Source organism: Crocodylus siamensis, chromosome 14 (genome assembly GCF_052110815.1).
Source record: "Crocodylus siamensis isolate JL-2025a chromosome 14, ASM5211081v1, whole genome shotgun sequence".
In the NCBI taxonomy this organism is placed as follows: domain Eukaryota; kingdom Metazoa; phylum Chordata; order Crocodylia; family Crocodylidae; genus Crocodylus; species Crocodylus siamensis.
In genome coordinates this window covers 1,891,737-2,012,910 of record NC_143408.1, presented here as the reverse complement: position 1 = coordinate 2,012,910, position 121,174 = coordinate 1,891,737, and the positions used below count along the sequence as shown (strand labels likewise).

The 121,174-nt window shown below is 54.3% G+C and overlaps 1 protein-coding gene across 4 annotated transcripts; it reads left to right on the top strand.

The window, feature by feature from the left end:
• Nucleotides 1-8,915: 8,915 nt before the first annotated feature.
• On the top strand, nt 8,916-110,155 carry GNG7 (G protein subunit gamma 7). Of its 4 annotated transcripts, none has more exons than XM_090027966.1 (5): nt 8,916-9,040; nt 27,755-27,826; nt 46,535-46,601; nt 101,535-101,653; nt 105,179-110,155. In XM_090027966.1, exons 4-5 carry the CDS (start codon nt 101,573-101,575, stop codon nt 105,302-105,304), a joined length of 207 nt encoding a protein of 68 aa, XP_089884092.1. In that variant the 5' UTR covers nt 8,916-9,040; nt 27,755-27,826; nt 46,535-46,601; nt 101,535-101,572; the 3' UTR covers nt 105,305-110,155. The 4 variants fall into 4 exon arrangements, with proteins under 4 accessions (XP_089884092.1, XP_089884089.1, XP_089884091.1 ...); XM_090027963.1 differs by lacking the exon at nt 46,535-46,601 and adding an exon at nt 74,659-74,684 and having other exon boundaries at nt 8,974-9,040; XM_090027964.1 differs by lacking the exon at nt 8,916-9,040 and adding an exon at nt 74,659-74,684.
• Nucleotides 110,156-121,174: the final 11,019 nt, after the last annotated feature.

Sequence of the window (121,174 nt, the reverse complement as noted above, 5' to 3'; positions counted from 1 at the left end):
CCTGCTTGGTTGCCTGGGGTTGGGGCATGGGACAGGGGTAGCACCCCCCAGCCCTGCTGCTGAAGCCCCGGAGGAGCTCAGAGCCGGGGGGTGATACAACGCCCTGAGCCCGGCGTGGGCTGGGACACGGGGGTCCGCTGAGGGCAGTGTCTGGGTGAGGGGCACAACCCTCGGGGCGAGCCCGGGGGGTACCGAGGCTGCCTGGATGCTGAGCAGGGGGGAGAGGGCGGCAAGAAGCAGAGGGCCCCAGTCCTGGGGGTGGGGGGAGAAGGTAGAGACCCTGGAGCTGGGGGGCAGAAAGGAGCTGACTGCTGGGATCCAGCTGCAGGGAGTGTGGGGGGGTCACAGCCAATTACTGTGATGAGGTTGATTGCTCATTAGCTACTCAGGGCGGCTGGCGCTAGGGCTGGGCCAGCTGGGGGGGTCCCTAGCAAGGGCTGGTTTGCTGCTGGCTGCCAGCCGCAACTCTCCCTCGGCTCCAGCAGCACCCCGGGCCTGCGCGAGGGCACCCCGGTCAGCCAGGGCTGGGGGGCCTGTGGCCTGTGCAGCACGGAGGACCAGCCCCTGGATCTCCAAAGGGAGGGGCCTGCACAGGGCCCCGATCCTGGCTGCCACAGGGCCCACGGGAGGGGTCTCCCCACTGCTCCCCGAGACCCAGTGATGTCCCTGGTGCAGTGAAGGGCTGCGGGGTTCATATTCGGGGGCGGGGGGCAGTGGAGGTGGTCTCCGTTAGCAAGGGACCAAGACACCCCTGGGGCCAGGAACGGGCAGCACTGCAGCCCCTGGGGTGCGGTGAAGGACACGGGGCCCCCGGAGCCTCTCCCCAGCTAATGGCCCTGTGCAGACAGGCCTGTCCCAGCCCTTCGTTGCACCGTGGCCGAGAGGGGAGATGCTGGGCGCCACGGCGCTCGAGCGCACGCGTGTGGGTGTGCCCGCACAGCCGTGCCCCTCACTGCCTGGCGGCGCCGTGTGCCCAGGTGCTGGGCAGGTGCCAGTCACCGCTGCCCTCCCCCTCTCCCGTCAGCCGCGGCAGGTTCCCCTTGGGGAGGGGGTTGGGAATACTGGAAATGCGTCATTCTGCCTGTTGCCGTGGAAACCATCTGCTCCCTGCGCGTTTGGGAGCTGGCAGCTCTGGGCACGTGGGAGATGGGGGGGCTGGGGCAGGAGGGGGAGCGTGAGCGGCAGGGGCTGGCATGCTCTGCACCAAGGACGCCTTGGGAAGGTCACCGGGTGCAGCGGCTACACGTGGGCTCCCAATCGGGGGCTGGGGGTGCTGGAAGGGCCCCATCTGCAACCAGCACCTGCTCCCCCAGCCCCAGCAACCCACCGCGGAGCCCCCGCCTGCCTGCACCAGGGGCCTGGACAAAGCTGGAGCCAGGGGGCTGGGGCAAAAAGGCCTAGGGCTTTGTGGGGCACCGAGTTGCCTCAGAGGTGCTGGGCAGCTTGCGGCGGTGCTCAGCGAGAACCCACGACCCGTTGTGGTCGAGCCACCCACCGGGTGCAAGGGAGGGTCGAGGGAGGGTGAATCCAGGCTATTCCCTGCAGACCAGACCTGGGGAAGGGCAATGACAGCCCTGTGCTGGGTGTATGAGAGGTGCCCAGCTCCCCGGTGCAGCATCCAGCTCTTCCCTTCCAGTGGGGAAGGCTTGGATTGTCCCCCTCTCATGCACACATGCAGAGACGTGCACATATCTGCACACGCATGTGCACACTTGGACCCTTGTGCTGCCAGGCCTCCTGGGCGGGGGCAGCACTGTCAGTCCAAGCCCGCCCCAGCCTCTGAAGCTGAAGCCCCTTTGCACTTTGCAAAGCCAGAGGGATGCGGTGTGCGGGGGGACACGTGTGTGTGTGGCATGGGCATGCAGCCGCATAGCCAGCAGGGGGCGTGAGTGCCCCAACCAGCCTGGCTGCTGCAGCCCAGCAAGGGTGGCAGGGGCAGGCGCCTGCACAACGGCTGCCACCCCCAGAGGCTGGGTGTGGGGCTGGAGCAGCTACACTGGAGCAGGGTCTCCTTACACACCCATGCACACAGGCTCATGGACCCACACCCCCTTCGCTCCCAGGTCTCTCCTGTCGCCTCCACTGGGCTTTTTGCACCCTGGGCTCAGCCCTGGAGGATCCAGCATCACCAGAAGCAAAGAAGGGCTTGAAGCATGGCTGGGAAAGGGCTTTTGGGCATGGCAGGGAACACCTGCCAGTGCACGAGGCAGTGGGGGGCAGGCCAGAGGCCCTCTCGGCATGTTGCCCCCTGGGTGATGCCGCCTAGTGCCCTCGGCCGGTCAGAGGCAGCACCCAGCAGGGCCAAGGGCATGTGCAGCAGGACGGGGCTGGGTTCCAGGTGTTGTCCACGGGGCTCCTGAAATCTCGGCGACCTCTGAGTTGGGCGTCCTGCGACATCCAGGCACACTCCTCGTTCACCTGCCAGCTGCATTTTTGGAGCCTGGCTTCAAGGTTGACAAGATGCCTCCTGGGGGACGGCTGAGCAGGGGGCATTTCGTGATCCCTGTCTGCTGCCCCGGGTATGACTGTCGCCTGGGCCTGGACGGGGAGGAGAGCAACTCTGGATCCCGGGGGGGGGTGTTATTAGCAGGAAAAAAGCAGCACAGCAGGTGGAGATGGGCACAACATGGTACAGTCACTAGGCTGGCCCCAGCCTCTTCAAACACTGCCCTGCTCCTGTGCTGCAGCTGTCTGCACAGGGCTTGGCTGGGCGAATTAGCACTGGCTGATTGACAGTGCCAATTAACTCCCCCCCACCAAACCAGTTCAGCCACAGGGACACAGCTAGCTCAGGCTGGGAGGGGGCTGCCGTGCAGCTGTAGCTGTTCCAGGTGTGACAAGCGACCTGTGGACACCCTGCCTCGGCCAAGCTGTGAGCCGGCAGTCGGGTGACGGAGGACACGGAGAGCCCGGCGGAGGAGGGGAAGAGGCCCCTTGTCAGGGGAGATGGGCTACCCCAGAGGCAACTCTAGGAAGGGAACCTGCTCTGTCCTTCCCAACTCCAGGGCACAGACAGCAGCAGGGAGGGCAAGAGCTGCAGCCAGTCTCTTAGACTGCTGTTGAGAAGTTATTTAGAGCAAAAGTATTGCTGAGAAAAACGTTGCTTTGATTGCAGGGCCTCAGGTCTCTGTGTAATCATCATCATCACCGTCCCCGCGGGCAAAGGGGAGAGCAGCCAGCTCTGAGCCTACGTGGGTGCTCCTCCACCAGAGCCAGGTGGTCCTGGGGTCTGCAACGAGGGGTCCTTCACACGCCAGAAAGGATCAGAGGTGCAGAGTGACCAGACTGCCCAGAGCCACAGGGGCTCAGCACCCGCGTGAGCCGGGCTGGGAGGGGGTCCCACTGGCTTGGCAGTGAAATGAGGCCTTTAGCAACACGGAGATGGACTGAGATGTCGCTGCGGGGTGGAAGCTTGGAGATAAAGCAGGATTTCTTGCTCTCATAGACAATGAGGGTTGAAGGGACCTCGGGAGGTTGCATCTAGCCCAAAGCAGGACCAGCCCTGACTACATCATCCCAGCCAAGGGTCTGAAAAACCTCCAAGGATGGAGAGTCCACCACCTCTCTGGGGAGCCTGTTCCAGTGCTTCACCACCCTCCTGGTGAGAAAATGATTTGCAGCAGCTTCTCCCAGCTGTTGAGCTGCACCCACACAATTATCTTTTCCCCCATTCAGCATAGGGGCCCTTACCTCTGCCCTTGCAGAATAGCAGGGGAGGAGAAAATAGAGAGAAGGCCAGAATAACATGTCCTTAAAAATGAGTTTAATCTTGCCTGGGCCCCAGGCACCCAAGCGCTTTGACTCTAATCAGACGGGAAATGCCTGAACTGTATTTTCACCCCTTAATATGCTTCTTTTCTTCCAGGTGTAACTTTAAGTCTGAATCCCCTGGGTTGATGCTGTTTGGCACTAGGATGATGACAGTCCCACCCCCCTCCGACACATCTGGATCCTTAAATTGCTGATTCTCTCAACCTTAACTGCACCGAATGCACAATCTTTTGTCCAGGGATTATTATTCATTTCCTTGGGGGTTTAATTCACGGGAAGTTTGGAGCTACAGAGTACCAAGCAGAGTGGTGGCTGGAAGGACCACATGTATTATGCAAAAGGCCTGATGCTTTCCTGGGCGGGGCGGAATTAATTTCTTAATTGGATAACGTCTATGAATAATGGAGAGGGATCAATCAGGGAGATAGTGGGGGAGGTGTTCCTCCCGGGGCCAGTGCTGCTGCACCTCGCCAGGCAGGTAGGTGGGGAAGTCAACCCCTGAGCTGATCCATCTTCCCCGTTCCCGCACAGAAACAAGGGTGGGATTTGCCCCAGAGCCTCGCTCTGAAATCACAGAGGCGCCTTTGCAGGTTGCACCAAGGACTCTGTTCAGCCGGGGTCTAGACCTAGAAACCCCCCCGCCTAGCACGGTCCTCGAGCCCTTGCTCTGCTCCAGGGACTGTCCTGGAGACCCTGATGTCCAGCACGTACCTTAGCTGGGCTGCAGCTTTCAGCCCTGCACGTCTGCAGGGTGCGTTCTCTTGAACGGGGCTTTTTGATTAAACCAGTTGTTGCCTGCCGCACGGAAAAATAAGTGGCAGGCAGGGGATATGCCCAGGGGGCGGGCACTGCCCAAATCTAGTAGCTGTTCAGGCCTGGGGGCTCCTGGGGGTGAAAAGCCCCCCTGGGCTGGTGGGTGGGAACCACTTTTCCTCCTAGCCAGGTGCGAGTCTGGTGTCTTATCCCCGCTCGGGCCAATCCTATTTCCCAGGCAGCTGGCTGGCGCTTAGAGACACGGCTGAAGCTGGGTTTCGACGCCGCAGCAGCCAAAGCTGATTAGAGCGCCATTTGGCCAGTGCAGATGGGGCCAAACTGGATTAAGAACAAATCTGCCTCCCAGCCTGGCTCTCTCTGCGTGGGCAGTGCCTTCCCCTCCGCCTGACACAGAGCCAGGACAGCGCGCCGTGGCTGGAGGCTCGGACGACGGTCCGGTGGGCTCCCGAGCGGGCGCACGCTGGTGCAGCCTTGCTGACGGCGCTGGGTCCAGGCTGGTTCCTACTGGCCTGTGGCCGTGTGCCCTCTCGGCAGGGCGGCCGCTGGTGCTGCGCTCCTGCCTGGAAGCAGAAGTTCGAGCTGGCACCAGGAAGAGGACGGTTGTGCCTGGCCCGCACCTCCCTGCTGGCAGTGCCTGTCGTGTCCCTTTGCTCCTTGCTGCCTGGGTAGCAGCTGCAGCCTGGAGAGTGGAAACAGCTGCTCTGTCCCCTGTTCACCTTCTCTTCCAGGAATAGGTGCAGTTCCTTCCCTTTCCTGCCCGCCTCGCTCTTGCCTCCCCTTCCCCTTCCCTGCTCCTGGCGCCCATCCTGGCATGGGATGAGCCTCCTCATGTGCCAGAGGGGCACTCTGCCTGCAGGCCCAGCTGCAGGCAAGCCCATGCCAGCTGCACCGCAGGGCACAGGGGTCTGCCTCGGGGTGCCAAGCAGGTGCCTGCCTTGCTCGTCATCAGGACTTTCATTAACTCATCCTTTCCCATTTGCTGTCACACTGGGGAATACAAGGACTCCGAAGGTCTATTTCCAGCGCAGGGAAGAGGTATTTGTAGGGCTGCGGGGAAGTCAGGCTGGAAGGGCCCTCCCAAGGTTGTCGAGTCTAGCTCCCTGCTCAAGCCAGGATCATCCCTCATTACACCAGCCCAGCCAAGCATCTGTCCAGCCGGCACTTGCACATTTCCAGGGCTGGAGTCTCCACCACCTCTCTAGGGAGCTGCTCCAACGCTTGACTCCCCTCATAGCACTATGGGGGAATAACTCTCTGGAGCTACCTGAAGCCTCTCTTGGCTTATTCCCGAGTAGCTGCATGTATGATGTGGATGGTGCAGCTATCTAGCTAGCTCTGGAGGGTTAACTCAGCTCTGTGTGACCTTGGGTCACCTCCAAATTAGATAACAGCCTTCAGCCAAAAATCCCCTGCTGTGGTTTCACTTCCCCAGAGCTGTTAATTAGCTGCCCAGTTCCACCCCAGAAGCGGCTGCATTTCAATGAGGGAGTGGGGAAGAGAAAGCCCCCTGTGTGTGTGCCATGGCAGGGGGGTGGAGTAGTCACTGGGGGCCTGTCTAGGAGCAGCCTGGGAGTCCTGCAGAGCCAGCCTGGGTTTGCGTGAGGAGCGTCTGGGTGTGGGGTTGGGCTCAGGGAGGCAGGTCCGCCCGGAGCAGGGGCTCAGCAGACCGTACGTGCCCGAGCTGCATCCTGCCACTTACCGTGATGTCACTTCAGAGCCCGGTGGCTGTTGCCATCGGGGAGCCGGGGATGTGCCAGATGCAATTAAAGACTCAATTTTCCAGTAGGTTTCCCAGCGACTGCACGGCACGGAGAGCTCCCTCCTGGGGGAACGGTGCAGATGGCAGAGCCGAGCGGCACGGGGAGGTAGATGCAGCGCGGCGGAGGGGAGGGGAGACGACGGTGCCCGTCTTGGAGCAGCTGACGGATAAGAGGGCTGAGGCAGGAAGGGTCCGTGAGCAGCTGGGGCCTGGCTCCACGTGAGCTGGAGCTGCTGGTGGCCAGATGCCGGAGCGGACCCAGACAATTAGCGAGTCCCGTCGGGCAGCCGGGGGCTCGCCCTGCACGCCACAGAGACAAGGCCTGTGCCAGGCTGCGCTCCCCTGTGCCTTGGGGGTGGGAGCGGGATGGAGTCTCCCCTATGCCAAGCTGGTCTGCACTGGGGATGGAGGCCTCCTCTCTCAGACAAGCTGGGAGGCACTGGTCTCCTGTGGGATCTTGACCCAGCCGCCAGGTCAAGGCCAGAGAAGTGTGGCATAGCCATGTCCCCTTGCACAGCTCCTGCAAACCCCCGTGCTAGGAGCCTGGGGCCAGAGATGCATCCCAGAGAGGGGCCTGGGGGCTTCCCATCACCTTCCTGCCCTCCATTCACCCCGCTGGTGTGCCTGCCCATCCCCGGGCTGCTCAAGACGCAGCTTAGGGCTGCTTTTCTAGCCCAACCCCAGCAAGGAAAACCTTCCACACGAGGAGCCCCAGTGTCTTTCTGCTCCCTGCCGTGAGGCAGTGCTGCTGCAGAGAAAGGGCCAGCCTGGGCCGGCCCAGCCCGGGGGCCATGTGTGCATCTCCTCCCTCCCCTGCGCAATCAGCCGGCGCTTTCTGTGTCAGGCACAGCTGGCTCAGGGCTGCAGTCATCTGCCCTTGGTTGATTAATGCTCCCTGTCTGGGATTTGCAGCTCGCTGAGCTCCAGAGACTCTGTGCCGGGCGGCTGGACAGCCTGTCCCAGGAGGCTTCTCTCACCCAGCCCCGGGGGATGCTGGTGATATGCCGGGAGCTCAAAGCACTGAAGGATGTGTTTTTTGGGGACCATCCCTACTCGCTCACAGGGTCAGCCTCACAAGTCACCGGGACTTCAGCTGGGAGGACACGGAGGCCTGCTCTGTCCCAGCGTGCAGGGCAGCGGACCTCGGGGAGGAAGGCCAGGAGGCAGCCGAGGGGGGACCCAGGAGTCCGGCTCCTCCTCCTCTTCCTCCCTCCCAAGCTGGGAGGAAAACCCAGGTGCCCTGTCCCAATTGCAGGGCATGGACCAGGCGTGGGTAGGGGGGCAGAGGGAGGACACGGCCAGGGTCTCAGTCCTGCCTGCCCCCTTCTGCTGCTGGAAGGGGCGGGGGTGGGGGGAATTGCTTCTCAAAGCCTTGATTCATCCGCATCGGGGAGCCGCGGGGCATGTGACTTCCTGCTGCAGCCCAGTGCTCGTCCCACGTCCTCCCCTCGCTCCCCCCTGCAAACCACTGGGGCCAGCGGGGAGACATGAGCCCCTGACCAGGCCTCGGTTCCTCCTGCTGCCCCAGCTGGGGCACGAACTGGAGGGGGGAGGCTGAAACCTTGTGACTCCTCATCTTCTTCTCTCCCTCCATTTCCAAATGGCAAGGACCGGTGCCTGCTTGGTGTCCACGCCCTTATACCTGCGCCCGCCTCTGCCCCTTCCTGCAAACTCCCTAACTGCTGTCCTGCCGACTGCCAGGGATGCTGGGACGGTGCCGAGCAAAACACAGGGGAGTCCATCTGGGCCCAAAACCTGCCTCATTTCCTTCAAAATGCCCAGAGGGATTTGCCCCGGGGCCAGTGGTTCCCAAGCTGCGGCCAGTGGACGGCTTGGGGCAAGCTGTGCAGGCATCAACTGTGGCAGGACGTGCGCCTGACTGGGGGGAGCACCGCATTGCAGTGCCCAGCTCTGGTACAGGCCTGCGGGGTGGGCACAGCCAAGATGCTTCATCCCCAGCTATCGAGACTGTCCAAGGTTGGGGTGCCCTGGGCCAGACCCCTGCGCCCTGCTGCCAGCACGGCAGCTGCAGCTCTCACCTGCTGCTGGGAACCCCAGCCCCACCCCTCGGCCTGCCCCTAACAACCTCAACGCCAGCCCTACACTACCCTACTCCAGCCATACCCCCATCCCAGCCTCACTCCAACTGTACCCCAATCCTAAGCCGTCAACTCCTACCCGAATCCCAACCCTACCCCTACCTCAACCCTGTCCCAATCCTAACTCCAACCCTACCCCTACCCCTAACTCAACCCCACCTGCACACCCCCAGGCCCTGTGCCACGTGCAGCAGCGCTGGGGCAGTGTTGCCTTCTGGTGATACCTGCTGGAGCCAATCAGCAGACGTGCCCCCGCCTCATTTGCATACAGGACCCTCCCCCTTTCAAGACCCCCCCCCCAACACTGCCAGGGTCACAGCTCCCCCATATGAATATTAATGACCTCAATTTAAATACCCCTAACGATCCTCGCTCTGATTGGCCCACTGCCTTGTCGCTCGCCCGCGCCCGCCCCTCCCCACTCCCTGCTAGCTAGAGGCCCAGCTCGGCCTGGTGCAACCAAACATGCTGGCTTCGCCGCGCCCGCCTCCCGCCGCGGTGCGGTGCGCGGATTGGCTGGCAGCAGCTGCCAGTCGCGCCGGAGGGGCTCCCCCTGTCCCCGGCTGGGGCTCGGCAGCACGTTGCGTTGCGGCCGCAAAGGCAGGGGGCTGAGGCGGCGGCTCGGCGCGGACCGGCGGTAAGAGCGGGGGGGCCGAGCCGGGCCGGGGGGGGGCAGATGCGGGGGTCCGTGTGGGGTGGGGGCCAGAGGCGAGGTGCGTGTGGGGGCGCTGGGGTGGGGCGTCTGGGCCGTGGGGCAGAAAGGGGGACCTGGCTGGAGACCGGGTAATTGACTAGGTAATTGATGAAGGAGGGTGGAGGGGCGGGGAGGAAAGGGGCATGGGGCGGGTGCAGAGGTTATAGGGGTATTTAGATCTAGGGGGGTGCAGGGGCATCTGGGGGGGCAAGGGGGAAAGGGGCATGGGGGGCAGGGGTTATAGGGGTATTTAGATCCAGGGGGGAATGGGGCATCGGGGGGTGCAGGTGGTATAGGGGTATCTAGATCCAGGGGAGTATAGGGGGATCTAGGGGGCTTGCAGGGGAGAAAGGGGCACGGGGGGTGCAGGGGTTATAGGGGTATTTAGATTCGGGGGGAATGGGGCATTGGGGGAGTGCAGGGGGTATAGGGGTATCTAGATCCAGGGGCATATAGGGGCATCTGGGGGGCTATAGGGAGATCTAGGGGGGTGCAGGGGGAAAAGGGGCACGGGGGGTGCAGGGGTTATAGGGGTATTTAGATTCAGGGGGGAATGGGGCATCGGGGAAGTGCAGGGGGTATAGGGGTATCTAGATCCAGGGGGGTATAGGAGGTATAAGGTCATCTAGATGGGGGGGGGATGCAGGGGGACATGGAGGCATCTAGATGGGGTGGGGATCCAGGGGGAGTATAAGGGCATCTAGATGGAGGTTGCAAGGGGGTATAGGGGCATCTGGGAGGGTGTAGGGGGATATAGGGGCACTTAGGTGGGGGGATGCAGCGGGTATCAGGGTATCTAGGTGGGTGGAGAGCAGCAGGGGTGTCTGGAGAATGGGGGCAGAGGAGGGCAGGCGGTGGTGCAGGGGGCAGAGGTGGGGGTATCTGGGGAGGGGCTGGGGCAGTAAGGGGGTGGGTATGGTGTGGGGGTGCGGGCAGCAGGAGCAAGCAGGGCCAGGAGCTGCCAAGGGGGGTGCGGGGGCGGGTGATGTATCGGGGCAATCTGGACTGGATGGGCGGCACAAGGGTTGGGGCAGAAAGAGGGTGCAGCTCTTCTGTGCGCGGGGCGCCGGAGCGGTGCCCGGGGCATGGGGCAGGACTGTGGATAAATGGATAAATGTCATTTAAAAAAAATATCTATATGGTTTTTTTCCTTGGTGGGGATTTTGCAGGCAGTGAGAGGGAAAACCTGGTTCCTTCATCCCCTTCTGGTTAAGTTTCAGGCTGTGGTGTAGAAATGGGAAACCAAACCCTCCCCAGAGGGGAGGGCACGAGAGGGAGGTGTGTGTGGCTCTGGGGGTGATGGTGGGTTTCCTCTTCAGTTTGCTGCCTCGGGCTGTGTCAGAGGATCGTTTGGGGAGGTGAGGAGTGTTAACCTTGGTGCTAGGCCCGTGCTGGTACTGGTGATCTCTGTTGAAAACAGGAGAGATGTGGAGTTATTCTAGCATTGGGTACATTTTTTTCCCTTTGTCCTGGCTGTGTTGGTGCTCCTTGTGAGTGATGAGAATTGTTCGTTTGATATAGCTTAAAAAAAATACAGGAGGGGACTTGCCCTGGGTCGATTGTTCGTGGTGAAACCTTTGGGATTTGCTTGTTGCTGGAGGTGTTTTGCAAAATTGAGGTGGGAAAACATAACCGGGGTGATTTTTACTAGTAGAAGAGCTGACCTGGGGAAGACAGTCAGGAACTTCATATGCCCTCAGTCCAGTTAAATATCAAGAAAGTTGAGGTCCTTCTATCAAGTCATCGCATGTGTTTATCACGTTGGTTTTTGAGTTGTTCTTGGTGTTGAAACAGTGGCAGTGAACGGGGCTGGGTCCCGCGGAGGCTCGCGTGTGTTTTTGACTCTGTGCTTTGGGAATTGTCCTCTCCTTTCCGAGCCAGCGGGAAAATATTTTTTTCAGGACTGGGGCTATAAATCGGCAGTAGAATCGCTGGAGCGAACAATCTGGTGCTATTTGACTCTCCAGTGTTAAATACAAGTATTCTGGGATGTCGGTCATGTGAAAACACCACACGTTGTAGCCGGTAAACGTATTTAAATATAATACTTTGTGTGTGGAGCCTTCTCGTGCCCCCTGCGTGGAAGTGGCTCAGTGTTGCTCCGTGTCTTGATGCACACGTGTGTGGCTTATGGTATGGAAGCAGTTCAAATGCACTGTGTCATCTTCCTTTTGTAAAGCTTCTTACTCCTTGATGGAGCAGCTATTGCTTGTCCATTTGTGTCATCGGATAACACGGGCTGCCCTGTCCTCCAGGAGCTAGTCCTCCTCTTCGGCTCGGGAGGCTGAGTACATGTGCCGATGGATCCCAGCCTAGGTCCAGCTGGAAGGATTGCACGGTGGCTTGTGATCCACCTTCTTCTGTGACTGCTCAGATCACTGGGTCTGTGCCTCAAGTCTTATTCCCTAGCTCTCCAGAGGTGCTGAATTACCCTCTTCCTGCTGGAGACCGCAGCCTTTTGCCCCTTAAAGTGCAAATCAGATCGCTGGATTTGTCACTTCAAGCCACACTGGGGAGTTGCAGGCAGAAGCCACCCCATTTGCACGGTGGTTAGTTATCCCATTGAGCCATGGTGCTGGCCAGTGTGCAGAGCTTAACTAGTTGTCATGAGAATAGTCTGCTTTGTGCAGGGCTTGAAATAGCCACTTGTCCACTCCCCAGGAGCGAGTGGGAAGCTTCCCGCGATGCGTTTGGAAGGAGTTGGGGGCAGCAAAGGCAGAATTTCAGCTCGTCATGTTTTTTCCCTCCTTGCTCTTTGGGTTGCGAAGATGCTGTCCAAAGTGGGGGCTGCATTGTGCCACCTCCGTGGGCATGCAGCGCACCCCCTGCCTCGGAGGGGAAGTCGCAGGAGTGCCTTGTCGCCGCTGCTCGCAACCCTGTGGGAAGCAGCAGTCGAGCTGCTGAGAAGCAGGATGATTTCACCATGTTGCTGTTTGGGAAAGAGGCAGGCTGTGGGGGCGGGTGACCCAAAAATGGTGGCCGCAAGAAGAGCAGAGGAAGAGTTTTCAGTGGTTGGGGCATCCTCAGGTGAGGGCAGCTGCGACGAGGAGCTCTCCTCCTCTTCTCCGGGCCAGAAGGGGATTCAGTTTGAACTGGATCCTTGCTACTGATGGGATACTCATGCATGTTGTAGAGTTTCAGTAGGGTGCTAGGAGCCTTTCCATGAAATGCGTGGCAGCAGATTAGCAGCAGTGGACACCCCTAAGCTGAACACTGAGGTTTGCACAAAGGCCACTACCTTGGTTTGCTCAGGTGGTTGAAACGCTTGGCTTACTCAAGGTTTCCTCACCTGGGCAGAGGGGTTGACACTCGACTAACTGGTGTTGGAACAAGCGCCTGGAAGTGGGAAGCACCGTTCAGCTGCTGAGTTACTATTTGACTCGTATAATTGCTGGCAAGAGCTCTTAATGTTTGGGTGGCACCAGATGTTTGGCAGAGTGTTTTGGACTTGAGACTTCCTGGTGCACGTTGTCCGTAATCTCTGTGCTTCTGATCCAGCGTTTGCCTCCCGGTAGTCTTCTGAGCTCATCGCTTCGGCAGCACAGGCTGTCGTCTTTCTTTGGATCTTCTCTGTGAAAGGAGAAAACCCTCCAAGAAATGAAAGCGGAGCAACATGTAGCTGGAAGTAATGGTCCTGGGCAGGGTGAATGGGGTAGCTGCCGCAGACACCGATTTGGGGTGGGGGCATGGAAAAAGTGGTGGCACCGTGATGGCAGGAGCAAACGGAAGTTGATGCTCTCTCTATGCCCGACTGCATCCCCGGGCTGCTATTCCTGGTCTGCCCTGGGTCACAAGCTAACTCGTTAGGGTTGAATGCGGCCCACTCTTTCTTCTGCATCCATCCTCCGCTTGGTAAACAGAGAGGGCCACATTTTGTCCTTGGCCACGTGTGTGGAAATCCAGTGGGAGGCAAGTGCGTGTGTAACGCACGTATACGCTGTTTTGAACTCCTGCCCGCCAGCCCCCAAGCTCATCGCCGTCCCATGAGCATTTCACCTTCCTGGCCCCTCCCTGCCACTTCCGGGTGGCACGAAGGGAGTAGACCATGCAGAACGGTCCACGTTTCTTTTCAAAGCTCTTTCTGAAAGCAGAAGTCACGTAGAAGAGTTGAGCTTGGAAATTTGCATGTCTTGGGAGGCCCAGCGAGCGTTGGGCATTACATCCTGCTCGCATTGCGCAGCTCTGCAGTGGTCGTCCCCCAAAGAAACTATGTGACTCTAGATAAGAGTCACGGTCTGGAAAAGGTGCCGAGTCAAATAGCAATGTTCGTTTTTCGTTAATATAAAGACGCTATAAATGCCTAGTGGTCTTGTTCCCTGCAGAGGCCTTGTCTGTGCACAGCAGGAGCAGGTTTTTAGCCCTGAGTGTGGCAAGTGCCTGGTGGGTTTTTTTTGAGGTGGAGTCCAAGCCAGATCTTCTTTATCTGGATCAGGCTCCGTGCATTCAGCTAATCTTAAATATGCTTGAGATTTGAAATGGCTCCAATAGCTTGCTGCTGTCTTTGGTCCAAGCTCGTTTGAATTCTTTGTAGGAAAAACCTTTACAAATTGCTGTTTGTATTTAAAAAAAGAAGAAGAAAAAAAAAGGGAAATTCAGGCCAACTGTTAAGTGTTGAGCCACAAACCAGGAAACTTAGTTAAGGAGACCGCTGCCTTGTACGCCCCTTCCAACAGAGACATGCTGGAGGCTGAACTCAAAAGAGCCTGGTTTGCAAAAACTGCAGCTTTTCCAGCCTTTGAAGACTTCCGGATGACTTGCGGGTGAAAACTGGAAAAGGCTGTGAAATGGGAGAGGTCTTGGGTTGTGCTTGAACCGCTTTATTTTCATGCCTCTTTAGGGGTGGGAAAAGTTAAGGATGGACTTTTCCAAAATCTCCATGCTGAAAGGGCTGGGTTGTGTCAGTCAGTGAATCAGGGGCCGGCCGGGTGCAGGCAGCACTTCCTCCAGCTTCTGTCCTGGAGCCGCAACTGCGAGTGCCCGGCGGGCTGCGTGCTGTCATTCGTCATACTTCAGTACCTTTTCCCGTCCTGGTCAGGTGGTTGCCAAGCCTCTTTTATAGCCCTCTCCTTTCCATTAGTCTAGAGGGAATAATCGGCGTGCAGAATTGACGTCCAGCTCATGTTCTTCAAAAGCTATTTTAACTTACCCCGTTCAGAGGGCTTAAAATCTATTTTTAAATATATAGACGAGTTGTTGGGAGGTTTATTTCAAATATAAAAAGCCCTGCAGGGCTTTTTGTCCATTCTGGCTTTTTGTCGATCTGCTCTCGGAGCTCGTCCTTGCCTGGTTTGAGTTGGTTGCTTCCCCCACCACCACCCCCCGTGCATTAATCCTTTCTCAACGTGTCCTTGTTATCCGGCGCTCTCCCTCTAAAACAAGGCAAATGCCCCTCGGCATGTGTCACTCAGCCATTGCAAGGGGGAGTTGCTCTGCCAGCTGGGGTGGCTGCCGGGTCGAATCCTGCAGCATGCTGGTTCTAGGGGAATTTGTCTTTCGGTGGCCGTGGAAGGGCGTTTTCACTTTGTGGGTTACCAAAGAGGAGAGAGGCTATCTCTGTGGCGGTACAACTCCTTGACCAAACACAAGTGTTAACTTGATGGTTACTATATCGCTCTCCGCATGACAAAGCTGTAGGAGTATAGGTTTTAGAATACCCCTTGGCACAGGTTAGCAAAGACAATAGCTTCACCACGAGTTGTAGCCTTGTGTTTATAAGGTGAATCTTAAATGTGGGACTTCTCCTCGCCTTTTGGTATCAGCCACTTGCTTTGCCGGGATGTTTTAAGGATGCGTCAATGGGGAAAGTCTGTCCCGGAGAAGCGGCTGACCAAGGGGAGGGAGGGTCATTTTGCAAGGGGGCTTGCGGCTCCTTTCCACCAGCTTTATCACGACAGTGCATCCAGAACAAAATGTTGGCAAACCATTTTTCCTGTAACCTATGAGTCTTCTGTGCCCCCGTGGTGGCATTCTGCAGAGCACTTTGTGTTCGGCTAATAGAATCAGACAGATTTAATTGTCAGCTAATCCAGATTAAACACTGTCGTCATTCCCATCATTGGATCGGATATGGAGTTCTGCCGGTAATCTTCACCCATAGGCTTCCTATTGTTTCCGCACTTGAAAGCCGGTGTCTTCTGATGAAAGGGGGCGTCTTTTCGACAGGTAAGGTTTAAAAACCAGCTAGACCTGTTAGGATCGCTAAATGAAACGGAGCAGCTCTTTTGGCAATAGCCGCGTTTTCTGCTTGTGGAGAGGTAAGGCCAGGTCGAGTGGAGGTGCCGAGACGAGGGTTCAACGTGTGCCGTTATCTTGGTGATATCCAGGTTGGAGCCATATTGGTCTAGAGGCAAAAGCAATCGGGACTCTTGGTAGAGGTGATATCTTTTCTCCTCTGCCTGAAGAAGGGTGTTTGTGCCCGAAAGCTTGCAATTAAAGATTTGTTTTGTTTTGGTTTGCAAAAATCCAGTTGGTCTAATAAAAGAGTTCCCCTCTACCGTGAGTCCTGGTTGGTTATCTTGGTGGGGGGTTTTGCAGTGGTAGAAGGCAGCGGGGGGACGGGGCAGGAGCAGATGCTGAAGCTAGGCAAGAACGGCGAGCTCTTTGGAAGGAGCTCCAGATTTGGAAGGAAGATAGCATCAGACTGGAAATGAAAGTGTGTTGCTAGATTAAACGCAGGTCTCACCCGTGTGGTCCAGGAGGTCCACGCAGTTTGGTTTTGGTTGCCGTAAATTGCTCCAAATTCCTGGTTATTTGGGATGACCCGAACTAGTGGGAATGGGGCTGAAAGGAGCAGGCGGTTTTGAAAACATGCAGCCTGGTCATCTGCCCTCCTGTTTTAATCAACGCGTCTTGTGTACCGTGAATGTGGGACCGGGAAGTGCAAAATCCTGCCGTTCCATCTTTGACCCGCGGCAGCCAGTCGGTGCCTGTGATATGGACCTGTAGTTTCGGGGTTTCAAATGTGTTTTTAATGCAGGATCACAAGGAGTTCAAAGCTCTTTTTCTGGAATGTGTGTATAATGACTTCAATTTAAATGTGTGTGTAGCAACTTAATTTGATTCCTCCCCTTCAGAGGTGTTTAAAAACTCGAGACTGTTTCTTTATTTGATGTTTTTTATACTGGAAAAGAGATGGGTGGTGCCTAGCTCTGAGCATGCTGTTTCCCCTTGGGGTCACCATCAAAACGCAGAGCGCAGCCTGGAAAGAAAGGGATGCATCCAATCACTTCTCCTTCTTTCCACATGCTTCCAGCTTGCCAGTCTGTTCTGTTGTTTAATATTTCACGAGCCGTTTCCACAGCTGTTCATTTTGCCAGGACAGGTGTCTCTCTGCATTGCTTTAACCTCCCAAACCTGTCGGTCTGGCAAAGTCACGATGCTCTCAGCAAAACAGGGCAGTATGAAAGGAGGTTGAGGTTGAATATTAGGAAAAACTTTCTTGCGAGGAGGGTGGTGAAGCACTGGGACGAGTTATCTAGAGAGGTGGTGGACTCTCCATCCTTGGAGGTGCCACCTTGACAGCCTTGGCTGGGATGATGTAGTTGGGGATGGTCAGATTGGACCAATTGTGACCTCCTTAGCTCCCTTCCAACCCTCACTTTCTATGAAACACTTTTATTTCTCCCCATTTATTTGCCCTTCCCCTTTGCTTTGGAGGGCAGCGCAGTTTCTGGTGCATCCCTACAAGCAGGCTTTGTTGCGCTCTTTGTCCGTAGGCAGTGGCACAAGTGGCAGGCTCGGAGAGCCCGCTTTGCAGCACTGGCTGTGCTCGGATCATGGCTCTGTATGAATATCCAAGGCACAACTGGTTTTGGAGCAGGGCTGTGCTTTACTCGTCCATAAGAGAACACGGATGCAGGATGCCGAAACTGCGGCATGCAGAGACAATTGTTTGCAGCAAGGACCCGGTATTTTAAACCCGCGCGCGCATGGCAGTGGTGCGCATCTAGCAAGAAAGAAGTTTCTGCAGGGCTCGTCGTTGCAAAGCTGGCAGGTTTTGCTGGCGGACGTGCTCGTTCCTTTGTAACAAAGGTGGACGGGGCGAGGCAGCTCCTCGCAAATGAGAGCAGCGTTGGGCAGGGGTCTAAGGGCACACTGTTTTGCTTTTCATCTTGGGCCCTAAAGGGCAGATGGGAGCTGCCTTGATTCAAATGGAACAAAACCTGCTTGTCCACCCGGGACTGCCGCAGATACGCTGGGGTCTGCGCTCTGTGTGCACAATAGTTGCATATTCAGGGATCGTCCTCCCTCCTGTCTACTGGATGGAGACATTCGAGGATTGGCGGACCCAGCCTTTTGTCTCTGCTGCAAAGCCTTTGCGAGGAAGGGCTCGGGGGGCTTCAGATGCGCGTGCCACCGTTGTGGCGATCTGTTCCTTTGTCATACGCAGGTGAGTACGTTCGGGGGGGGGGGTTCATTTCCTGGTGTAGCTTTTCTTTGGGAAAGAAGACCAGAGTAACTTTGAAGCGTGGCTGTTTTATTTGAATAATTTCTTGATCGCCTCGACTGGATGAACGTGTTGCTAATTGCTCTTGCCACAAAATGGGTTTTCATTCTGGGCCTGCTTTCATCTGCTTGGATTCTTCCAGATGCATTGCACACGGGGTTCCCCTTGTCCCCACAGCCGAGGTAGATGGGTTTTGGGGGGTTTTTTTGGGTGGGGGGTTGAATTTTAATTTATGTTGCTTCCTTCCTTTTGCACTTTGTGGAACTTTTTCCCCATAAGACACCTTTTTTTCTAGAAAATTTGAAATGAGATACTATTCGTCTTTGCAAGAGCTTCCCTTAAGTGCTAAGCAGCTGGACTTTTTGTTCCCTTGTCACTAGGGATGGCTAATTTCTTTTGGATTTAGGCAGAATTCATCTTCTTTATTCCATCCTCCTTTCTCCAGGTCAGCTTTTAGCACTCTGCATTTTGGACTCTTCCGCCGCATGTTCCCCTGGGCGGAGGGAATGTGTGCTGGGGGGGTGGGATATGATAGTATAGCACGTTGAGCGTACGTCGGGTTGTTTTGATCACAGTGTTTAAAAGTATAGCTATTCCGCCCGCAGTTTCTCTCAAAAGGATGATCCAAGTAGATTGAGGTCAGCTGGCAGGGCTTGCCATGTTCATCTCCAAGAAGATTGCCACTCACATTGGACTCCGCGTTCCTTGCTCCTTTTGTGCGAAGATGGACCTTCGTGCGTTCCTGCTGCCGCAATGCCGATTGTTTTAAAACAACCTCTAGAAAGTGTGTCCATGGCTGGGATTGTAGGAGAAACGGGTATGAGGTGGGGGTACGTGTGTTTAATTGGTTTGAGTTAATTGGGCATGATTCTAACTGGGTTGGTTGGGGGGTGCGCGCGTGTTTAATCTGGTTCGACTAGCTCATCCCGACTGTAGTTGAGCATCTCAATCCATAGAGTGCCCGTTCTCTCCTGCAAAGAGATTGATTTCCTGACGTCCTTCTGGAAAAAAGCAGCCGACTCTCATATTTCCCTGTCGATATGCGCTCCGGAGGTGCTGCACCAATTCAATTTGAAGTAGATGCACAGCGTCTTCCTAAATATAGCACATGTAGGAGCTGATTAAGGATGAGAGAGTTCCTTGCAGATTGGTCCGTTAACAGGTGTCCTTCGTAATTGCCTCTCTCCCGGAGTGGGCAGCCGCGCGATGGGGACGTGTGGAGGGTGATGAGCCACGGGGACTGCGCCGTGGGGCCAAGAAGGCCCCGTGCTTGCTAGTGTGGGCAGAGCAAGTCCTCTTACAAACGCAGCAGCAGCTCCGTGCCGGCAGCATGCTAATGGCGATGAAGCTGGTGGTTTGCCAAATGTTAGTCATGGGGCGCACCTACTTGGGAAGAGTAGCCTGTGGGGTTGCAGAAGTAATTTCTTTTTGCACAGCCCTGTGGGGCACACGCAGTTTGCGGTTCATGGAGGACAAGGAATGACTTGCTGCTTCGTATTGGCATAAAATATGCAAGCTGCAGCAGGTGAATACACAATCGGAATATAATTTATCCAGGCATTGTTCGTTGCCTGTGCAATGGAGGGGACAGTCCCTTGAGAGCTGAAGCAATACCATAAAGAATCTGCCTTTGTTCAGTAGCTGTGGCTCTGTCTGGCCCTGCCGGGACGCAGGGAGCTGCGTTGCTCTCCCGTGGCCAGAGGAACAGGGTAGGGATGTGCACCTTAAGCTTGCCTAGTGGAGCTGTCTTGGAGAGGCCAAGTCCGGATCAGCAGCACCTGGTGCAGGTGAGCATGGAGCTGCCTTGGAGCCCAGTTCACTGGCAGATGGGAAAAGCTGATCAACTGATAGGAGAACAGAGACTCGCTCCAAGTTGTAACATATGACCTGAATGACTCCCCCGTCATTTAAAGCTTAAAAAAAAAAGGGGGAAAAAAAGAGAGTTTGCTGTGGTTTAGCTGTAGCTTGAGAGGAACCGCTTCCTACTCCCTGCAGGAAATAACAGCTGGGAAAGGTTGCTTGGCTAGTACTGTGCAGGCTGTTACTTTGCAGGTGAAATGGGAGCTGTCGGCTGCCAAAGCCACTCCTTGCATTGACCATTGTGGTTCCTATTTAAAAGGAAAAAAAGTGCTTCTGTTTTCAGAGGGAAGTTGAGCTGGCACTGAAAAGGGCCGAATTGTTTCTGCCACCAGGAAGGGAGCTGCTGGAGAGGGCTGGGGTTGGGGCTGCGGCGGTGGGAGGGGAGGGGCGGGGGGGGAACAGGAAACCGTGTTGAATCTTAACTCAGCGAACCGCCCCGACCATAGGAAACTTGTTGACAGTCTCACAACAGCGTGAGCCGAGGGTGCGGCCAAGGAAGACAGGAGTATTAAAGTTCAGCGCCTTTCTGAACTTAACCTTTCATATCCTGGTGCTGGTTTAGAAAGAACTTGAACCTCCAAGTATCTTGCCGGGAGTTTTAGCTGCTGGAGTACTAAAAATCCCCCACCCACCCACCCAAAAAGCTATGAACTGTCTCAGAAGCAAAAGCCTCTTGCATTCCTCGCTTCTTGTGGGACTTTCCTATATTAGGTAACTTTATTTTGCTGTTAACGACATTTCACAGAGTCATCCTTGGCACCGTTGTCTGCGGATAGGACGGGCGAAGGGCTGAAGTGCAAGCTATTGGTATACCAGACACAGGAAATGCAGACTCTCCGGGGCAGGCGGTTCAGGTCTTAGTCAGATTTCTAGCAAGAAATCTGTTTTGCCCTGTGGTATCTGATGAAAATAAGGGAGGGGATGAGCCGCTAGCCAAGTCCCACCTTGTGATTAGATCCGGGTGGGCAGTTATTTTGGGCAGGGCATGATAAGCAGCCAGGGGCAGATAAATATTAATTTCCAAAATTTTTTAGGGGTCCTGCAGGCCAGATAGAATGGCCTGGCAGGCCACATCCAGCCCCTGGGCCACATCTTGCCCACCCCGGATTAGACTTTATCCTCGGACCTCATTTAATGCTCTGAAAAGAAGAGCACAAGAGTCCAAGCTGATCAGCCTGGCATTTATCATCTTTTTTTGAACTACTTCTAAATGGCAACCCCTTGCAGTTTCTCTGCTCTGCCCCCCACCCTTTTTTTTGCTGGCTCTGTTCAATAAGCATGGGGACCTGGAATAGAAAGACCAATTTTTAACCATTCACAGAGAGTGTTTTAAAAGCTTTCGTAAAACAGAGACCCGTGCGCATTGTCCTTCATAATCCTCTTGATGGCTGCATCAGTTCCTGAAGTACTTCTTTGTTTCTCTTCCCTTCTTCTGGGTTACGCACTGTGGTATCGACATGCGAATCGCACTTCATCAGAGTTTACGTAGTGCTGGTGCCAGGCATTTACTAATTGGGCAACTTTAAAAAAAACTTTGGGCCTTACTTATCCAGGTCCGCCATGTCTGCAGTCTTCTTTCCGTAATCAAGCAGACTAATTATCCACCCGTCTGCCATCCATGGGCCACCCGAAGCTGGATGAGCTGTTGTGGTTAAGGCATGCTGGCTTCTTCCAGCTGGTGCCATGGGAGATTTGATATGTCCAGCATCCATGTGCAGCTGCCTTTGAATCCACCGAGGCATCAAGATCAGCAGTGCTTGTTGCTGATTCCTGCCATACAACATCAGGTCTTGGTCCGTGGCATCCTTCTGTCGTGGCTTATTGTGGTACCAGTTGTCCGGGGCAGGCAAACTTTGTTCCAAAACGGTGCAGACTTTTCAATCTACCTGCGGTCTCAAACGTCTTGGTTACAAATCTTGACAAAGTTGTATGGTAAAGAGCAGTGGTATAATGTACAATGATGCAGGCAGATGTGTTCCCGAGTAGGCTTTTCAAGATTTTTCCGGGCGCTGTCACTGGCCTTTCCTAACGGGAGCACCAGAAAAACAGCTAACGCGGAAGTGGAAGAAAATAGTTTGCAAATTTGCCTTTTGCTCTCGTACCAGCATTGGACAAATAAGCTTGACGTTCATGCAAAGACCTTTCTTGTTTGCAAAATTAGATTTGCAAAGATCATTGCTAATCTATTTTAGAAATATGAGTTTACTTTGCCTGTAATCTGACGTTGTAAACGGATCTCGTTAAGGATGGGATTTCTCTCTCATTTGAAAGCTTTTCCAGGCTTCTGCCAAAGGCGGCTGCTTCCCCTCTCTTTTTTTTTTATGGGGATTGTGAGCTTAATTCCAGCTTTATTTGCCAGTTAGTGATTATTATCATGCTGTTCTAGCGAGATGCCAAGAGTGGGGAAGAAATGGCTTTGTCAAGGCCACTTGAGCAATATTCCAAGAACCAAATATCCTCTCTCCTCCCGTGCTGTTTTGGTTCTTGCCGTCAGGTACAGCAGTAATGTAGGGATGGCCATTTATGAACTGGAAAAGCCGCCGTCACGTGGCGGCTCGTTTCTGTCCTGTGTTGTACACTAACCATCTGCAATGAGCGTGGTGGCCCAAAAAAGGGGTACTTGGGGAGAGTGATCTACTGTTAGCAAGAAGTAAGAGTCATTGCTGCCAACATGGCCAAGCCGCCTGGAAATGATCGCCATCATCATCGTCCTTGAGGCTCTACTTATGTGGAATCGGAGAGAAGATGCGAGCCACTTCCAGTTCCTTTAGCACGTGTAACACCCAAACGGAGCGCAGGACTGAGCCAGATCTGCTACTGCACGAGCCGGCAGGAGCGACGAGAGGGGGGTGCGTGGTGCTAATTGTGTGTGGTGGGGGGATTGTGAGCCTTAAGTACCTGGCATGTTGTAGCTGTATTGGTCTAGAGGACTCAACTGGGACTCAGGCTAGAGGGGATCTATCTCTTTTATTAGACCAACTAGAATTTTGCAAAAAAAAACAACATCTTCTAATGGTGAGCTTTCAGGTGCGCACTCCCTTCCTCAGGCATAGGAGAAAAGATTGTAAAGGTTTTCCTGAGTAGAAGTGAAAGTGCATGTTTCATAAGAGAGTTTAAGGTGCCATTAAAGAATTTTTCTTTTTTGCAAAAATCTAGTTGGTTTAATAAAAGAGATCCCCTCTACCACGAGTCTTGATTGCTTTTTATGTCCTGGGCGTATCTGCTGGAGACCATCGCTGAGGTTGCTGAAGGTCGCATTTGGGTAGGGAGGGCAGAAACTTCCACTTATGGGTGAAGGGTGTGCAGATTCCCCCCCTCCCCATGTTTCAGGAAAAGGTCTTGTTTGAATATTTGATGCTTCCAGGGATGTCTGTCGCTCTGCTGGCTTCCATGCTGGGTTTTAACTTGCATCACCATCGGCTCACGCTGCTTGCCAATGTACTGACTCCTTCTCCGCCTCCCTTAATCCGCTCGTTGGGGCTGGTGGAGAGAACAGGCTCCCGCGTGTTCACGCTGTCCCCCAGAGACCTGATGTCACATCTGCGGAGGGAGGAGAAGGGTGCTGACGTCTGCTCTTGCCCTACAAGGCTCAGCTGATCGTGAAAGGATTTCTGTAGCCTTCTGTCACGAGGGCAGCTGATCTCAAGAGCTGGCCTTTATACTGCAATCCCTGTTTCGAGTTCCTGGGGGCGGCGGGGCCTGAGATCCACTCGCCATTCATTGACCCAAAGCACACGATCACTCCGACTGGATTCAGTCATGGGGCAGCTGAGACTTCGGAAATTCAGGGCCAATGGGAATAATCTGCTCTTACGTAAAGGACTATTACTTAAAGGGAATGAAAGACGCTATAGAAGGGCCAAAGTTTTAGTCTACAAATAGGCATTTTACATCTTCAGAACGGGCTGTTAGCACATTTTTTTCTGACAAAGCTCTTGAGCACAGCGCAGTTTTTATGTTTTCTCCAAGTATTGTTACTCCAAATCCAAGTCTTGGCAGTTAAGCAGCTATAGTAAACTGCATTGCAAAATCAGATATTTTTGAAGAGGGTTTTATTGTTTGGCGCTACATGCTGTAATCCAAATGACTCTTATCTTTGACTAACGCAGGGTGAAGGAACCGGGGTGCCAGAGCCAAGGGCTCTGTAGCTGCCACTGCCGTTGCATTGTGCATCTGCTGGGACGGGCGAGTGCTGTGGTACGCCTTATTGCATAGGCTTTTGTCATTGTGGTTGTGAAAATAAAGCAAGGTCTATATGGCCAGAGGGAGATGTTCTGTCTGGCAGAGGCGAGTTCCAGCAAATAACAATAATGCATTTATAGGCGAGCAGAGGGCCTTGGGCAACGAGATTCTTCCATTATTGTCTAATGGCCAGAACGAGGCTGCTTCCACGTTGTTTCGTGTTGAAGCAAACCCAGGCAGGGTTATTACCGTGCTGTGGCTTTTCCAGTTTATTAAAGATATTTGTTTCCGCTCATCCCGGGTTGATGTCCCTCTACCTCGGCTGGTTTCTCTCTGCACGTTAAGCCTGCTCCAGCTCTTGTTCGGGGGGTAAAGCAAGAAAGACAGTTGAGTGGAAAAGGCGAACGAGGGTGAAGCATATGGTGCTTTTGATGCAGTTTCCACTCCATGCCCGGTGTGTGGAGCCTCGTGGGCTTTCCACACATTTGTGGTGGCAGGAAACAGCAGCAGCTTCTACGAACCAAAATGGGTTGATTTAGCCCCGTGTTGGTCTGCGCTTTCTCCTTGCAGCCATCAGAAGCTGGGTCCTGCCTGGATTACGGTTTTCAAGGGCATTGCACGTGCGAGCTTCAGCGCGGATCTACGACCTTGGGGGCTGCTTTCATGTGCAGCTCCTGGTTCACCCCAAATCCCTTGTGACCTGCGCGGTGGCGGCATTTGTCCTGGGCCGTGTCTAGACCACGGGACCCGAGAGTCGGGGCTTGAGATCAGGACGATATGGAGCCCTTTCCCATCTGACTTGTAGCATGCTTTGGATCTCCACCTGCCTGGTTTTCCCCCTTGGACCGTCTGAATGACGTGTGACCGTGTAACTTTGGCATGTCGAAGGCAGCAGTGTTCTTGCCGGGTGCGCTGCCTTCCAGCAAAGGCAGCACTCCCTCGATCCAGATCAAGGGCGACCGCTTCTTTTGTTTCCCGAGATCCCATCTCCGCTGCGGTGGAAACACGGTGGAGCTGCAACAGGAATACGCAAGCACCCCGGGCTTCCTGGCGACTCTACCTAATGACTCCTTTGACTCGAAATGCATCGCTGCTTTAGCATGTCAAGCCAGCCCACCGACCATGTACTAGCCTTTTTTTTTTTCCCCTCCTTTCTCTTTACTGTTAATCATTAAGGACACAAATGACTCCCTGTAGGAAGCCAGCCCTACAGTTGCTTGCTGTCACATGAGCTCACAGCATCTGTATTTTTTTGAACTGTTGCCATGAAAACAGATTGCAGAATTGCAAGTAATGGCATGGTGAGGCGGAGGCCTAGCAAGCCACCGGTAGCACGGCTCGGCATGACAATGTTGTTTTTTCTGATCACAGGCAGCAAAGCAAAACTTGCAGAGACTTTTCAGATAAAATGGCGGCTTTGCTCCGTGTTCATTTACCTTGATTGGAGTTGATGTGTGTTGAGAGGTAGGGGCCTTCAGTCTTATCAGGGGTGTAAGTTGTAGCCATGAGAGCGCACACCAACTGCAAATGGTTCCTCAGCTTGATGAAGGGCTTTTAAACCCGAAAGTTTGCTAAGAGGAATGTTTCCAGCTATCTAAGTTGGTCTTATAAAAGATAGTAGGCTCACCCAAAGAAACTTCTCTGCCTTCAGTCTTTCTATGCTTTTCTTTGAAGGATGAGAGTATTAGTGTATACTGGTTTCAAATGGCCACCAGGATTTATCACCCAGTGGTCTCGATACTGATGGCAGAAATGCAGTCGCCCTTTCACATTAGCAGTCCCACCCACCTAATTCCTTGGAAATGATCAAAGGTCTTCCTTGTTTTTCCTGTTGCTATCTGACCGCAGCACAGTTGAGGCACAATCTTTCCTGCAATGCCAAGATGTAGTTTGAGGACTGAGTTCCCAATACCTACTCTGACCTCTCTCCAGTCTTGGAGATCTCATTTTAAGACTGAGAGCTCTTCCAGCGGAAGAGAGAGAGGTGATGGGCGGGGAGACGAGACTAATCTGTTACATCCTTTCCTTCCATAAAGATTTGGGTTTGCGCCTTGCTGCTCCTCCCAATACCGAAAAGAGATCAGATGGCAATCGAGGCTCCCAGCCTCTGAGGAACCATGTTGGCCAACCAGCCCTTGAAAATATAAGACTTTGGTGTTTCCCTGCTATCCTGGATTGAGCACTTCAGCACACAAAACTATGGACATCATGCAGTGTAAATCTTTGCCATGTTGGAGCTAATGCCAAAGCTGTGGTCAGGCATGTTTGAATCAGACGCTGCAGAGATCCCTGAGCAGAGGAGCAAGACTCCACTAGTAAATCCCTGTTCTCCGTTGCTTTTTCTTTCCCCCCAGAGAAGCGGGTATTGAGCTGTACACTTCTAAAATATTAAACCAATCCATTTGCATACAGAGTGCATCATTTGGGGCCTTGGAAGTCTTGACGGGCTGGCTTGGCTGGATGCGGTCTTGCCCAACTGGACTATGATTTTTGGAAAAGAAATGTCTAGGCAACTTGCTTTTCTTTGTGGAGTACACTGTGTTTTACTCAAAATGACATTATTAGGTTTCCTTACCTATATGTCATTGTGAGCGATTGCTGGGTTGTTGGTCTAAGGGCCCAGGCTGGTCAGGCTCTGTGTGTAGAGGTGATCTCTTTTATTAGACCAACTCAATAGTTAGAAACAAGTTGTTTGCAAGCTTTTGGGCACAAACACCCTTCTTCAGGCAACGGGAGACTCTGCTGGTCTGAGATCTCCAAGGAATGAGAGAAGCTAAAAGTGTGGCAGGATGTCAGTGAGAATGGAAATAGGTAGAAATTAGGAAGGCAAAAGGTAAGGCAGGTAAGGGCGGGGGTGGAAACTAAAGATGGGTCAAGGAGACTCTACAGTAATAGTGATTCAAGGTAGAAAAGAGGCTGTGTGTGAAAAAGGAAATACCTGGAAATTATGAAGACAAATAGCAGAAAAGGAAGGGAGGAAAAGGTGGGGGGGAGGTAAAGTATAAAAGGTCAGGTGGATTTTTTTTTTTTCTTTCTAAATCATTAGGCTTGAAAGAAGTGTGTCTTTGACACAAGCATTGTGCTGGAGAAGCAAGTGCAATGCTATCTATGGAAGGGCTGGCCTGTGGCTAAGTCTTCCTTCTTTTCTAAGACCAGGTCTCCATGGCAAGCCTTTGTTATTCTGGCTGATCTCTCTGCGAGCTCTGTCCTTCGTGTTTGGAAAAGCAAAATGCGTGTGCATGCCCAAGTCCTTGGTATTCGTATTGCCCTTGTCAGCAAAAGGGAAGTCATCTGTGATGCCACAGTGGATGACTGATTAAGTACTCAGAGGATTTGCTCATTCCTTACTTTCCTGACAGTGGATTTTAGAAAAATATTTGGGGTTTTTTGCTGGGGTTTCTTGTGGGGAGGGAGCCATCTGCCGGCGTGACTGAGAAGGACAGAGGCTCAGCTCCAGCTTTGCATCCATGGCAGTCAGGATCAGGACCCACAGAGCTTCCAGAGCAGCGGGGGCTGGTGGCTGCTTGCCCAGCCTGACCCAGACTACTGGGGACCGTTACTTTGTCAGGATTCGGCCCTCGGAGGCCCCGAGGCTGGCAGACCATGGGCTGTAAATGGCAGTGGGTGTGGGTGAGAGTGGCAGTAGGTGCCGGGGGGTGGAAGGCCGAGTCCCTGGGCTCCCCTAGGCAGGCAGGGCTCTGGTGAAGGTGTGCGGGGCAGCAGGGGAGGCATTTGGAGTTCAGAGACCTGTTTGTTTTTGGTTTTGGTTTTGTTTTTTTTGTAGGATTAAACTGAGGCAAGGGTCACTTTATGCAGGGTTAAGCCTCCTGCCTCTCCTTTCGTTGGATGAGCCAGCTAGGGTAAGGGTAGGGGACAAAAATGGGGTGGAAAACCATGGCTGAGTATATTTGGGGCCACCCCAACCCATGCACTCCTATGGCAGGTTAACGTGTAGCCTGAACGGGCCGGGCACCGGGTCAACACCTGTTTGTTCCTAGCAAGTATTTAAGCCTAATTTAATTTTGGCTGGTGTGACTGTGCCCTTCATTTGGTAGGTACCAGCTGAGCATGAAATGCAGTATCTGGTTGGGTCCTTCAGCCCGATTGCAGGAATATGGCATAGGCTGTTACATACTGATCACTGCAAATTCTCTTCTCCTCTCTCCTAGGAAGTGTCATCTTTCAAGCCACTGAAAGCAGCTGCCTCGGTGTGGAAAACCGTTGCTTTGACCTCTGAACAGGTATGTTTTATGTACCAGTATGTGACAAAACACCCTAAGCACCCACCTGCCTTTTACCTTTAGGTTTAACCTGTGCCTCTGTTTTAGCTCCTCCATGTGCTCAGTGGCTTGCAGAGCACGGCAGCAGCAGGATGAGAATCCAATCAGATAATTTACCAAAAGCCTAAGGCTGTTCCCATCGCTTGCTGGCTGTCCTTGAGCTTGCAGTCTGAATTGGCAGAGGGTGATCTGTGCTGTGCTCTGTCCTCTTGGAAAGCTGTGGGCGTGGGTGGAAAGAGCAGTGATGCCGGCAGGGAGGGGAAGGTCACAGCTCTATCCTGATGAGACTGTCTGCGTGGCCTCATCCTGTGGCCTAATGTGTAGCTGTGCTGTTTTTCCTGGTGCAGCGAAGACTTGCCATGGTCGCAACACCCAGCTGCATACACCATAGATTTATGTGACAGCAGGGAGCATCTGGTCTTAACACCAACTTTCCGGACTCTGTGCAGGGGTGCTTTCACTGCCTCTCCTGTGCGTCCGGCAATTACCTTGTAAAGCTCAATGTTTTGTGCTCGGGCTCTGTCCCTAAATGCTTGTCCCACTATTTCCTGACTGCTGTTCTTTGGCTGATACTTTTTATGTAGAATACATTAACTAATTGTGACCACACTTCAAGTATCTCCTTGTTAAAGGATGGCTGAAAGGATCTAGATTTCAGTGTAAGGGCATAACTGTGGTCGATCTTAGCTTCTTAAGAGTGCGCCAAGCAGCAGCCTGGTTTCCCCAGCTGCTACACAGAGAATTGTTTGAACACTAATCTGAGATTCAGCTAAGATCTGTCGATTCAGAGTTTCTCTGTTGCCTGTAGGACTAGTGCCTGGAGCTTGTTGACAGACACAGATCTCAGTCATGCTCATAATGTTAAACAGTATAAAAAATGCTTTCTCTCTCTCTCTCTCCTTCCCTCCTTTTCCCCCTTAGCACAGTCTTTGAGCACGTTATGATCTTTACTGTGCATCTCCACTGTGTGCTAGGAGAAAATACTACTCTCCTCATATATATAATAATATGGGGATAGTGAGTACGGGGGTTGGAGTCTGTGATGGAGCAGGACATCTAAGGAGCATTTCCAGGGACCTATGCTAGTTTCTGAAGCTCTGCACCTCTGGATCTTGCTTGCAGAATAACTTCTAGTTGGCCTGTATTTTCCATTTGAGTTTCATCCCGTTCATTCTATAAAGGATACCAGGGTTTGTATCATCCTACATCCTCTTTTGCCTCAATGTTCACATGTCCTTTCATGCATCCCTCATCATGGTTTTTTTGTGCCGCTTTCTATCCATCTTCCCACACAAATGTCTAATCTGTTCCCTTAAGACTTGTGTTTTGGTCTTTCTGGAAGTCCTTTTGTCCAGTCTTAAACATGAGCCCACCTCGGTATCTGCACCCTGCCGTTGTTTTATAGATTACTCCAGAGCTGTGACTTGGCCCTATGATAACTACTTAGCCTTCTGTCCTTGAATTGTAGGTCCCATTAAAGTAGCTTAAAATACTGTCAAGATGACTAGGTAAATCTCACCTACCTGGAAAGCGACTCTCCCAGGTCTGCTTCTTTCATTAGGGAGACCCATCCTTGTGGTGTCCTTCTTTCACGCTAATCTCCTGAAACTGGAAACCAGAGAGCTAAGAAGCAGTACTTTAAGCTTTTGCAGTGAAGCTCTTGGAAACAATTACTCGCTTGCTCTGACTCAGTCGCTCAGGTGGGAACTATTTTTGAGAGAGAGATGCCACAGTGCGTTGGTCCCTCAGGCACTTCCGTGTCGCTGGCAGTGGGTTGTGGCTACAGATATTCAGATTGCCGCACGAGGGCAGTGTGCCCTTGAAAACTGCAATCGGAGCACAAGCTTGTGCTTAGTGGTATGAATGGGCAAACGCAACTGATTCTCTGTTCTGCTACTTATCTTGGGTCCTAGATCCAGTAGCACCTTAAAACAAGGCCTGAGGTTGCTTTCAAGGGATCGACTTCTTCTGACTGATGAATGGGTTTAAGCTGCTAGCACTCATTTGGCTGTCTGTTTCTCCAAGAACATCTGGTCAAATGATAGAAACACATCCATCCCCTCCTGGCCACCTGCTGTGCCCAAACTGGATTCACAGGGTCACTTATTCTATACAGCCCATGGATTGGAGCGGAGGGTGCACCTATGGGTCCTAATCAGACCCCGGATTGAGTCAATGCATTGTGAAATTGGAAAAGTGCAATAAGAGGTCATGTATTTGTTCTTCTGATCACTGAGTGTCGCTGTAGGGAGGCTGGTCTGAGCCGGTGGTGAATTTGGTGCCAAGTAGGGGACATACCCGGTCACTGGAGCAGTGAGATTTTTGGAGGGTGGGGAAATCAGTGGTGAACTTAGCACTGTATCTCTGCTGTGCCTTTTTTTCCCCTCCTTCCCCCCCAACCCTTTCAATTAAGCTACGTGACCAAAATGTCACCATTACATTTAGCTTCTATTTTCAGGGTGTGTTGAAGAGCCAGCTTTTGTTCCATTCAGCTCTTGGAGGTGCGTAACTGGTGCTTCATTACTGGAGCTCATTCAGCTTTCTCACTATGACTGTCTTTATCCAGGAATCCATTTTTTAGGGCTGGCTATTCTTGTTGTCTTCCTGGGATTACGTGAAGATTGTTCTGTTGCTGACCTACATTTTCCAGAAATAACGGTGCTGAGTTTCAGTTATCACTGTCATATCAGGAGCACTCCCCCCCCCCCCGGCTCATTAAGACATTTATCTCATTTCCTTACTAATTGACTCTGTGAAATTAGATCTTTGGCTTTTGCTCAGCCTGTTGAAACGAGGGTGTTTTTATTCTATAAAAACTCATTGCAATAACTTTGGGAGCTCCTCGGAGAGAGATCCCCATCTCAGGAGAAGTGTTCACATTTAAAAACAAAGCAATTAACCTTGTTTCTAAATCCCTATGGCCTTTTAGTAATAAAAGAGTCTTGGTTCCCATCTGATCTTTGCAATCCTCCCCCGTGCCAGGTCAGCACTGAATGTCCTGCATTCGCTCATCTCTGCTCAAAGTACAGCCTAGGAGGGGAGGGGATGCTCTGTCTTTAGAGGGGATCTTTTGGCTCGGAGGCAAATCGAATTTACCTCCGAGTGCCGAACAGCTGGATTACAGGAGCCTGGCTCCGCCGTTCCAGTCGGCTTCACTGGCCCGTCTTGCCGGAGCAGTTCCAGCACAGAATATTGTGTGCGCAACCCGGTCATGGCCCAGGCTGTAAAACCTCCCGCCTGACCACTTGGATAGTTGTAAAGCTCTTGATTTCACCCCTGCTATTTACCATGTACCTACTTCAGTTCCTTTCTGCTGCTTCAACTGGCTCCTGTTTTGCCTCCGTTTCCTCCGCGCTCGGAGGCTCGGTATGCAGTTTGAAGTCGTCCCAGCTTGGAGGAGGTTGTTTCAGGACCACATGAAAATAACATTGCATGTCCCTGGCTAACCAGACGGGGGTGTCCAGCTTACTTAACCGAGCACCTACAGTAAACAGCATGAAAGTACAGGATATATTTTAAACATCAGCCGGTTTGTTTTTAACACCTGGAGGCCTCTGTTAAAATGAGATGCTTTTTATTAAGAATAAGCTTTCTTTAAATATAAATCTGCCCTGGAGCAAACCTTCCCCACGCTGTTAAGGAAAGCTCAAATGACTTGTTTACAAGCTGCCGTTGTGAACGGATGTGCCAAATGAAATGAGTTATGATGCATGTTAATAATGCCCCTCGACTAAAAGTATGGGCTAGTAGTGGCCTCTGCTTTACCCCTCCATGTCCTGGACCGGTGGTGTGGGTGTGCATACCAGGCCCGGGTGTTCTTCATCTTTTTCCTTTTCTGTACAAACTTTTCCTCCAGAAGCATCTAAAAAAAGCCTTTTGATTTAAATATAGAAGCTGGGATGGAAAAGGCATGGAACTCATCTGGAGCATCTCCTGGCCAAGGAAAGGACTGTTTCCCATAGCACATTTTTCTTCCTTGGGTGGGTGAATTGAATTTTCCAGTCTCTTTGAGGAAATTGGCTTCCCTGTAGGTAGTGTTTTTAAAAATAGTTCAGTGTTGCTGGTGAAACAAATTGTATTCTTTTCCATGGATCCTGCCTCCCTTCAGTGTTGTGCCACGCTTGCTATCTTAAGCCATGGAAGTGTTTATGGAGATATTGTGAAGCAGGGTATGGAGCCCCAAATATTTACCAAGGGCTTTGGCGTTCATCCTGCTTTCTAAAAATGAGCAGTGGGATGTAGCTGTTGGCAGGGTTTATTGTATAAACTTGAATCGGTTCTCTTCTTCCCCTAAGAGGAAAGAAAGCCTGGAAGGAGCAGCGCATGGTAGCGGTAGACGAATACTTAACACAGAAACCAAGGTGACTGCATGAGCATTGCCACTATCATCACGTGCATTGCAATCCTGAGTGATCAGACCCTGTGTCACTTGGAGGTGCTGCCTCATCCTGTGTCTCAGCTTCTTCCCATACAGTCCCTCAAGCCTCCTGATCCCTGGGCAGCTCCTTGGTAGGTCAGGCATCTTCCCTTTGGCCCCTGCATGAAAGGGACCCGTGTGCCATGGGGACTAAATGATGCTGCCTTTCTTCCAGCAGTTGCCATATTCAGCCTCGGTCCTGCTGGCTTGCTGAGTGGATGCAAGAAGGAGGTGTAGTTCAGTGCACCGCCTTGAAGGGAGATGTGAAATCACTGGAATTTGTTACCGCGTTTCCTGTTTGGGTGGTTGGCTGCAGTGGTTCCTCCGGGTTCCAGCCCTAGATAACAAGCCCTGGAGGTGTGGGTTACTGCCGAGCGTCGGGGATGAGGTGTCCCTTTGCATGCCTTGGACTCCAAAGGGCCTCAAAACCAGACCCAACTTCTAGCAGGTTCACAAGTAGCAACTCGCCGCAGTGTCTCGGAGGAGGAAGGGCTGCGGCAGCTGGTACCAAACAGTCTTATGGGCCATGCGCTGGAAAAGCAGGGACACCCCAGGGGGCAAGGGAGGTGCCCCAAATGCCAGCTTGTGGTGGGCAGCTCTGCTCACCTGCCAGCTCCTCCTTTGGCCTGATTTTCAGTGGGGGCTGCTGGATGATACTGAGCCACTTTTTTTATTACTTAAGAAAAGTGGACATGGTTTTTAGGTTTTGTTTTTTTAATGCGGTCTGGCTTCCAGCATCTCTGTCACATCCCTGTAGTGCCCAGGCACTGTATACGAGGATTGCAAACGGCATTCGTTAACCCATTGAGCCATTTCAAATAAAATAGTCTTACTAAAACTGGAGCCCCTTCAGTGAACTGTGCCCTTTTCACTTCCTAAAAGCCTGCTTTAGACCTTGGTCCTATGACCTTCTAGCCCAGAAGTGAGTTGAAGGTAAGCCATATTGATATACTAGATGGTTATTTAACAACACCCTTAATTGCACCGCTCCCATGAATCAAAATCACGTGCTGATTCATTCCAGGCCCTGAGTCAGTCGCTAATGCCAGCAGCGCTACTTTAATTAGCCTGTAGGTACAGTATGTGACATGTCCCTACATTTTTTGATGAGCATCTGTTGAATGGAATCAGACTTGTGTCCTAACAAACAAGGCTCTGACTGTCCGACAGCTTCATCTTCCATTACATCACAGTGCCCAGAAAGGCAGCACAGACCAGTGGTTAGAGCATCAGGTCGGAGTCAGGAGACCTGGTTTCAGTATCAATCGTCTGCTGCAGTTGTTGAGCCCCTCCTGAATTCACCCTCTGACCTCTCTGGTCTGGTCAGAGGGAAATGTGAAAGTCCTAGGGAGGGATTGATCTTGCCTTACGTTTGGTCTGGGATTCCCCAGATCTGCGAGGAAACGGGGAGCTTGGGCAGTGCCATGCCGTGTCAAATATTGGATCTTTCTAGTGAACGGCAGAAGCTGGAAGTAGCTTTCCAGCTGCCAGGAGCTGAATCCTGTGCATCTGCGCATTGACCTGGCAAGCGGAGCAAGTTTGAGCAATATTTTTCTGGCTTCCAGCTAGGGTGCCTGTCAGGGCAAGGCCCTTTCCGAGCTCCCAGCAGATGCCCACTTATGTTCCTACCACTCGCTGCAACCACTTGTGCCGCAGGACGGTGATTACCGGTGGCGGCTGTATTTATTTAATGTGCTGCCATTCAGCCAGCCTGGAAGTGACGGGAAAAACCAGCACAGCGGCTGAACTAACCAGGAGTGCATCCAGTTTCAGTTCGTCCTCTTGGCTCCCGCGCTCTTGTTTTTCCCCGAAGGGCTGGAGGTAGTAAACAGGATTTGGTGCTGTCACTCCTTTCTCTGTAAGCCCCGTCACACTGCTGGATGCCTCGTGCTTTGTACCTTTGGGCCGGGAGGGATTGCATGGGGAAGGAGGGGGCCATATTTATCGCAGCGGCCTGAGGTCATGCTTGTTTTCCCTCTCAGGAGCAGGAACAGGCTAGCCCCTGGCCTGAGCTCCTGCAAGCCTCCATAAACAAGCTGGTTTGTGCAGAAAGCCAGAGGTGGGGCTGTGTTTATCTGGTATCTCTGCAGAGAAGGGGTTTTTTTTCCTCCCTGTGAATCTACCCCAGTTACACTAATTCTTTCACCTCTGGCTTTTGTTGCAGAGACGTTGGGACCGAATGTGCAGGCAGATTGCGGCAGCCACATGTGGTGTTAATCAGGGTTGGGGTTAGGATCTGCTGTGCTTGCAGTGTTTACAAGCTGGAGAGGGGATAAACAAGGGACAGACTCCCATTGGGGGTACAGTCCTCAGGAGTGGGCCTGGCAGCAGGCCCCTACCTGGGGCACGCGAGGCTAGCAGGCTAAAGAGGAGATTAACCCACTGATCGCTGGCTTGCAGGCATGAATTGTTTTCTCTTTGCCCTGCTAATCCAACATCAGAGCCGCGGAGATGCCCGGCTGCTCCAGACAGGTCTCGGGGTCCGCTGTGCTAGGGGCTGTACAAATGGCACCTGACCTCAGCGATTGCCTAGGCTGCAGTACAGTAGATTATAGGGTGGCGGTTACAATGGACTATGAGCCAACAGAGTGCCCTGCATGCAAAAAAGCCAGCAGCATCCTGGGATGTATTAACAGGAGGGTCACGTGCAAATCAAGGGAAGTGATTCTTCCCCTCTAATCAGTGGTAGTGAGGTCTCACCTGGAGTCCTGCCTCCAGTTTTGGGCCGCATGCTTCAAGAAGACTGTGGACAGATTGGAAAGAGTCTGGTGCCGCGCTGCAAAAATGAGTAAGGTCCTGGGGAGCAAGGTTTATGAAGAAAGGCCGAAAACTCAGGTTATTTAGTCTAGAGAAGAGAAGACTGAGCAGAGATTTGATAACAGTCTTCAAATCCCTGCAGAGTCAGTACAGAGAGGATGGAGAAGACTTTTCTCTGTGGCCGCAGGGAATTGGGTGCAACGGCCTCAAGCTGCAGCATGGGGAAATTTAGATTGGGGATAAGAAACTTTCTGTCTCTGAGGGCAGTCAAACATTGGGACAGGTGGTGGGATCTCCATCCTTGGAAGCTTGTGCAGACATGTGGCTGGGTTGGTTTAGTGGGGGCTTGACTTGATGACCTTGTGGGGTCCCTTTCAGCCTTACTTTCCTACGATCCTGTGACCTGAAGAGACCTCCCAAACTGAGGACAGAATCCAAAACCTTTAGATAGGGATCTGAGGCCATGCTGGGAATATAAACTTGCCTGTTTCCACTTTAAACTTGCCATTGGGGAAAGATCATCCTGATCTTGCCACTGTGCTGGGCAGCACTGTCTGTGGTAGGTCAGAGCCATTGATCTGATATCTCCACTTGGCAGAGCCGGGAGGTTTAGGAGCAGTCTGCTAATCAGTGGAGTGGGGACACAAAACCTGGCCTTTAGCTTAGAGTTTGATAACATGACGATGATGATGGAAGGGATAAAATGTCAGGATAAGGGGAGCCTGGACTCTGACCGGGGATGTCCCTTCCAGTCCTGTGCTCTGTCTGACCATGGTGTGTTAAAGCAGCTTGGGCATTGCCTCTGTAAGAGTAAAACACAGCGAGTACTGCAGCATGTCCCTGATGGCTGTGAGCTAGATTGAGACGCCCTGGCAGTTTTAGTGTTAGCTCTTTATCATCTGCAGCTGTGGGTGTAGCTGCAGCGTACACTGGTCCTTGCAGGTGATAACCTGCCCTGGGAGCTTCTGTGGCCCCTACCTGTAATCATAGCCCACGTCAACCCAGGACTCCCCCCAAGTACAGCTGCATCTGGGCAAACTTGCTTGGGGTAACTGAGTTCAGATCATCAAATAAAATGATCTTCGGCGCTTTCTCCTGCAGCGTGAAGAAGGCAGCTGCCTCCTTCAGCAGCCTGGTATTTATCACCTCTAACCGAAAGCCAGAAGCATTTCAACAACTGTGCATGCTTTGCAAGGTCCGAGTAACTTGCTATTTAAATCTGTGTGCAACCCACAAGCCCCAGTGGTCCCTACTATCCTGGGATGTTGAGCTGCATGGAGCAGCTTTGGTTTGGGTTGAGACAGAGGTGGGTTTTCACTGAAGCCGCAAGCCAAAGACGCGTACTGCTCCTGCAGCTCTCACGCTACCGTGGTCCAGTGCCTGGTATGGCTCAAGACTTGATAGATGAGACTTGTGTTGGAGAAATGAAGAAAGTGTTGTTTTTTTTTTCCTCGAGGAACCCAGGTGATGGAAGAGTTTGTTTTGAGGCTAGCTGGACTATGTACCGATGCTGATTTGGAGCCGTGTTTGCCATTCTCTCTTGGAGCGGCCCACTGCTGGGCCGGTTTGCAGACCGCTCGTCATTCAGAGCACCGACCTACTCAACTCAGCGGTTTGGAGTGGGTAAAATGGGGGAGCTCGGACTCCAGCACAGCTTGTGGTTTAGGAGAGCAAATGCTTCCGTCTTTGACCTAGAGACAGTGACAGGCAGGAGGCAGCAGGACACTTGGGGAAAGTGCTTTTCATTCCTTTCCCTTATACAAGACACTTGATATTGCATGGAAATAGCCTAAGAGCATACTTGCGTATTGATAGATGAAATTGCCCCGGGCTGGCAGAACCTTCCATCCCCTCCGCCCCCGGCAGTGATTTAATTAGCGTGGAGATGCGTGCAGGGGCTGCAACCCTTGGCTGAGCTGGCAGCAGTGTTGCAGGATGGCACTGGCTTCAAGACCTCATTTTCCCACCTTCCTGGTGGTTGGGGGCGCTTCTGGGTTCCCTGATCTTCCAGGTGGCATTTGTATGGCAGAGGCAGCTTGGAGGTCAGGCGGTTGCAGCCCAGCTGCTGATCCCAGGAGTCCGTATTGCATTATTCGGCCCCCAGCTGACTGTGTGGCAGGGAAGGCCCACCTGACAGTGGGAAGCAGCCTAGGGAAATCGGATCTGTGGTGCATGCTCGTAGCTGAGACTCGAACTTGGCTAGAGCCGAGTGGGCCTCTGCTGCTTCAGCGAGAATCCAGCACGCCGAGCTGCAGGCTGGCCAGCTCCTGCTTTAGCACCTGCTATTTCAAGGAGGGAAGAACGAGCAGAATTCAAGCCACCTGTTCCCCCCCGGGTTGGCTCTGCCCTGGCTAATCCCTTGGGGGCACCAGGCCCGGAGGCTTCCTCGGAGGAGAGCACGTGGCCAATGTTATGGAAAATTTTGCTGTGCGAGGAAGCGGCAAGAGCACATGTTGCTTTGTAATGGGAGAACGTGGAGGCCCAAAGCGAGGCCCGTTTGGCTGCTCACCGGGCCTTCGTCCTGCTAAGGATTGCTGTTACCCCTATCCGGCATCCTCTGCTCCTAAAGCGGTAGAGTTGACCCTGACGTGGGAGAGTACTCTCCCTCCCAGCAGGCTTCTGCACTGCGGCCCCAGTCCTTCTGTCTGGAGCCCTGATGCCTTGCCTCTTGCAAAATGTTCTGGGGCCTGTTTCCTGCCTTGTCTTGCCGTTGCAAATCCCCTTGGATCAAGGGAATCTCAGCTTGTGCACCCCATCCCTTGGCCATCCAAAGTGTGGCTTCATGCAAGGTCATTTTGAGAGGGGAGGAGTCTGAGGGCTGGAGGTTTATTTGAGGGTGTTTAATTATACGTGGCAAGAGGAGCTAACTCTAACCCTAGCCCTGTTTTACTGTAGAAGCAAACTGAGATGTCAAGGATCTCGCGTGGTAAGGAGCCGGGTTGTGGGTTGGGTGCCTCTTGGTCACCAGCATGCTACTACAACCCTAGATCCCCATTAATAGTGACAGGGGGGAATGCATGGAGTTGCAAAGGGTCTTGAGAGCGGTACAAAAGACAGCAGATAAGAGCGATCTCCAGTCACGCAGCTTGCTTTCTATCCCAACTCTAAACTTGGGGTCGATACAAGTGAACAAAAGGGGGGTGCTGTCTCATTCAGGCACGTGCAAAGTGCTGGGTGAGCTCCAGGGTTGCTAGCTGGCGACGGAGAAAGTTCCCTGTGAACCAGCACTCTCGGGGATTGCTCTTTCATCCCAATAAGTGACGTCAATGTTGCCTGAAAATATTTACTTTCTGTACTCTGGCTGCACGGATGGACCCCGAGCTCTTGGCTTTTATAAGAGGAGAGTGCAGGGGAAGGGGAAGGGAGCATGGCAGCCCGTGGCCTCAATCCGAGCGGGGGAGAAGTGCCATGTTTGCACTCCACAAAACGTTTCTGTTTGTGTTCAGAGGGTTCGCGGGGAAAACAAGCTGACTCGGATTTCGGCTCAGCTGGGTTCTTGGAACGGGTCCATAACGCTCACTCACAGCAGCTTTGGCTTTACTGCAGTAAGCAGGGCTGACCGGAAAAAGGTTGAGCAATGTTTTTACTGGTAGGCAGGAAACCTTTCTTCCGAGGGAGAGCCAGGAGGCTGTGTGGGAGAGGGGACTCTGAGTGTATAGAGAAACAAATCCCACCTTTAATGCTTCCCCTCCTGGTTTTTAGCACTGTTGTAATGCAGCTCCAGGTTAGTCCTGCTGTGTTCGCTTTTACCAACAACGAGGCTACTAAAGGCTCATGAATACCCCCTTCCCCACTGCACCTGCGATACAGATGTGCACGTATCCATCTCTGCAAGCTGCTCGCAGTGGGGAAGGGTCAAGCTCCTGGACCCTGGAGCAGATATGTTTCTATCTGCCCTTTTTTTGCCTCCAGTTGAAATGGGAGACAAACGGGGTTTTCAGAGGCCGCAGATTTGGATCAAGAGTCAGGATTTCCTGGCCCGACCTGGAGAGCACGAACATTACTTATTAAACCCACACAAACACGAGCACCCGTGCCAGGGTTCTTGAGGCACCAGGACCTGCTTGGCAACACGGCGGCATTCGAATGGCTCGCCGTGCATTTCAGAACGTCCCTGGCACTGCGTGTACCTAGAGAGAGAATCAGTATCGCAGTAAATGAACAATCGTTACTGTGGCAAACAAAGACATAACATCCACTTCCATTACAGCGTTGCTATAATAAGATGGCTGTCATTACACAAAATATATTATCCCTGGTTTGTGACTTCTGTAATATTACCCTGTCTATTGACTGCGTTGAGGGACCTGTAACCCTGTTAACTCCAGTTCGCTCTCCAGAGTAAATCATAACTTTTGATTCCCTTGAACAAGGAAGCCTGAAGGGAAGCGGGGGGAGGTTTCAGTTGCACGATGGACAGGGGGAGTTCCCATACCCTACCCATCTCCCACTCTCTAGTCATCCCACATCTGACTTGCATTGGCACTTGGGTTTTGGAAGATGCCACAGCCTAGACCCGGGCTGGACTGGTGTCACCCCGTCAGCCTTTCAGCCCTCTCATTAGTTCTCCGCTCAGTCAGATCCCTGGCTCTCTTCCTGCTTCCCTTGTGTTTGGGGACCTGCTGCTGTCTGCTTGTATGAAGGGAGCTTCTCCTGTTGTGCTACAGCCATCCGTCACCTGAGTTGAGAAGAAAGAGCTACAGGCTCTGCAGGAAGCTTGTCCTCCTTAGCCTGAAGACAAAGGGGTGTTTGAAGGGTGGTGGGGGAGTGGAGCTGGGCTTTGACTCCAAGGCAGGAATAACAGAAGGTGAGGGAAATGAGGTGCTTTAATTGGGTGGTAATGAAGATAAGCGTCTCTTTTAATTCAGCGGCCGTTAGACTCTTGTCTAGCCATTAACTGTCAGTTCAGGAACAGGAGGTACCCGGAATAACCAATTTCAGCTTCGGAGTAGCAGGCTTCATTATTGTGCACTAGACCCCATGAGACACACTGGGAAATACTGTACCTTCTCCATGGCTTTTCATTAAGCCGAACGGTGGTGGTGGAGGCAGGAGCTTCCATAGATGACTTAAGGTAAGTGCCCCGTTAGTTCACCATCAGCTTCTCTGAACATTGATCATAGGTGAGCCGCACTTTCCTGGAAGTATTCAGCTGGGCAGAGCTGTAATTTGTCCCCTTGTCTGCCCCTGCTGAGCTTGGCTTTTCCAAGTCACCTTGCCTTCCGTCAGAATTGTTAAACTACCAATTCTGAGCTGCCTTATACACATACAGCGCTGGAGACTAATGGATCCTGCAGTAAGCAAGTGCCAGTTAAATTGTCGCTAACTCTTCAGCTGGAGTCATGCCCACGGCTGCAGTTCATTCTTGGTGCTAAGCGACCACTTGAACTCCTTGCATAAGAGACTGGCAGTGCTAGCAAGTTTGAGCTGTGTTGAAGGAGGTGACCTACAAGCTAAGTACTGCCTTCAGGCTGTGTCACCTCCCTGGAATCAGAGGTCTATCCCAACAGGCAGTCTTAGCTTGCCATTCCTCTGAAGCAGATGAGCTGTTTCATGTGGCTCTGTCCTGTTCTCTTCACTGAGTCCTTAAAGAATTGCCTGGGGGTGGATGAATAAGAGTCTTTGGGAACTATTTGTGCCAGGCATCCAGGCCCAAAGCACAAGCCACTCACCTGCTGATGCATAGCTGCTTTGCTCTGCACCAGACATCATTGCCTTTAACTGGATAAAGTGCTTGGGGATCTTCTGGTGATGAAAGAACCCATATCAATGAATAATAGCACTGTTTGGGAGCAGATGCTGGCGCTCTCCATCCCGTTGTCGCAAGGAGATGGGTTTTGCTGAGGAGCAGGGCTTGCGGAGAGGGAGCGCGATTGGTAGCCAGATTTGCCCTTGCCTCTTGTACTCTTCTTTCAGGCACTTCAGGTGAAGTTGCCAAGGGGAGATGCAGCAGCTCTCTGCCTGGCAGAGGCAGCCTAGAGGCAACTCTGCCAGGCCAAGAGCTGCTTGCTATGAACTAGTTGCATCGAGGGAGGTTTAAGTTGGATATTAGGAAAAACCTTCTCACGAGCAGGGTGGTGAAGCACTGGGACAGGTTACCCAGAGAGGTGGTGCAGTCTCCATCCTTGGAGGTTTTGAAGACCCGGGTAGACAGAGCCTTGGCTGGGATGTTGTACTTGGGGCTGGTCCTGCTTGGTGCAGGGGGTTGCACTAGGTGTGAGCTCCTGAGGTCCCTTCCACCCTCATTTTCTCTGATTCTAGATTAACGTATTATGGGGGAATCGTGGAGACTGGGACAGCCACGTGCCTGGCTGCATTTTGTGTATATGAGTCTCTCCAGTGTTTACAGTCAGCTCCCTGGATTGCAAAAGGGTTGCGACAGACTGGTTGCATGCGGTGCATCTATTTAATCGACAGAGGGCACTCTTAAACTATTCATCCAGTTTTGGGAGCTGCAGGCACTACTATGGAACACAAAGCCATTCTAATATAGGCCTGTTATTTAACCTGAAATAACTTAAGAGCACTTAGTACTAAACAGGGAAGCTCAATTGACTATAAACTTGAAGTGCAAAGTCTTTCAGATACTGCCACAAGGGTGGTGGTGGAGCGGGGGTCTCTGCATGTTTTGGTGGGTAGCTTTGTAACTTTGTGCCCCAGGACGACTGTCTGGAGCACTTTGGAGAGACCTAAAGCAGCAGGCAGAAAGCGGGTCCCACTTCTGGCTCTGCTTTGCTCCAGCCGAGTTGAGCGTGATGGGGTGGTCCATGAGCAGGGCTTCCAGGCACTAAGATGCAGGCGTGTGCGGCTGCAAGCTCCCAAAGGAAGCAGCTGGCCGGGAGAGGGCAGCACTTGGTCCTGTTGCATCTCAGCTGTTGTGTTGTTTCTGGCCGGCGGATTCCAGCGTCCCAGGGACTGAACACCACAGTCTAGACTAACTGACGGGCAGAATTCTTCTCCTGTTAGGTAAGCAGGGAGTAGACAGGCATTATGCTAATTCTCAGCCATAATCTTCCTTTCTGATATTTTTCAAACTGTCTAAACAAGGACGGTGCCATTTTGGACAGTCCAGCTTGCAGCAAGATGCTGGGATGACACACACCCTCCCTGCCCTGTGACCGGCATGCTTGACCGGACTCGGCCACAACAGGATGAGCCTTTTTTTTGCCCTTGGCAGCTGCAGTGATGCATCTGGCCTCCTCCTAGGGCTAGGCCATAACACAGGGGTGGCCAGCCTCTGGCAGAGGTGCCACAAGTGGTATGGGCAGCCCATGTGTGTGACGCATGGCAGATTTGGGACGAGACGGGCAGCACAGTGGCCGCCGGGGCAGAAAGCAGAGCAGCAAATGTGACCCCAGCGGTCTTTCCCACCCATGTGCTGGGGGACTGGACCTGATCTGTAAGGTCCCTTCCTGCCCCCAAAAAACAATGAAACTATGAAATCAGGCAGGGAACACACGGAAGAAGTAAAAGCAATAAGTAGATCAGCTAGGGCGCACAGGGTAGGAGCAGAAAGCAGAGCAGCAGATTGGGCACGGGAAGGTTATCAGGGTGGCACCTAGGGAAGGTGCAGGGCTCATTGGTGGCACGCCTGCTTAAATGCTTGGGGCTTGCTGCAGTAGCAGTTCAAAGAAGCAGCCCCAACAGTGGAGGATGTGAGCTCTGGCAGGATGCTGGAGTATCTGCACGGATCCTGGTATAGGAAAGGCCCTTGCGAGTCCACGGGCACGCTAGGTTTTATGCTCTTACACTGGGGAACTGAGTGACTCATGCATGCACTGTAGAGCCTTTCCCACCCGGACCATGGGATCTGGACACTGTTCAAAGTAATCCTCGGGCACGGTTGACTGCTGCAGCCTGCGCGAAGCGAGTTACGTCTGACTCGTTCTCTCATGTTCCCTTGAGGGGTTGTGGGGAGGGATTTGGTCAGGATGTGTTGTCAGAGATGGCAGAGGAAAGGCAGTGAGCTTTATTCCCTCTGGAGGGCAAAAGACAGACCTTCCCGGGGCAGCGGCTCCCTGTAGCCGACAGCTTCCCAGCACCACGCTGGGGATAAGTGGAGGCTGTTGTGAAGCTAGCATTTTCTCCAAGCATTGACTTTTGTGCAGTTGGTGCTATTGAACTGAAATCTTTCTAGCCCGACTCAGCGACTAGTGCCTCTTCCCCAGTTTGGTTTTACACGGCTGGGGTTACTTAAAATCCGCAGGCCAAAGTGCACTCATGCTAAGACCAGGAAGGACATGGCAGTGTCCTGCCAGCACGCTCCTCCAGTGCTCCTCTGCTTTCACAGTCCTGTGTAGCAGGCTCCTGTGTGCAGTGGTTATGCTGGGGTCCCCATGAGCCCCCGGTAAGACGTTGGTCCCTTTAGTGCCTTGCCAGCAGGAAACGCACCTGGATTTTTGTCTTGTAAGAGTCTGGTCACTGTAATCCTCACTACTGCCATGAAAGGGAGCCTCCAACTTGCTTCAGCTTAGTCCTATCCAAGGCCACACTACCTTATCTGCAAGCTGGAAACCTCCTGCGTGCTCTCTGCAGTTTTGGGATGGAAATGGATCCATTATCAGCTTTGTGGGACTGAAACACTTTTACTTCTTGTCCTCGAACAGCATTGCACCTTCTGGGAGAAAGAGCGCGCATGGGAGAGCTCTCATGCAATCCTCTCCCAGACCTTGCAATATTAGCCTGACATAATTAGCTGGAGTGAGAAGTAAGTGGAGATGCTGTGCAGTCAGGGTGGGTACCTGGCAGCTCACCAACCAGGAAAAATTTCACATTCCTGTGAGTATCACGTGGGAATCGAATCGTTTTCCTAAGAAAACATTGGAAAGCTTCCTGTAAACTCTAACCTTGCTGAATAGGCACGTGGCTTTCTGAGAACTGCCTGAATGCAACGCAAAGGGGTTTTAACCTGCACATAAATACGTGACACTATTTCAGCATGGGGCCTTTACAGCCAATCTGTCCTATTCAGCTGCTGGTGCTCTAGACCGGTCCGGAGGCCTCTTGCAGCCGCAAAGCTGGCAGCTGTTTTGGCGCAAGTTTTGCCCTGCAACTGGTCTCCAAGAGGCTAAGTGAGAGCGAGATCCTGAAGCATTAGCTCTTCAGCAGATTCCTTTGATCTGGATGGGAAACCAGCGTTGCAGAATCTGGGCTTTGCCCAAAAGTCCCCACTAGCAAAGGTGGCAACAGGAATGAGGACCTGCCCCTTGCTCTAACCACTGGACAGGCTTCCTCTTCGTTGGGGCCTCTCTTTAGTGTCCTGTTTCACTCATCCCCTGAAACTACCCCTCCTGTGATTAGAAAGTCTTCCTCTCGCCCGTGACTTCCCAATTAGTGCAGTTCCTAAAGGCTCTGGCGCCTGGTTCCTAGCATGCAATCTCTGCAAGCTCCCCGGAGCTGTTCCAGAGAAACCTTTCCAGCTCTCGCACGCTCATCTGCAGGCGTGTTTATCTCCCATCTGAAAGAGGAGATATTACACGAGGGGGTGAAGCCCTGCTGAGTCAGTTCTTACTGTCTCTTGTTTTTGCCCTGCCACCCTCCTACACACTCCACCTGCGCGCTGGGCTAACCTTTAGCAACTGAAACCTTGATGTGGTTTTTTCAGAGCCCTGGGGAGCAGTAAACAAAGCCTCGGTTGCCTTTTTTTTTCTTTCTTGGTCTTAGCCCTCCGCTCGGGCTTCTCGGCTCCAGGATGACATTCCAGCAGCAGGCATGGCCAGACTCGTCCTGTAAGGCCTGGAGATGCGTCCTTCGTGCTGACGTGTGAGCTTGCCCCGTCTCCGTCAAACTGGCCAGCCGCCAGGGTCGTCCAGGCAGCCTCGGCTTTGAAAGACAGAGCCTCCCTGAAACCAAATGCATCTGCGTGCTAGCTACAACTGAGCTCCCAAGCAGAGGTTTCAGGTTCTGATGGCATGAAGAGGGCAGCCGGTGGGCCCTGCTCGGCTGGACAGAGGCAACTCTGGGATAAATGGGATTTTGGGGTTTGGCCCGAGAGATGCCGGGTAACGTATGCTGCAGTATTGCACTCCAGGTGCAAATGGCACGAAAGAGTTGCCTGCACCATGCATCCAGCCGGTCCTGATTTGCTCTGCATGGAGGCAGCCTTTCCTTTTTGTGAAAGGGTGTTATCTAAAGCTGTTCCCACCTTAGCACGCAAAGTGCTGACTTCAGGGCTCTGCAAAGCCCCATCCGCTTATGGAGTTAGGAAACCAGGGCTGCAGCGCTCTTCCACCTACCCCACTGCCGTGTCTGGACTTGTAGACAAGACAGGAAGACACTCTGTCCTGCTGTAAACTCTCCATCTGTTTGAAATGCAAAACCTCTGCCAGTGTTTCCCAGGGGATTTAACTGCATCACCCAATCAGAGAATTGTCCTAATTGTCCGAGGAGCCTCCACTGGCAAAGCCCCCTCCCCGTTGACATTTACTGAACTCTTGTTTTCCAGACAAGGGCAGGTTTGGCTTTGATGGGACGGCCCATCTCCTCTATTGAATTGGTCTAAATATAGATGCACATTAAGGCGCTTCAGCAACGTTAAGTTTGCATAGTTTCAGTTGGTCTCGCGTCCCTGCACGGGGCTGTGTACAGCTGTTTTTCTTGCTCGGATCCCAACGAGCTCGCATTCCTCAGCCTCTGAGACAGCATTCCTCTGCACCGGCTCATGTGTTTAGGATCTGTTTAAATGTTATATCCCAGAAACCGTCTCCAAATCACTTAAATGACCAGACACATTTATTAGCTACATTCAAACTTTTTTCCAACACCCCCCTCCCTTTGTGGCATCTGAGGTCTTATTCCTACTTACTAAAAAAAGGGTGCATTTTGGCAATTTTCAGTTGCTGTAGTTTAATATGTGGAATGAATTTTGTATGCCAGAATACCTACCACCTGATTCAGTCTGAGCTGCAGCAGCTCACTTATTGAGCGGTCAGCTGGTTCCGTTGAAGGCCTGAAGGGAAAGTTACTTATTTTATGACTGGCAACGGTGACTGGAGAAATCGGCCCTGGTTTGGATTCTTCCTCCTTGGTTCACGCTCATGCACGAGCTGTTCTTTCCTCCGTATTTTGCTTCACAGCCGGTCCTCCGCAGCAGGACGCTTGGCATCGGGGCCACCTGGGTGCCTTGAGATCCTTTTGGGGATGCCTTGACGTGTTGTGCAGCATTAGCACTGTTAAAGGTGACAGCATGAGTCACAAGATAAAACCCTGAGATTTCAAATAGGAATCCAGAGTGATCGGTTGTGGTCTCTCTGGGTTCTTTGCAACGGAAGAATTGCTCTAGTTTTTTCCTGCCCTCAAAAAAAAAAAAAAAACTAAGTGAAAACTGAAGAGCTGATATATTCTGAGGGGGGCCTGGAATCTAAAAAGGTTGAAAATGTCCACTTTATTATCATCATCATCATCATCTATATCTATTGTATGTTTGTAGCTTTGAAAGGTCTCAAGGAAAGTGTGCGTGCATGAAATAATACTTCATTATTTATTACACTTTTTAGATCGGTGATCCTGTCTGCTTTCTGCCTTCTGCAACTCAGCACCTGAGTTTTCTCGCTACCAGCAAGGGTGAGGAATACTGCTTTATTTCCCTTTGGTGTTTCCATGCACACTAGCTGTATAGTGCTTTGAGGTCACATAAGTTAAAACAAGCACAACCCTTCTTGTCCAGAATCAAAAGATTACAGGACATCCTGTTCCTCCACCTCTTCTTCCTTGATGTTACTCCCAACAGGCTGTTTTATCTTTCTTTCAGTGGGACATGGTGAAGTGGAAGATGATTGATTTTTAGCGTCTGGCACACTCATTCACACAAAATGTGCATGCGTTCCCTGTCTCTTGGGGCACGACGAGTCATTTTGTTCAGTCTGCCCTTCTCTCATTGCTTGCATTTTCCTAGTGCTGTTCATTCGGAAGGACCCCAAGCGCTTCTGCAAGTGAATACATGCAGTAGGTGCATGAATGCAGCACCCCCCTGGCCTTAAACATCCGGCATCCTGAGCTCGGCATGGTTGCACTTGGGGCTGTATTGAAATAAGTCAAATACATATTTACCCTGTGTGGATTTGGAGGCATGATGCTACTCAGCCGAATTGGAAGCTGGGTCAAGACGCTGCTGTGAAAATCGTTGCTCTTGCAAAAGTCTGATGAGATTATGAATTACAAGCACCCAGGATAACTTATATAGGCAAAAGATAACATTTGCATTGCTCTACTGTGCCCCCAGGGCTGCATCGACTGCCTTGACGTGTGACTGGCAGTGACTGCAGACAGAACCCGGGAGGTCTCTTCAGTTCTGTGTAGTTTAAAAACAGCACATTAAGGGAGCTTAATTGCCAGAGTAAGGGCACACCACGAGGGCTGCCCTGTACTGTCAGCAAGTGCTTCCTGCAGCACCTGAGCTCCCTTTTGACGCTCTCCCAAATATTAGGATAGTTTGAACTGACCCAGCTTTCATCACGCACTGGATCGCGGCACTTGGCTGCCTGCCAGCCCACCTCTATTCAGCCCTTGCTTGTGACAGACTGCAGGTGTATCATCGTGTCCCCACGCAAGCAGTGCAGCTGCTCAGGTGTTTTCTTTCCCCCTTTTGGGGGGAGTTTACACAACCCTAATGCACTAGAGTTTTTTGCATTTAAAAGTAGCCCAGGACATGGAGCTCACCCCCCCCCCCGACAGAGCAAATGCAATTTTTAGGGGCTCCATTCTTGGCAGCTGGTTTTCAGGAGGTGTCTGCAGCTTGTCTTCAAGGTGCGGAGCATTTCTCCGCTCTGTGCTGCATGCATCGTTGGAGAAACGCCTACTGAAAAACCCCGTTGTTGGAAAGCTGCTGAATCCAAACACTGGGGGGGGGAACCCAGCCCAGTAACAACATGAGGAGAAATCGCATCATCCAAGAAACTTCCTTATAAAGGCAACTTGGCAAGGCCACGGAGCCCTGCCGAAGCAGGAGTGGTCTGACTGCCAGTAATGTCTCTCCTTTTTCCTTTTCTCCCATTGCAATAAAGACTCCCCCTGTGCCAAATCCACACCCACAGTGGTGACGTTTGTGCAAGCTGTGTGGAGGGCTGCAGCATGCACAGTGTCTCCAAACAGTTGTGGTGGCAATTCAACCTGGGGGGGGGGGGGGGGTTGCAGGAACTGTCTGTTTTGAAGGGTGTGTGTCACCTGCCGTGCAGCCGTTCTCAGCACTGCCTCGGAGAGCCTCTGAGGCAGCCCTCGGACCAACGCTTTGGAAAGAGCAGCGCTTCCCGATGCCTCTTGTCATAGCAGTTGGAGGAAGACTGTGGAAGCGAAGGCTTGAAGCGCACCTGGGAGCAGAGCCGCTCTCCTTGACGTCTCCTGTACTGCCAAAGGGAAACGGCAGGGGCACGACTTATTGTAGGGCAGCAGCATGGGATCCAGGTGACTGCACCCCTAGCTCCGGCGAGCGTCTCCTGTGCCACTTGGCTGTCAGCCCTTGAGTCCCATGTCGGAGCCAGCAGCTTCCCAGGGCACCGGGAGGCATTCCCTGCCCCTTGCCCTGCTGGCACCCTTGGTGGCTCTGAGAGGCCTAGGGTCCTTCAGGTGGAAAGGAGGGCTTTGATAAAGAGCCTGATGCTCCTGTGTCAAAGCTGGCCATGGCTCAGGCCAATTAATGGAGTACTTCATCCCCTGGCCCCACCACCACCCCTCTGCAAACTAAACTGCAATTCTGAGTTTTGTCTGCAGTTGTGCATTGCAGAATGGCTTGCTCATGTTTCAGGCTTTTTGTGATCCTCTGTTTGCTGAGTCCCATCTTTATAGCCTGCATAAACTACCCAGCTGTGCTGTGCCGTGGCCCCTTGTGGTGGGGGGTAGTTTTCTCTTGCTGTGAGAAGTTCGGTAGTGCCCGTTGCTGGCCGGCCACATGTGTAAGATGGGCTGTACCTGGCTGAGCAGCTCCCCTGTTTCCCCAGCATTAATTGGCTTCGTCAGCTCCAAGAAGCCTTGCTCAGTGCCCTGCTCCCTCTGATATCCTCAGACTTCAAACATCCCTGCACTGCTAAGGGGACGAGGAACAAACCTGTTCCTCACTCTTGATACTGAAGCTTTAAGTCACCTTTGAGTGTTCAGGATCTGGGCACTGGCTACATCAACAACCTCCTACACAAGCTTTTCCCTGATGACTATCTGCGCTCTAAAAGTTAATGAGATCCTATCACGGTTTCATGTCTGTAGGTGTTTACTGTGGTGAAGCCTCGACTCTTCGTCGCCTTGATCTCCCTCTCTCAACACCGTCTCTGATTCCAAGAGCGACTAGTCATTTTTGGGGAAGCTATCTTGGCAGATTCTTAGGTGACTTTGGGATCTGCCGGGCACCTGCTCTGAACACGCGGGGGTTTTAGGGTTCTTGGCAGTGGAGTGATGCTAACACCAATGATGATTGTCTTTTGCAAGGTAACAGGCAGATGCAGCGAGTGCCGGACAGCGGGAAGTGGATGCACCTTCGCTAGTAGATTTCCATTGTGTGACAGTGACAAAGTGCTCTGGATTCTGGTGGCCCACACCCTGGAGCCAAGTGTGGAAATTACCACTTGCAAAACAATGTGGTTTTAACAGCCATGCAAAAAGCTCCTCCTGTTTTGTGTAAAGCCACCTCCAACTGCAGCAGGCTGTGCTGCGGGTGCAGGCTGGAGGGGGCACTATGCAACTGTAATTTGCAGAAGATAGATTTGCATAAGGGGTAAGTAAGTGTGTGAGCACTGGTGTAACACCATCAGCTTCTCCATCAAGCAGGAGGGGTTCTTGCCCCAGATCATTTTCTGTCCTGGGTTTTCAAAGTCCTTTGTCTGGCATTGACTTAATATGAGGAAAATGAAGCCAAGGGGAAATCATCTCCAAGATCAGCCAGGAGAGCCAGGCTTCAAGCCAGGTTACATGACTCCCAGGTTTGTGGCTTGACCTCAAAAAACAGTCCGTCTTCCCCTTGAAGCGTCACCGGCTGGCAGAGAGAGTTGGTTCTTAACCATTTCACTATGGAATTAAGAGGAACTAATTGTCCCTGGAGTCAGGCATTCAAAGAAACCTTTTTCATGCAGGTTTTTGCAAAAGAGGGAGGAAAAGAGATTGTCTTATAAATAAGGCTTGACCAAATTGGGTCTTGAACTCCGAGTCTGAGAGCGACCGACATTTAAATCCAGGCCGTTGCAAGAGAACTGGTGCACAGTCTTCAGGCACCTCTGAATCCATTAGCTTGTGTGCAAGGTGGAGTAGCTAGCTGGTTGCTATTGCTTGCAAAATTTTGGAGGTCCTGTGTTCTCGGGACGCCGGTGTTTGTAGTGTCCAGCAGCCTTGCCGAAATGCACGCTGTGCCGAGGTACCTCAAGTGTCCTGCGCCCACATGCACTTTGCTTTTCAGATGAAATGGTTTGACGTCATACGTAGCAGTATGCATTCCTCCTTGACACAGGAGCGAATCCTCATCTGTTTGCTTTACGGGTTCACGTAGATACATTTTTAAGTCCTCTGCCTCCGACAGTCTTCCAGGCGACTCATGCCGCATTGCTTCACACCTGCATTGGCCTAGCTGTGTACCTGTGTCCTCCGCTGCTCCGGGGTCACCTTGACTGGGTGTCATTTCTCAACAGTGAGGCTTGGCAGACTGCTGGAGCAGCCCTTTGACGGGATCCGGTAGTGAGCACTCGTGTTCGAGCAGCCAGGCCCCCCCTCTCCTCCACCCTTCAGCTTGTTCATGGATCTCTGTGGAAACCTGGGGCTGGATTTGCCCTCTTTGGAGAGCTGCGGGTAGGCTCCCATCCAGTATGCAGACATCTGCAAGGTGCTTTTGAAGTAAGTGGGCAGTAGCCTGTGAAATACAAGCACTGAGCCCCTGCCTGACTTGCTGTGGCCTTTACCAAGGCCTTGTTTCTCCTTAAGTTTACTGCCTCCAACCTAAGGACAGCCCGTAGGGCACAATTACCACCCTGCTGACTGCTGCCCTCACCACCTCAAAGCAGTACAGTGACTCAACCAGCCTGGCCTTTGTTTCAGAGACGAGTCATTTGGAAACCCTCTTGGAGCTCGGAGGGAAGCCCAGAGCGGATGGGAAGGGGATTCCAAAGTGTGGGGAAAACGCACTGTCATTTTTGGCCTGGAGACCAGAAATTAGTACCTGTAATGCTGCTGCCCATGGAGGGGAAAGCAGGGGGAGATGTCTGCACCCAAGGAGGCTGACGGATCACCTGTGTTGCCCCCAGTTTTATGCTGCTTTCTGATCTCGTCAGTAAATACTAAGAGGCTGCATTTAGAAGCGGCCCCTATAGAGGAAAGCTGCTCTAGATCCATTCTCCACAGCACTCGCTTTCGTCCTTCTCCGCCGTCGTTGGCTGTTTTGTAAAGCCAAATCCACGTACCCACGCACACACAATGTAATGGCTGTCACGATGACAGCCCTCCATGGTGCCTCCCTTTCCCAAATGCCTGAAGTTTCCGGTAATACAACATCGTGATGATCAGAGCACAGAGCTGAGTGGTGGGACATGTGCCCCAAATGCTGAGCAGTTGGTTTGACCAAAGGCAGGGCTGGAGGGAATGCAGCAGTGAACCCAGAATTGCTCTGAGCTGCCATAACAATGTGGTGTGAATGCACTGCGATTAGATGCAGTTAATTGCTGCAATTACAGCAGACAGGCTAATGTGATGCAAGTCCCATGTATATGCAGCCTGCACCTCTGCCTGTGAGGATCCAACCCCTGCCTTCACCCATAGGTAGGACTGTTTGGGGTTTTTTTTTTTTTTTACATGGTGGAGTTTCTGATGGGATTTTTGCTGTCTGCACTGTCCCAGAAGCAAGAGTAGCCTTTGGCCTGCTCATTGCATACTGCACGTGTTGGCTGTTGCACTGTTCAGGTTAGTTTGCACCTCTTTGTTTTTCCCCAGCCCTGGGGAAGACCCTTCTTTCCCACAGCAAGGTGCCAAGTTTGACAGCTCTGCCTTCACCAAGTCCATTTTCCCAGCCCATTGCCATCTGAACTCTGCAGCTGGAAGATGCATTACCGGGGAAGTTTTGCACCCAACAAAATCAACAAAACTGTTCTCAAGCTAGGATGTACCCAGTGGCTGTGCCTTTCAGATACTGCCTGTATCTTTATCAGGTGGCATTTTACAGGTCCTTTTCTACCTCCTACCTTTCCCTGAAAAATCTCCATCCCTGTGCTTAAACCACTGAAAGCCCCCGTGACTGACAGTGATAGGAGGCCTAGTTTGGCCAACCATCAGGATTTTGAGCCCGTGTTTGTCAGACTTGTTGGGAGCAATATTTAATAACACAGAGGTTCGGGAGCACTGCGGTATAACAGCGAGCATCTTAAAAAGTCCAGCCTGCTTGCTGAGGTGGGGCTAAAGCAAGCACCTGTGGAAATGATGATGCAGACCACTCTCTTCAGAGAACTTCTGAAGGGCCGCCTCATGTATCCAGGGCCGTAAAGCTCTCTCTTAACTGGAAATGAGAATCTTTGCTACGCTGTGGCCATTGTGGCTGGGACTGTGATTGAGCCACATCCACATCGCAGTCGCTGGCAACACCTGATCATAAGCCGTGGGTGGTGAGGGCTGGGAGAACATGGCCCTCCTCTGTTCCAGTTGTGCAAGCTGATGCTTTCCAGCTTGGTGGTGAACTGGATTTGTTCTGTAACACTCAGCTCGTGGATTGAAGGTGACATTAGAGCGAGCTTCTCCTTTCAGTTCCTTTCCAAGGTGTGTTACAGCTGCCCGGAGCGGGCATACTTGGGAGGAAGGATTGCTTGAAGCAAACCCTTTCTCTGGGCTGGACTGTTCAAGCTGCCTCATTTGGCAAGGAGGGAAGCAAACATCTCAAGGAAGAGGAGCTCTACATCAGTCATTTTGCGCAAGTCTGATTAACTGTTAACAGTGCCAGTGATTGAGTGTGTGGGCCTAGTGCACAGCTGGAACAGCTGTCCAGCCATCTCAACTTCCAGTTGCAGGGGATCTTCCAGGAGGCCATGGCAAGAAGTTTCCAAGCTCCCATCATCTAGCCTGCTTGCACCTGGAAGATGGGCCTTGTGATTATGGCATCTCCACAGGTCCATGCCTAATAGGCACGGATGTATCCTGGGTAGCTTTGCCTCGCACCCTGTCCTTTATAAAGGATGCGGCCGATGCATGCTTCTGCAAGGCGTGCTCGCTCCTGCATTGAACTTTGTGAAACATAGAAAATTGATTGGATTTTCTAGGGACCCTTCAGGAACTGAATAGTTGGTCAGAGGGACAGTCCTTCCTCCTAGCCACAGAGCCCGTGAGCTGGTGTGGCAGCTCTCTGAGCAGCATATCTACAATGAGTCTGTAAGCCTGTGGTCTCAGCTCTGTGACCTGCCCCTTAATGGAAGCAGATCTAATCCACCCCGGCCTGCTGTGGGCTGGGGAAGGAGAGGGTCAGGCTGACTTGCTGAGCCGGTACCATGCAAGATCTTTGCATGCTACCACAGAATTAAGTCCAGCTGTTCCCCTCCTTCCCTCCCCCTCTACAGCCACCTCTGAAGAATGAACAAACTTAGGGGTTTTTTCGTTCCAGCCCGCATGTAAGCTCCCATGGCAGGTCACTCGGGAGTTTTCTGTGCTTTTCTGTGACACTGTTAAGACTCAGCCCGTGGTGCTGATGCTGCATGTCTTCATTCTGGCTCACACCTTCTCTATTAAACTGGCAATGGCGGAAGAGCACCCACTGCTAGGCCTCTCCAAAGCACGGCGCCCTTTCAGGTGTCCAGCAATGTCTGCAAAACAGGCCTGCTCCTTGCTCAGCTTCCCTGTCGGGTTTTCCGAAGCAGAGCTAATTTTAGCCCGTTTGAACTTCAATCCATCTCTCTTTGGTTTTAGCACAGGGTCCAATGCTAATAGTTGGTTTCTTTTCAGGTATTCCCGGTGTCCCTCCACCCTCCCTTGATCCGCGGGGCTCCAGAGAAACATGTTTACTGGGTAGTCTCTGCTTGGAGGTTGTGCCAGTAGCTTCTCGTGAGCGCTCCTATAAAGCCCAAGCAACGCCCTCCTGGAGGCTGCTGCCAACACCAGTGTCCCGCTGGCACTGCCTCCTCTCACCACCTTTCCAAACCAACAAGCTCCCGACATGTGTGCGCAGTGCAGCACGGGTCACGCGAGCCGTGTCCCTCCCTCCCTTTGATTCCCTCCTTTTCAGGCTGGGGTTGGATTGCAAAGGCTCGCTGCGGGGCTTCGGTTACTCGGTGTCTGCTGCTCCCTTGCACGTTGCTCCTCTCCAATGCACGTCCCAGCCTGGCGTCACCCGCCTTTGAGGGTCCGGTTGCTCTGCGGACGTGTTGTCTTCAAACGCCTCTGTCGGCTGAAGGTGTCGAGGGCAGAGCTCTGTCCGCAGCCGGCGTTTTCACCCATTTTGCTGCATCCGTTTTGTGCTGCACGGCTCAAATTCCTGCTCACAAAACTGCCTGCAACGTCCCCCTCGGACGACTAGAAAACCTGAGCACAGCTTGTAGCACCGAGCATCTCTGATCTGCGAAGACTCGACGAAAAGCAAGCCTATTGAATTTTCCTGTTTTGTCCGCGGCTTAAATAAATATGTCACAAAGCTCCACTTGTTAGAGGGCTTCTCCCTGCCTAGAGGCCTCTGTCATGCAGTGGCCCTGTCTCCCGTCGCTCTCCTTTTGGTTCCCCTGTGTAACCTCGGATTCCTTCGCTGTCCTTCCAGCGACACTACGGTTATTTTCTACCCTGGCTGATTCTCCACCCCCCGCTTTTGCGTTCTGAATTGCCGAGGGGTCTTTGTGGCGGGAAAACCCCGGGTTTTTTGAAGCCGCCCAAGCCTGTTCCCATCGGTGGTAACGCTGGGAACTGCAGGCACGAAAGGCTCAATGGCAAACAGAACTGCTATTTATGTGGTTCCAAGCAGAGCAAAAAAGAAAGAGAAGAAAAGAAATAAAAAGTTCAGATCAGGCCTGGTGCCGAAGCGCAGCTCAGAGCCAAGCCTGTGTGTGCTGGCTGTCTCCTGAGCTCAGCGGGGTACCAACAAGCAAGCTGGCGGGTAGGTTAGTTTGAAGGGGTGCCAAGGAGGGCCTGAGAACTGGTTTTGCCTGTAAACTCGTGGTTTCTGCAGCCTCGCGGATCGGGGGAGAGAAGCATGGGGGCATCCAGGTAATGGGTCGTTTATCCAGTGCCAGACTGTGCTCGCGGGCCCCCCCAGGAGCACTTCACACCCGCTCCGGAGTATGTGATGAGCAAACTGCTTAGTTCAACAAAGGCAGATGCTCAGTAGATTTCTTTTCCCCCTTTCACACCTTGTAACTTCTGTTTTAAGCCTTTGCATGCTCTTCCAGGTGGCAGGCCCCCAAGTTAACCTCATCTGCAGCAGTTCTCCCTCTCTCCCCTCCTCGGGCTAGGAAAGGCAGAGCCGATGCCTGCCTTCTCACTGCACAAAGGACTCTGAAGGCAGCTTTCCAGGAACCCAGACGGAGCTGGCTGTTTGTATACTGTCCAAATATTGTCCTCACGTCTGCAAAGAGATCTGCAGAGACCATCTGAGAGGAAACGGGTCTTGCCTTCACCAATCTCCAGGCCTTCTCTGTATAAGGCCGGCGTAGCGCGTCGAGTTGGGCAGCTGCCCGGCCCCAATCCGGAGACTTAGAGGTGTATTCAAGCTAGCACCTTCCCCATCAGGCAGAGGCCGGTCGGAAGGTGGCTCAGGATTGGCCATTTATTAGGATTGGTGAGAGGTGGCTAATGACACCGAACACCTCGTTTGTTTGTTTCTGGTAATGAGTTTCCCACGTTGTTGGCAGGGCCGTAAATTTAGCAGGGAGGGGCTCAATTTTCCAGTATCATAGTTGTTTGGGGATGGATTTGGTCCCCTGCCAGGTCCACAAGGGTAAATATGCATTGCTCCTGGGCTGCCACTGTTGCCTGTCCTGTGTACCTCCAGTTGCCTGAAGAAGGGTGTTTGTGCCCAAAAGCTTGCAAAGAGCAATGTTTCCAAGTATTTAGTTGGTCCAATAAAAGACATCACATCTGCCCAGCGAACCTCATCTGCCTTGGACCTCCCAATGCAGCCATGGGGCCTGCCTGCAGCTGCAAGTAATAGGTTTACAATTAGCTTGCTCTCTGTCCCTGGGCTGTGCGGTTCTGCAGGATCCCAGCTGTGCACAGCTTCCAAGCAGCCTGTGAGTCTCTGGGCTTACAACCCTTTCCTGTGGCCATGTGAACAAAACCTGTCCTGAGTCGGTCTGTCCCAAACCGCAAGCTTGCTTGCAAGGTTTGCAAAAGGAGGGCAGCCTGCCGTGGGAGCTGAAAGTCCACGCAGCTCCCAGGGAGACAGCAATCTTCTCAGCAAGCTGGCCTTGTTGCTTGAATGCGGCTGGTAAGCTCAGGTATTGTAGCGTGCAACATAATCTCTCACGCGGTCTGGCTGCCAAACTAACTGAATCCAACCCATGCACACATGGAGGCAGGGAGCATGGACGTAAGTCGGGGGCCACGTTCCAGGTCCCAGAGGGGCCTGGGGGCATCCAGGTTGTCCCCGGTGTAATACCCTCAAATTTGGAGCCTATGTGCCCTTTCCCAGCACGCTCGGAGCCCCAGCGTATGATGCAGCCATAGTCTCTCTGGGAACGGTTTTGTTTCCCTGCGTGGGTAGTTTGCAAAGGGCAATTCTACACCGCCCCCGTCCCGTGCCAGGGAACAGTGCAGGAGGCACGTGCTGTAGGGCGCTGCTTGGGTGGGCACCGGTGGAAATCTCCACCTTGCGGAGGGCTCGTTCATACTGTTGCAGGGGGAACTCTAGGGTGGCCAGGCCATGGAGCAAGCATTTTAGTCCTGCAGAATTAGTGCTCGCGCTCAGCCCATTTTATCCCACCTGGACTTTGGGTTTGGGAAGGAGCGAGCACAGCTTTCTCTGCCTCATTGCACCCTGGCGTGGGGCTGAGATAGCACTGACGTGGCCAAAGAGCCCATCACGGTATCCACTGTCAGTGCCAAGTAGCTGTCGCCTGGGTAGGAAAATAGAATGAAGCCATAATTCGGGTTTTACCTTCTTGGCTAACATAATCCAAGCTGCACAGTGCATATTTTTTTTATTGTTATTTCAAGGGCACTGGAAGACTTGGCTGTTCCAGGGCTTGGAGTGGGGGTTGCTGGAATAAACCATGCAGGGCAACGATGGCTGGGCTGTGCACTGGAAATTCAGCTGCTGGGTTAAATCTGCACCTGTAGGAATGCTAAAAGAGTTGCTGCAGGGAAAAATGAGCAGCGGCTGGACATGTGGCTAGGCTTCATGGTGAGGCTTTCAGTCTGGCAGGATCCATGCTCATGCTTAGCCCATTTCATCCTGCAAGGCCCTGACCTGCAATAACTAACGGCGGTGGAGGCAGTCTGTCAGGTGTGCTGAGTGTCGTGCTGCTGGTCCTAGATGACAAAGCTGTGTCTAGTTGTCACTCGGTGCTTTGGAATATGTTTCGCGTAGTTGGTTTGGGCTGATTTTGGGAGAGCAGCCGCGCCTCCAGAACGCAGTTGTGCTGCAGGCGTGTATCGGGAACCACGTTCTCTATGAACGAGCGTTGCCCGTCCTCCTCCTGAGACAACAATTGTGCAGTCCCCTGCTGATGACAGGATGCGACCTTGATGTTGGGTGAGCAGCGCTTACAGTCAGATTGTAGTGAATCTGCAAATTCTGCTAAATGCATATAATCAGCAATTGCAGATGGGAGGAGAAGATGATGAAGAGGGAAGAACTGGATTTCGTGAGGCCGGTCTTAACCAAAGGGGCTAAAATCAATCCAGGCCTTCAGAGATTTAGGTCTGGGTGCAGTCTTGCAGTATGGTTTAGATGTCCCTTTTCTAGAAAGCAGCATTGGCTGCCTCTTGGGGTGGAAGCTGGATTCTGGTCATCCTGGGCAAGGGAGAAGTTGCCGCCTGGCAGGACAGTTGTGTGGGGCCAAGGGAAGGGGAGGAAAATGGTGATTCCTCCAAAGGAAGCTGGAAGTGTTTGCAGATCTCTGATCCCTTTGCAGAAGAGCCTTGTCAGGGCAGAATCCATTTGGGCTTGTGGGTAGATCCCTAATCCAGTTAGCATCCATTCCCCTTCTTCAGAGAGGCCTGCCTCCCCAGGATTGCTTTCCCTTCCCCTGACTTCAAGCGCCACGTCTCATGCTGCTCTGCAGTCAGCTGGAGGGACCCGCTATTCGGCAAGGCAAGGCAAGGCATTCACTTCTGTGCGCCACCCGGCGTGTCCATCCTTCTGTGGGACAGGAAGCAGGGCTGAAACCAAGAATCAGATTCAGTTCCTGATCAAACACTCGATGCTTCCTGAAACATGACGGCCTCCGTGGATGCTCATTCACTAAAGCGTAGCTGCTTCTCGAACATCTGCTTTATCTTTAACCCCTTTTGCGGCTGTTCTCTCTGAGCCGCACTGCTGTCCTGTGTTTTGGTGCACCTGGATCTTATCATTTAAGAAACAGGGTTGGCTTGGGAGAAAATGAATTGCCCTGGTGCTGTGCCCTCCTTACCTTTCTTCAGGGCACGGCGGGGACAGACTTTATCTGGGGGTCTGGGCTGCCTAGCTGCACAGCACTTATGGTTGCACGTTCTTGGATTTGACCATGCACGTGACTTCTCATAAGAGCGTAAAAAGTGCCAGTTACTGGCTCAGACCATAGGTGCATCTTGTCCGGTCTCCTGTGTCGCACAGCGGGTGCTGAAAGGGAGAGTGACCTGTGTAGGGCCAGGGCTTTTTCTGCTGTTCCTCTCCCACTTGCAGGGTTTAAGCATGTCCTAGAGCAGCATTTAAGGTCTAGGACATTCTCATTCAGAGGCCATGCCCCTCACTCCCATGGTCTTTCAAGCCTGTGTCTGGTCCCTTTTTGAATCTGGTTAAACTCTCCACTTCCACCACATCTGGTGGCCACGAGTTCTACACTTTAACTACACACTGGGTGAAAAAACTTCCTTGTGTCGGTTTTAAACTTGCTACCTACTCGTTTCATGTTGTGACCTCTAGTTCTTGAACTCAGCTTAACATCTCCAGCCTCTTATCCAGAGTTTCCCAACACTTCCCTTGCTGCTCTGCTTGCTTTCTAGGGCTTCTAGTTTCATCCCTCCTCAGAGGTGGCTGCATATGAACAGCGACTGGGTTGTGTGTAGCTAACAGGCCCAGCAGCACTTGTGTCTGTAATTGCGGGATGCACCTGGCCTGTGCTGAACTGGTGCTGCAAAGGGTTCAGAGAGCAGGAAGGTAAATGTAGCACTTGCATTTCCAAGCCCTGGAGTTGTGAGAATTGCAGTGCAAAGCCTGGTTTAATTCCTTGAGTGAATGGTCTGTGCCTAGCACTGTTGTAGTGGTAGGCTGGATGGCCTGGGGCGAGAGCACTGCACTGTCCTCCAGGGCTGGTCACAGGTGGCACCACTCTTTGCCGGCCACCCTCCCCTGCAGCTGACTCACATCATTAGTCTGTGAAGGTTTGAAACGCTCTGCAAAGAGAGCTCCGGCTTTTGCTCAGCTGCAGGGAAAGAGGCACAGGAGGATGCTGTGGGGGGATGTACCGAAGGACGACAATGGTGGGGCACAGCATAGGAGGCAGGAGGGCAATTTCCTGGTCTTACTCAGCTCATACCCCTAGAGCTGTTGCCTCCAGATGGGTGGAGTCCCCTTCTGACTGTCTAGCTGGCTAATTGCATTCCCTCAATTGACTTCTGAGACGGTTGGATTGTGTTATGAGGCCTCCACCACAGCCGTGAACAGGAGCAGAACACAGAGCCTCCTGGCTGGGTTTCATCCTGGCCAGGGATTGCTTTCTGATTGACTCCCTGTCTGGGCAGGGACAGCGGCGGTCTGAGCCTGGCCTTCCTGGGGCTCATCTCCATCTCCCACTGCTCTTGCCTGCCTTCCACTCTCCTTGCTCTGACCTTTTCCTTGTTATGTTTTTGCTCCTGCATTTCTTCAACTTCCTGTTTTTCCAGTCTCCTGATTACGATTAGGGGTTTTGTCATGAATAAACACTTCACCTCTGCAAAGCCAGAAGCAGCCGGCATTTGCAAGGGAAGAATGAATTGTTTTTCTGCCGTGATGCTGTACCTGGCAGAGCCAGCCTGCCTGCTGGATCGCTTGGGTGTTTCGGGGGTGGCATCGCCGTTCCATTCGCTGCAAGCATTCATGTAGAAGCGTAGCACGAGCAGAGCCGGCTGACGGGAGAGGAGCTGCCTATTGTGTGCTACAGCCCTGCTGTCAGCACTGTGTGCCCACAAAGGGGGGCTTCCGCTCTGCCTCTGCTCAGAACAGTCTGAGCCACAGCTGACTCTCTTTGTATCGGGAATAGACAAGCTGTCCCTCCTTCCAAAACTGGGTCACGCTGCTTTTTGGATTCATCTGAGGTAATAAAATACACATGTCCACGCACAAAGCACCAGAGCCAGCCTTCAAAATAGCCCACATGTTACGGAGGCTTGGTTTGTTCTCCAAACTTGCCAGCCCCAAGGTTTGTTACTTGCATTAATCACATGCAGTTTTGCTCCATAGAGTTGCTTCCTTCCATGTGCTGAAGTTGGGGGACACTGAGCCCTGGAATAGCCTCCCAAGCCAGTTCAATTAAGGTAAATGGGTATCAGCTATTTCAAATGCAATTTGAAGATGGTCCACACCCGGGCTCTTCACATGACGTGCTGACTGTCTTCATAAGCAGAGACTTTGCTGCCACTTGTGTATAGATAAGCCCTGATTATAACATTCCAGCTGGAAACCCAGACTCATGCCTTTTATGCAATAATACTACTAGAAAAGTATTTTATAAGATGCAAATGAACGTGTTTTATAAGATGCAAAGTAATATGTTTTATAAGATGCAAATTAATGCCTTTGGTCTGCAGGGCAAAGTCAACTCGGTAAGCGCTGGCTTGTAGGCCAGATTTCTCTTTCTGGGTCAAACCTGCCCAAGTGCAAGGGGGCTGGACCCGATGATCTGTCAGGTCCCTTCTAGCCCCTAACGACTATGAAACTTGTGACTTGATAAAACTGGACGCAGACTTTTTTTGTGTGTCTGGTCTGCCTTGCTTAGTAGTCTGCATTTCCTACCAGTTCCACCTTCACTAGCTCTGAAGAAGTAACTTTTACTTCCCCTGCAAGACCATATATAGCAGTGTCATAGCGGCTATTTTCTTTTGCCAGGGGAATGACAGCAACTCCATTTTCCTCTTTACGATATGTCTGTAGGCCGAGCTGACAGAGGTCGCCACTTAATGCCAGTGGCGTTGCACAGTTTGTTTAGCCGATGACCTTTGTATTGGAGCCGGCGTGTGCTCGCACCCAGGCGTTCAGGAGTTAATCTGGAAAGTGGATGTTTATGCGAAGTTTAAAACCAGTGACATTTACCAGGCACTTACTGGAGGAGCTGATTGGGAGCCGACGGATGGGGATTTATTTTTTTCGCTGCTTCTTTGTTCTGCAGAGTTGCTAATATTCCCAAATGGAGCGCGTGGCATCTGTGGTGCACAGCCTCTGACTCATGTGCTCTTTGAGCAAGGATGACAAATGGAGAGTGAAGACAAACCGCTCCCCAGGTTCACCGAGCTCTGTGCAAGAGGGGCAAGGAGAGCGGTCAGCTAGGAGGGGACTTCCTTAGCCAGCTTGTAATAATCCCCTTAATGCAGAGAAATTGGGCTTTTTCTTTCTTTCTTTCTTTTTTTTTTTTTTAACTTGTGAACAAGCTACTGCGGAGGCTGCTGACGGTGGCTGGCAGGGCAGTGGATCACCGTGGGCTGCGTAGCGTGGTGCCTCGGGGGAAGGCCAGGATCAGATCTCTGTAACGTCTGTGTTCTGCACCAAGCATGGGAGCCCAAGGGATCTGCCTGGTCATGTGGGGGTATCTTGCCCCCAGTTCCCAGCAGTGATCTGTTTTAAAGGTCAGACTAAAACTGGATCTAATGACAGCCCCTGCAGATCAGCTGGGTGATTTATTTCAGAAGGAGCCTTGAGCTATCTAGCAAATAGATCCCAGCACGGCAGAGGGATCTTGTTTCATAGCTAATCATCTCAGCTGCAAGGCCACCCTCGGTCCCCAAAGTAGGCATGTGCACAAAACAACGTGGTGCGTGGCATCCTCTTGGCTGGTCAAATACTTGCCTATAATACTTCTCTTTCACTCACCTGTCCCGATGCATGGAAAACGTACATTGTAAGCCACGCGTTCAACTCTGGATGCTTCAATTTAAAATTCTGTTACCCAACTGCCTTTTCTCGCGCTTTGTGCTGTGAGTGCTGTCAGCATCACGCATCAGCTCTGACCCTGGCGCTGACAGCATCGCACTGTGTAGCCCTCCCTTTAGCAGGAACGGCCCAAGGCCAGTGCTTTCTGCCTGCTGGCCCACCTGACAGATTCAAAAATGTTCTGAAACCTCAGTTTGCAACTGATCCTCTCTGCAGCACACGCCAACTGAAACCTTTTTGTCCTGGCTTCGCTGGCTGTGTGAAAGTGGGGTTGATTTACCCATTCCATGAGGTACAATAGTGACTTAACACTGTGGTAAGGTGAAGGGGTCTCGGAGTGCATAAATGCATCCATCCCATTCCTCAGCCAATGCTGTCCTGAAAGCAGGTATGAGGGGCTGTGCAGGTTTGCATTAGCTGAAGATCTCTCCCGTTGAGCTTTGAGGTCTTCAGACCAGACACTGCATGCCAGTGCAGTTTTGGTTTGGGAGCACAGTGGTGGTGTGCCATCCTCAGCATGGCAGCACAGACAGGTGCCACGCGGCTTCTGGCTACCTTCTGCATTTCAGTGGTAGGAAAGCAAAAAAGAAAAGGGTTTTTTTTGGCAGCATAGGTTTTTTACTCCAGTTTGAGAACTTTTCTTGCCAAGGTATTAGTGGGTTTAAGTCCTAGCTCAGGGACTATCCATGAATAGGGTGTTATTTCTGATCCTCCCTGTCTGGAGACTCTTGTGTTGGTCATGTGCTGTTGCAGTGGCACAGGCAGACAAGGTACTTTGGGTAGGTGCGATATCTTTTATTAGACCAACTAAATTATTGAAAAAAATGTTCTTTGCAAGCTTTCAAGCACAAACACCCTTCTTCAGGCATAGGGAGAGCCTGTTGATGTTTTGTGTGCTCTCCTGGGTAGAATAGAAGCCAAATGCAGTGGCGTCTCACTTGGCCCAGGTGCCAGATCAATGGCTGAATATCAAATGCCTGAAACAAAACTTTTAGCAGACCTTGCCAGGCAAACAAGGCTCTCAACTCAGGGACTGAGAAGATGACAGCTTGCTTTTTGGCTGTGTAAACCCACCGTGCTTGAACTGTGTTTCAGTGGTAACTTGTGAAACCAGAAGGGCTGAAAAGAGAATGGGTGGGAAAGTTTCCATATTAAATCACGTTCTGATTTGACAAGTTGGTATCTGATACCACTGTGGCACGTGGGTGGGGACTGACCATTGGGTAGAGGGGTCTGCAGCCCGGTTCGGAGAAAGAGAGATCTTCATGGTGGGATTTGCCGAGCGGGGATTACCCACAGCAACCCTTTTAGGAACAGTGAGCATGATATTAAGCCATTTGGTTTCATTTTGAGGCTATTGAATTTCACTCTGCCTTTTAGTATCTGCTAGTTTTCTTTTCTTTTAAACCAACTGGACTTCCTATTCCACGAAGAGGCCTTTGCAGTCTAATAGTCGAGTGAGTAACACGGTGCTTGGAGCCCTGAGCCGTATTCTGGCCATCCAGCTGCGAAGCTGGGAACGTGGCACCTGCCGGCGAGAGGGCTGGCATCTGTCTGCAAGCGCGTATGTGAGAATGGAGTTAATATTTTTTTGCCATTGGGCTAGATCCCTCAGCCCTCCCCCTCCGCCAGTCTGTAATCCTGCTGAATTTGTGTCTGTCTGGCCTGTGTCCTTAAGGGCTCCGAGCACTGGAAAGCTTTGCAAACCTTGGGCTGCTTTCTGTGGACAATGCCTTTTGGTTCGGCACCAATTTTAGCAGTAGACAAGGCCACGCAGCTTTGCAGTAGGCTTAAGCTCACCCAGCTCAGCTTGTCGGCAGTCTGGGTATAACTTTGGCTAGCCTACGGGCTTGTCTTAGCCACCCTTCAGTTAACTTGAGTTAGTGTTGCCCCTAACTCTCCACGCTGGCATAGGGGTACTTTTAGCTCTAGTTGGCTGGCTTGGTAGGAGGTAAAGGGTAACATTCAGTTGGATTGCAGCAACACAGCCAGGCGCTGGTATGGACACAGAGTCACTCCAGTGGAAACAAATCTGCGGGTGCCTTCCTACAATTCCCCCGTGGCCAAGAAGAAACGGCAGCTTCTTCCCCCAAAACACCTGGGATATCCTCCCAGGAGCCTTACTAATGCACATGAGTGCCAATAGCACCAGGGTGGACACATTTTGGCACTTGCAGCTTATGACCAAGTCACCTTTCCTGCTCTCTTTGAAAAGGTAGCCGTGTTTGCCCTCGTTTGACCTTTCTCTCCTCTCGACTTGGACTCGCTGCCCACGTTCTTGTTGGCTGGGAAGAGGTTGCCTTCCAGGACTCGGTGCACCTGGGTTTTGGCACGTCAAGTAGAAATGGCCATGTGCCCACACCTGCTCACATAAAGGTGCACGTTGAACTATCGCTGTATGTGGATCTGGCTTGGAGGTGATGGGGCAGGAGCCTGAGAAACAGGACGTGCAAGGTTAGGGGTTTGTTTGTTTTTTTTCTTCCTTCCTATCCGTTTGCTCTGGATGTGCCTGTGTCCTCAAGTAACCGCATGGCCTCAGTTTTACCTCTCTGTGCCAGAGAGATAGTATCTCCTTCAGTGATACTGCGGAGCTTGATTAAAGCAGTTCAATTAGCCACTTTGCATTCCTGCAGCGCCCTCCTCCCTTCGAGGATTTCAAGAGTCCTATCAAATCTGTCTGTGCTTTATCTGTCTGCGCGCTGGAGTCTGCCACGATCTGTCTAAGGCTTATTTTTAACTGTTACATGACGGGACTGTTTGAATCTAGAAAGAAATCTGTTCAACGCAAAGGGAAATCAGATGGAGTGCAGCACCTTCCTCAGTATTCGCCAGGTGTGGCTTTGGTTTCTGCAGGCCACGCCGGGTGGCAGGAGTTTCTTAACAGGACTTTGGGTTGTTTAAATGACCTCTGTCATCTAAAGGATGTCAGACCCACCAGGGTTGCAGCCATCAGTCCTGCTCCACTTGTGTTGCAGCTCAGCTTTTTGCTACAGTCATTTTTGTGCATGCTTTAACTCCACAAGCCTTGTGTCATTTGGAAACCCAGAGCCTCTGGCACCTGGTGCTCACTCTGCCTGTCCTAGGACAACAGTATCCCCACTGGAGCCCTTCGATTTCTGCAGAAGCACTGGCACTGGTTTGTTCCAGCCGTGAACCCCGAGGGAAGCTGGTTGCCCAGTCCTGCCATGTTGCAGGTGGCACTTTCTGCTGTGGTGCTCTGTTAGTGTGAGCCTCAGTGTTAGGGGGCCCGATCCCCTGTCTCCTGGGTCTAAGCAGGCATGCCGATCTAGTGCCACACAGCTCCTAAATTACCACAACTCAAAGTCAGCATCAGATCTTGACTTGGGATTGCATGGGAGTAAGGAAGCGTGGAGCTGCTCCCAGCAATTCGGTTGTGGGATAAAGCATGCATCACGCGATGGGATAAATGGGGTGGGGAGGCGGGGGTCATCTTCTTGGCCTTCACTGGCGCCTGCTGAGCAGGGGGGTGGCAGCTGGGCCTGGTTTTGAGTTGGGGGAAGGTGGGGGCATTGGTGTGGCTCCTCCAACAAAGCCAGACTGGCTTCTCCTGTCCTCTTCTGCTCCAGGGCTGGTTGTCCGATCTTAGCCCATTTTTATTTAAATAGAATTTTTTTTCCCTTCACTTGCATCTTCTGCAGGGCTGAAGGAGTCCCCACGAAAAACCTGTCCTACCCTGCATTTTGCAGTCAGGAGCTGATGTTTCTCAGCAGCGTTCATGCTCTGGAGAGCTCCAGCATCCTGTTAGGACAGTAGCACAAGATGAAACAGTGGCATTATATTAAAATGCCGAGTTTCTAACCTGGTATGAAATAGGGCCAATTCCATGTGAGGGGGTGGCGTGTCCTGGGTACCAGCTGCCTCTACAGACTCCACACAAGGCAGCCTGCCTTCTGCAACCAAGTGAAGCACATTTTTACTAACAAAGCCTATTTAAGATTTTCCTTAGGATCTTCAGACAGCCCCTGAATTTGGGACTCGCCTTACTTGCTCACACACAGTGCTCACCTCCCCTCTGACTACTCAGTCGCTCATTCATGAGCTCCAGACTCCTACTCTGACATTTCAGAAAATGAGCCTTTTGCTTTATCACAGCAGCTAGGGCCTGTGCTGAGTGATGCTGATTCATTTGATATAAAGGGTGTTTATCTTCCAGCCGTGTGCGCGCCCCCAGGGTTCAGCTATAGAATAATCGCCAGAGAAAGAGCACCAAGGTGTTCATGTACCATGTGCAAGGCAATCGAGCAGGTTTCCAGGGTTTGGGAACTCAGCCGGCAAACTCTTGAGGGAGCAAGCAGCAGAGATGCCGTCGCTGCAGCCGGCATCCCGGGCATAGTGCTTGCTTCCCAGTCTCCCTGCCAAGTTCTCCTCACCCGTGACTCGTGCTTCTCCCCACGAGTTGCTGCAGACTGGGCAATCCTGCTCTCCTGCTTTCCCTGGGTGAGAGCTTTTTTGGAGACCTGAAGAGGCACAGGGCAGCAGGTTTGGGTTGCTTTAGCCCCATGGGATGCCATGCGCTTCTTCAGAGTGGCTTAGGCCTGTACATCTCCCTGCCACCTTGCTGTGGCCCTGTTCACTGCTTGGGCTTGCGGTGCTGCAGATGGACCAGGCTGGTGATATTTCTGTGTGCGGAGGCTGTGTGATCATTAGTCCTTTTGCAAAATCTGTAAAGGCATGGTGCCATGCAATGCCTACTGCTCACTATGCCCACAGCACAGGGGAGCGTCTGCAACCAGCAGACTCGCTGCCAGTCATGGGCTTATGGGCAAGCAGGCTAGGAAATGCTGCAGACCGTATTCTGCAGAGGCCGTGCTTACGCTGGGACTGCCAGCCACTGCAGCCCTGGGCCATCCCTGTGGCAAAGATGCTGTAGGCAAACGAATTTGCAGCAGAACGGGGTCCTCTGCACCCGGCAGTACTTGTCCTCCATCCTCCTGCCAGATGTGCTGCAGAGAGGCCCAAGCTGGCTCAGTGTGCCCCAGCTCCAGAACTGGGGCTGTGCATCTGTGTTCGTGTGGCACCATGCCCAAAGAGGAGCTAATTAGCCCTGCCTTTCATCAGAGCTAATTAACGTGTCCGCAACGCCACGCCAAGGCGTCTCTGCCGCATCCCATTCAGGAACTGGCACGCCCAGAGTAACCTAGTTCTGCACAGCGCCGTCGAGCTTGGCCGGCTTCCCTCCTGCTTCACGGCTCTGCCCCTGCAGCCCCCTGCACCGCAGGCAGTTGGTCCTGCCGGCAACCCAAGTCAGCTGCTTTCAGCACAGAGAAAAGTTTAAATCACATCTCCAGAAAACTGCTTTAAAAAGCAAAACAAGGAGTAGCCTACTAAAGCAAACTTACTAGCCAGACTTCGGGATACTCCTACCCTGCCAGTGCACTGGGGCATATGCCACCCACCAGTAACTCCGCTTCCCTCAAGATGCCCAGCACAGTCCACCCTTTCAAAACCCTCTGATTTATCCTTACTAATTCAAGGGCATGGAGAATAGTCAGCACAAGCATCAGTCAGTCGCCCCATCATCTCTGACCCAACAGTCAGTCAACCAGGATTTCACTGTCCATGCTGTTACTGGGCACTTCTCCACCATTTTCACACTGGACAGTGTCCCCGTGCCTCAAACCTATACCTGTGGGGCCTTTGTAGTGACCACAGATGCCCTTGTGGACAAGTTCAAACCATGTCCCGTGTCCATTTACTATGCTACCTGGTGGCCTTGAAGCTCTTCTCTCTGGCGATGACATTGCCTTAAGATGACAATATGAAACAAATGCCAAAACCGCATACACTGAATAAGTAGCGGGAGGCTCCAGTGTTTGTCTGCCTGCCTGGGTCAGAATAGACGTGTCTCGCTAGCGCAGAGTCCTATAAGGTTTCTTTCTTTGCTGATGAATATGCATGGAGCAGCATTTAACCATCGCTCCACACCGAACACTGCGAGTCCAGGCCATGAGTCCACTAGTCACCTTCCTCTCTTAACCTGCTCATTTTGCCTCGGTGATGCCCATAGGGCTACCCGGCGTCAGCACAATTGCATTCTGCATCAGGGAATTAGTTTTACCTCGTATAACTTTAACACTTCATGTTGAGCTGCTGCGCACGTAATGTCTACAGAAGACTGAACTCCCTTGTGTGAGTGTGCGGGAGGAGGGGAAGCGGTGCCCGCGCTAAATATATTTGCTGTGTTTTCAGTCTCCGGTGACTAATCTACCTGGCTTTGCATCCCAGGTTCTGCATCTCGTTTTACCTTTCCCTCAGGCTCATTGTCTAGCAGCAGGAAATGCTATCTGGGACATTCCCTTTACCAGCTCTTCCTCGGCTCCCCACGCCTTGAACTGCAGCTACTCAAATCTGAAATCAGGTCTTAGCAAGAGGGCAGGAAAAGGAGGAGCTGGGACAGCTGTTGTCTCTTTCGACACTGTGGGCCCTGGTCTCCGAGGGTTGACTTCTGCTTTGCCCAAAGGACCAGCTGTGTCCAGGAGTTCCCAGCGTTGCACCGAAACCTCGCTAAAAGCTGCCCCTCTTACAGCTTTTCCCTCTTTCAGGAAAGAGTTTCTTTCTTGCAGAATGATCAGAAACTGCAAGAGGCACAGGAAGAATCGAGACTCTCTTCTTAAACTTTTCCTCCCACCTTGGCCTGGTTTGTCACCAAATGCCCTCGTGGACAAGTTCGAGCTTCTGGTTGTGCCCAGGGGCTTGGTCCTGGGGGGTGCCAGGTGCCCATTCCCCAGAGTTGAAAGCGTTGTGTCCCATACGACTGTGCATTAGGCTGGGCTCATTGATGCTGTATTTGGACGCTTCCCAGACTTCCAAAGTGCCCGAGGAGAAGAGCACGGGGGGGCTTTTTCGAGCTTCCAGGGGGAAGGAGAGACCTTCCAAAGGCATGCTGTGGATTTAGAAGTGCAGCATCCATAGGAGTTCCCCATTAATACATGTTTAATCTCCTCCCCAACCCCCAAGCCACCCTCCACATCCCTTTTCCTCTTCTCAGGCCATCTACGATGTGCTGAACTGACACCGTGCAGTTTGTAGTTTCATTTACCTTCTGCTGCAAAAGGGAGGTGCCTGGCTGCGGGGCCAGCATGCCCAGGGCACAGCCGCCCCCATGCACCGCAGCGGGCAGCACCACTCGCTCCCCTCAGCAGCTCAGCTGCCGAACGTAGGCAGCCCTCACGCACGCTCTGAGGTTGGGGCTGACGGTGATCCCGGAGCGGGGGTGGGAGGAGGAGGAGAGCAAGAGCCCACAGGTTAAAGCCTGGTCTCCCAGGTGGTTTTCAGCAGCAAAAATGATTAATGTCAAAGCCGCTGTCAGCCGCCCTAGCAAACCCGAGCAGCCCCCCATTCTGCTGCAGGTGCAGGAGGTGGGGAGGTGGACTCGGAAAGGAGCTGCTCTATGGGCATTTTCCCACCATTGTCAAACCCCAGCAGAGGGGTTTATCGGTAGCTCTGTGCCCAGCGCCACAACTTGCTTTCACTTTTGGACCAAGGGCTTCTCGGAAAACCGTTTCTTCTGCAGGCAGCTCTCCTCTGGGGGCCAAGCAGATGGAAAGCCGTCACGTTCTCCCACGTGCTTCCTAAGTCTTATTTTGTAATAAGAGTGGCTCTCCATGGGATGTTATTTAACATTTTAGTGGAGCAAAGACCCGTTGAGCGTGCATCGACAAATCCCTCCCTTCTGAGACAAGCGGCTGCTGGGGGTATACGCACCCTTTGCTTTTGCATTTTGGGAGCCCCTTGTTAGACAGCTGAGATGGGGTGCCCGTGCTTGCTGTTAAATCTCTTTCTGCATAGACCAGCTGAAGAGACCGCTGATACGTTGCTTTGTCTTTGCGGAGTCCTAGCACACACATCCCGAGAATAAACTTTTCCCTAAGTTGGGGCCCTGTCCTGTGGCAACTAGCCCCGCTCCTCTCTTCTCCACCCGCTTACAATGCTTCGTATTTGGGGATCTTGCACTTCAACACTCAGGAACAACCCGACAGTAAAAAGCACTAGGCCAGCAGTGGAAGGGAGCTTGGGTCAGCATCCTTAGCTTGGAGCAGCGAGTTATGCATCCTAAGGCATGGTATGAAAGCCACGTTTAATTGTCCATAAGCAAAATTCAGGCTTTCTCCAATCCGGGGAGTATTTTCAGCCCTCGTGGGCATTATTCACATGGTAGGCTTCTGCACCAGTTCTAGTTTGCTCCAGACAGAGCCGTGGCGTAGCAGAGGTGACATGGTTTGGGAATGAAGCCGTTGGGCGGTGAATGCTCTGCATTGCCTTGCGTGTAGGGGATCTGTCCCACGAGAGGAAGATGAAGGCTACGGTCATCTGTGAATGCTGTCTCTGCAGCACTCCTCAAACTTTTGGGGATGACTTGTGAATGTCCCGCTCTCCCACGGCTCCACTTGGTTGCCTTGAAAATGCCAGCAAGCCACTGTGGCCCAGACTCTGATGTACCTGATGCCTGGGGCAAAGTGAAGGGAAGCAGGACTCTGAGTCTCAACTGTGGCTTCTTGCTGCTCTCCCTTCATGGTCCCGGAGCAAATGTGGAGCGACCGGCTCGGGTCCCTGCTACCGTATTGCTCTACGTAGCGGAGAGAGCTGCAGGGCTGTGGCTGTGGGAATAGAAACAGGTTCACTTGGGAGGTTAGAACGGGTTAAAATGAAACTACCGTTCCTGTTTTAACAACTTCTTAGCCTCAGAGGCACCAACAATTAGCTTTCATAGTAAAAAAAAAAAAAAAAAAAAAATTGCTAGAAATTGCACGCCTGGTTCAGCGAAGTCTTGTCTCTTCCCTACACCTAAATTAAGTTCTGCAGACAGTCGGGAGCCAGTCGCAAAACACGCCTCGCACAAGCACTTAATGGTCCTATATTAAAATGAAGTTGCATGAAACAGCCTGGTGTTATGCGGCCCTGCTTGGCCGGGCTCATTAGCAGCCGTCCCCACTTGAGCGCCTGTCTGGGTGTACTTTCTGCTCCACCCCGTTTCATAGATGTTAGGGGCTAGAAGGGACCTGACAGATCATTGGGTCCAGCCCCTCCGGCTGGAAAGTCTGCTGGGGCCAGATGACCCCAGCAAGGTGGGCATCAAGATGCTTCCTGGTGCCCACCTTGCTGTGGTCATCTGATCCTGCCCAAGTGCATTTGACTTTGGCCTGCGGGTCAGCTCTGTGCGTACGAAAGCAGGGGTGACCCAGAAGACTTGGATCTCTGGCTCGCCAAGCTCCAAGGTCTCGTGGTGGGACTCAGAAAGCCTGTGCATTGTGGCGGTCTGCGCGGCGTTCGTCAGCGTCTAATTAACTTAGTGTGCGGTGGCTCAAGCTGTCACGGCGTTGGCTCTTTACCTTCCAGGGCCACCACTCTCCCGCCTTGCCAGCGCGAGTGTGTAAGCCTGTGATTCAGCCTTGTCCTTTCACTCCAGTGAGAAGTGATGCTTTGCGTTTTCTCTTCCTCCCCCTCCTCCTCCTCCCTTCCCAGGGCCCATACAACGGAGGCTGGGAGCCGCGAGCTGCACTCGCTGTGTGGGCAGCGATATGTAGTAGGAGGGTTCCCCGACCCCGGAGCCTCTGCAGTGATGCAGCCATTGACGTCCTTCCTCCTGCATCAAAGGGTCGGTTGCTTAGCTGCCCGGTCGAGCCTGTCTCTCTTGTTCAGCATTAAAGCACGTAGCTGTGAGAGAGCCACGTGCTTTGTTAAAGCAGGGCTGGCCAAGTGCCCGAGAACCAGTCTGGAGCAGTAGTGGAAAAATCTCATTAAGTTTTACAAATATTTTTGTTTTCTTCCCCTCTTCCCCCCGCCTACTCTTTTCTCTCTCTTTTTTTTTGCAGTAAGTTGTAATAGTTCTCCAGGGACCTGAGCTCCCAGCTCATTGGCAGAGCCCGTGCGGCCGTGGTCACGTGCTGACTTCAGTGCTGCAAACACGGCCCGTCACTGGCTGCGCGGTTGGTTTCCGTGGGCCCGAGCTGATTGTCATGTTGTTCCTTTTCAAACCCAGCGTGGTACGGTTTCCCGTATCGGCAGTTGCTTGAGCGCTGAGGTCTTTGCCAGCTGAAGTCTTGACCGTGCGTCCCCCAAGGAAGCCAAAAAGAAATGCAAAACTCTTGGTTCAGAGATGATACCTTTTAGTAGACCAACTAAGAAATCGCAAAAAATCTGTCTCTCTTTTTGCACGGGTGCTGCTTGTAGCCGTGTTGATCTAAGGACATAGGCAGACGCGGTTCTTTGGGTAGATGTGATATCTTTTATTAGACCAACTCGGATAGTTGGAAAAATTCTTAGCGAGCTTTCGGGCGCACATACCCTTCTTCAGGCTCAGGGAAAATTAAAGATGGTAAAAGTCCCCTTTTAAAGAAGGATAATTTTTTTGTGTGATTTCTTAGTTGGTCTAATAAAAAGTATCACCCAGAGTTTTAGAGTTTTTTATTTCTTTTTGTCTCACACCAACCCAGGTACCAAATATGTCCCTGAACCAACGAAGCCAACATATTCGTCTTTGTGCCTTGAGTCTCAAGGGTTGGGGGTCCTGGTTCTGCTGGGTCTTTATTTCTTCAGTGCTTATGCAGAGTTTCAAATGTGAAATGAGTGGAGTTGTATTTTCAAAGCTCAGGCAGCTTGTATCTTGTATTGTTATCACAGGCAAGTATTGACAGAAAAGGCGGTCGCTCAGCCTCGGTGCAGAGCAGCAGTTGTTTAATCCTTAACTTGTAAACTGTCCTGGACACTTTCTAACCTGTTCCTCCCAGGTCTTTTGCGGGGGGACATCACATCCCCGATGGCAGTACCTTGCAGCATCACGGTGCTAGGCACAGATTAAGAGAGTGTTGGCTTCCTCTGCGGTGCATCCAGCATCTGTCACCATTGGAGATGGATATTCTGGTAAACAGGCCATTGATCTTCTGCCACCTGCCACGTTAGCAAGCGTGTGCAGGTTGCTGAGCTATAAATGTTGGCCTGGCTCCTTTATAATGGGGTCAGTTAGGAGCTTTAAATGGCAAGACTGCAAATTGAGATTAAAAGTATCTGCGGTAGGAAAGGACCTCAAGGTTCGCCTCAGCCAACTCCCCTTGTAGAGTGCAGGATTCACGGTTCCCGTCCCCTCCCAGACAGGTACCAGTCCCAGGTACTCTTGAAGCGTCCCGTGAGGACTTCAGTCTCCCCAGGCAGGGCGGGGGAGAGAGAGAGAGATTATTTTACAGTAAGATGCTGACAGTGTGCAATGCAAAGATATAAAACATCACACGTTAGAGACAACAACCTGTTTGACATGTGAATATGCCAGTTAAAAATGATCAGTGAAAGGATTGTAATGAAGGGGCTCGTGGAGTGGATGGGGAAGAGGGTCAGGCAATATGGACTCTGGACAGTTCAAGCCTGGGGTGCTGAGCTCTGTCCTGCAGCTCTCGGGCCTGTCACAGGATAGCCGGCTGATGTCTGACAGGCAATCCCGGCGTGTCTCTGCTGTAAGCCATGCCAGCAGACTGGTAAAATTCCAGTCACCAAGTTTAGGGTCACTCTTTTCCTAGCACGGTTTAAGGGAGTTTATCATGGGCTGTGAATTTCCTGTTGCTCTCGGCCCCTGCTGCACAGCATCCTTGAACATCGTGCCAGAAAACCTGGCTGGCTCCTGTATTGCTGTCCCTGTCACTTGTTCCAGCCGAGGTTAATTTGCTTTGCCACAGGGGTTGTGATTTTCCAGCTCTCGTCTGGCTTCAGGCTGCCTACGGGGCTCTTTCGAACTAGAGCCCAGATTTGAGATCAACAAAGCCATTTACACTAGATGCAGATGAGCAGAGATTTCTGGTCTAGCACTTTTTGCTTAAAAACTGGCAGACAACCCCATTCAGAATCATTTCCTCTAGCGCTGGGCCAGCTGGGTAGGGTCGAAATACTGCACTCGGTGTCGTGAATCAAGTGCGCTTGATTCATTCTTTTCCCCTTTGTTTTTCAAAATCTGAAGCAGCAGAAATTCTTGCCATGACCGAGTCCTGCAGGAATGCCGGCTATGCGAGAAATGCCCAGCGTCGCAGAGCTGTCCGGCTTGCATCCCCTGCCCTGGCGTGGGCTCCCCCACGTGCCTAGAGGTTGTCCTGGCCTGGCTCACTGCTGCTTTCATTTTGGCCCTCGCTTCTGTCCCTTTGACTCGCAGGCCCTTGGCCAGAGCGCAGCCACTTGGCTGAAGGCTGCACAATTCGAGCCACCCTTGTGCAGGAGAGCTGCACTTTGTGACCTTGGGGCTTGTAAAAGCACTAAGAGCCCTTGGACTTCCAGGTCTGACATTACAGACTCTGCGCGTCTGCAGCTTCCCTGTTCTGCCATTAGTTAATGATGGTGGAAGAGCCTACACTAGGTGATGATTAGTGCTCTGTGATTACTTTGGAGTTAAAAAAAAGACTCATGTCTAATTTCTTTCTCTTTTTTTTCTTTTCCTAGGGATATTCCAGGACTAGTGGGAAAAGGTACGTGCACTTTGTAGCCCCTTGAGCCCTTCTTGATCAGTGTTGCATGACTGAGATGGGAGTAAGCTGTGTTACATGACACGCTTGTGCCCAGCAGGAGGGGGTCTCTAGTCTCCAGCACTGCAGCGTTCAGGAAACTGTGGCAGTGAGCTTTAAACTACCCTGGGCCCCCAGTGCGAGCCTTTGGGCAGCATTTGCTGGATCGGTCTGTGCCACGTGGCTCTTCCACAGGACTTGGATTGACTGCTCTTTCTGCAACAGCGGAGCATGCAGCTCATAGCCTCAGTCTCCCCGTAGTAGCACGTGGGAGCCCAACTCTTGTTTGTGGACCCGGCTGTAGATTTATTTGGCTCCTTTGCTGCATTAGCCCTCCCGGACATCCCTTTTCCTCCTCCTGTCTCTGCACACCCACGTCCCAGTTGTGGAGCTCCTTAACTCTCTTGCATCTCCTCATCAAGCGTGTTTTGTGGTTACGCCTCTTCCACAGCTGCGCCGCAGAAGAGCTCAGCCTCACAAAATCTGCATCTGCCACAGGCTGGCTGAGTTCCCAGGGAGATCTGTGGTGCTCCTCAGGGTCCATCCTGGCTATAAAGGGTCTGTGGATCTTTGTCCTGGATGTCTTGGGGTGGCACAAAGTCTGCGCATGTGCCAGAATGAGCCTGGCCTCCTGGTTTTGCCAAACACATACAGAAGGATGGTTTTAGCAGAACCCATGCCCCTCTCCTTCATTTCTAGAGCAAGCAAGCTGTCAGACAGCCTTTGCGATGGCACGGACAGGACCCTAATGGCTTTGGGGATGTTGGTTCCTGTCATCATGTCATTTGGAAAGCTGCTGTTGATCTGCTTGGGTACAAGGGGGTTCTGCAGACACGGAGCAATCGCTTCACCTTGAGGCACTCGCTCCCCGTGTCAGCCCTTACTTGTCAGCTTTATAAAAAAGGGTCCCTGTGGTATTGCCTGTCGTTAACAAGAACTTCACTTTGCTCTCACTACTGTTGTCAGGCTGTAAAATGAACCCCTGCCTTGGTAGGGGATTCTGTAAAACCCCAATAAATATGACCTTCCAGCTTTGCAGGGTCTGTAGTGAAAACTCTCTGAATTTCACTCTCGTGGAGAGTTGGGAAAAGGGCAAATAGCAGGACCGGTCGCGTTCCTGTACTAGACCAAATGAACTGTTCGGAGACACTGAAGCTCATACAAGAGGTACAGAAGCAGAAGTGGCAAATTACTGCTAAGGGAAAACCCTGGAGGGCAGTCGCTTCTCGTTAGTGAGTGTTTCGAGTGCATGTGGATGGGTGGTTGTATGCTGGCCGTCTGTAAGCACTAATGAGTTTTGTATAAGATAAGACAAGGCCTCGTGGACCTTTTCAGTAGCACGTCTCCTTTTTGATCATTTATTCATTGGGAAACATCAGGTGTATAAAAACTTCCAGTGAGGTATCCTGAAATGCTCCCGATCTCTTTGAGCGAGAAGGCAGAGTGGATATGCACCTTGATAGACTAACTAAATAAGGTTATATATAGAGCGAGGGAGCACAAGCTTTTGTGAACCCAAATTCACTTCATCAGATGCTGGGGAAGGACATGCAGAAAGCAGAGTATCAGAAGGAGAGAGAAAACTATGTCAAGGGCATGCCGTCAGCTACAAGTCAAATGCTTTGTTCCAGTATTGGAGGCAGCAGGTAAAGAAACTGTAGAAACGAGCAGCTTAGCCAGTAAAATACTGGAGAGTTGAGGCTTTATTTCCCAACTGGCAGGACAGAAGTCACGAGAGACCCGATTTAAGAAACCTCAGACAAGTTTGAAGTTCCCATCCATTTTGGATTCAAACTTGAGACAGACCAGCGTGTAGCCAGCTGCCCCCAGAGCTCGGAAGTCCATTCACACAGGGACAAATGCATCACAGATCTGCATCGCTTCTGTTTGCAGAGCACACGCGGCACAGGTGCAGCCTGGCCTCCTCCTAGCTTGCACCAGTATAAAGTCTTTCTCTCTCGCAACCGTGGGCGTTATTGTGATGCAAAACGGATGCCTCACTAACTGGATCAAGGTAACAGTGCTATAAATGCCAGCCACAGCCCTGGGATCAGGCCACTGAGCTCGCTGTTATTTAAACCGGAAGTCATTTGCAAGCAAAATAAAGCAGGTTGAATTTTTCTCTTTACCAAGATAAAGATGTTGGCTCGAGCCAGTCACTTGCCAGGCAAAGCAGGATCTAAATGTGGTGCGTCTTTTAATATCTTTTTAGAAGAGCAGTTATAAATGCTTTGGAATGTATCTTCAATCTACATCAATCTGTTCTTATGTAAACTTTCTTTTGAGTTAAGGGAATGAGGCATCATTATCTCTGGCAGATGCAACAGTGGGCAGGCAGTCTGAGGGTTTATATATGCTTGAGAAGTGGTTGCTGATTAAGCTCGAGTGTAAAATGAGATGCAGTTGCTATTCTTGGGTAGCTTCATGTGCGGCTGCTCCTCTTCCACAATAAGCTTGCTGTGTTCCCGTTCAGCATAACCCACTTCTTAAAACCTGGGTTAAACTGAGTGGGAACACAACAGTCTTATTCTGCAATAAGTACCCACTCATGGGCTCTTCAGGAGCATGGCCAGGTGCAGACAGTCCTTCCGTGATCTCATCTGCAGAAGATCCACCCTCTCGGCCCAGAAAGACTCGTCTTACCAAGGCTGAGGACAGTCTCTTCCCTCTGGGCGTTTGGCACGGAGTCCAGCTCTAGGAGAAGCTGTTCTGTGCCCCTGCGAGATCCTCACTGCCTGTGAGTGTAGTGCACTGACACAAACAATTTCTTACCAAGGACTAGACAGCTGAGATACCTGCAGGTACCTGACACTGCCACCTGCTTAAAAAATACTCTTATCTGCCCAGCTACACATGCACTTTAATGCGCATTAGCCTATTTTTAATGCATCACTAAAAATGTGCTATTTAGTTAATACGCATTAAAATAGGCTAACACAGTGAATGTCACTAAAAAAGCTGCTTTAAGTTAATGCTCATTAAGACAGGCTCGGACACATTTTCCTAGCATCTCACAACAGAAGTACAATATTTAATGCGCATTAACTAAAATGCACCAGTGCACATGTAGACGTGCCAGGGGATCTCAACCTTTTTGGACTTGAGGCCCCCTCCATGATTTCTGTGAATTGAAATAAAACTAATTTATATATTCCAGCTCTTACTTCCTTGTGGAGGGGCTAGGCAGTGGAGGTGGGGCATCATTCAGACAGGGACAGGCCTGTGATCACATGCTTGGCTTATCGTCTCACACCTCACTTATCCATTTACCTTATCTGCTTATCTCCTCACCCTTGAGGTACCTGTCAGAGAATCTGGTCCCTTGCACCCTGGTTGCGAATCATGGCTATAAGCACAAGAGATGGATGCGTCCCAGGGAAGATAGTACCAGGATGAATGCAAATCTGTTTTAAAAACAATCAGTTGGGCTTTTGGCAGAGCAGTGTTGCTGGCATGGCCCTTTTTTCCCCCCAAAGCAAGTAACTTGCAGAGTTTCTGTGCAAAAATACTTCGGCCTTATTTATGTGTGGTATCAGGTTAGCAGGTGCAAAGGCTTGGCGAAGTTCAGTGAAACTCGAGGAACTGAGTGTGAGCTGAAAATTGGGAAAGCCCATGTTCCTGTTGCAGTCTAGGAATAAAACAGTGGGGGGAAGAGTGGGTGTGGAAGACAGCATCAATTCATTCTTAAAAGCTTGAACAACATGGGGGCCAAGGTGTGTAGACCAAGAGCAGATGCCTCCTCAGCCTGATGAAGGGTATTTGCACCCGAAAGCTTGCAAAGAAGACTTGTTCCAACTATTTAAGTTGGTCTATTAAAAGAGATCAGATTTACCCAAAGAGCCTTGTCTGCCAAGGTGTGTAAGCATGTCTGTGCATTAGAGGTGCTTAGATAGGTGAGTGCTGGGATTCCCAGATGCGTGGCAGCCGCTTTGGTTAGATATACAGTGCAACTATTCATCTCATATTTTTTTGTGGTGCAGACTACTAAATATGGCATCTCTTTCAGCAGAAATTTTCTGCCGCTTTCTAAACAGACCCGGGAGACAGCTGAAATGGCTTTTATGCTCTGTTGTGTAGGAGGGCAGCTCCGAATCTAAATGCAAGCCCTACAAAATAATCAGGAGGCCGAAGGGCGGCTATTACCTGATGGCCATCGCTCACATGTCTCAGTGTATAACCCTTTGTTCAGGGCCCAAGTTCCCTTTTTTTAGTCTCCCTGTCTTGTTGCCAGCCTCTTTCAAAACCGTTCACACTGCCCAGTCCTTAGCTAACTTTTGGGCTCACGCCAGGCCAACGTGACTTGATTTCCTGTAAAAGAGACAAAAGAAAGTGACCTCCTGCTTCCTTTCCCCGTCGCACTGAGATTCCACAGCCTGATGTGGGAGTTGCTCCTTGGTTGCAAATCCTCACATGATGTTGCAGTCATCGGCATTAGCAAAAAGACCCGGCGTTGTGTGAAAACAGCTGCACAGACGCTGCAGTCACATGGAGACTGGCCTTTTCTGTGCGCACCCTCGTTTTGATGGGTGAAGCAAGTGCAAAAGAGTCATCGAACCGGTCAGGCCGTATTTTCATCTTGTTTAGGGAACAAGCCTCTTCATTTTTTTCCTTGAGTGCAGCTGACTTAATTGAGGGGGCTGGCCTTGACGGCCAGGCTATTTTGAGCTCCTTGTGGGCACCTCCATTTTTTAATTTTTTTTTTTTTGGCTCTTTGCAGAGGTCTCCATAATAAAAACAAGATTTGCATGCAAAGAGAAGGGCAAGCGAGCACTAAAGAGTCATGAGACTGCTTGCCTGCCCCTGTGCTCTGGACACATGAGAAAGGCATTAGTCCTTATTGGCATGTGATGCGACCACTACAAAAGGTCACGGACATTTATAGTGGAATTACCCGGAGTTGGCTCTCCACGGCCCGTTTTCAAAGCATGAACAAGAAATCTCGCTGGTAATCATTGATTCGGGCCAAATGGTCTAGCATGGGAGTGGGCTTTATTCCACTGGCCTGGCTTAACCATTTCATTCAGGCTTTTTCTGCTGTTGAAGCTGTTTCAGCAAGTGCCAGGTTAGCGCCTTGCATTGGCAGTGCTGAGCCCTGGCTTCTGGTCTCCACCTTGCCATTGACACGTGGGATCCCCTCGCGCTCTGTCTGCCTTTTCAGCAGCAGGTCATAGGAGCAGGGACAGATGCTACTGCTTGCGTGGTATCAGCCCTCATCTCAGCGTGGTGTTGGGACGGACGTTTTGAATTCTTGGAGAGCAGCACATGTGGGGGCACTGAGGCTGAAAATCTGCAGATGCTGCCAGAGAAATGGTTTGCATACAAGTTTAGAAGTCACCTGGTTGTTGGCTGCAGTTGAGAATGGCACCAGCCTTGTGTGCAAGTGGTTTTACTGGATGGATTTTGCTTTTATCCCTGTGAAATCCTTAGGTGCCTGTACACGACCCGCGAGGCTGCTGCGATGCACTCTGATTACTGCTAGATTAATCGAGTCTGCTGCAGCATGGTCATTCCCATGCACCAGCCGACTCCAGCATCGTGTGTATCAGCGTTCCTGCCCAGAAAAATGGTGGTGGGGGCATTTTAACTAAAGCTCGCTTGATAAGCTTTAGTTAAAATGTCCCTGCTGGCATTTTTCAGCGCAAGGATGCTGATACACGTGATGCTTCAGGCGCTTTAATTAGAGCATAGAGGGGCTCTTGGAGAGGGGCTCTTGGAGCTGCTCTAATTAAAGCACCCCCTTACTCCCGGTGCATGTGTATAAGCACCCTGATGTCTGGGTGCGAAGCTGGCTAGGAAGACATTTGGCTCTTGGTACATGGATTTAATGTGGAGGCAGTTACTGCTGAGCAAGGTTGCCGGTGATATTGCAACGATGGCCTCATGTATGAAAGTAGTTGGCTAACATTGTCTTCCCCTGGATGGACTTAGGGCCAGCCAGCGGTGTTTGCACTATGCAGGCACCTGCCGCTGTGCCGATCCAGTCAGGCTGGCAAGGAGAAGTGCCTGTTTGCTTGTCCTGGCTTCCTGTTTTTGGAACCTGGGTGTGTAGCATTTTTAACAGCTCCTGGGAGCAGTTTCTCTGCAGTGTGCCGTGTGCTAGCACCGCCACCCCTGGCTTCTCCGGAGGCCAGTAGCTCTTGAAATTCCTCCTGGGCGAGGCAGCTGGACCCATGGGGCTGTTTGCTATTGCAGAGGAAAACGTTGGGGGTTTCCAGTGCCCACGAGGAGCTTTGGGTCCAGATTTCCCCAGTATGAATAAAGCTCCCATCTGTGTTTCGAAGAAAACTCCCTTTTGCCTTTCTGAGGCTTTGCTGGCTACACAGAACAGGGAAATGTGGGAGCACAAAATTACCCAGGCACAATGTACTGGCAATGCTAAGGCGGTTTCACAGGCAGGGCGCACCGGCCTTAATGATTTCCAGATTGCGTGTGTTGCCTGCTTCCATGTTGTATCACCGCTGTCCTTCTTCGTTGCTCTAATTAGCTCTCCGGGCTGCCACATGAAGCTGTGACATTACCAGGGCTTTGGGCTGTCTCGACATAGGGTCACTGAGGGATTCTCCAGGTCGGTCAGCGAGTGGAAACAGCTGAACTCTCGCTGCTCGTGGTTGTCTTAGTTGGTGTCTGGACATCTTGCCCACGGCTTAACAGTTGTGTCTGGCTTATTACTTAATCTGTGTTGCAATATTTAACTTGCTTTAGAAACAGGCTATCTAGGCCCTCTCTCCAGGGCACCGGCACCTCTCCTGTCGGAGGCACAGTCGCTCTCATTGTTTACTCTGTTCTTGTGTCCAAGTGGCTCCGCTCAGCAATTGCCTGCACCTTGCAGCTGGTTGTGTGTGACATCCCACGTCCTTTAGTGCCCTTAGAGATGTGGTGGGAGGGGTGCCCAGATGGCACGTGGGATGTGGGATTCAGCTGCTGGAGGGAAGATGCATCCACAGCTTTTCCCATCAGTGTCTCATAGTTCCACTCTCTCCTCCTGGGTTTGATGCAGCTACTTCCATTTCCTGCAGAACCAACACCCGAACAGGGCTGGCCCCGTTGCACCCAAGCGTGGCACGGCTGCGGTAGGGGGGTCGGACCTGATGATCTGTTTAGGTCCCTTCCGACCCTAAGCGCTATGAAACTATGATGTCAGATGAAAGATCTTTCTTCACAGTGCAAAGAGTGCTCCTCTCTGGAAATCAAGGAGGTGTGTGCGAACATGCACCCCGGAAGGCCTTTTCTGAGGAAGCAGCAGGGCTGGCTGACAGTGCGGGGCCCTTGCAGATGCTGAGCAGCCTTTCCGAGGAAGCAGGCTTTCCAGTGAAGTCCGCATCTGGGAACAATGCAGTGGCTTGGCCGGCGTCCAGGAAGCAGGCTGTTGTGGAAGGGGTGGCGCTGGGTTGCCAAGCCCAGATCAGCCCTGCAGTAACCGGGCAGAGGCACGTGATGGAAGGGAGCTAAGGTGAGGAGGCAGCTCGAGTTCCAGCCTCCCAAGGAGCTGCAGTAACAGGAGTGAATTAATGCGTGGGGAAAAATGCCTCCCCTTCATCACCCACAGGACTAGGGGTGCCATGGCTGCCCCTTTCCCCTGGTTCCCCCTGTCCCACCCAGACAACACATCTAGGGGTGTCTGCATGGGGTCGGTTCTAAGGGACAGACCATGAAAGAGCTTGTAGCATTGCTGCCTGCTAAATGCCCTCCCCTCCTGTCCTCGGGATGGACTCCAGCGATGGAGTCGTCCCTGCCAGCTGCCAAACCTGGGTGTGAGCACAGCAGGGAGCTTGGGGCACTGGGACACAGGGTTAGCTGCAAAGTGGGTAGGAGGACGTCGGAGTGGCCCCCGACACTGCGTGATGCAAGGTTGCAGGCCGTTTTCTCCCAGTAGGAGGAAGGTGCAGGCAGTGGGTGCCGACAGCCTTCTGCCCTAATTTTTTTTTTTTTGGCCCAGTCTGTGATTAACCTGCTAAAAATAGACGGGAACAAACCCAGAGCCCATCTCAGGGCAGGGTCTGGACAAGCCGGTGACATTTGTTCAGCGACTTGTGTAACATCCCTGGAGGCCGAGCACCCAGAGGGCAGGCTGGCGTGTGAGCGGAGAGGGGAAAGGAGACCCTCGCTGTGCACGGCGCTGGCCAGAGCTCGGGGGGAGCACGGCCTGGGGCTTGTGCAAGGCCGACTGTCTGAAGCGTCAGCTGCGTTTTCAAACAGCCACTGTCGGCAGTCCCGGACCCCTCGCCCTCTGCAAGGAGAGAGAACGCCTGTCACTGAATTGGTAAATGTGTTCCGCATTTTAAATACATAGGAGCTTCTTTGACCTGCCTTCATCGAGGCGGCAGAGACTGTCCTTTTGGCCGTCTTATTCCAGAAAAAACCTCCTTGCCTGTAAGTCAAGTGTGCCGGCCCACATTTCACGTGAAGAGCATTCAATACTCACTCGCTGGGGAGACAGAAGACCCCTCTCCCCGCCCTCTGTGATTTGGATGCCTGCGATCCTTGTGATGCAGCTGGGACAGGGCCTAAGGGCACAGCGTGCTCACCGCCGTCTCCCCTGCCCCTGCCCCTGCCATGTGGGTGAAAGTGCAGGGACCCTCCGGTTTCTCTGAATGACACCCTTCCCCTCTCTCCCATTCCCTCATGCTGGCTGAAGTGGGTTTTCTAAGAGTTGGTGTTGTAAATGCACCTTAACCTAAGCCCTATTTATTCATCAGCATGGCTCGCAGCATTGTGGATGCAATAGGCTCTAGCTCATTGTTCCAAAGCTCTGCCACGTCCCAGTGGTGAACACCAGCAAAACTGTGTGCGCTGGGCAATAAAACCAACAGATACGGCCCAGACCCATAAAGAGCAGATACGTTGTGCAAAGAGGTGCCATTTTTATACAGTTTTCCCCTCTAATTATTGCTGCATTTTAAAGCAAGGGGAAACAGTCTCTTGGGTGTGAGAGTTTGCACTGCAGATAGTGGCAGACTCGCTTGAAAGTCAATGCTGATGAAAATGGTCCCCCTTAAAAGTCAGATTAGGGTTTAGGAAAAAATGAAGCAGGATGGTTTGAACAGGTCTGTTTTGGTACCCCGAGCCTGCTTTTGCTGCCTTCTGGCAACAGCATTTCCCTGCGAAGCTGCGGGTAAGAGAAACCAGAAGAGACTCGGAAACAAAAGCGAAGCTCCCTCGTTGTGTGGAGGGTGCAGGAAAGGTTAGCCGGCTCCGCGGGTCTGACCCCCCATGGCAGCGCCGCGCGCCTTGACCCGCCGGGTGCCACGAGGAGCAGCATGTTCAGAAGGCTCCGGGCCGGAGAGGCAGTGACGGTCATCCCGGGCACTTTTACGAACGTGCAATGCGCAAAGCATTGCTCATGAAAGCCAGAAAGCGCGCTGGGATTTATGAGCTGCTTTTGGAAGCCGGGTCCCATGCGCTGCAGCCAACGGGATAGCAGCTCTGTGCAATCGCATGGAAGAGCCCGGGGTGGATTTGGCATGCCTATGCTCGGAGCATGTTTCTGTGGCTGTGTGCTTCACCAAGGTGCATCCAGGACTTTGTCAGCATTTCTCTGGCTGTTTGCTTAGCATCAGCTGAATGCTGCTTCCCCCAGCTTGACTACGAACAGTCATATCAAGCCACTGACTTGACTGCCCTAAACTCAGAAATGGGGCTTTTTGTCTGAAGTCAGTGGTTTTGTCAGAAGCTCTGGCTTTGAAGACTCCCTTTGCTGGTAAATATTGAGGCCGTAGGCAGCACTTGCACAGGTATTTGAGCAAGACTGAATCTGATGCCCCCCCACCGCCCAATCTTTCACCAACTTTCGTTTAACCTGTTAATAGCCGCTCTTATATACTTATACTTCTGAGGCTGCAGGAAACTTGTCCGCTCCCACCTTGCACTGAGCCTCTCGCTACGTAAGGCAGCCAGCTATCTGTCTCGGCGGTCGTGCAGCCCCGGAGTTGGCTACCATCAGCCTGCAAGGGAAAGGTGCCTTGACTCATGCTCCAAAAGGTCAGCAAGCAAGCCTGGTGCTGAGCCATGCAGGCAGGGGTCCTCTGGGAGGGCTGCCCTGCCCCTGAGCTCCAAATGACTTCATGTGACTCGTGGATGACCAGGCTCTGCAGCTACTCAGGGATGGTGACTCGATGCTTGGGAACCGGCTAGAGGGCCCTACAGATTTTCCTGCAAGGCAGATGGGAAGGAGGCTGGCAGGATAAAACCCCCAGTGTCAAAGGAAGGCCATCGGGCTTCATCAGCGTTAGTCGTAAGTGGAGCGGGGGTGACTTTCACCTAAGTGGGTAGGTCTCCTCTGGCCCCGCTGACTCACTGGCTCGCTGGGTGCTCAGGTCTCCGGCAGATCTCTCTCACGCACTGTTTGTCCTAAAGCATCAGCCCACCAGGATGCTCTGAGGACAGTGTGTGGACAGGGGCTGTAACCACTGAGCACTACGCTGGGATGCTGGCTCAGCACTGATTCAGAGGGATGAGGGCTGCGTGCTGAGTCACCCGCATTGATTCCTCCAGCACCTTCCCTTTCTCCTCTGTTGCTGACTAGCGCGGGGCATTCAGCTGGAACTGCAGGCTGGCAGAGAACAAAAGCCTGGGTAACCTTGTACTAGCATGTGCTAACAGTAGCGGGGAAAGCAGGTTTAACTGCTTACAACCCATTTGAATAGCCAGCTTTGCCTCCTTTCTTTCTTTGGGAGAGTTTGCCAACACCGGGTTTCAGTGCAGAATTGTGGCCTGCATCCCGGTTTAGGAAATGGCCGAGCTCCTTGCTGAGTCTGTGCTCGCGATGGGCACAGGGTCAGGGCCCAGTTGTGCCAGTGAAGGTTTGTCAGGGCCCCAATTCTCTGCAGGCCTCTTGCAGGAGCCCTGCCCTCCAGCAGCAGGCCCAGCAGCTGCACAAGGAGGACATTGTACCTTGTGCTGGCTCCAGCTGGCATCCCCAGGCTCTGCTCTCAGTTGTGCAGCTCCCTTCGGTTGATGCCCTGGGGCTGTGCTGGAGCTCAGCCTGCTTTGGGGTGTAGGAAATGGGGAAGGCCTGCCTTGTACCATGTGCTTGGCAGCACGTGCAACAGTGCTGCTAGCAGCTCAAAGGGAGGGCAGCGTGCTGGCTTCCAGATGGGCTTTGCTCCCAGGCTGGTGTGCAGCTTTCATAGAACTGGAGAAAATTCGGGTTGGAAGGGACCTTGAGTTTGGGCTCAGCCTTCCCGGGGGCTAGAGGACAGGCTTGCTCCCATCTGGTCGAGGCGACTTAGTATTTTTTTTTTTTTTGGTTGTAACTCAGACTTGTGTACATCTTTCTTGCTCTGTTGCTGCTTCCTGTCAAAGATAAGAACTTTGCAGTTGCATGACATTTACCTCGGGCCTCCATCTTCTAAGGCTTTAGGAAAGGAAGAGGAGTGTGGCAGCCATACTTGGAGGGGTTTTCCCTTCCGAGGCTCTTGCTCATCTCTAGAGAATTTGCAATTCATTTCAAAACCTTTCCTCCCACACAGCTTGCACACAGGAGCTGCCCAGGGGAGAGGGAAAGGTAAAGTTTTTGTTGTCTTAAAAGATGCCAACTTCACTTCGTGTCTCAACTGTGTCTCAGGTCTCTTGGCCAAATACGGGTTTGGAGCGTGCCTGCCCTGTGGACAGATCCTAAGCCACTTTCAGGTGTGTGTGTAAATGCTCAGTCCAGGGCAGACCTGATCCCCACTGCACATTAAAGGTTGGACCCTCACTTATTGTTATTGGTGTCTTGAGCAGCAATTGTTCCCAGCTCAGACCTGTCGGCCTGCAAAATAGACTCTCGGAGGAAGCGTCCTGATACTTAGCCTAAACTTCCTTTTCCTTCAGCTCCTCTTGCAGCTCTGACTTATACCATCCTACCTCCAGCAGTTCCTGGCATCTGGCTTCCGGCTTAATGAACACGCCCGTATTGCTGTGGAGTTACTAATGAGCCTCCTCCCCGGCTCCGGCATGCACGGAGCTCCATCCAGCCTGTCCACACTCATCTGCTTGCTCCCATCACTGGCTCCTGCGAGGCGCCAGTTCAGGACAGCCTGGGAGCATATACTGAAGTTCACAAGGATGAATTTGTTCGTGTCACGGTGTAGGACAGAGGAAAAGGTGCAGGGATTTTTAAGGCCGTGGGGAGAGGGCCGCTTCAAAGCGCTTATCGATGATTGCGCAGCAGTGAGCACCTGCACAGCAGGCAGTGCCGCTGGAGCAGCGGTGTAGTTTACAGACTGATTTGCAAGGCAACAGTTACTCTCGAGATCAGGCTTCAGGCTTGCAACGGCTGCCGGGCAGTGCATGTGCCTGTATCCACACACGTAAAAAAGCTGTTTCATGTTTCTGTTCTCACTTCCTTCCCAAATACCAGCCAGGAGCTTCCTGGTTTGCAGCTGTAGCCCAGCAGGAGAGGAGGATGTGGGTAGTTTACTCTGAGGGGTGGTTTTCGGAGGCTCGGCACACTGGGAGCACCGGGTACTCAGCACTTTGCACAGGTGACCCTGAGTTCAGTGTACCTTCTCTCTCCACTGAAGCCAGCTGAAGTGCCTGCGAGGGAGGGGGGGAGCAGACACAAGTGCTGCCCGTGCCCCTCTTAAAAACCTTTTTAGTTGTGTTGAAAGCAAAGGTTAAGTATTGGTCTAGCTCCATGGAGTCAGAACTTGTGGCGGAGGTGATCTGTTTTATTAAACCAACTTGATTTTTGCAAAAAAACCCATCTCTAATCTAGTTGGTCTAATGAGAGAGGTCCCCTCTTCCACGAGTTCTGATTCCTTTTGCAGCTAGATCAATACGGCTACAACCTGGATACCTGAAACGTGGTCTAGCTCAATGGTTTTCAACCTTTTTTCATTTGTGGACCCCTAAAAAATTTCAGGTGGTGGTGCAGACCCCTGTGAATTAATTGTAAGTGTGGGTATTCACATACTCTTGATAGATCACCCTTGTCTTTCACAGACCCCTTAGACATAGCTTGCAGGCCCATGGGGGGTCTGTGGACCACAGGTTGAAAACTGCTGGTCTAGCTTACATTATGCCATGGGGCATCATAGTTTAACTACTTAGGTATATTCTAGCGTGCAGTAATATTGAAGCTTGGCAGTGCTGGAAATGTGGGTCGTTAAGGGAACAAAATGGTAGAATCATAGAAAATTATGGCTGGAAGGGACGTAAGGAGGTCGCCTATTCAACCCCCTGGCTCAAGGCATCCCAGACGAGTGTCCATCTAACTTGCTCTGAAAAACTTCCAAGGAGGGCGACTCCGCACCTTCTCTAGACGGTCCGCTCCGATGTATGCCCACCCTCACAGCGAGAACGCTCTTCCTCCGTCCAACTTAAATTTCCTTTGTTGCAACGTAACCTGATTTATTTAGTCTGAGATGAGTAGGAGGCAGGCAGCTAAGACAGGGGAGTGACCCTCGTACCTGGGTGGTATCTGGGCTGGCTGACCCATACTGAACACGTGCACGCAAGAAAAGAAGCAGCCGTCTGCTTCCTTCCAATTTCTGACTAGCTACAGCCGATCCCCTGAGCAGCTGTGCCAGATAGCGAGCATTGGGCAAATATTTAGCTTCACATCCTCACTGACTCGTATATTCTGGATATAAATAGAAATGCTGCAGCACTGGAACAGGCCGTGGCCCGGAGGGCTGTAGGACAAAGGTTACAATTGTGCAAAGCCGCTCTGGCCCACGGCTCGTGTTCATGACACCATGGACTTGTTAACAATGACATGAGAAGGGACCAGAGTGCTTTGACCTCAGGTTTATTAGCTGTAGCATATGCAGATGATCTAATCAGCTCTCTTCTGCAGAATTTTCCTGCTTACCCAGTAACCTGGACAATAAGGTGTTGTTTAATTATATCATTTAACTGGCAGATGCCATCTGTGAGTGTGCCAGATTCTGCCTGGCAAACAGCTCTTTGCTGCAAGGGGAAGGAAAATAGGCCTCTGGAGAGAGCGTCTCTCCAGGGTCTTCACCTGTCTGCCTCTTGAACTGCCCTGGTTTCTACATACTTATGCACATTATCGATCTTGGGCTGCAGGAACACAGAAGCTTTCCCACGTACTTGGAACTAAAACAAATGTGGGAAATGGATGTCCAGAAAGAGGGACATCAAAACAGGCCGGTTATTCTAAAAGGAGCAACACGGAGCCAAAGCCAGAGAATAGTTGTGGCTTGTGAGCTGATACCCACCCCCAGGTAAATGTGTTCATCCCCTCGATTTTGATGGATGCATCTGCCGGGCGCAGAGCTGGGTGCTGCTTGCCACCAGGAGACAGGCGGGCAGTTTGGTTGTAAATATGCTAGGGACATGGCATCGGGTCACTGCAGACTCCCGGCTTTTTAGCATGACCTCACCTGCGCTTACGGGCTGATGAAGTCGGGAAATGAGAATGGCATGAAGTCAGCGGCTGCATCGAGGCCTCTGACATCATCAGCAGGCTACTCTCATCTCCCTCGTGTCACGCTGGGTAGTGTCACGCTGACACTTGGTGCTTTGTTAGCAGTGGACTTGCAGCGCTCACCCCTGCATCTCCCAACAGTTGGGGCCCCGTTCCAGCTCCCTCCCCCACGAACACAGAGCCTGTTGTTTTTGCCCCAGCCAGAATGTCTTGGCGGGTTTACAGGAGCCGCGGATGCCAAAGCTAGCTGCAGCCTCCGTGCTGGGGAAAAGCGACTTGTGAAATCCAGGCAGCTCCTCTCCTGGCTTTTGCAGCAGAGACGTGTAAAAGAGCTGGTTCAGTTGTGAGCAAGGGGCTGGGTCCTTAACTCTCAGGGCAGAATTGCAGAGCCAAGCTCTGCCCTGAGGATGGCGGTACTGAACGTCTGAAAACGGACGGGGGAGAAATCCGGGCAGCGCAGATTTGGAAGAGGAGCCTGGGCTGGTTTCTAGGAAGAGCACCAGTTTTTCAGCTCGGTATTAAGTGTCTCACTCTGAGCGTAACTGCTCTGCTTTGGCATGTTGACCAAATCTTTTGAAAGAGCTTTAGCTTTCCTTTTCTCCTAAACACCATCTGCTCACAGAAGCAGCAAAACAAGGCTAATTGTAATGAAATCAGATAAGCAAACGAGGCAGCGAAGAACAAGAGGACTCGGATGTACTCGGTGGACAGCGACTTCCAAAGGCCTTGTCCCAGAGCGTCTGCTGGATGCCGGGAACTGCAAGTGAGACATGGGTCGATAGAGGCAGAGCTGCATCCAGCCTAGGGGTTTTCCTGACCGTGGGGGTATGAGGCTCCCGTGGCTGCCAGATCCTGCCTGCTGCCAGCCAAGTGGCATCTTCACCCAGGGGCTTTGCTAGCTCTGTCAGCAAAAGCTGCGATGGCTGCAGGGAGTGAATTTGTCACACCCCGAGCGGACGGCTACGCTGCGGTATAGCAGCCCAGGACAGAGGCTGAAACCATGGGCAGCTTCAGATAGGTGCTGCTTGGATTCCCCTTGTCTTAGGCTGTTGAAACTAGGTGGTAATTGCTTGCGGGGATATCTCTTTTGATTGTAGGGACTCTTTGATCATGCAGAACTTGGCATAGGCGCCCTCACCTAAACAGGCCATAAACCTCTCGCTGCTACCGTGGGACGGATCCACATCCTCCTGCAAGAGCATAAAGGATGCAATGGTTCGGACTGCAAACACCGCAGGGAAAGGCATCGGCCTCGACACATAACGAGCCCAAGTGCGGCATACCCGTACCTGCCGCTGTCTCTTTAAGGCTCCCAGCCCAGGCCTGGGCCTGCAGGGCCTTGCCGCTCTTCCCGTTCATTGTGTGCAGCACCATACAAATGTGGAGGTCTTAAATAAACCACCAAAAAAAGCGCAGCCCTCAGGAAAAGTGTCAATAGCTCATTCAGCTGGTCAGCGCCTGCCGCAGGAAGTGTGAAAGAGGAATGGAGCCGGCTTTGTTCTGCCCAGACAAGGAGTAAATGCCATCACCCCAACAGCCCTGCTCTGTTCCAAGGAAGCATGAGCTCATCGCGAGAAGGAGCCACCCCCAAGCGGGCGTGTGGCCGCAAGTCCCATCTCAAGCCCACCCCCCTCCTGAAGGCCGCCTCAGCTCTGGGCTGCAGGCGCGCGCTCCAGATCAGGCCAGGAAGAGGCGCGGTACCTCATGGGGAGTCGTGAAACCCTGGCCATGGGGACTCCTTCCTGGGGAGCTCTGCCATTGCCTCGTGGTGCCCACGTCTCCGAGTTGAAACACTCGGGCCTGCCTAGGCATCGTGGCAGGTCTGAGTCCGAATGAAAACTGCACACTTCCTGGGAGCAGGCTACCAACTGGCTGCCGCCAAAGGCTCCCTGGGCCTTGCTGTCAAATGCTCGTGCCAGATGCCACCCACTGCCTTTGTAGATCATCTTCACACAATGCTGCACTTGGGGAACAGAGCTGAATTAGCAGGTGCCCTTTCTTTTCATCTCTGTTATGCCTAGCAGGGGACTGCCGGCAAGGCTGGAGGCAGGGGACGACCACCAGCTGCCCGTCACGTTGGCTTTGCAGCGGGATGAAATGGGGATTTGCTCACTGACACCAGGAGGTGAGCTTTTACCCCCGGGGGCACGGCCACGACTTGCTACGCATCGCCGTTCTGCAGTCCTGCGTTGCAGGCTTCACGTGCGGCAGCCGGGAGAGAGCCAGCAGGCAGCAGCCGGGGCCCTCTGCTCCTTCCGACCTCTTTTTTACCCCTAGACATATCCTTCAAGACTAGTCCCCACACCCTGTGGCGGCCGATTCCCTCGGCTCTGTGCAGGACGGGTCAGCCACCCGCAGAGCTTTGGGATGTGGAACCGCCACTCGTGCTCTCGGCACAGCCAGGTGCATTTTTCAGATGCTTCCCTCTTGCTCCGCTGAGCTCAGCGACATCCCAAAACATCAATCAGAATCAAGTCATTCTTATTCTAGAGGGCAAAAACCAAAAAACAAAGCTCCTGTCGGTAGGCTTGTTTATGTAGCCGGTTAGGAGCGGCCACTTCCAGCTATGAGAAGTATGGGAAGAATTCAGAAACTGGAGGGATCACTGCATATTTATTTCCTACTGTAATACTTCCTGTCATTTGGCTGAGAGCGCCCTGGGGTGGGAGGGTGGAGGTGGTATTGATTGCGTGAAAGAGAAAGGGATTTGGTGTTGAGCATTTCATTTTCTGCAAAGCGAATGATTAACTATTTTGGGTGTCAGCTCCGGCAGCAGCCCGTACACCTCGTACCTCGCCCAGGAGGACATGTCGGGGCAAGCCGGGTTTCTCGGTAGGTTTGGACATTTCTGGGGGTGGCAGTTTCATCCTCTTCATTTGGATACGGAGGGGAGGTTTGCAGGAACTTGGCACGCGGCGAGTGCCGCTCGATGAACAAGCACATGGTAGGGCGGGAACCGGAATGCAAGGACATGCCGGAAAATTCGCTGTTTGGCACGTTTGCCCCCAGCAATGTTACGCTGATGGACTCCAAGACTGAGGTGTGGCAGGCGGGCTGCTTCGCTGGAAAGGAGTCGGGGTATGGAAGTGGGCTGATCATCCTGGAGGCCAAATGAAGACTCCTGGTGCCGTGGCGGTGTTGCATTTGGGGCTCGACCCAGCCCTGCAACAGACTGACTCACGATTTGTCACGGCTGATTGCTGCTGTCAGTGGTATCGCTGCACTGGCCGTGACTCAGACATGAGCAGTTTGCAATAAAAGGCTTAAAAACCTCGAATTGTAGACTACCTTTGCCTTTGAATAAGGACATCGGGGCAAGGAAGTCGGAGGGCTCAGAGCAGCGAGCCAAGCAAAACCTGCAGTGACCCCAGAGGCTGGAAGGGAACAGATAATAAAACGGAGCCCCTTGTTTAGGGACTGGACGTAATGCTCCAGCGTCGCCGCTGGAACCGAGGCATTTTTGTAGGTCGTCAAAATGTTTCCCACGATCGCACATGCCCTCAGCTTGCGTAGCTCATGCCCCCGCCCCGGATCCTGTCCCGGCGCAGGTGCCTGCTGGCTGCGCTCCGTGGCTTCCTGGAGGACCAAGGCAGTCCCCCGGAGAACTCCTGGGTTGCCTAACTTGGTGTGGTGCGTGACTCCCGCCAGACGGGAACGGCTTGCACAACGGGAGAGAGGCACCTGCAGAGTTCGTGCTGCCTCGCGGGCTGTGTTTCCCAACCTCTGCCTGGTTGTGGAGGGGGGGCACGGAGAGAAGGAGCAATAGGAGAGCGAAAGGCTGGCCCAGGGAAGGGAGGCTCGCTCCTTCCTGGCTGGCTTCCTTCCACTCGTGACTCAGCAGGAGCAGCCGGTCCCAGCGCAAGCGGCGTCTGAACCTCGTGCAGCCGGCCCTGGAGAGGCAGCAGCAGTGTGGTGCGGGGAGGGGCGGGGGAGGCCCATGAGCTGCACAAGCCGAGGGCACATGTGATCGTGGGAAACATTTTGACGACCTACGGAAGGGCCTCTGTCCCAGCAGTGACACTGGAGCTTGGCATCCAGGCCCTCCGGGGCCCGGGCCGCACTGCGGGGCTCTCTAGCGCAGTGTCGGTTGTAGCGGGTCCAGCTTCGCCCCCCAGGCCAAGCTCTCCCCTCCTCGAGAAGGCTTTACAGTGAGGAGACTTTATAGTCACAAATGCAGGCACCCCAGGTCTCCAGCTTTATTTGCACCTCAGCACACTTTACCTCTGCCCCCTCATACAGCATCGGCCCCCGTCTCATTAGGGGAGGGGGGCATGTCCAAGGTCAGCACACAAAAGTGGGAGCCACTTGTGACCTGCCTGCCTTGTGCTTCCTGGCACATCCTCCTTGAAGTGCCCCACAAGCGCCTCTCTGTCCCCTCTGGACGCTTTGCTGACCCGGACTCAGCGGGTTTTGCATCAGGAGCCACCTATGTATCTCCATCCATCTGCCCAGGGGCATCATCGAGAAGTTGGCTTTGGCTTCTGCGGGTCCTGGAGTAGTCAGCTGAGCTGTCCCCTGGATCTCTTGCGCCGATGGTTTCCAGGTACTAATGACGCGCTCAGTTAATTATTCTCCAGGGCAACGGAAACCATTTTTTAGTGCTTGCCAGGCAAAGCAGTCCTGGAATGTGACCTGCGATTGCAGCCTGGTTACCTGAAGCATTCCAGCCGGCCCCGAGCAGCCACCCGCTGCCCTTTCAAAGAAAGCAATTGAGATGTTCTTGCGAAGCCTGGGAACAGGCTGCTACTATGCGGCTCAGACCAGCCTCGGGGCTGCCCGGACCTGGTCCCCAGCAGCCGTTAGCTTGCCGAGCGAGGGAGGGCTGCCCTCCACGGGTTCACGCTGACTTGGTGGAAGCGCACACGCACGCCGTCAGGACCTGGGAGGCATGGCTGGTGTCCGTTCCAGGAGCAAAGGGTGTTTGGCCTGGGCCTTGCTGTGTAAAGTCTTCTCGAGGCACGGGGTTTGAAGCTTGAACAGATGCAAGAGACATTGCACCAGAGAGCCCCGCGGTGCGGCCTAGGGGTGGGAGAGGCTTGGGCCGGTTCTTAGGAAAGCTGTCCCCTCCAGGTTTCCTTTCCTGTGAACTCTGGCAAAAGCAGCACAAGGGTCAGAAGCAAACAACATGTGTCCAAGCAGCTTTTCTTTCCCCAGGCAGGCCCTCAGGAAGAGATCGGGGCCTTCCCCATGGCTTCTCCTTTTTGGAGAAGGGCTTGGCAAGGCCAACGATGCCAAGTGTTTAAATAGGGCCTTTTCACCTGGGGCAGCTCAGAGCTTAACAAATCCTCAGCCTCTGCAAAGGGGGCAGCTCTGTCCAGTCTACTTTGTAAAGGCAGAAACATGCATAAATTCACCTTGCCCAGAGTCCTACACGCTCTTTTTTTTCCCTGCAAGCCGTCCCCCTGCTCCCCCAAGCCATCCTCTCCCTCCTTCCCTGATCCTAAGCAGCTGCATCGTCTGTAGCAGGGGTGAGCTGCCATTGTAGACCAGCTGCCAGCCTTCCAGCTGTCTGGGCCCTTCTCTGAGCAGGTCTGGATACCCCCCGGGGATCAGAGGTAGCCGTGATCCCCTTGTCCGTGCTGACGCTCCTGCCAGCGCTGCACACAGGCACGGCACTGACAGGTGAGCTTGTGCATCTCCCAGAGCCCCAGTTCCTCTGCAGGGGCATGGAAAGTGTTGTGGGTTATCGGCTGGCTCCAGGAGAGTCAGGCTGATCAGGCTGCCTACCCCCACTGGGTTTAGGATGCTCCCTGCTTCTAGAGATGACCTTTTATCCCCAACACACAAGGTTAGAAGTGGGAATGGCATGCAAAGCAGTGAACTTTGCTCTTAGTTTCCCTGCAAGAGCAATGGAGTGAATTAGCACTTCCTAAGCACTTCAAAGAGACCTTCCCAGATAACCCAGAGGGCTGGCCTGTTTGATTGCAGAAAATGGATCTCCAAATCCAAGGCTGGCGTGAGTAGGTTGTTCAGGTACTGCTGTTAGCAGGTCTGGAAGATTTAGTCCAGAGCATCTAGGGTGGGAGCAGAGGTACCTTTAAGGCACAGATGTCAGAGGCAGCTCATTTTCAGTGGTAAAGATTTGTATCCTTGAAAGCCAAGGATCCTGGCTGGGGAGAGCAAAGAGTAAGGCCTAAAGGCTAAAATACTTCCAAGCCCCCTTTTGTTATACAGGCCATTCTGTGAGTTGCCCTGTCAACCTCCCTCGCCCTTTGCAATTAGCAGAAATTACCGGCTGCCACGGTAGTGGGTGGCATGAATTCTTGGCATGCTTGTCCTAAGCAGTTTGCTTTCTGCTGTCCCTGGAGCCACGGGTGATAAGGTGCAAAGAGAGGGCGCTCGGCCCATGGCACAGGCAGCTCTGGATGCTCCCTGCTGATCTGATGAGAGCGACGGTGACAAAGCAGCTTTTTGGCCGGCTCAGTCCTAATCCTGACAGACACTAAAAGGAGAGTTCTCGTTTCGCCCGACTCCTACTGGCCCTAATAGCTAGCTAATCTTTTCGTTCAGCAAGTGGCCGCGAGGGATGGGAATACAGAGACTGCCTGGACTGCCAGCCGGACAGCTCCGGCGCTGCACGCGTGCTCGTCTCGGAGCCCTTCGATGTAGCTTCCAAAAGTCCAGAACGCCATGGCCTGCCCGGGCACTGCCGGGTGGTCTCGGGGGGCCTGCTAGAAACACTTACAGACCAACGTGTCCGCTGTGCGCTCCCACTGATGCTGTGAGGATTATGGGAGCCGTGAGCCCGGGTCAGTCCCTAAGGCTAGGAACACACATCTCCTTTGTCCCTGGGCAAGTTGTGCCTGTATTTGTCCCAGAACAGAAGTATCCTGGGATCGGCGTGTACACACGTTGCTCTTCTAATCGGGGTTCCTGAGTGGCTGAATGCGCTGCTGCTTTCCTGCCATTGATTCAGTCATGCAGTCCCAGGATAACCATTCAGGCACACTTTGCAATCTCCCAGGATAAACTGTTAGGACTTTTTTTATCCTATGAACCTGTTTTAGGGTTTATCCTGGGACAGCGGACATGGACGTCTGATCAACTGTTCTCTGTCCTGGGATAAACCTTCTCAGGCACTGCTCCAAGCCGGCCGCTCTCGGAGGCGGAAGTGTTCTCTCCTCTGGAAAGCAAGGGGTACGAGATGGGCAAAATCCTGTTTTCAGGTCCTTTTCCCCCCAGCCTGGCAGGTCGCACCACAGGGCAACCTGGTGTCTTCCAGGAATCCAGCTTTCCATTGCCGGGAACCGTTCTGCCAGCTTCCCAGCTGGGGCAGCCCGCACAGAGGAGTGGCCCCTTCTGCCTCTCTCTAGCTCTGTGGCACTGTATTCAGGCTGCAGAGAACCGCAGTGACTTGTGCTGCCCAAACATTGTAGGCATTTCCCACGCTGGTTTGTGCCCGTGCATTGCTCTGTCTCCTCTACTCTGCTCCAGTAAGGCCAGGTGTTTGATGTAGCCATGCCAGTAGGTCAGAAATGTGGAGATGCAATCTGTGATGGACAGAGCTGAGCAGGCCAAGGAGCGCTGCCAGTCATGCCAGCTTTGCTTGTAGGGTCAGGATCGAGATGTGCTGTCCGATCCCACAAGCTGCCTCGCTGCATTTGGATTCTGCCCCGGCCCGTGACCCTGTCACGGTCACTCCAAGCACCTGCTGCATTTACTCGTTGTCCAGAGAGCCAGGTGGAGCGTCGTGCTGCGCTGTCGCACTCCAGCATGGAGGATCAGGAGTGCGGGTGGAGCAGCGATGAGCTGTTGCAGCTTGATGGCCCGACTGGGAGCCAGGAATTGTTCTAGCCTCGCCCGTGAGCTCAGATGAGACCCTGGTCCGGACCTCTGGTTCCCCATCACACTTCTTTCACCAAGATGCAGGCAGGACTGAGCTGGTTTGGTATGGTCTGCTTTGCCAGCGCTTCTGGCTTGCTAGTTTGTGCAGAACATAAGCTGTCATTAAAAACAGCCAAACTTCCCAGCTCGTAAGACTTGAGAGGAGATTTCTGCAAGTGTCACTCAGTGTCTGCTAGACATTGCTTATCTCAGGAATACTTATCTCACGACAAAAGCTGCAGAGTAGGAATTTTGCTGCCTTCCTGAAGCAGCCACATTGATTGGACTTATTCTGGGTAGAGCCCGAGTTGCACCACTCCTGTCCAGTGTGACCTTGTACTGTGACCCTGCAAAGACGAGCTGACATTTTCCCAGCACTTTGGAAATACCCAGCTCTCCAGAAGTGCAAAGTTATTTTATTCCAATCTCTAAGCAGAAAGGCTGTGTAAAAAAATAGTAGTTTAATCTATAAGTGCTTTGCCACTGGCATATAGTACATCATCTTTACTCTGATTGATTTTTTTCCTGGGGTTCTCGTATTTTGCTCTTCACAGTTCACTGCAGCTGGTAGTCTGTCTTATATCTTAATGCTGTGTGTTGTGATGCACTGCAGAAAAGGCACTGCCCTTCCCAAAGTACTCGATGAGCTGGATGGCCCCTCTGGAAGTGGCCAGTGTATCGCATCGCAGTGAGAAACTGGTCTGTCTTCACCTAAAGAGCCATACAGGTCTGCTGTCCTGCAGAGGAATGCAGCTAGGTGATGATAAAGGAAGCAGAAAAGATGCAAAATGAGAGGGTTGTATAATGCAAAGCACTTGCGGGAACCGGTAGCAGCTGCTGCCTTTGGTGACACCTGTGACCATACCGGTTCACTCCGAGTCCGCAGCCCTCGTTGTTTTGCTAGACTTGCTTGTAGAGAGTGTCTCCTATCTGAAAATGAACCTGCAAGCCCTTTTTGCTCCTGTCTTTTACTGGTACAAACAAGGCCTTGCAGGCTCACTACCTGGTTCTGTCCAGAAACAACTCTCCCCCATTCCTAAAGCCTGCGCGGGCACCAGAGAGGAAGGGTGCTTGTGCCTGAAAATTTGCAATTAGTATTTTTTTCTTCAAAAATCTAGTTGGTCTAATAAGAGAGATCACCTCTACCATGAGCTCTGATTCCTTTTGCCTCTAGACCAATATGACGACAACCTGGGTACCCGAGTCCTCCAGAGAGGACTTTTTCCTGACAGTCCTGTCTATTGGTCTTATAAATATATGCCCAGTAATCCTCTTTCTTTCTCACCTGCCCCCAGTTCTCTTTCTTTAGAGAGAGAAACCAGACATCTCTGATCAAACCCCAAGGGGAGCTGGCTGCCCTAAATCTAGCCATAGGAAGGGGGCAACCAGCCTGCCTTTCCCAGGGCCAGTATCACAGGAGTCTTGGCAATACTAGCAGTATCGGTACGAATTCATACATAGCTCTTAGCAAATCCATGGGCTTCCTTGAGCTGCGGCTCACAGAGTTGCATCACAGCCTGCTGGCATTTTCGTTCTGAGCATGGCGAAGGAACCGGGGATTCCTGTTCTGTCCCACCTAGAAACGCTGCCTTGGGAAGCAGCTTTTGAAGCCCGCTTGGAGGCTTTATGGGGGAAAGGGAGGAAGAGCACTGACTGCCTTGTTGGTTAGACAAGATCCAGTCTCGGATTGCGTGCAGCCTCGCTGGCTTGAACCCAGAGCATTGAGTCATCCAAGCAAAGGCTGAGGCAAGCACACATCTAGGCCAGTGGTTCTCAACCTTTTTTGCATCAGGACCCATTTGTAAACATCAGTGGCCAGTCCCGACCCCGTGCCCCTCACGCCCGACCTGCTGCCCCCGGCCCCCAGTCCCCCAGTGTGTGGGGCAGGGAAGGCCCCAGGCAGCTCCTTGCAGGCTGGAGCTCTGCCAGCCTGCAAGGGAAAACCCGCAGCTTCCCTTGTTTTTCTCCTTGAAAGGATAATCCATTTCTAAAGTTTGTTCACAACCTTTTTATACGTTCTTGTGACCCACTTTTGGGTCATGGCCCGTGGGTTGAGAACCACAGATCTAGAAGATTATAGGGATTATACTAAGGAGAGGCAAAGCTTTTGAGACCGCCACGTCCTGGTCTTGCGAGGGGAGCCTGTGGAGGACGGTTGGTTTGAAGTTTGCTTGAATTTCCAGCCAGCGGGGTGCCCCGACTTGCAGAGCCACAAGGGGATTTGGGTTCAGGACAGATCCTATAAACCAGCTGGGTTGTGTCTCTGCACGGGGCAGATCCTATAAACCGGCTGGTTTATCTGTCCTGCATTTTCTTTCCTTGAAAAATCAGTGTGTGAGGCAGTTTCTTCTTCTCCATCCCTGTTCCCCACCTCCCCCCTAAAAAGCCCGGCCTGCCCTGCTGAAATGCGATTGCAGACAATTTCCCCAGTAACTGAGGGCTCGCTGTGTTGCTCTGATGAACATGTTCCACCAGCGAGGAGGTGGGAGTTTTCCAAGTCGAGTCCTTTCTGCTGGCAGGCGGAGGAGCCCAACAGCAGAATTAGTAATGTTGGCTGAACCACCCATTTGTTTTTCTCCAGCCTCAAATATAATGAAATTCATGAGTGGAATTTGTCACGGAGCTGAACGTTTGGCGAGGATCGCACGCGTCTGCCAAGCAAAACAGGCCCGGAGAGTGCCGCTTTGGTCTATAATGCACCCTTTTAAGGGCTAAATATAGCTGAGACTGTTTGAGCTGCATAAGCATATGCAGTGGGACAGATGCCCGCTTTTTCCCCCCCTTAAGCAGAGCGGTTTGGGTCTGCTTTGAAGTTGCCCAAGTTGGAAAGAGCTGCAGCGGTTTCTGCGGGCTAGGGGGCTGGCCATGGGTCTGGGAGCAGGGCTCGCAGTCACCTCGGGCTCTGGCCTGAGTGCTTTTAAGGTCGGCCATGCTTCCCGGGGCTTGGCAGCCAGGACGGGGGCTGCAGGCAAGGAGGCCACACTGACGCCCTGCTCCCTCTCTTCTCCGTCCCCCTCATTTTCCTGCAGGTCAGGGCTGAGTCGCCCTCGGCCTGGGCAAAGGTACGACTTCGAAGTGCACCTCAAATTGCCATGCGAGTATAGATGCTGCCGGCGGGTGCTGGGCATCTGGGGTCCAAGCAGGGCTGGCCACACAAGTCCGGCTGAAGCTGTGGCAAAGGTTAGCGGGGTGTGCGTGCTGCCGGACAGCTCCTGTGCCAGGGACTTCAGCAGCAAAAGCAGGGCTGTTTTTACTGGCCTCGTGGGCAGGTTTCTGCCTTCTCGAGCGTTAGGGTTGCGTGAGGATTGTATGGCAACTCCAGCTGCAGAAATGCAGCCAGCCCCCTCTGCAGATTCGTTCTGATCCCAGGGTAGCCCCGGAGGCAGCGCAAAGCCGGGCGACCGGCAGGTGAAACCCAAGGCTGCGCTGTGCTGAGGGCACCGCGTCTGTGCTGCACAGCCGAGCCCTGCAAGCTGCTACTGAAGGAGTCTGGTCGTGTATTTGACCTTCAGAAGCAGCGCCAGGGCTCGGTCGCTTCTGCGGTCCCATTCGGGCAAAGCTGCAGTGCTCCCCAACCCCCGAGGGGACTCCCCCGTTGAAGTCAGCAAGGCAGTGCCTTCCCATTGCTCCTCTGACTCCAGGTCACAGCCAAGTTTTCTGAAGTGAGGTGTCTCCCTGGGCTTCCTTCCAGCCAGAGGACGTTGCTCTCCTCTGCTCGCCTTTTGCATTCAGTTGAGCCCTTGTTTTGCAAGGTTTTGTGCAAGATCTCATCTGCGAGTCATGCTGCGAGTATCCCAGTAACAGTTCTGCAGCCGCTTATCAGCCTGACCTTGTTTCTGCACGCTGCAAGCAGCACTGGCCTCCTTTCTGTGCCCTGCCTGTCCTGGGCGTACGTACGAGTCTTTGCTGCTCCTGTCAGCCACATCGTCCCCCTCCTCTCCATCGATGAGCCATCTACATTTACACCCCGGTGGCCTCCCTGGTCTCCCTAGCTTCATTTCTGCCTTGCTCTGCTTTAAAGGCACCAGCTGGAAAATCCCCCTTTGGTGGGAAGGTTGGCATGCACGGGTATCATGGCAGGGCTGAGGGGTCTTGGGCACCACTCGCAGTATATCAGCAGAGCAGAGGTAGGCTGGGAAGAGCTGGAGGGCCAAGTATCAAACTAGATCTATATGTGTAGTGGGCAAGATAAGCACTGGTTGCAGCCCCCCCATCTGCCAAACCGTCCGCCTGAGAGTGTTGCCTTTTGGATTAATAATTGTCCCTGCTCCAGCCTGTCTGCTTCAGCTGCTTTGCTGTTAAGGGTGTGGTCAGTTGGAGGAGAGGGACTGTTAGGAGGTGGGGGGCACCCAGGCCTGGTGCTAAAACCCCAAGTAAAGGGGATTTTGAAGAAAAATCCCAGGTGACACTAAACAAAAGTGCCCGGCCCTGAGCCAGAGGGTCCCCTCCCACGCAGCACCATGGGCCTCAGTGCAGCCTGAGCCACTGTCTCGTGGGTGTTGTGTGAGATTTGGGTGCACAGCGGCGAGGCCTTGCTGCCCCGGGGCTCTCCGCAGCCATCGGGAAAGCTGCGGCATGGAGCGAACCAACCTTTCTCCCCTTTGCGCTCTCTCTAGCGTTCTCGAGTGCCGGGGCCCGGAACCGATGGCAGACAATGTCAACAACTAACAACATAGCACAGGCCCGGAAGCTGGTGGAGCAGCTCCGCATCGAAGCCGGGATCGAGCGGATCAAGGTGAGACAGGCACTGGGAGGGCCACGTTTCCCAGGGGGGTGGGGCGGGGTGGGGAGAGGGGCCTGCATGCAGTGCCCACGAGTCCATCCCAGCGCGGATCACGGGAACCTCCTGCTGGCGCACCTCCCACGGCTGGGAAGTTGTTTTTGAGCCATGCCAACCAAGGGCAGAGTTGAGAAGCGGGTTCAGATCTGCCCCCAGGGTAGTGCTCCAGGTTACAAGCCAAGGGACAGCACTAGTTTGGAGCAGAGGCAGAATTACTCCATTTTTCTTGGCTCTCACCACTGGGAGACCCCGAAGATCCAGGCGTGACTGCTCTGGCATGGACTTAGAGCATGTGTCGGTGAAGGCTGCTGCTTACAGGCATGTCCACATCCACGCTATTCGGGAGGGCACGTCCCACCCTGGGTACGGATGTCACAACTGGCTTTTAACCCAGCGACCTCAGCATGCACGTCAGCTCAGGCTCCCTGCCGAGCGAGGAACCAGGGGCCTGGACAGGCTCACGTCATGCCGGTGCTGCTCCGGGGTCCTGGGCTTGCTTGCTTCAAGCGGTCTCGGGTAGGCGGATATGCGCATGCAGGCTGGCAGCATTGACCGTGCTCTGCCCTGCCTTGGCACAGACCGCTGCAAAGGCTCCCCGCACTAGAGTTTCTCAGTGCTTGCTGCTCCTTAGGCTGGAAGCTAAATACAGCATCTCTCTGCCTTGGGTGTGAGGCATCTCGTTCTAGCACTACAGTGCTTGTGCAGGGGTGGTTCGGGTCCTCTGGGCACCCTGTAGGTACTTGTGTCTGGTCCCACGGGGGTCCCAGCGGGCAGCCAGTGCTGCAGGGTAGCTACCAGCTTGTGGGCTGTCTCCTACCAGCCCACTTGCTCCTGAGTTTGTAGACAAGGCAGGCCTGTCCTCACCTGCTCCCAGCCCCCTCCAGCCTGCAAACAAGATGCTCAGGGTCATTCCTGGAGGCCTTGCTTTCCTCGTGTACCACAGAGGAGCCACGTTGTCCAGCTGTGCCCAGCACCACTGCCTCTACCCCGAAGGGTTTGCTTTGTCTGCAGGGCCCGGTGGGCTGTAATCAAATGTGAGAGGAGGAGGTGGAGGTGGGGGCCGAGTGCCGGGATCTGCTCCTGAAAAGTCCCCTCCCGTCAGCAAGAAAACCCTGTGGGTGTCAGCAAAGGAGCCAGTAAACCCTCAGACCTTGTGCATTTAACATGCACCAGCTCCTCCCGGCACAGAAATGAAATGCTTTCTGGTTGCAGAGCATTTTCTTGGACTCCCAGTTCCCGCTCCTTTCCCCGAGAGAGATTCATTGGATGCGTGGGAAGGGCAGCTGCTGCTGGGAAATCCTGTTTTTTAAACCCCGCTTGAGGTTTCGGAGCTGTTTTTGGGGCCCCGGTTTCCAGACTCCGGTGATGCACCGTCTGAGAGGCCCTTCTAGGGACGACAGAGCAAATTACAGGGCTTCCCCGGCACAGACACTGCTGACTCTCCAAGTATTACTAAGCGGCGGGTCGGAGACTGTGCCTGGCGCTGCGCTGGGGGCGAGGGGGTACTTACCTCCCTCTGGACACGTCACTGACTGCAGACGCTGTGCTGAGAGAGAGCAGCAGCAGCCAGCCTCTGACATGTCACTATTTAGGGCAGTGGAGAAGATGCGCTGGCCCCGCCAGCTTGCAGAAGACCACTAAGCCACAAAGCAAACCCGGAGCAGAAGTCCATGTGCCAGCCCCGGGGACACCAGAGCAGAGGCCTGAGGGGTTGTCCCCTCCGGGCTCCTTCCTCCAGCTGCTTCTCCCAAGGTTTCATAGCTAAAGTTACAGGAAGTCAAGTCATGTTTGTAGTGCAGCCCTGGGGCAGACTCATGTTCCTGGGCTGAGGAGGAAGGCCGGCTGCCTGGGCAAGCAGTTTGCAGAGCTTTGCCAGCAGCCTGGATGGCAATGGGTGCCGCAGATTGATTTTAATTTGCAGCTTCTGGCTCTAAGCTGAGTGAGAGGAGAGGGACAGACCCCCAAGGCCCTCGTTTTCATGCATAGCCTGGACATGCCGACGGGAGGGCTCCAGCTGGAGCCTGACCCCAGACGAGCATCTGGCTGGCGCAGCTGAGCTGGCCTGCGTGGTGAGAGCAGAGTGCCCTGTGTTCCCTGGCACCGGGCACTTCTGTCCGTGCTACATTTGGGACCTGTGCTGAGTTTCCAGGGCACCTGCTCTCACACCACTCCTGCTGGAGTCGTCGTCCTCCCCGGCCCCTCACCCCGGAAGTCGTATCACAGCCTCCCGTGAAGCCCGCGTGGTTTAAGCTGGAGTTGCGACCTTGTCACCTGCTGCAGAACAGATTGTTCTCGTCTTCTCCCAGCAGATCGGGGCTGTATGTTCAAGCACGAGCTATTTAAAGTAGGTGCTAGGCACCTGCCCTGGTTTGCAGACTCCCAGGGCTTGCTTTATTAATAGAGCGTTACAGTAGCGTCTGGGGAGTTCGGGCGAGGTTGGGTTGATCGCAGTGCAGCCGTATAGGAAGAGGCTGCCTGCCCTGTAAGGTCTGCAGCCTAGCCAGGTAAGGGGAAGAAGTGCCAGGCAGTGTGTTTCGGCAGCAGGGGGTGTTGAGGCACAAAGGAAAGGACTTCCCAACGCCACAGCGTCTGTAGCCAAGCCAGGACCAGGGCCTGGGTCTCCTGCCTCCCTATTCACTGCGTCCATCACAAGGACATAAAAGAAGCATTCCTGGCAGCGAAGCATCTCTTGCTGGCGGCGGGTCCAGTTTGCAGGGGCAGGCTCTGCTGTTGCAATGGAAGCCTGGAGCCAGGACAGTTACAGCTCTGGCAGGTCGTGTCTGGGGCCAGATGTGTGACTGGGGATGTCGTGCTCCAAAATGGGTAGCAAAGGTGTCGGGGTTGGTTGGCTGCAGTCTCCAGAGCTGCTGCAACCTCCTGGACTTCAGCCTCGCCCCACGCCCCAGCTTCCAGCGCCTGAACTGTGCATCTCTGTCCTCCCTCCTTCCCCTCGCGTCCTCGCCGGGCCATCACTCCAAGTTCTCAGAATAAATCTTGGAACTAAAATAAACTGAAGCCTAAGTAACAGTGTCTGATGGTTTTGGTGCTGTGGTTTGAAAGGCTCCATTTTTAGCAGCGAAGAATGGGCACTTTCAGAGATGCGCATTCCTTCTCCCTCGTCTCCCCCAGGAGTTTTCCAAATGAGAGAATTTCTCATGGGAGACGGAAGAAGCGTCTCTTAAAAACGGGCACCCACTCTGCAGGGCTTTCCCCTGCCTCGGTTTCCCCTTTTCCATTTCTGATCAGTTGTGCAAGTTTCTGTTGTGAAACCTGGGACTTGTGACAACTTCTCTCCGGCAGCGCAGCCTGGGATCCCCAGCCACGGGTCCTCCTAAGCATGTGAGACGCTCTGTGGCCTAGGGAAGGGTCAAGCGTGGCTGCGCCTGGGCTGAGAGCTGCTGTGCAAGCCGGTGGGGATGCCCCCGCATTGTTGCTAACCCTGCTGTGTGTCTCTCTTCTCTTTTTCTCCGAACATTTTAGGTCTCCAAAGCATCTTCTGAGCTAATGAATTACTGTGAGCAGCATGCCCGGAGCGACCCGCTGCTGGTTGGAGTGCCTGCCTCAGAGAATCCCTTTAAGGACAAAAAGCCTTGTATCATCCTATAGCTTTTCCCCCTCCCGCGCGCGCGCTCTCTCTCAGGCAGGGCACCGTTCTGTACCGATTTAAACCAAGTCACACATGTACACCTGCACGGAGGGGGAAACACTACATGTTGGATTCAAGTAGACCTTGCAGTCTCCCAAAGTGACAGTATTCAGACAGGGGCTTGGCTGCGCTGCGCAAGCTCCAAACCAAGAGAGAGGCCAAATTGAAAAAAAAAAAAAAAAAAAGCAAGGTGGGGGGGTGTTTTTAATACAGTGATATTCTAATTTTGGCTTCCTGGGGTGGGTGGGGGTTGGAGGAAGCAGATTTTAACCGCATTTGCCAATGGGATGCAGAGCCTCAGACAGACTTTGACCTTTTGAAGGTGCTCTGGGCAAAGCTCCAGGTGGGGTTGGGTGGAACGAGGGATTCCCATCAGCGCTCTGGTTCGGGAGAGGGGACGAGAGTCCAGTTTTATAAACAGCAGCAATCTTTTTTTTTTTTTCTTCCCCTTTCCAAAAAAAAAAAAATTGATCTAGCTGAATCGAAAATTACTAGAGCAGGGGGGTGGGCAGTGCCATCGTAACGCGGGATGGGCGTGGGAAGCTTCCTCTTGGTGAAACGCAAGCCCCGGCTCAGAAACGCCCAGTGGCTGCGTGGGATCTGTAACGAGGGAGTCGGGCCGGGGGGCCGAGGCGTCTCCGGGCACCTCCCAGCCATGAGCGCTGCAGCAGCTGGCACAGGACAGGGTTTGGCCCCGGGCGCTGGGGACGGAGGCATTGAGATCTTGTGACCACAGCTTGGGGGGTGAGCTCTGTGTGTTGTTCCCACTATTTTCCCAGCAGACTGGCAGTGGGGAAGGGGGGAGGGTTGGGGTCTGTAGCGGGTGGTGGGGCTTTTTCTGTGCAGTAGACTATGGAAACTTCTAGCCAAGCCTTTCTGAGCATAGGTCCAGAACACTAGAACTGCTGGCCGGCTCCTGGGACTCTCCCCTCTCTCCGTCCCTCCCGATAACCAGTAATGCAAGGAGTTTTGCATTCACCCCTGTTAATTGTAGGATGGGGCGGAAGAGGGGGCGGCAGTAAGGCAGCAGAAGAAGTGTTGCATTCACGGTTCCCATCCCTTGCAAAGCGTGAGCGCCGTCGGCCCGAGCTTGGCCCATGTAACGCCGTGCGCCATGATCCGGGAGCGAGCCCCCCATGGAGAGGCCAGCTGGCGTGCCCGTGAGTGCTGGTCCTGCCCCTTCCCGCCCTTGCGGGCTCTTACCGTGGCACGGAGGTCCTCAGCCCTCCTGCTCCCCTGTGGTGCAACCCCAATGGTGCTTGGGAGAAAGATCTGAGCTCAGGGAAGCCCTGCCACCTCTCCTGCGTAGTTAGAGCTACCCACCCAGCACGTGTCCTTGGGTCCCTTTTTATAAGAACCCGGCAGAAATCCCAATAGTCTCCACTGAAGCAGCAGATTTGCTCACCAGCTTCTAACACTGTAGACGAGAGACTCTGTCTAATACCATTAGCTTTATCTAATAATCGGGTAGACCTGCTTCTACAGAGGACAGCCCAGCTTTCTGTGGCTAGGACTGAGGGGCAGAGAAGTGCTCAGTGCAGAAGGGAGAGGGGTGGATAAGCCTCCTAGGCAGACCCCCTTAGTGCTGGTGTCTTGGATAGAGGTGGCTGATGGATCCAGGCACATGCCAGGGGCACCTGACGCGTGGGGCAGTCAGTTCATCTGCATCTTCACCCAAGTTTTGGTCCAAATTGTGTGCAGGGAAAGGCTCCCCCCACCCATCCCGGGAGGTCCATCTCACCAAGCCCTTGCCCCAGCATGCTGGGTCTGGTTTCCATCGCTTCTGTACAAGCGTAGTGTCACATTTTGGGCCACTTGCGATGCCGACAGGCCAGGGCCAGTGTCCCAGCGCCAGTCCTGCCTGTGCACTGCCAAAAGGGGATGCCACGGGCTCAGCCTTCCCCGAGACCCTGAGGAGGTCGGGCTCGTGGCTCTTGGAGGCCTGCTTTGAGTGAGGGACTGGGACTGGCCTTTTACCGGGACAGCAAGCAGCTTGGTCCAGCACCGCCAGGGTTTTGGCCACCTGCTCTCAGAAAGCAAACGTGGGGTTCCTGGGTGGGGGGTGCCAGCTCTGGAGCTGCCCGCCGTTGTTTGCTCGTGGTGACTCGCTCCACGGGGAGTGTTGCCCTTTGTCCCTCCCAGATGATGAGATTTGCTGTTTGGGGAAAACCAGCTCACCCGTGTCAGCCCCCCACCAGGCCACCCCCAGCTCCGGGTTGGCAGCGCCAGCTTTGCGTAGGTGAGGGGCTTGTGGATCTGTCCCGGATCCTTCACCCTCCGCTCTTTTCTTACGTCATTGCTCACATTTTTAAGCAAAAGTTTTTAAACGAGGACTTCATGTTTTTAACACTACCCCAGTCCATCTCGCTGCCACCCTGCGGGATCTCTGGAGTCCCGCGCTGAGCCCAGGTGTCCCGGGTTCTGGTCCTGCCATCCGCTAGCAGCTTTGCCCCTCGTTGCCCCTGCTGCACAAGACCTTCCGCAGGGCCGCGCTGCCTTGGCACTGCTCCAGGACCGTCCGGCACACGTTGCTTCCTGTGTCCGGGAGACCCAGCGAGTGTCCCCCAGCCCCCCGAGCGGGTCTGCGAACCAACAAGAGATCCCTTGTAGTTTTCCTTCTCAGTCCAAGCGATTTAGGCTCTGTCAGTCGCCGCGCCCATAGCAAGCGCTGTCCCCTGCGGCCGGGTCATCCCTCGACCATGGGGGCTTCCCCCCTGGTTCTTAATTTAGTCCAGCTCCAGCCTTATTTTTCTACTTCGGATTTGCTGATTCTTCCTCTACGTTAGAGAACAGTGCATGGTGCTATAGCTGGCGCTCCGGGCAAGCCCAGGAGTCGCAGGTCAGCCACGAGCCCCGGGTCCTTCATTTGCGTGGCAGAGGCCACCGCGGGTGCTGCTCACCCAGCTGCCCGCAAGGGACGCACCAGTGTCATCGGGTCTTGCAACCTGATGAGTCTGCCCAAAGCTCCGCTCCCCACAGCCCCCCTGCACCCCCCGTCGTCCCTTCCCCAGCGCCCCGTGGAAGTGTCCCGTGTCTGGCCCAGCCCATTGGCATGGTCACTGCTAGTCATCGTGGTGCGTGGGCTCTGCCGTAGGCCGTGCCCTGCTGCTGAATTCAGCTGGGTGCAAAGCACCGACTGTCTGCCCGGCGTGCCCACCTGGCTCCTCCATCTGCACCAGGGTGGGGGTTGGCAGGTCACTTGCATGCCAGCGCTGCCTTGGGCTGTGTTATCCCCACATGCAAGGGCCGGGCACAGTTCTGGACCAGCATGCAGTTGGAGGAGGACGCGGGGGGGGACAGGACCTTTAGCCTGGGGGACACGTGCCCAGCCGGGAGCCCGCTCCCTTCACGCTGCCCCATGAGAGCTATGCAAAGCAGCAGAGGCAGGGACAGTTTCAGGCTCCCCTGCTCCTGGCACCGTTGTCTCGAGCATGTCCTGGGCAGCTGGGAGCCCCGCTCCAGCCTCCGGTGCAGGCAGAGATGGCAGAGGCCCCTGCGCTGGGGGGACTGGCCTGGCTCTGCAGGGTGGTAGGAAGGAGCCGGCTCGGTTGCTTGGGGGCGGTGGGGGGCCGGCTTCCCCATTTTGATCCCCCCCTCCCCATCCGAGTCGCACAGTGCTCATACCGTAGGTGTTTTTGTATCGCATAAATATCAGTGCCGGTTCCAGTAGCTGCTTGTACTTTGTCAGTGCATTTGCCAAAAAAGAAAAAAAAAAAAAAGAAAAAAAGACACTTTCCGGACTTTTGAAGTGCTCTGAACTGTGAAGCGCGGGGGGCGGCTCCTCTCCCCATCCCTCATCGTGGTCAGGCCACCAGGGCCTGCCCAGCACACGCTCCACAAAGGTCTTTTCTGGGATGTCAGCCCCCCGCCCAGATTGGCCTCGAGTCCCTCTCGCGTGCGGCAAAGCCGTCGCCAGAAATAGAAGGGCGAGGGACTGAAAGAGAGGGAGGGTGGGCGGAAGCGGAGCGCCTGTGCCGTCTGCCAGCCGCGCGGGTCCCGGGGCGGAGGGAGCCCGCAGGCTCCTGTCCTTGTGGACCCGCCGGGAGGGAGCGACAGCTCCGCCAGCCCTGGCTGCAGGGGCGGCTGGTGCTTCGGCCTGTGGCCAGAAGGATCAGGCCCCCCCAGCCTCTTGCAGGCACTTGCTGCCGGATGGGCACCAGCCGCGTGGTCATCCGGGGCTCAGAGCATCCCCCAGTGTGGCCCCAGTGCTTTGCCCCCACAGGGTGCAAACCGATCCCTGCTCCCCTTAGGATAAGGCAGCTTCCCTCCTCTCGCCTGCCCGAGCCGGGCGTATGCTACCAGGGGCACGGCTCCTTAAACATCCCGGCTCCAGCTGCGTGGGGCGAGAGCTTAAGAGTGATGAAGTCGGTGCCCCGGCAATGCCCATGTCGCTCAGTCCCTGGCCCTTTGAGCAGCCCAGCCGAATCCCTCTTCCCTGTTGCGAGTACCTAAAAAGTCGTCTCTGTTAACAAGAGTCAAGGCGACCGCATCCGCCCCCTCCGCAGGAAAAGCCACACGTCGGGTCCCTTGCGCTCTTCACTTCTCTCTCTGGTTTATGACTCTTCTTTGCCAAACTCTGATATTGTTGCCAAACGCCAATCGAGGTTTGTAAAGACTGTCCTTTAGGAAGTAATCGGTGTCCGTAACGTAGGTTCTTCATAATGTCTGCATTTGGGGATCTCCAATTAATTTTTATTTCCCCCCTTTCTGGTGTGCCATAGACCAATTTCTTGCACAGTGTTTAATATTTTGTGGACTTGTTGTTAAAAAGTGACTTGATAACACAATAAAAAGGCTCACTTTTCATTTTACCCAGCGTGTTGCGCCTCCTGTCTTCCCCCTTCCACCGCGTGCCCAGGACACTGGCCCCTGCTCCTCCAGACCGTGTCTGCACGGCAGGATAAGTTCAGCACCAGTTGTTTGAACTGCCCCGCTATGAACAGGGCAATTCAGCTTCCATCTGCGTGTGCCCCGTGGTATATTTTTATCCTCTGCAAACTTCCCGGGGATTTCTCAGCTCCGGGGTGGAGTGTGGCAGCTGCTAGCACCTGGCAGCGGTCATGCTATGCAGCATGAAGGGGGAAACGGGGTGAGCAGTGTGCAGGGGGGCTGCAGCACCCTGGTCCTGACCCCAGGTACCCCTTAGCCTTCATCCCCCAAAGGCTGCGCTATTTCCCGCGGCCCTGGGAGCAGAGAGAACAGCAGCCCATTGCATGAGCTAAATCAACCCCACCGATACAGCGTGGGAGCACTGCATGCCTGGCCTGATATGCAGTCCCCCTTGCTGGTCTCTTCTGGAGGCCCAGGACCCAGCTGGGCTGCGCTTCTCCATCCCAGCTCCAAGTTTCTGCAAGCACTGGAGCTGAGGCGGGGCCCAGGTGCGGCTGTGTCTCCGGTAGAGATTCGGGGCCACCCGGCGTGTTGTGGGCCTGGACAGGAGCCAGGATCTGAAGTGGGTTCTCCAGAGGCGTGATGGCTCAGGTTGGGGTTTGGTCTCCAGCCATCCCCAGTAACTTAAACCCGAGAGCGTCAGGGATTTCCTTCCCCTTCTGTCCACCCCACGGTGAGACAGAGCCCCCGCGCCAGGGCAGTGGGCCAGACCTGCGCCGTGCATGTGCAAGGTGCTACTCGATTAGGAGGTTGCACAGGCCTAATGGAGCTGGTGTCTCGTCTTGGCCGTGCTCCAAGTGTCCCCAGCAGCGTCGGAGCCAGAGGAGGGGAGCCCTGGTTGAAGCCACCTCTCCTGGATGCTGCCCTGATGCCACGGCAAGGTAGGTGCTCAGATTGCCCCGCGCGGCTGAACCCCAGCAGCCGGCCTGTGCGAGGCCGCAGATGCCCTGCAGCCCAGCCTGGCTTGCATTCCCACCCGCTCCTCCAGCTCCACGTCCTGCACCGGCATCCTTCCTGCCTTCCAGGAACAGTGGGATCCAGGGCTCCGAGCCACGTCCCAGGTCGGGAAGTCCCCGCAAGGACCTGCCGCCTTTGGCTTCTCCATGTTTGCAAGGCAAAACCCCCTGTGTCGTGGTGCCATTCATGTGACCCCGCGGGGCCGCAAGTTCTGCTACAGGCTCGGCCTGACCCGCTGCCCACCCTTGGGCAAGTCCCTGCATCTCCTGGGGCCTTGGCTTTGAAGTGGGACAAGCCGGTCCTTGCCCTCTGGCCTCCTGCCGTGCGCTCGCCCTGCCAGGCTCGGGGTAGCGGTGGGGCAAGAGGCCGTGTACAGCTCCGGGTCCCAGGCCCGCCAGCGCCTGAGCGGCCCCGGGTGGTATCCGTCCCAGTGCAGGGCGCCAGGCCCCGTGCCCAGCCCAGAGGTAGCTCCGGAGGAGCTGGAGCCTCCTGCCAGGCGGCAGCTGGGCGCAGCACAGGGGCTTCCCACGTTCCTGGGAAAAGCGGCCGGATCCTGCCATAGGGAGGAGGGTGGGCTGGAGACGGGCTGCACGGGCCGGCCTTTCGTTTCTTGCCCTCGCGGGAGGAGTTACTCTTCTCTGAAAAGGGAAGTGTCTATTGTCCTGGTGCTCTCCTTTCCCGCTCCCTGGCCTGGCTTCCTGGAAGCCCCTGCACCAGGCGACGCCGCCTCTCCTGGCACCAGCACGTGCGAGGAGCAGGGTGTGCAGGGGGACACGCGTTGCTTGGTTCGTGGGTGCATCTGATGCAAACACCGCGCTACGCGTGGTTGCTGCCCGCCGGAGCGAGGCTGTGCCAGCCCCGGCTCCGGCCGCCGGTGGGCCCGGCATTCAGGGCACTGCGCTCAGGGCCAGGGCAGGGCACGGAGCTGCACCAGCGTCATCAGGATGCAGCAGACGCTGCTTTCCACTGGCATAAGGGACACAGCAGGCTGTCAGCGCAGCCCTGGGCAGGGGTGACCCCTCCCTGCCTGCCCAGAAGTGCCCCCCAGAGCCTTGGCTGTAAACCCCCAAGGTAAATTGCCCTGGGGCAGATCCCATCTGTCCACATCTGTTCAGCGAGGTGCGGTGCAGGGCTGTGCCGGCACAGGCCACGTCCCTGGTCGCAGATAGGTGACCCCGGCTTGCAGCAGGAGGTGCAGTTCCCTGGGGCCTTTAGCTCTCTATGGGCTGCTGTTTGCAGCTCCCCCTGTGCTGCCTGGTCCCCCCCACCAGTGCCATCTCACTCCAGGGACATGCCTTCTCCCTGCCCCGGCCCCATCTGCCCTACCCGTCTCCCTTTATAAGGCTGTTGTCTTTGCCTGGGCTCCTCTGCCAAGAGAAACCTGGGGCTCCGCCGGCGCGCCAGCCCCCTTTCCTGGCAGGCCGCGGGCTGGGAACAGCTCAGCCCGCGCCCGCCCTGGCAGGAATGCACCCTGAGCAGGAGGCCGGGGCTGGAGCTTCCTGCGGATGCCTGGAATAGCTGGGATTCCTCAGCGTCTGTCCCGAAACGTTGGGCTGGAAGCTGCTGGGAGCTGGAGCTCTTGGCCTGGAGGCAGCCAAGGCCGCGGCTAGAGGCGCAGTCTGTCTGCAGGAGGCTGGGTCTTGTCCTCCGAGCCGCCTGCTGTATCCCCCAGTTGCCCTGGCCTTCAGCTCCTGCACGTGGCACTGTCATCCATCTAGGGAAACTGAGGCACAGGGGCCGCAAGCAGCAGTGGGCAAGGAGCACTGCTTCGGGGTGGCGGGGTAGGACATGCCACTAGAGGCAATGTGGCCGCTCCAGTTGTGCACGCAGCTGCATGCACATGTGTGCATTGTGCCCGCACGAGGGCCACACTCCCGCTCTTTGTGCAGCCAGGCCTGGCCTGTCTGAGCCAGGGGCATTGTGCAGCCTGTGGGTCTCAGGAGCCCGGGGACTTGCTTGGGGCATTGGCCTCTGGCTCCAGACTGAGCAGGGCCCTTGGAGGAGCTGCGCAGAGGCCAGTCCCAGGCCCCCCAGCCCCGTGTCGGTGCAGCCCCTCTCCCTGACCACACTCCCGCACGCTGGCTCCTGCCCCGGCTGTTCGCCAGCCACGTGAGGAGCTCGGGCCAGGCGCCAGGGCGTTTGGGAAGCCGCCGCATGACGCCACCCCACAGCCCTGGGGCGTGATTCAGCAGGGCTGGCCCATCGCAGAGACCCCCGCTCCTTCCTCGACTCCGCTCCTTCCTGGATCCGTCGCACGGCGGCTTGGCTCCTGCCTCCGGAGGCTGCCAAGAAGCTGGGGAGGGGGCAGACGTCTGCCGCCCTGGCCAACCCCTCCTGCAGCCTCCCTTGAGGCAGCCGGAGTAGCTCTGGTGCCAGGCTCAGCCCCCCTGCAAGGGGCTGGGGGACAGCGGCTGGGAAGTGGGCGCGAGGGGCAGAGGCAGGGGCCGGGCTTGCAGAGCTGGATGCGAACGGCCCTGGGCCCCTGCACCTCTTGCAACGCCCCCCTCGGCGGCTTCCCCGGCTGGTACCAAGCGTCTGGCACCAGCGGGCAGAGGTGCAGAGCCCTGACTTGTCTCATCTCCTGCCTGGCGCTTCCTGGAGCTGAGGAGCCTCTGAGGCCTCTTGCCTGACCTCCCAGGCCTTTGGCAGCTGGAGCCTGCGGAGACCCACGCGGTCTGCGCCTCTCCCTGCATTCGTACAGGGGAGCCTGGACCCCAGCACCCTGCCGCTTCTGCCCCCAGCCCTTCACCCCGCCCGATCCCAGCTTGTCCCTGGCAGCGCAAAGCTGAAGGCCGCGTTCCCGGGTGGCAAAGAGTGACCCCCAGTCCTGGCCCTGGGGGATCCGGGAGCCTGGCAGCTCCAGGCGTGCGGGGCAGGGCGTGGGCAGACCCCGCTGGCTGCGCTCCCAGCCCCGGCTCGGAGACGCAGCGCGGGCGCTAGAAGTTGCTGATGGAACAAAGCTCTGAGCCGTTGCTAAAAATAACCCTCCTTGTTCCTCCCCGGCCTATTTTTAGCCTCTGTGGCTATAATTATCCGCCCTTGGCGTCGTCGGAGGCTAGGAACCTCGGCCTGCCCCTGGTCGGCTCCACAAATAGCCGGTGCCCAGGGCCGGGGCAGAGCCAGGGAGGCTGCTCCGTAGGTACCAGGCCTCCATCAATGGTCCCTTCATTTGCTCCCAACCGGCTGCCCCGGCCCTGCTTCTCCTGGAGCCAAATCCCGCGGGGGGGGGCAGGGAGGAAAGCACCCTCCTGGCTCTGCTGAGGCCCCTCGGGCTGTGCCCTCACCCCCCAGCACTGACAGCCAGTTCCTCCGTGTGTGTCCTCCCTGGGTGTGCTTGAGGTTAGCACAGGGGTGTGTGCATGTATTCGCATGCACGGCCGTTTGCATGAGTCTGGCCACACGTGTGCAGGCATGTTTGCGAGTGCAGGCGTGTGTGTGTGTGCGCGCGCTCATGCGCATGCACGGACTAGCAGGCACAGGTGTATGCAAAAGCCTGGGCACGTGGGTATAGGCGTGTTTTGCACGTGCAGGTTGGTGTGGATGTGCTTTCATGCATGTGCAGCTGTGCACACAAGCACGAGTGTGTGCATGCTGGGAATAATGGGTGTGCCAAGCTCCGTGCAAAACTTGCCTTTTCCCTCCCCCTACCATGTCGCCTCCGGGGGCCCCGTGCCCAAGCCCGCCCAGCAGTGCTGGAGGGACCCGGGCACCCACACGTGCCGTGCGCACCAGCTCCGTGCCGTGCCATCCTCACTGGTTTCCTGCAGCTGCACCGGGCACAGCTGGCACTGCACAGCTGGCAGCACATCCGCCCCTTAGCAGGGGGCCTGTGGCTGTGTCTGGGGGGCGGGGAACGCATCTCCAGCATTAGGGTGAAATCTTCCGTGCAGGGGCCTCTGACTTCCTTGAGTGGCCCATGCAGGGCCTGATCCTGCCCTCAGTACCTGCTGAGCAGCAGGATCAAGCCCACAAACACCCCCAGTCCCCTTGGGATGTGCCTGCTCTGGGGCCTGAGTGCTGCGGCCGAACTTGGTCCCATGGGCAGCCCTGGGAAGGGAGCAGGGCGCTGAGCAAGGCCGGGGGACGGGTGCTCAGGGCTTCTTGACTCTCCCCGGGTCTCACGGGACGGGGTATCATTGCTGTGCCCAGTGCAATAGCCATCCCAGGCCAGCACATCGGGGGCCCAGTGGCTGGAGCAGGCGCCTGGGCCTGGGTCCATGCCCAGCGGGGAGCACAAGGCCCCGGACATGGGACTGGGCACCAGGACTCCTGGGTCCGCACTGCCGGGGCTGCCTGCTGCTGGTGGGCAGGCCTTGCCCCGCGTGCTGCCCCTCTCCCAGGGTGGCCCATTGTCTCCCCGTCTGCAGCCATCTGCCCCGTGCCGGCCTGGCCAGCTGGCGCAGCACCGGGGGGGGGGCAGGGACATCTGTGCCACCCCAGGGGGAGGCAGGACTTGATATTTGGGGAGGCTACTCTGCAGCCGCCAAATACTCTGCTGGACCTCAGCCCCAGCCCCTCCTAGCCTGGCCTGCATTGGAGGGTCCCATCCCCTGCCCCGTTCATCTTCAGCCCCCACTCCCCCTCACATGGCCCAGCCTGTCTGGAGCAGCTGGGGCTTTGCTCCCAGCATTGTCATGCAAAAAGGAACCCCCCATCCCGGTCCAGCAGCTGTCGGGTCCAAGCATTGTGCAGCCCGACCCCGTAGCACGTGCTGTGCTGCCCCTGCGACCCTGGGGCCTCATCCAGACTGGGGAGAAAGGGCAGAGCTGGAGAGGAGGCAGGAACCGGCAGTGATGGATTACCTGTGGGGACCGGAGCAGGGCAGGCAGGGAGGGGCCGGGATTTTCCAGCAGGACTCTCGGGCTACAGGCCACGTGGGCACAGCAGGTCTGCCTGCAAATCCACATGCGTGGCTGCATTGGTGCGGATGCACACGCGTGGCTGAGGCGTGCACTGCCAATGGAAACTCATGCAGAGCGCAGCGCTCCGGAGGTGGGGGGCTGCTCCTTTCTCTCCCTGGCTACTCCCCATTTGACCGGACAGGGCAGAAAGGTGGTGGCATGTGCGCCAGGCCGGGTCTTAGGTCAGCTGCAGGCACCGGGCGCGGGCTCCCAGGCTGCCTCTGCCCTGATGGACGTGAGGATGCAGCTGCCTCCCAACTCCCGTGGCTTGGGGCTGGCAAAGCCTGGGGGGTCTTGGTCATGCCTAGACTGGATGCAGCAGCACTTGCAGGGACCTGTGGGCCAGGACTGGGGTCTCCCCCTCCCCTGGGGAAGCAGGAGGGAGCTGGGGGGCGAGGGGCAGGTGGGTGCCAGCCGGGTCATGCCAGCAGGCCGCAGATGCTTCACTTCCCAGCTGGGAAGGGGGCCAGACTCAGAGCATTTGTGCACCCCCCACATCCTGCTGGCACAGGCATAAGTGTGTGTGCAATACCTTCCCTTGCTGTCATACATGTGCACACGCATGCACTGACACCCCCCCCTTCCCTTACTCTCATTAGCGCACATGTGCACCTACACACATGCACACAGCTTCCTTGCTGTCCTACATGTGTGCACACATATGCACGCACACATATACACACACCTTCCCTTGCTCTTGTGCACACAGGCATATTATCTGCTATGATGCATGCGCACACACACACTTGCGCACACACCTTCCCTTCCTCTCGTACGCCCACATACACACACAGCTTCCCTAGCTCTCCTGTGCATGAATGGCCACGCACATGCACACACACACACTTTTCCTTGCACTCATGCACACATACACGCACACCCATTTCCCTTCCTGCTTGCATGCATGTGTGTCCCTCCCCTCCCATCCCAGAGCACTGACCCCAGTGCCTGGGTCGCGCGGGCAGGGAAATGCGAGCCCCCCCACCCCGCGGCCCTGGCACCCGCTCGGAGCCGACACGTGCTCACCCGCCTGCGGGGTCGGAGGTTTCCAGTGGAAACTCCCTCCTCGTGCGAAGGGAAGGGCTGCGCGCGGCCCCCAGCTCCCCAGGGGAGGCCCCGGGGGTGCAGCGCGGCTGTGAGTGATGGGAAGCGGGCCCAGCCCTGTCCCCGCACCCCCGCCTCGCTCTGCCCGGGGCTGGGCTGGAAAAGTACAGGCCGCAGCATCCCACGGTGCGCGGGCAGAGGCCTGGGCTCCCCGCTCAGCTGCCCAGGCTGCAGGGGCCAGGCTCTGGCTCAGTCGAGCCCAGTCCAAGGCTCTCCCCTACCCACACGACCCCACTGCTGCCCCTGGACCCTCGCCCGCCTCCGCCTGCCCCGGCCTGCAGCTGGGACCCCCTCCCGTGCAGCCCGGTGCCCCCCTCTGCCCTGCGAGGAGGGGCTGGGGCTGGGGCCGGCGCTGGCTCTGGCACGGGGCCGCAGGGCTCGGAGCGTTTCCCTCCGCGGCACCGGTGCCAAGAGCAATAGCGCTCGCCCGGCTGTTCAAAGGTGACCGTGCCCCTCCCGGGGCTCGGCCCCCTTCCTGCACCGGAGGAGCAGCTGTGTCGCACCCAGAGGTGGCTGCGGCCCTTGGGCGGTAGCTAAGAGGGGCGGGGGGGTCTTCAAGGCGACAGGGGTAGGGGGTCGCGGCCAGGTCCGGCCCCCGTGACCGCGGGGCAGGGGCAGGGGCTGGGGAGGACGTGCAATGGTGGGCAGGCATTTTGCAGGCCCCCCACGCAGTCCCCTTTCTCTCCAGCCCAGGTGGTCCACCTTTGGCTGCCGCTTTGGCCCTGATGTGACCGACACCCGGGCCCCGCCAGCGGCCGTGAGCTGGCCGGATCCACCCCCCGCTTCCGCAGCCGCCCGGGTGCGAGGCCAAGCCAGGCCTGGCCGGGGCTGGGAGGGGGCCGCGGGGCGGCTGGTTTCCCAGGGAGCGTGGGGAGCTTTCATCTCGGCGGTCACTTCCCGCACAGCTGCAAAAGCAAAGGACAAACAAACACGGGCTGGGGCGGGCGCGGGCCTGAGCAGCCGGGGGTCGCCCGGACCATCCCGCGCGGCTGGGGGCACCGTGCCCACGGTGGAGCACGGCTCCCGTGGGCCAGCGCTGGGGGGGCCGAGGGCTCGGCTCGGCCTCGGGGCCCTGACGCCTGCATCAGCTGCGGCCTGGGTCTGAGCGGGACGTGGGCCTGGCTGGGGGGAACAAACCCAGGGGTCCGCGCCGCGGGTCCGAGCGGCAACATGCCCCGGCTCCATGGCGCCGGGAGAGCCAAGGTTGGCGCGTCCTCCGGGGGGGGGGCCAGGAAGTCGCCCTGCAGCGCACGCAGACACACAGATGCGGGGACAGACATGCAGGGGCACGCACAGATGCACACGGGCATGGTTGTGCGTGCACATGTGCAGGCAGAGATGCACACGTGCCCCCCATGCTCCCAGGGGCGCATACACACACACACACACACACACACACACAGAGCACATGTGCACCCCCGTGCTCTCAGAGGCACACGCAAATGCACGCATACACACATACACAGATGTACACGTGTGCAACCTATGCTCTCAGGGCACACACACGCACCCCTGTGCTCTCAGGGTACACGCACACAAGGGCACGCACATACACACACACTCCCCAATCCCCACTGGCACACTGCCTGGCACTGCCACCCCTTCACCTGCTCGCCAGTGCCCAGGACACCGTGTCCCAGTCCCGCTGGACCTCGTGCCCTGGCTGCCAGCCAGGCCCCGCGGGAGCCGCCTCACCCGATCCCTCTGACCCACTTCCCAGTAATCTGCCCTGCAGCGCGGACGCCTTGAGCTCCGGCTGCCGGGAGGAGGGGGTGGGGTGCTGCACGGGGCCCCGGTCACCCCATCCTGACCCCTTGGGGCTGGGGGCATGGGGGGGGCAGGGGAGGGGAGCTTTGCTGTGGCCTCGGGGAGCTGGGCACATTGCCTGGCTCTGGTGCCCTAATCACCAAGGCCACTAGCCCAGCCCCAGGGCTTAGCACCAGGGCCTGGCTCTGGGGGAGCGCAGAGGTGCTGGCAGGTGACAGAGCAGGCCTTGTCCGTGCTGCCTCCAGCCAGTGCCTCAGTTTTCCCCTGCTGTGAAATGGGCTCCAAAACCCCTTCCATCCGGGCACCAGCGCCTTTCTCCCGGGCTGCGTTTCCTGCTTCCTCCTTTCTCCCCGACCATGCCCTCCCCATGCCTGGCACCCCAGGTGCCGGCAGCCACGTGGCAGCTTCTGCCAGGCTCCAGCACCCATTTCCCTGCACTGAGCACCGCGGAGCCCCACCCCAGCCCTGGGCAGGCAGCCCGGCCCGGCCTGTCACGCGAGCAGGGCTTGCCAAAGCACCGGGGCCGGCTGTTCCCGGGGCCCCGCTCTCCCCGGGCAGCCGCTGCGGGCACCACGGCCCACGGTGCCTGGCCCTGGCTCAGCACTGGGCACAGACCTGGGAGCCAGGACCCCAGAGGCCTCTGGCACCAGCCTCAGCATCGGACCCTGGGTCCCCGGAGCTGGGATCTCGGGGAGCGGCTGGTCCCTGCGCTGGGCTTTTCCCATCCCTGCCTGTGTGGGCCTGGTGCGAGGCCAAGCTGGGGGGGCGGCCCCAGGCTTCCCCCTCTCCTCCCACCCCCGAGTCTGGCGGCTCCTCCTGGCCCGAGCGTCGGGATCCTCCTGTCTGCTGGACTTTCGACAGCTGGAGTCGGGCCCGGTGGGCGGGCGCGTGGAGACACCGACCCTCCCGAAGTCTCCCGTCTGGGTCTGGGGGGCTGAGTCAGCGCAGGGAGCCCGCGGAGGACAGGGCAGGTCCCTGAGTCACGCTGGCTGCTTCCTGCCCGGGGGACGTGGGTGGTGCCCGGCAGGACCTGCGGCCAGGGCCGAGGGCACCGGGAAGCCTTCAAAGGACACGGGACCACGCGTGGGCAGGCCGCATGCATGGGTGCGCGGGTCGGGGATGCACGCGTGTCCCCTGGACTCGTGCTGCAGGCTCATGGGGGTGGCAACCCTGGGCTTCATGACATGCCTGCGGCCACATCTGCCTTCACACACGTGTGCACATGCACCCATGTGGGCACGCGGGGGGGTCTTGCCGCTGCGCCGGCCGGCTGAGATCCCGGGGCCCAGCAGGGACAAGAGCACACCTTGACCCCTTGCTCCGCTGACCGGCAGGGCCCCGGGATGCTGCCCGGCGCCGGCCCCCGCTGGCTCCACTCCCGGGTCTGGCAGCACCGGAGCGCGAGGCGCAGACAGTGGGGCTCTGTGCACCGCGCTGCTTACACAAGGTGTGCGTCTGCCCGCAGCCCCGCACCGGGGCCAGGCTGCCGGGAGGAAGGGAGACCCCTCACATGCATCCAGCCCCTGCCTGGGGCACGGGGCAGCACGGCCTGCACGTGCTGCCCCGATGGGGGTGCAGCTGCGGGTGGGATGCAGCGATGCATGGGAACCGTTGCACTGGCACGCGTGTGGCGTTGGCACGGACATGCCCCCTGCCCTCCGGACCTGCCTCTGCACCCCAGGGGCAATCCCAGGTGCAGCTGGGGCTGAATCTGTGCCAGGAGGCCTCCGCTGGGCTGGCCCTGCTCAGAAAGTCCTGCTCAGGGCATGGGATCCTCGCCCGCCCCCACACCTGGCACAGCCCGGGGAAGCCGCTGACTCAGCTGCAAGGAGGGGTGATGGGCGGGCGGGGGGGGGGTGCTGCACACAGAGCAAGGGCTTCCCTTGCTCCCCCAGCCCCAGACTGAGGGCATGACAATGACCCCTCCCATGGCTCCCATGGGACACGGGTGCCCGGACTCCTGGGTTGCACATGCCTGTTCCCACGTGAGGCAGGGGGACCCGCCGGTTCCCACGTCCCCTCCGCGGCCCGGTGAGGGGCAGAGGTGATGGGGGGGGCAGAATTGCATCACTTTCTCACGGTGTTTCCGGAGCCGGGGGCAGAGGCAGGGCCTGCTTGGGCTGGGGGGGGGTGCTCAGCTGCTAGAGCCGGGCTGCCCGCGCCTCCGTCCTGGGACGGCGCCAGGTTCTCCCAGCGCCGGGGAGCGCCGCG

Coding starts and splice junctions, on each gene's coding strand:
- GNG7 (XM_090027966.1), top strand. CDS start 101,573: ATGTCAACAACTAACAACATAGCACAGGCCCGGAAGCTGGTGGAGCAG. Junction 101,654..105,178: donor CCGGGATCGAGCGGATCAAG/GTGAGACAGGCA, acceptor CGAACATTTTAG/GTCTCCAAAGCATCTTCTGA.